Source organism: Dermacentor albipictus, chromosome 1 (assembly GCF_038994185.2).
Source record: "Dermacentor albipictus isolate Rhodes 1998 colony chromosome 1, USDA_Dalb.pri_finalv2, whole genome shotgun sequence".
NCBI lineage: Eukaryota > Metazoa > Arthropoda > Arachnida > Ixodida > Ixodidae > Dermacentor > Dermacentor albipictus.
This window is the reverse complement of record NC_091821.1, coordinates 475,534,975-475,656,953: the sequence shown is the minus strand read 5'-3', so window position 1 is coordinate 475,656,953 and position 121,979 is coordinate 475,534,975. Positions and strand designations below refer to the sequence as shown.

General features: G+C 44.4%; 1 protein-coding gene across 1 annotated transcript; it reads right to left on the bottom strand.

Moving 5' to 3' along the window:
• Window positions 1–43,225: 43,225 nt before the first annotated feature.
• On the bottom strand, window positions 43,226–120,546 carry LOC139054516 (male-specific histamine-binding salivary protein-like). The gene is made up of 6 exons (XM_070531596.1): window positions 120,515–120,546; window positions 49,096–49,252; window positions 46,510–46,673; window positions 45,017–45,099; window positions 43,465–43,548; window positions 43,226–43,353 (listed from the first exon to the last, which is right to left on the bottom strand). The coding sequence occupies exons 2-6, from the start codon at window positions 49,237–49,239 to the stop codon at window positions 43,226–43,228; spliced, it is 603 nt and encodes a 200-aa protein (XP_070387697.1). The 5' UTR covers window positions 49,240–49,252; window positions 120,515–120,546.
• Between the last annotated feature and the right edge of the window lie 1,433 nt (window positions 120,547–121,979).

Sequence of the window (121,979 nt, the reverse complement as noted above, 5' to 3'; positions counted from 1 at the left end):
TGCTGGCGTCTTTTACATTTAGTCGTTTAAACCCAATTGGCTAACAAGTGACGCGCGTAGGGAGGCCGTGTACCTGAATAGGTTAATAGCGATGGCCGTTTCGCCTATTTATGCCAGGGAACTACCTATTGGCGATTTCGCAGCGCTTACTTTGCCCTGTCGGCAGTGCCTCCCATTATCCCCAGCAATGATGAAGTGCTACGCTTCATAGAGGGCCCAGACCCAAGCACAGCGGCCTTTAGAATAGCCAGTCCTTGGAGCAAGATGTTCCTACGTTACAACACGGCCTTTTTCGCAAGCGCGCATATTGATCGAGTTTTCAGTGTCGCTGCAGATATGTTCGCAAGAAAACCAGAGAACCCTCACGAAGGAACTTTTCGAAAAGCATTTCATAGTGAAGATAAATAACATGTGAAGGGTTGCAGAAAGCGCAGGGGAGAGGCCAGGCCACCTCGTTCTATTTATCGTATTTGCGGAATAATAATAAAGGTAGGGAGGAAAGTAACGTTAAAGTAACCGATTACTTTTTAGTAATTGTGCAGTTAATTTCGTGGGGCAGTAATTTGTAATTGCAATCAGTTTGGTCCTTTAAAATAATTGTATACGGGTATTTGTTTTCTGTAACGTGTACGAGTCTGAAGATAATCGTAGCTGCTAAAGATTGTAATGCTGGCATGCACATCCTTAGAACTATTACAAATGTTATTATGAAGAACAGGAAAACAATCTTGTAACGACAGGAAACGCGCAATTTAATGCATCCGAAGAACATAGTTTAAATGGTTTCGCTTCGCGTGGAATATTATGTCAACGCACTCGTTAGTGCCATAGAACTAACTATGCGGACCTTGTGCTCAGCGGCTCGCGCCAACTCGTGACTCTAGGGGGCATGTGCAGAGCTTAGGGCGAGTGCCTTTGCACACCATTATGCCTCTTCTAGGGGTAGCAATGAGGAGAGTTAAAATGTAGCCGCTATAATGAAAGGAAATGCAGCATTTAAAAATGCCGGAATAAGCAAATTACTTTTCAGGCGCCAATGAGCGCCATTGCGTCATGGTTGATCCGCGCATAGAAATGTGCAACGAGCAACCCTAGTTTTCCGGTCACTAGCCGGTTTTGAGTTAAAATTGTCATATGTATGCATACAATAATAATTATTTCCTACTTGAAAACAACGCCTTAAATGTGTTTCGCCGCATTTTTCTTTTTTTAGCATGATGGAAACACATAAATGCAGCAAAAGCTTCTGTCCTATTCTTTAGTTGAAGTACGTGGGTTGCTCAATAGAGATCGAGACTGAGGCTCTGAAAGCTTTGTTTCTGAGAATTAATCACCGGAGGTTTTCTCCGTTTGTATATGCTCGACAGTAAGTGAAATCCGCGCGTCCCGCCGTTCCAGCTATCTTACAGAAAAGCGCCTGGAGGAGCATCCGCCTCCCCCCCTCTCCTCCCGCTTTAAGTGGGGCGAAATGATTGAACTGTATATTGAAATGATGGTTCATACGCGCTTCCTATAAGGAAGACCCTTCGCCTTCTTTAAGTTCCCTTTGACAGTGAGGTACGTTTGCTCCTAGCATCGAAGTCGTGCAGCATGTCTAAATGTATCAGGTCAGATAGAAATGTATATGCGTGCCGGATTTCTAATTGGTGGGAACACTGACTTGCAGGTTTATTGTGGTTTCGACAAAGCAGGCAAGACTCGTTTTCCGGGCGTATTCGAGTGACAGTAACTGAGCGTCCTTGTGGGCTCCTTTATCGTTTATTGCGTCTCTTTGTCTCTGCCTGCTGGAGCTCTTCGTATAGTTTGGCAAGATACGCGCACGGCTTGTGGCGCTAGTCCTGTTTTCCGGTCATCTGCCAGTAGATCTTTAGCTAGGCGATTTGTGTACGTAACCAGTAATCCGAGAAAAGCAAGCTACAGTTGTTCCCGAAGCATATATAAAGGCATTGCAAAGACGGTGTATATATGCGCTCTGCAAACTCTTCCGCTCCTTGCCAGACCATCGATCAGGACCACTAAGCCCCTGCTGCGATGTAGGCCGTCAGACGACCCGCTGGCTTCTCCGTACGGGCGCCTGCGATGTAAATGTCGGCCACTGGCGTTCCGTTATCGCAGGCCGTCGCCGGCGGCTGGGCTGAGAAGTGCGACCAAGTGGCCTAGTTGTGGCCGGATTTGCGTTTGATTCGATCTGTATAGCAAGAGCTGCTCCTTCCAAGTTTCCTGAGAATCATATAGTTTGCCCGCGGATATGCAATAAATTCACGTCTACTGTTTACGTGTCCTTCGCTGTGTGTTGCGGCATTGGCAAAGAAGCTGGCACGCTACAGTGAGAGCGATGAAGATGCGGGGTTTTGCGTAGACGAAAGCTACTGGTAATCTTAGTTGAGCTCTCACAGTGCCTTGTGTATGACGAAATCGCTTTTGTAACAGCACCATTTTACGAGCTATTGTGCCTGTTCGATAGCTAAAAGAATTAAGTGTACAAGGTCAGCCAGAATAAGCAAAAATTTTTTGCACTTCTTCAAGCGCGCCCTTGCAGCTCTATTTCTTTCATACAGTTGCCAAGTTTTCTTCATTATTTTTTTTCATTAACATAGAAGATGATTCCTCACAGGGTACTGGAAATAATAGCCGACGTGATTACTCAGCAGGCACTGTACTTCTACGTAATGAAACTAACCTTACCTAAAAATATACTTATTCTTTCTGGGACCTGGACTGTCTTAAATACTGTAAAGGTGGGGGGCAATTATTTTTCCCTCGTCATACGACGTAATCAAGAATCAGGAGGTGGCCTGACGATGGCACTTTAATGATGACGACTTCAGTTTCGTCGTGCATGGCTGCTGCAGGTGCACTTTCACGTACAAGTTCGTAGGTGAGGCTGATTGCTGTGCAGCGATAGTGAAGGCACGTTGACAAGTACACTCAGGTGTGAACTGTTTATTTATTTATTCATTTGCATGTCGTATGTACTCAATGAAAGCTTTCTTGTCAATGATTATACGTAATTTTGAATCTGAAATCTCAATTTTTCATAGCTCTTCTGGGCAGTTGTTTCTTGTTGAACTTTTGCGATGTCGCTTATATAGCCTCAATGATATGTGAGCGGGAAAATGTAAGGGGATTTCATACACTATATTTTCATCATTGTCACGGTTTTGCTTTTGTATTTATGGTTTGTCGTTCATTCTTTTCTACGTTCTTCATATTTAATTCCCATTGCAAATATATGGGCACCTCAGGCGAGTTTTCGTTCTTGCCGTGATGTTCCGTATAAAGGCCAAGTGCGAAAAAATTCCAACGCTCCCCGTGCGCCGTATGCTGTCGGTGTGAGCGAGGCCTGCGAGCGGGAGCCGAAAACGATTCCGGTTCGATGCATTCCATGTTCCCGCGCGCCCAGTTTCTGAGCTCGCGAGTTCTAAGGCGGGGTTCTAGGGGCAGGTGAGCATGGGTCTCCTCCTCCGTGCCATCGGCGGCTGCGCATGGCTGTCCGCGCTGCTCAGTCCATATGTTGGCGATAACCTGCGGCGACTGAAAGAAATTGGGAAGCCCGCAACATTTCCGAGGGCTACGGAGAAATACCTTAAGAGAACGCATTGGGAGACCATACTGGAAAGCAATCATGATTCACTTTTGCTTCCTATTGTAGTTTCCGATAGCTGTCCCCCAATGTGTTCACTTTAATGCTTTCGCCGTAGCCTTCGAAACTGCTGCAGGCTCCCCATTTTTTAACATGGAAACAAACACATTTAGAGCCATCACAATCGCTTCTTTACTTACACTATTCTGATACGAGGTGATCATGTACTTGCTGGAAGTGGAGGTTCAACACCAACGATCATTATCTTATGGCCCGTAAAGTACGTAGATGCATACTTTAGAAATATGATTGCATTACAATTGCGTTGTACGCCGAGCCCCTCGTTGCGCTGGTTACAGGTTTCTGCTTCCGACGCGCACGCCGAGATTGATGCTCCGGGAACCATTTTACAACACGCCATGGAGACGAGCCATAACCCTCTCCCGTGACGTCACGAACCATTAGGAGCGCCGCGCAAACTAGCGCTCATTTCAAGGCGACATTTACCAACTGGTCCCGCTGAATGCTTTATTGCACCGTTTTCGGGCATATTATTATCGGTGTGTTTTTCCTGACATGCAGCAATGTCATCGGGGTAGTAACTTGAATATTCGTGACAAGTCTTTTCAAGTCCGGCAGCCTCGCCAAGAGTACATGACAAAGTTCGCGTTTTCAGATCAGCTGCTAGCGGGAATGGTTCTTGTAACATTTCTACAACTGTATACTTATTCCTCTTTATCTTGAGCGATCTAATCAGAGAAGAACCGACGTCTTCATCATGGTACCCACACGTAAGTGCGTATTCGCAAGTTTTACGTCATTAGTTCATATACTACTGAGTTGTGATCTACCACGGTATCTCATTGCCTATGACGTATTCCTGCTGAACACCACCCTTCTGCTTGGTTACGGCTAAAAACTGTCTTGTGCCCACCACACGAGTGGGAAGAGAAACAGTTTCGCGATGAAATAGCGTCCCTGCGAACGCGTAATTCACGACGTCATTCACTGCTATTAGCTATGTCCATATTATCAAACTAAGTCAACAGACGATGAATGAAAAGGAAGCATGGATGAATTGACTGTTTACTTAAGCGCAGAAATAAAATTTCGGCAGCATGTTACAGCCCTGTAACACGTGAAGGCAAAAGCCTGCTGCGCACTTGGTGATGCATTAAGTTATACGATCGGAGGGGTCAGTCTTCTCGTCACCCATAACGAGCCCCAGTCTGATGTAAACGTCTGGCAAGCCGCGAGTTTCGGCCTCCTCTCTATACGTTGCCGTCTCGCATCGTCACGTTACTGCTGACTCAGTTCGGCTTCTCTGGCTCGTTTTGGAGGCTTAGCCGCGTCTTCGCGCTCTCGTATGGCGGGGTCTGACTGGCGCCAACAACGTTCCTCTTCGACTTTACGATGCATTCTCTCAGCAGGGGAAAGCAGCACTCAAGGTCGAACGCCTTGTTCCCGCCGCTTCGCACGTCGCACCTCTTTTCTCGCTTGGCGAGCATCCTCTTCCGTGGCGCACTTCCGAGGGGGTTATGCAATGCTTTATTCACGGTTCGGATGCTCGTTTTCACTTTCTTATTTATTGTAACGTATGCTTTCTGCGTGCTGCCTGCGTGATTCCAACGACTGTACTGTGTACTGTTCGCTTCACTTTGCTGAACGCTTGTAGCCTTTGCTTTAAGAGGGTATGAGCCATTGCACTTTTTCTTGCTTACGAGGGTATGAGCCATTGCATGCTTACAGAGGCATGTTATTGCTGATGAAGATATTTTTGTACCAATTTATGAGACGCCGCGTTTTTTTAGGTATGAGCCATTGCAACGTGCCACTTAAGGCTTTCGCCTTAATACAGGCAAGGCAAATGATAGTGGATGAAAAGACAATTTACCACCGGTGCGAGGCTAATGCACACGTTCGCAATACGCGTGCGATTCTCTACCATTGCGCTACAGCAATGGCCGTCCTAAAGTGAACTTCATTAAGTATCTGTGCATGTGCACTACATGTAGCATCGACAGCGCGTACAAGCGCCAATGGTGGTTAAGGTGGCGGACCTGGAACATATCTTCAACATCAGCCGTCATGTAGTGGGATAACAAAGGAGCAGGCAAAGCAAGAGATGTTAACATTTATCGCAAAGCAGCCACGAATTGAAGTGATGTTTTTAAACAAGCAGGTTCGAAAGCAGCGTAAAACATTGCATTATATGATTAGTTTCTTGCGCACATTAAGCATATTTGGAAAAATCTGTAAGTTCTGAGAGGCTATTTCAGATTTTATGGCGATTTCTTTAAAAATAATGAAAACAAACAAAGCATGGCTATCATATGCATGATCTCGCATTCCTGTGTGTGTACGTAAATGATAAGTACAAGGGTGCTGAATAATTATCGACCCACCTGTTGTGCATAAATATGTAATGTTTCAGTAATTTCATTTGACACAGCACACTTCCATGTGGCTGTGTGCAGCTTTCGCATGGCTAAATTATGAGCTAATATTTTTTTTAAAGACCAAGTTGTTGTGGCCACGTCGGAGGCGATCGCAGGGGAATTTGCGCCTTTTTACCTATGGCCGGTCACGAAGTTATTTTCCTTTAGAAGAACACTCGAGAGGAGGTTTACGAATACATAAGCGAACAACTGGGTCACAGGTGCTCGTCCTATTTCATCGTTAAGCGATGTGCGCAATTTGAAAGCACTGTATTTGGAAACGAAAATGCAGCAAGGTCCAGGAAGCTTTCGACAACTTTAGCTTCTGCATCTGCATTTTAGCCACAGCTTCTGCATTTGTGTATTGTGTACGTGACGTGGACACTCTGGTGCCCACGAATCTCAGCTAAATTTATTGCTGGGTTACCAAACATATCAAGGAAACGACTGGAATTAATAATCCATTAGCATTTGGCAGTCCGGAAGCTGTCGGTGCAATGAAGGTGGAAACGTTTGAATGCCGATGAAAAGCACGATTGGGTGGAAACATCGAGACTCATTTGGAGCATTTGAAGCGATCTGGCGTTTCGGTAAGCGTTCATGAAACTTTGCTGATCACTGTGATGCATTACAATGACGGAGCATCATCTGTTGTGTAGCAACAATAATTTATTTTCTTGTGCCTACGATGCGACTGTTACTGAGCTCTGCCATATTTTTGCTTTATTACGTACCACAGAATATAAATTTAGGAAATACGACCGTTTGGCAAGTTACAAATTTAATTGGAAGGAATTCTGAGAAACATGAGCAATTAAAATTTTGCAAAGTATTTAACAGTGACACTCACATTGAATGTGCGAACTTTAAACTTTTCAACGTGCTTGATATCTGAATGCAACACACATTGGAACAGCAATTACAAGGAGCCTTTATGACGGTGGATGAATAAAGATACACTTAGAGCGATAAAAATAAGCATTGATAGCAAAAATGTAACAAAGTGAAAAATAAGACTTACTATCTTCAGTATTTCCGAATTTCACACAACAATGTAGTTGCTCTAATACTGAAACCGAACACATAAATACATTTCTTTTACTCAACAACCACAAATCAAAACTAAAAAAAATGTTCCAGACTCAGCAGCAGTTGACGCTCACGTAATGAGAAGCATCCATGATTTGTATAGAACGGTTGTATGAATAATGTAACTGTGTGTAGGGAGTGGTTATGCAGATAATATGTGCTCACTGTTTATATTTAAAATAAGCACGACGCCATGCTTCTAATGGCATGCTATCAAGTTGAAATAAAACTAAAACGCCGTGGAATATAACGAGCGGCACGTACCCAGCGTTTGCGCATACACACTGCCCATACACCAGCCTTTGCACATATCCAATCTAAGTACCCTGCGAAAATATCCAGTGGCACATACACATTTAGATGGGTATGTGCAAAACATTCTAGATTGCAATATAAGCGGGTTAGGCGTCCCAAGAGAGAAATCCCCGCCAGCCACAATAAAGTGGCTGCATTCGAAGAAAGGCGCTTCGCGCAAAAAGTGTGGGAGTTTGTCAAAAGTGTTATACATAAAGCTGTAATAGGTGTAAACGCAGCTCACCCAAGAAGAGGGTGAGACTGAATGAGCCTGCATTTTTAATTCGTAATTTGCTGAGGTTGGTAAACAACTTGCTGACCACAATCCGGCTAGTTAATGTAATGTCTATTATTTAGTCATGCACAGTACATTTTGGTTCAAGCAGGTAGACGAGCGTACTGTAACAACAAATATATGAGGCATGCCTTGGAACGAGGCCGCTGGCCATGATAGCGTTACCATAAAGGCTTGAAAAAATACATTGACGTTCTTGCGCCATTACCTACAAAAGAACTTAATAAATACATCTAGGCACATACATTAGCATTTTAAAGATCGGTAGTGTTTCTTCTACATACTAAGGGGGGGGGGGACTTCAATAAAGCTGTCAGCTATCAGCCTATATCTGTGCTTAGTCTTACGAACACCGTATTCGGGAGAGTCCCTGCGGCTCAGATGAGACACTGCTTAAACGCAAACAAGCCATTAACCTATTATCAAGATTCCTTCCAAGCCAATCGATGAACATTACAAGCGATTTTGGAGCTATCTCAGAGTACATACGTATCCCTGCACAAAAATACCTTCCAGTAGCCTTATCAATAAATTTCAGAAAACCTTCAGTACAGTGATTCACTATAAAATATTAAAAATTACAAATGTATGATTCTGACGAAACTCCGCTGAACCTCGTTTCAAGCTATTTCCGCGGTCGGAAACAATATGTTTGTCTCGACTCATTCTCTTTTCCCTATACCATAATTGTTTCAAGTGTTCCGCGTGGATCGAATTTGACTTCATACCTTGTCAGTATCCTTTAATGACATCCCATCAACTTTAATTCCACCAAAAGCAGTGAGTAACATTGACGATACCGCCTTAATTTTTTCAAATATCGACTCAGTGAACATATCTACTTATTTTATTAGTAATAAATAAACATTAAACAGAGATATACGAATAAATACATAGTATTCGGCTCTCAATACAAAAAGCTTGACATAAAAAGCATGCGAATTCCTTCTGAGCAGCGTGGTAGTGTATTACAGTCAGGCAAGATAAAATCCTTAGCTATGTTATTAAATTGTAACTTGAAAATTCTAGACCACACTATTTCAGTGTCAGCGCTAAATTAATTTCCGCTAGCTATGTATTAACAAATGTAGAACATGTTTTATGTTAGCGTACTTAAAATTATTTACTTTTCAATCTGCCGTTGTAATATCAATTAGTCTTGTGAATCATGGACTTATGCATCTAAAAACTACTTACGTTCATTTATACGAAAACAAAACGAGTTTTGCGTATTATAACGTACGTAAGTCCACATGATTCAAGCACTGCGCTATTCAGAGGTCTCGGCAATTTTTTTCTTTGGATCCGGAATTAATGTTGTCACTTTGTTTAGCATTATTTTGAGCGGAAAAAACTCACTGCCGCCAAGCTTTTTCATCATATCAAATCCAAACAGCGCAATTCTTCAAATAAAATTTGAAGCTTACTTTTTCCGATCCCATAAATGGTCAACGGATCATCTGATTTAGTTTCAAGGAACTAGAATTTTGAATTCAATATCTCTTGAGACTAAAATGACAAAACTATTGTCGGTTTATTTTGTAGGTTGTTATGTAAAAGTGGTTTAGTTTGAACACTTGAATACATACTCGCATGCGAAAAATCCGGCAGAATCCTATCTCACAATGAATATCGACATAAATGCGATTACTATTGAAGCAAAGAAACGATACACCTATGTTCCTATTTCTATTTTATAGAAATTCCTATTTATCTATTCCTATTTGCTATTTCTATTTTGCCTACTTTAACGCGACAGCGTTAAGGGCGCCGCGCCGCAGAAAATTCGGCGTCAGTGCTGGCGTCGGCGCAGTTGTCCGTGCGCAAAAATTGCTGCATATCTTTATATATAAAGGCACATGTATATGCAACGCCTTGCGATAGGACATGGGGTATATGTGGGTTATATTGCTAACCATTCAACCGCTAAATTCGCTCGTACCTTGTCTTATATTCTCGGCAAAGTTATTCCTCGGAACTTTGAGAATGCAGTCCACAAACAAATGCCATGAAACAAAACACCGTCAGCGCAAGCCTTTCATGCTAAATCTTTTTAGGCCTAAATATTAAAACAAATTCCATGTAACTGCATAGAAACAAAGGAAATTCACGACAGTAAATATCACATAATAAAAATCAGAATTGATAGATAGAAAGATACAATGAAAATAAAACATGAGCCATGCAACTCTGTCAAGGTGGTTGACCAGCGAAGCTGTTTAGCACACGACATGGAGGTGACACATAATTTTGAGCAAATGTACGAACTCATTTATTGTCTTGATGAGTGGCCATCGTGACAAACGGTACGCTCACTCATTGTCTTGGTCGGTGGTCATTATTTCATTCGCAACGGCAATCAAATTATTTGACAATGTGAAATAGATGCACGTATGCCGCTTGGTGGTCGGTTGGGCCGGATCCGTGTGGCATCGCAAAGGATATGTGTGCAGCAGGGAACATGTGAAGCGCTACCTTTTCGGCATCCACACATCCACATGGAAATCACCGACAACGACAACGAGGGTAGTGTTATCGCAGCTAATTCACGCAAAGTGAGTAGCGGTGAACCTTACGGGACTGAGTCATTGCATTTTTTGCTTGCTTACGGGGTTATGAGCCGTTGCTCATGGGCGTATGAACCATTAATGATGACAGTTTTCGACATGCTCTTCTGTAAGTTGTATTCATGATTAGAAAGATATTAAGCACTGTTCGTTTGACTTTGCTGACTGCTTGTAGCTCTGCCTTACGTGGCAATGAGGTATTGCATATTTTGCTTGCTTACGGGAGCATGAATGCTTACGGGAGGCGAAAAACAGCGCTAATTGAATTAGACCGCAGACCTTTCAGTTTAAGGAAAATTTTGGGCCCTTGGCCAACGACGGCCTTGCAGAAGAGTGCTTTAAAAGCACTAAAGAGTTTTCTTGAAGACAGCGGCATTGCTGGAAGTTATTAGCGCTTTCATTGTTCTCTTCATTTCATTGTCACTGTGTATATCCATCTGTTTGTGAATTATGTTATGTTGACTGTTCTGTTGTGACTGTATGTGATAATGCATTTACGTGATGTATGTACCACCCGCTGACTAGACAATGTGTTATTAGGCGGAAATATCTTTTGTACTTTTGAGACTTTCATCTACATAAGTGTGGAGACATATACATTGTATTTTGTATGTACCATGTGTTCCGTACGTCATAGTGTTCCTGTGGAAACGCTGCGTGATAAGTCATGGTGCTTGTGTGAAAAGACTATTTGATATGTAACCTTGAACCTTGTACGATGTGTGACGGAACCACTCAAGAGATGAGGAGTAGCCGGCGCCTTAAACTGTGCGCCAACATCTCCTTATATCATATCAATAAAAAAAAAATGCTTACGGGGGTGTGAGTGACTGATGATGACAGTTTTTGTTCATGGAGAGCAAAAATGCATGGAACCTTAGCCATACACAGTTTGGCTGTAAGTATGCGAAACAATAAGAATCACAAAAACCCGAAAATGATGCAATATTTCTGGCGCGACTATGCACTACCTCCAGGATCGGTCCATGCAAGAGGCCGAAACCTCGTCTTCGGGCATATCGTTGGCCGCCAGCGTTTCTTGGTAAACATCACGGTTTAAGAAGCTACCTTTGCCGGGAAGCGTGAGAAGTAGTCAGGGATCTTTGAATGCTTTCGCGTTCCACTCTTAAAGGCGAAGCATAAGCTTCCTTCAACTTTTTTTTTATTGACGTCAGTATGCCCTACGGCATAAATTAAATATATGCAGGTCTGTTTCCCGGATGAAGTCCAGGCGCGGCCATTGCAAAGGCCCGTGCGTCCAGCGCGTTAGGTCAAGGGGTCGAGCTAGTTTGGCAGCCAAGGCTGCGCAGGTGGCTGGTGCGGGCCTCGTGTAGGCCCAGAAAGGACCACAGGGGGTGACGGAGCGTTGCCTCTGTGGCTGGGGCGATGCAGAAGGGGCAGACCAGTGGGGGGAGGCTGTACACCGGACATTCAAGTGGCTCGGATGGCAAGAGTCAAGGCGGCTCCCCCGCGGATCCTCCTGAGGGCAACCTCCTCTCGGCGAGTTAAGCCGGCGGAAAGGTCAGGTCCACGCGATACGCCATATTGCAACCGCCAAAACGAGTCGCGTGTGAGGTGCTAAGATGAAGCTTCAGCTCGGGTGCTCCTATCTAACTACATGTAAAAGGAGAATCCGTTTTTCCCGGCAACCACTGCAGCAAACTTGACCAGGTTTGTTGCATTTAAGAGAAAAAGCTTAAAATATAGTGAATGTTGGTTTCGAATTTTTTATTTACGTCGTAAATTTTTCATTAAAAATTGGCAAGAATCGAAATTTTCGAAAAACGAAACTATCAAGTTTACAACTCTGTACTTCAGCAATAAAAATTATATCACCATTATGTTAGTTGCATCTAATAGTACATCTAAAGTGAAGGAAATTGATTTGTTAGGAATGAATCTAAAAAACTTAGTAATATGGAAATACTGATTTTGCGAAACCCTTGTACACAACGTAAGAAATTCACGTAAAATATAAATTGACACATAGAATATGACTGCTTTGAATGATGTACCGGATGCCGTTTACGGAAGCGCAATACCTGTTTTTGATGCAAAGCTATCAATTTGTAAACTTATTGCTTCTCTTCCTTTTTTCGAACTGTCGAATTTTTGAAAATCGTTCTGACAAAATAGAGGCCCTACATTTAAATTCCGCTTCCAACAGTCACTATTATTTAACTTTCTCTTTTAAATGTAACAAATTTCATTACAATCGGTCCAGTGGTTATCTATGAAAAAGTTTTTGCATATTCCATGTATTTGAATAGGCCACGTCGGTGTTTGGCCCGAGCTAAAGCTTGCTCTTAATGCCGTCGGTCTCCTTTCTCGCGCTTCTACGTGAAAGTGCTACGCCGTCGAGCGTGGTGCCGAACGTCCCAGCGTGGCGCATGTGTGAATATAGATTGAGACAGCATTGTAGGAATATACATGACGTGGGCCCAACTCCGCGCTGCGACGAATAACTATTTTGTCATCGAAGATATGGTCACATACCCACTTACTCATAGCTGGTGACCAAAGTTGGCGTAAGCGACACTCGTTGAAGAGCGGCACCTACACTGTGTCACGTGCCCATGAGCTCGTATCCAGTGACCCAGACTGACATCAAAGAGGTGCACTGAAGTGCGGAACATATATAGTTTCTCATACCCAGTGATGTAAACTGGGTAGAAAGAGGTTCATTGAAGAGTGGTGCATCAGTAATGGCACATACGCAGTAACACAAGTGCAGGTGAAACAGGTGAACTCATAAGCGGCACACACCCAATGTCACATACCCCTGACCGAAGGGAGCCCAGCGACTGGTTTCGGATCCGGTTCCCTCAACACAGCCGCCAGATGCTCTGACCATTAGACCTTAGACCACCCAGTGGCCTAAGTTGGCGGGAAACGGTTACAGACACCGAAAGGTAGGCAGACAGGCAGACAGACAGCCCTGGGAAAGTGCGTAAAGAACTCTTTATTTATATTTGCACTAAAACTGACGTGAATCTATGTTAACATATATGTATAGGTAGTACATACTATACTGTTTATTTTGTGTAACTGCATGCTTTAAATTGGTTGTTTCGCTGAAAAGTAGGCTTGTAATTGATTCATGTAGCTGCTACAACATGAGTGTTGACTGTGGGCTTCCGTTAGCTGTTGGCTACTAGCCCGACAATGTTTGTACAAATTTAATGAATGCACAAAGAAATGAAATAAATGAATTCTGAAACTCCACTGTGGTCCCTGTAGTGGGTGCAATCTTGTTCTTCACGGCCAGTGAAAAAAAAGAGCCGATAAATCAGTCGGCAAGGCTATCGGCTCATTTTTTGGCGATAAAGAAGAGATATTAATGAATGACTATCTTCAGAATAGTCGTAAATTGACAGCCAAGGCCTACTGCAAGTTAATGCCTCAATTAAACGATGTTTTAAAGAATTTCGGCACATGCACTTAAGACTGCTTACCGGTAAGAATGCGAAAGCAACGTAGTCGCTTTAGTGAAATGTTTTCGCTTAGCTATTCATCCGCATGTTGTCGTGCACATTGTACACTTGCACAGCGTTCCATTTGAGACATCATGGGGGTGGTACACCTCATTTTGTACGCTTATGACTTGGCGTCGAGAGTGTTATGGTTGTTTCCTGTCACGTATGTGACTCCTACAAATCATGGCGGATCGGCCAAGAGATGGATACGCGGAGCGCAGTGGTGCCATTTGGTATTGGGCGATCGTTAGTGCGTGACAGACGACGATGATGACGCTGACCCGCATGCCATGCAAAATGTTGTGTGAGCTTTTGCATATAGGGAACACACGATGCCGAGTTGCCTAAAACACTGAGAAATTTGCGTCAATCCGAGCATTTATTGACGCATTTTTACTCTTTGCGCCGTCGGCCATTTTCGGTACCATGTTTCGGTCACGGCACCACCGTATTTTCGCAAAATGGTTCATATAATGCTTTCGCTTTAAAAGCAATTCGAGAGCGAAGATGCGTTGAAGGGCTGGCTTTTTTTCAAAACAATGTGCCGTCGCATAGAGGGGCACAGCATCTTTCTTTTGAGAAAAAACTGTTTGAATTCATTGTTCACCCACCTTGCTCTTGTGATCTTGCTGCAGGTGACCATTGTTTTGTTTCTAAACATGAAAATAAGGTTGAAAGAACAAAATTCGAATGAATATTGTTATCGACATACAGTCGGAATATAAGTATCTAGGAGTCTATTTTAACGAATCACTCACTTAGCATAAACAGAGTGACACTGTCATAGCAAAAGCTAGTAGGATGTTACATATTAGTTGCAGAAATTTTAAACAGGCAACACGCGAAGTTAAAGAAACGTTATACTTCTTACATGTTAGAACAGTACTTGATTATGCTTGTGTAATATGGGATCCCTATCAAGATTACCCCATTAATAGACTGAAAAAACTACAGAACTAAGCAGTAAGATTTGTTTGCAATAATTACAGCCCGTACTCTAGCGTTTCCGAAATGAAGGCCACTTTAGGATGGGATCTACTACATATGCGCAGGCAGAAGTTAAGGCTTAACCTATTGCACCGAATATATAATAATCAGACAGGTATCAATCGCTATAATTATCTTCTTGAACCAGATTATATATTAGCTCACTGTGATAACAACAAAAAGATCTCAGCCTATAACTGCAGAACAAACGCTGTTTACTACTCTTTTTTCCCCAAATCAATTAGACAATGGAACACTTTATCAAATTATATAGTAAATGTGTCAAATAACGAACTATTCTATTCAATGCTGTGACGGCACTCTTGTCAAACAAATGTATGTGTTATATATGTTGGAACCTGTTTGTTTCACATTACTTATATGCCTTTCTCTAACAGCTATTGTAGTGCTTCTGTTCGTGAGTATATATGTCCGAAAGCTTTTCTGTATTACTGGTTATATTTTGTTCCCCCCTACGTATAGCCTTTATGGCGATGTAGGTACTCTGTAAATAAATAAATAAATAAATAAATAGATAAATAAGTTAGGGGTTATAATTGCGGCGGAGCTGTAGCTTAAAGGGACACAAAAGTGAAAAATTATTTCTTCTGCATCAGTAAATTACAGTTCTACAACACCAAAAGCAACACTCTTACAACGAAAAGACGTTTGGTTCGCCAGAAAAAGCGCAAGAACGAAATACGGGTGGAGACGCCTATTTAAGTTCCCACACCTGGGGACTGTGACGTCTTGAATTTTGATAGCGTCTTCTAGGGCCTACTAATTATATATAGCGGTACAGATTGACTACATTGTGTTCTAAAGGAACCAAATATTAAACATGGCAAGTTTCGCGAACATTTATTCAGCCAACGCGGCCTAAATACGAAAACATACTTTGGAATCCCTGACGTCACGCTGGCGTACAGGCGCCGGGGTTTCGGCTCGAAATTCAAATACTGATACCTGTACCTTCATTTTCTCATCTAATAATCAAACTATTCTTTTGAAATGACTGCCTGCAGGGATCTCAAACAATACTTCATTAGTCTAAACTGATTTATTGTTTCGCTTTGGTGTTCCTTTAATCCCCATTTTCACCATTTTCGAGTGGTGCACAGGTCCAAGCGTATAGCTATGCGAATTGCGTCGAGCTTCATGGAGAATACGTGGAATAAGTTGAAACTTTCAAAATTTTGTCCCATTCCTCTTGGTGAGCCAGAGATCTTTTCTGCAGTCTGGTTATAATATCCAGTGCTCTGTTCTGCACGACTCTACTATGGTAACAAAAAGACGGAATTTGAACTGCACCGCCAATTTATTTTGCCGCAGTGCCGCAGCGTTGGGCAAAAGGAAAGATGGCCCAGGTCAGAGCCTAGAAATGAACAACTGGCTTCGTGGAAATCGATTGTCTTTATCCGGAGGCTCTTTGAAGATGGAATTTTCAGTGCCGCCATTTTCAATTGGTGGGAGCTAGAAACCTGCTGGCCAGTTGGTGGGCACCCGGCGTCCCTGTCGCGTAGAATGGAACTAAAATAAATATGGGAAGGACTCGTTGCCGTTTGTCCCTCTCGGGGTAGTGCGGGGATAAAAAGCCAACTCCCGCGATCGAAAGAGGAAAAGAAAAACACGCTGAGGGGAACACTGCCCATTTCCATCTATTCGCGGTCTCCAATCGTGATTCTGCTTCACGCAGACGTCGGTGCATTTATCTTGAAGTCAATGACCTCCACGCGACACGCGGTCTTTGTCTATGATCACAGGTTCAGAGAGAATCACTGCGCCTCCCTGCGCTTCTGGTGCGCTTGGAACTGAGTTAAACAAAGCAAAAGCTTAACAGATTTAGCGTTATATATCGTGACTGCACGACTACGTTTTTTTAGAGGCAAGGAGCACTTTCGTTGCAGAGAAAACGCTGCAGTGTGTACTGCCGATGCAGTTCGGTAATGGTGCATCCTGGATTTATGCGCTCGCCACGAGTTGTGGGATCTTAAGATTGCAGAGCATGCGGTATTCGGTAGGACGAGTGCGGCTCAAGAGTGGCAAGGGAAATGGCCTCTTGTGTGTTGCGCTTGTCCGAATGGAAGTTTCATAAAACGGTCATCGACTCCCATATTTCGCCGTTTCCCGAAATGGCCAACTAAAGTGGAGTTAGCAGGAAGCAGAAAAAAAAAAGCGAATTGTCTGGCCGCACAAAAATCTAAGAGAGGATGACATTGGGTCCTAGCTAAGCGCACTCTCTTTCTGAGGTACACCCGTGAGCAAAAGTATACGGACCAGGAATTGCACGATAAAACTCATTTTCTCTTCTGTCTGTGAACGCAAGTAGAAATCAAAGACTGCAGTCCAAACTTGTCATTACAAATTTTCTAGTGCACTCGTCAGTTTCCGCTTATGCGTGTTAATTACGAAGAAATTATATTTTTTCGGCAACCCTGTGGTTCGTATGCTTTTGTTCACGGGAGCACACGTAGCACGCCCTCCCACTGCTCTGCACTGTTTTTTTTTCTTTGTGAAAAGAGAAGTTATTTCTGCACTCCCATGTGATGTGATATAGTGTTGGGATGGCCCCACACCATCGGCATGTGTCCCTTTATTGACTGGGAAACATTTTATGTAGGATGTATAGATTTGAGAATGTTCCTGTCTGCAGCCTTCGCCAGCCGACTGCTTCGTGTTGTGTTAAAGATGGGTGGTGTGGTGCATATATTATCCTTTTGCCTCTGTGATTGTTTAGTATTTCCGCGTACATCGGTTCCACCGCCATAGTGGTGTCCGGGTCCATTGATTGTCCCACTCGGTATGTGAGCTCGCGAGCTAGACTGCCGGCCCTCTGGTTACCATCTATTCCGGTGTGACCCGGCACCCAGAAAATCGTATGCAGTATCTTTTCGTTCGGAAGCCCTGCCTGGAGGAGGATTCGTAGCGCCCCTTTGTTGATTCTACCTGCCGTGTAATTTCTGCATGCTTCTTTGGAGTCTGTGAGTATTATCAAGGATCTGTCTCTACGGTAACCCTCCGCCGGTGCTAGAGCCACAGCTGCTTCTTCCCCCTCGTTTACCGTGCAGCTCCTTAGGGTTGCGCTGCTTATCAGCTCTCCCATGTGATCCACGGTCACTGCCGCAACTTTATGTTCTTTGGTGTTGTGGTCCCACGGGTATAAGGCTGCATCCGTGTATACCACATTGTTTTTAGTGGCCAGGTGTTGTTTTACGTATTCTGCTCGCGCCTGTCTTCTGGTCGCATGCAGATTCGGGTCCAGATTCCTCGGTAGGGGGCTAGCTTTCAGTGTCTGGCGAAAATAGTCTGGTATGTGAGCCATCCTATCCTTCGTTGCTTCTATGTTTTTATAGCCTAATCTTTTAAGGAGCGCCCTGCCGGTGGTTGGCTGCTGGAGCCTGTACAGCTGCGCACCAAGTTGTGCCTCCTTGAGCTCTTCAAATGTGTTGTGGATACCTAGCTTGAGTAGCTTGTCGTTCGACGTGTTTCTGGGCAGATGCAACGCCGTTTTGTAGGCTTTCCTGATGAGAGTCTCGGCGTGTTCTATCTCTTGTTGCGTCACGTTGTGGTACAGGAGTGATTACGTGACCCTGCTGACCACCAGGCTCCTGACCAGCTTGATCGCGTCCCCCTCCTTCATGCCGCTCCCTCTTTGCGACGCTATAGTGGTCATCCTGCTGACTTGCTCCATCGATTACCAAATCTTTCGCATAGCACTGAGATCATCGGACATTGAGTACGAAGGGTCACTAGCTTTTCTAGTGTGAGAAGATGCTCCTCTTTCATGAGCTACACCATTATTCTATCAATACTGTTTCGTGGCTTAAGCCATGAATTCATGCTTTCCATGCTCTGGAGTGTACCGGTGCTCCTTCCCTGGGTATCGTTTGCGAACCTTTTCTAAGTGTTTCCTTCCTTAAAATAGCTGTGGAGAAGGTGCTTCTCCTGTTTCGCACAATTATCGGCTATGTTCGAAGAAAACAGAGGTGCGTGCCGAATGTCACTTTGTTTGGGAATGCTCAGCCAGTAATTTACAGCTTGAGTAATTACAGTAATTACAGTGAGTTACAGCTGCAGTAATTTACACCTACTGCCTGATCAGCGAACAAGCACAACATGTAGGCAGGTCAGAATTTTCGTATGTGTATGCCGTATTGACAAATAAAATTTGAAACTTTGAGGTTTGACAATCGACAACCTTTGGTTTTGTCAAAAGGTTTGACAACCTTTTGACATTCGCAACCACACCAAATTCCTTCAGGCTGGGTAACACTTTAGTGCATCGAAAAAATGTTGTATTTGCGCGATTCTAAGGCGCACCTGTTTGAATAAAAAGTGCGTTCAAATTTGCTTGCACATTACAATCGTAACCAATGCTCCGCTACTGTGCTTTGCACAAGGAGCTCTGCTAGCGTGCTTGGCACAAGGAGCTCCTGTTCAAAGAATTAATCACGAAACCTGAATATCACATTATGATGCCCAAAAACAAAGAAGCAGGCCGCTTTTATATTCCTCTTAAAATATATAAGGTTACCGTAAAAGAAATATTTACAGCAGAAATCCCAGGTCGGCCTATAGTGTCTAATAACAGCACACCTACTGCGTCACTATTTGAATTATTAAATCACCACCTGTCAAGCATCCCTAAAGCCTTCCCATTTTTGTTCAAGACACGCCGCACTTCCCTCGAAATACCTACGCCATCAACGCCAACCAACGCCTTTCCGACCGCGCTATTCTAGTCACTTTGGATGCTTCAGCCCTTTACACTAACATACCTCTGAGTGAAGGAATTGATGCCTTATCGAAGTCCCTCGCAGTCAACTCTCAAGCGTACGCCCCGGAAGTTTACCTGTCAGTCCTTAGTTCTCATGCTTAGCTATATTGAATTCGATTCTATTTACTGTCTACAAACTTTCGGCACTAGCATAGGAACACAATTCGCTCTCACGTGTGCCAAGATTTTCATGGGACAGCTTGAGGCATGCCTGAGAAAACCACGCACCTATTTGTGTTACATTGACGACATATTTATAATATGGGAACACGGAACCAGCGCGTTAACCTATATAACTGTCATTTCAAGCGCTTTCATTCGAGCATTAAATTCGCTGCTCACCCTACTCTCATAGTCAAATCAACTTCCTCGACACGACGGTCTACATAGAAAATAAAAAACTGAGAAGGACACTTTACCTGAAGCCTATGCATAGCCAGCAATATTTAGACTACAACAGACATAACTCAAGACACCGCAAGCGAGAAATTTTTATCGGTCGAGTGAAACAAATAAGAAGAATCTGCAGCTAAATCAGCGATTATATCCACCACCCAATGACCTTAAAGCAACGGTAGTAGATAAAAAAATAATAAAAAAATATCCACAAGTTCCTCTCGACGTCGCGTCAAGATTTGAGAGGCTGTCGGAATTAGGTAAGAAACAGCCCACCGCAGAATTTGAGAGACCACCAGCCTTTATAACAAATATTCTAATGCTCTCTGAAACATAAAGGACGTCTTTCGAAAATACAATCCAATATTATCAAGTAATGAGTCTTTGAAAAAAGTGCTCCTGGAGGTAACAACGGTGACCTACCACCGCATCAGGAACTTTGAAGACATGTTAATGCACGTAAAAGTCAGCCAACATCATTCCCCCGTAACAAAAGCATGTTGTCGCCCCAGGTGCGAAACCTGCAGGCGCCTTCAAAGTGACATTAATAATAATATCGCCGCGAATGGTTATATACACGAAGTTAAAACAAGATTTACTTGCACTACTCCCGATGTGATTTATTGCTTGAATGTTCGTTCTGTAAGAAATAATACATTGGTGAAACGAGACAATAAATGAACGCCAGGTTAAATGGAGATCCCGCGGCCACAGCTAAATAGCTTCCCATAGCCGTCGCCGAGCATTACAACCAACCAGGCCATAACTATTATTAACTTAAACTCTACATCCTGCAGTCAACTTTCCGTTCTGTGCGAGACAGAAAAAACACAGTCATACTTCATCCATAAGCTCAAGATATTGCAACCAATAGGCGTAACCATTTCAAATGGAGCTTCGATGGAGGCACGCAGAAACAACTATTCGTGTAAAAAGCGAAGGTAAATTAGGTAATCACTCGTCGTTTGTAATCTTTTCAAAGACAGGTCAGTAGTCTGAGCTACTACCGATTACCGAATACTGAGTCGAATAGAAACATGGGAGACGCTTAAGCTTCGCCTTTGAGAGTAATAGCCGATAGTATTAAAGGGTCCCTGAATGTTTCTCACATCTCCCGGTAACTGCAACTTATGCAACCGTAATCTTTAACCGGAAACGCTTGCTGGGAACGCCATGCACGAAGGCAAGCTTTCCGGTTCTTTCTTTTTTTTTTTGTGCGCCGCCGCTCTCGCGTATGATAATGCCCCGTGCCGCGCCACATTATGATTGGTGGAAAGCACGTAGTGCCCACCACTCGGAGATTGGGAGAAACATGGCGCTTGGCGTGCTGTGATTGGTAGAGAGGTTTCGCTCATGGTGAAATCACGCTCAGAACCGCTGACACCGAGCTCATTGTGCTACGGGGCCCTTAAAACTATCGCTGGTGTGAAGTGGGCAGCTGTCACCTGGCCAGGCCCTGTCATCTCTATCACACGCAGTACTTTCATTTTGCTCTACGAACTCGCGGTGTTTTCTAAAATAGCGCAGTCCCTTAGGAGGCACAGCTGACTTCACGTTGTTCGAGTGTGCAGCAGGTCGTCATTATTGTTTTACGTGGTATATCCTGGCACTCCCCCTAAAAATGAAATCTTTTTAGGAACCTTTGGAAAATTGAATCAAAGGTGGAATTTAGATGTGTAAAGATCATTTGGTTTATTCATGCAGCACTGAGATAATGACATATATTTTAGATCGCAGATTTCCGAGAAATGTCCCTTCGCCAGCTGCACCCTATGCATAGGTGTTCCGATGCGCCTTTGCTTTAGGGACACCCCAACTTGATTTTGGCCAGAGCGGCGTTTGTAGTGTTTTCCATGTAGCACTTAGGCGCCCGTTCCTGTAGCGAGCCTCTGCGTAACCGACCAAAACAGCACAACGAAAGATGAAAGCGAACGCGGAGCGGCAGCGGGGGATGAAAGACGCGAGGAGTAAGGCGGAGGAGGAGGGTGTAGCAGAAACATGAGGTGGAAAGCCGTGGAAGGTATGAAGAAAGTGTGAGCAGAAAAGCGTAGTGTGGCGCCGATATCTACTAGACGGCGCTGGAGTAGCGCCCGTTGTCTGGGCGGTCTGTGGGCGGCGGCTACTGCTGTGAATCGCGCCCACGATTCACCCACGTGCTGGCTCTCGCGATCCCCCGGTCAGCAATACAGTCTCCCTACACTTCGCTCCCTTTGCAGCGTGCCGCACGAGACAGGTTGGACACGAACCAGGTACGCATGGAGCAGCGCTCAAATTTCGCATTAAGGAGTGTCGTAATCGTCGGTCATTTTTGTTCTCACTATGATGCTACCGTATTATAAGGAATAACTTATTTCACTTACACCACACGACTCTTGGCTTACCTCCTCAGTCAATGTGCCTTTTATCGCATTTGAAGAGTACGTACCGGTTAATGGGTCCCCAATTCCTTTACGCGCAATGAAAACCTTCAAATGCAGTCCATTGCACTCGGGAATCGGGACATCAACACGGCTTGCGCGTGTGCGACTTAGCGCATAAATATGGTCTATTACTTTTTACCTTTCAAAGCAGGCGCATATAAACCATTGCAGAAGCATGTACGGTGCTGCATGTAATGAATTTTTGATCTGGCTATTCATTAAACAAATTAAAGAGTAATATTCCCGAATGAAAGACGCAGAAGGTTTAACTTAACAAGGACTAGGAAGAACCATGGCGCTTTACTTTTAGAAATACCTCTGGCCATATTAAAAAAAGAGAGATAAAGGAAATTCTTGAAGAAACACAGCATTGAAACTTTATATCAGAAACTTAATCCACTTTTCAGACGTGTGCGACAAATAATAGTTATATTAAGTGACTGCTTTTAGGAACAGCGAAAGAAACCTGACAGTGGCTAGAAAGAAACACTTTGATTAGGTCTAGTGTTCATAAACATTCATTGAAGCGAAGTTGTCTTGGTTATAAAAAAACCAAAAAAAGTGTTCCTAAAGCTTCATTCGCTCACAGGAAATGAAGGCAAGGCAACACCTCACTCTATATAGTATGGTAGCGAACACGGAAATACAGGCAAAACTTCCTCATATACTGCACCGAAATCAAATATGCAAACACAGAATATTCTGTATGTTGCTATGCAAAGAAGCTTACGCGATACACACCCGCAAATGCACGAAGGTTCGAATAAAACATCCAGCATGACGAACTGGTTACAAGAGTACCTGATCCAATTACTGTAATGTTCCGCGAAAAAATCAGCAGATTATATCACTGCGCAAGAAACACGTTTTTGCGATACACCAGTCAGCCACGTAGCAAAAACATTTCTCAGGGAATAACGGTTCTTCCGGTGTGTGTAGCTTTACCGAGTAGAAATATTAGCAATAAAGAGATAGACGGTGCCTGCGGGTACGGAAACAAAAATAAAGACGAAGTGCATCTCACTGGAGCGCGTGGTCTGTATTGCCTTTGTGTGCGTTGTAAATAAACTGGCAGATGAAGACGCACTTACCGGTGGTCTGTTCTTGCATATTGGCTTTCACCGATCCTGAATTCTGGCCACACCAGACAACGAGGCCTTTCGCCTTTAGAAAACTGACTGTGCCGTGAGCATATGAAAGCTAATGGCCTAAACGATTTCACATGCATTTAATAAAAAGCCTACACTTTATTCGTATTTTAGTTAATTGAACATCGGGAATGACTAATATACCGCGAGAAGCAATCACCGTACACAAAATCGATGCTAACCATCTGATTTGATCAAAAAACAAAAAAGAAAAGCAACACAGCACACGGAACTGCGCCTCATTCAGTTTGTATGACTGCGTTTTATGATAATATAATGGTCAAATACTTAAATGGTGTTTCTGTGCTGGTCATGTTGGTGCATCTACCTGTATATTGTCACAGGGCAGTGACAAAACTCAGGCAGAAATACAAGCAGGAGGACCTAAATAACTGAATCAAACTACAAACTAAAGCGATCTTTGAGGGACAGCTATAGACCTATTACAGTGAGCAGTTTGACCACCAGGGGCCGCCACAGGCGCACTGCCATTGAACGCCTTCTGACTCGAAAGCAAGCAGACATCAGCCGTCGGCAGCCGCTCCAGCAACTTTCTACCGGCAGGCCAGTAATGGCTTAGTACCATTTATTTAAAAAGTGGAACCGTAAAAGAAAGTTGTCCTCTGTTGTAAACTGCATGAACTGAGACCGAGACTCGAAGGTGGTGGTTCAGACTATGCGCGAGCTTTACCCGCCTCAGCGGCACAGTGCCCGTTTTCGCGAACGCTGGTCACGCACATCTTTTCATACTGCAAATGCAACAAGCTGAACCACCAGTCTAGGATGGCCAATGCCCAGGGAAAGAATTCTGAGCCTGTTAAGAGCCTGAAAAAATAGCAGCAGGTGATACATCCGTTTCTTTCAGCAAACTGCACATTCTTCTAGAGATGCACGCATGCTACTTCGACTTATGAGCCACAATGTGGGACTGGAGCACCATTTGATGCCGAAGGCTATAGAACGAAATTCCCCGCGAGCCCAGTACCAATAACTACGCTGTTGTGCGGAAAAGTAAAATAATTAGAATGATTGCGTTTCATTTACTCAGACATTGGAACAATCAACTTGACGCACTTGCACAATCTATTCCTGTTTGAAGAAATTACTTGTTATTTGTGCACTTCATAAACATGGTAAAGCTCAGAAAAGAGACAGTCAGTAGAAGTATGCAAATTCAAATAGGCACCACAAAGGTACATAGGTGGCAGCTAGTTGTGCACTTGAAAAAGCAGGTGTGCAAGATGTGCCACAAACATCATATTACACGGAAACAATTGTTACGCCCAATTGACGTCACAGAGGCAAGAGCTTCTTGAGCATTTCTTGACGCGACTGTGAACTGTTGCGCAACAAATAGATCGGTCTGTACTCTAGTCACCTGCGCGAAAGTGTACCGATTGCCAGGCAATAGCTTTCAGTCTAACACCGCTTGCAGCAGCAACGCAGCGCTAGCGCCACCGCTAGCACAAGATATAATTGAACTTCGGTAGTATATTTAGAGAATAGAATTTATTGATAGCAAAGACAGAGAGGTCGACCTGAGCTAGTGTGCTCTAGCCTGCTACTCTGCACTGGGGAAGAGGGAAGGGGAGTGAAAGTACTGGGATGGATGATGATGATAAGAGAAGTGGCGAGTGCTTATGTACATGAGACAGTTGTCTTGCTAGAGCTGCTCGTCGAGCTTGGTGTCCTGTAGAAACTTCAACAATACTTTTGTTGCACGCATTGAAATTGCAGTGTCAGGCCATGGGCCGAGGATAGCTTCCTCCGACAGTGGTTGCCTGCCAACGCTCGCTAGGAAACTTTCTGCGGTCGTTCGCTCCAGCATATATGCTGGGCATTCGCACAGTACGTGTTGCTGTGTTTCAGGCATCTGGCAGTATTCGCAATCAGGGCTGTGCGATTGGCCGATGAGGTGCGCGCAGCGACGGGTGAAAGCAACGCCGAGCTGCATCCTGTGTAGCAATGACGTTTTGCTCCGTGTAAGCTTCGGGGGCAAACAGAATTTGCCGTCTGGGTCAATCATATGTAGACGTCTGTGAGTGTTGTCATAGTGGGCTCTGTAAGCCTTTTTAAGGTCCTCTATGAGTGCCTTGATCATGGAGTTGGTGTCAGGTCGCGAGTAGGCAATCCGTATTTCATCAGAGGAAGAGGAGGCCGATCTTGCCTCAGTGTCAGCGAGTTCATTAGCAAAAACACCACAATGACTAGGCATCCATTGAAAGGTGATCACGTGACCACTTAACTCAGCACTGTGATGAAGTTCGACGGTTTCCAGCACGAGAAGGTGGTATGGTCCTTTCTTTAAAAAGAATTTTAGCGCCTGTAGCACTGATTTGGCATCGCACAATATCGTCAATTTATGAGGGGTTTGCGTTCTCATAAAACGGAGAGCCTCCCGTATTCCTGCAAGTTCAGAAGCCGAAGATGTCTATTTGTGGTTTAATCGAAGTCTTCGAGTAATTCCAAGTTGTGGGATGACAAATGCGGCCGTTGTGGTAGATGGCGTGAACGAACCATCGGTATATACTTGTAGAGTCCCAATATATAATGTAAATATATTGGACACGGTGAGCTGTTTCGAGCCACTGGAGGAAACGAGAGATTTCTTCGTAATTACGGTTATCTGAAGCCTCACTAGTGGTCTTGGTATTATCCATGGAGGTGTCGCGGGGATGTCGGTGGCCTGGAATCTTCCAGGTATAGTGCTTCCGTGACATGCAATAGCTTTAGAAAAACCACTGTCAAGGTTGGTGCTTGGAAGTGTTTACAGTGGATGGTGTGAGTGTCTGGTTAGCAGACGAAGATAGGTTCGCACAGGTTCACAAGACCTGTATATGTTGATTGGACAAGCCCGTGCTTCCGCTATTGTGCCCTTAGTTGACATGCAGCGTGGCAAGCAAAGACATATCCGTAGTGCTTGTGCCTGAAGGCTCTCCAGCGTGCGTATACAAGATGACCCCATGTTACATAACACAGGCATGCTGTAGCGTATGTAGCCCACAAATAGTGCCTGGTACACTTGGAGCAAACTTCGCTCATAGGGACCCCACATCAGTCCTGATATTACACGAAGAACGTGTATGAAGTTCGTTAGTTTAGCCCTAAGCGCAGTAACATGTTTGGTCCAAGAAAGACTACGGTCTATTACCGCGCCAAGAAATCTGTGGTGCGTGGTTAAAGGGAGCGCCGTTCCGTCGACAACGATTGGATAATATGACATTGATTCGCGCGTGAATTCCATGACTGCACACTTAGTTGCTGGGAGTTGCAGGCCTCTACGGCGCAAGTACTTCGCCGTTATGGTAGCCGCACGTTGAAGCCTTGCAGGCGCTTGTGGACGTGTGACCCCAGATGACCAGATGCAGATATCATCCGCGTACGTGCTGATACGCGCTGTTTCAGGTAGCTCGTCTGCAAGGTCGAATTTTGAACAATATTGGGCTAAGGACACCACCCTGCGGAACACCCCTGCGAACGTCATGTCTGTCAGTCTCGCCATCCGAAGTGCACATGAAAATGGTGCGGCCACTGAGGTAACTCTGCATGCTATTCAGCTCTACGTCCTCCCCACACAAAACTGACTGATGCACTCGATGAACTTCTGCTATTCTTAGCAGCGAAGTCAAACGTGGAGTATTAAGAAGCAATCGTGTTATAGCAGACGGGCACCACGAGTTTTCTTTCTTTGCCGTGAATCAAGTGGCAGGCGCGCAATCGCAGGGCCACTTGCAAGATCTTTATGTGCTCGCATTAGGGCGCTCATCAGAACGTCTCTGTATACACGTGTATGAGAAAAGAGGCGAGAGGAATGGAGAGGAGGCCTGCGCAGGTGGAAGGGGAAGAGGCACTTGACGTCACGAGAAAGGAAGCGCTTCGCGGGGAGGGGAGCACACGTGCAGCGCCGCTACAGCGGAGAGGAGTAAACACGTGTCATACGTCATCGGCTCCCGATGAGGACGATGTTGTTGTTTATTGGCATCCCCTTTTGACTTTGTCGCATCCCCCAATAGTTGACTAGCCTCCTTGATTTATTAAGGTATTATTGATATATCAGTGTCTACCCTTTTGTCCATATAATCTCGATCTTAACTTTCGTATTTAAAATCCCAATCGCCATTTTGTACCATTACTTACGCTTTCAACGACTCTAGTTCTATCAATATCTTCTATCCTTTCTTTTCAAGCAGTACTGTAATCGTCTCTTACCTAACTAGAACGCTGACGAGATAAGCCTGCCATCCTTGAATCCCAACGCTTCTGGAAGGTGGGATTCTAAAGGTCAACGTGGGTGAATATCTTGACATTTCATTATGATGTAGCGAGTCGTTTGCGGGCTCTTTTTGCAGCACAAACATGTCTCATGGTGTGGCGCATCTTTTTTACAGTATGTATTTGTCCTCGGGCAGCAAGGTCGGGCCTCAACTAGCAAGGCACTTCGCTTTGTTTTATCATACAGAATTTTCATCTTCATTTCTTTCTTGCCGTATTGGTAAATCTCCATGGTATCTTTTGTTTCCATCTTTTACATCCGATTTGTCGTTTCGCTTCATATCCCTTTCCTTTCTATAACTGTTGGCTGTCTATTTATGCTTCGAATTACCCTGTACTTGGTTGCCAACTTTCTGGACCTCTTTCTACGTTCCGTGTCCACGCTTTTGATGTACAAATATTTGTGCACTTTAGCCGGCATTGCTTTTCACCCATGTTCCTTATTCTTTCTACAAAACTAATCTTGCTCTGCGCTTCTCTGATTTCAAAAGAGGCCCAAACCATGTCACCCTGTACTGCCTCCATATGTGGTTTTACTGTAAACCTCTAAAGTAACACGTCCCACCACCCTGTGGTTAATCTGCTACCTCTACATGATTTCTGAGTTGCGCTGGTAACATAAACGCTGGTACTATTACACTTTTCGAAATTCATCGCACCACGTAGTATACATGGTAGGCCCAAAGTGTTCCACGTTTCATTATTGCGGCATTCTACTTATACTTCCCCTTTAGGTTATCTTTGTGGACGCTTCAGTAGGTGTTTACTTCGTTCATGTATACACCCAGACAAAAAAAAACTGCTACTGGTATTGAATAACTGCTGCTGCCAATAAAACCGGCTGCTGATGAAAAAAACCTCCCGCAGGAGCAATGCAGGAAATATAGCATTTACCTTTGTACCAACGTAAAATACTCCCGAGGGGAGGTAAATAGAATGGTAGATGAGATGTAGGGAGAGGAGGCGTACAATTCGTAGAACCAACGCAGTCAGAAAATGAGTGAATAACAGCCCTACCACACTTCGTTCGGAGCTCGCATACGTGAGGGGGAGAAGAGGGAGAGGGCAATGGCGATCTAAGAAGGCAAGGAAACGCTACGAAAGTTGTAGGTGCGGTATGGTACGTGCCTGCTACTTCTGAAAAATAAACACTAAGAACATTTGTGACGCGCACAAGTTACGCAGGTCATGCAGATGCCATGTAGCGTTAAGACGAACCAACGGAAGCCGACACACGCTAAATCAACATGTCTGTACCCGCCACGGTAGCTTTACGGCCATTAAATTGCTAAAGGTCGCGGGTTCGATGCAGACCGCAGTGGTGGCAGTTCAACTGGAGGGAAATACAAGAAAACTCGTGTACTTTGATTTAGGTGCATGTTAAAGACCCCCAGAGGGTCAACATTATTCCGAAGTCCGCCACCACTACGGTGTGTCTCATAATCTGATTGTGGTTTTGGCCGCGTCATCATCATCATCATCAGCCTATTTTATGTACACTGCAGGACAAAGGCATCTCCCTGCTATCTCCAATTACCCCTCTCCGGCGCCCACCGATTCCAGCTAGCGCCTGCGAATTCCTTAATTTCATCACACCAACTACTCTTCTACCATCCTATACTGCGCTTCCCTTCTGTTGGCACCCGTTCTCTAATCCTAATGGTCCACCGCTTATCTAACCTACGCATTACATGACCTGCTCGGTTCTATTTCTTTCTCTTAATGTCAATTAGAATATCGGCTATCCCTGTTTGCTCTCTGATCCACCACCGATCTCTTCCTCTCTCTTAACGTTATGCCTAACATTCTTCGCTCCATTGTTCTTTGCGCGGTCATTAACTTGTATTCGAGCTTCTTGGTCAGTCTCCAAGTTTCTGCCCCATATGTCAGCACCGGTAGAATGCATTGATTGTACTCCTTATTTTCAATGTTAGTGGTAAGCTTCCCGTCAGGAGCTGAGAATGTCTGCCATATACGATACGACGCATTTTTATTCTATGAATATTCTCTTCATGATCAGGGCTCCCTGTGATTAATTGACCTAGGTAAACGTACTCTTTCACAGATTATAGAGGCTGATTGGCGATCTTGAACTCTTGTTCCCTTGCCCGGCTATTCTTCATTATCTTTGTCTTCTGCGTAATAATCTTCAACCCCACCCTTATACTCTCTCTGTGAAAGTCCTCAATCATTTGTTGTGACTCGTCCCCAGTGGTGCTGAACAGGACAATCTCATCTGCAGATTGAAGGTTGTTGAGATATTTGCCGTTGATCCCTACTCCTAAGCCTTCACAATTTAATAGCTTCAATGCGTTTTGCAAGCACGCAGCGAAAAGCTTTAAAGAAATTCTGTCTCCTTGTCTGACTCCGTTCTTTATAGGTATCTTCCTACTTTTCTTGTGGAAAGTTGAGGTAGCTGTGGAATCTCTGCAGATACTTTCCAAGTTATTTACGTAAGCGTCCTGTACTTTTCGATTATGTAAGGCCTCTATGACTGCTGATATCTCTACTGAAGAAAATGCTTTTTCGTAATCTATGAAAGCCATATAGAATGGATGATTGTATTCTACGGATTTCTCGATTATCTGATTGATGTCATGGATGTGATCAATTGTACAGTACCCCTTCCTGAAGCCAGCCTGTTCCCTTGGTTGACTAAAGTTCAGTGTTGCCCTTATGCTGTTGGAGATTATTTTGGGGAATATTTTATATGATACTGGGAGCAAGCTAATGGGCCTATAATTTTCAATTCTTTACCCTCTCCCTTTTTGTGGATCAGTATAATGTTTGCATTCTTCCAGTTTTCTGGGACCCTTGCAGTCGATAGACACTTTGTACAAAAACTCGCCACTTTTTCAAGCATTATGTCTCCTCCATCTTTGATTAAATCGACTGTTACTACATCTTCTCCTGCCGCTCTTCCTCGTTTCATGTCTTGCAAGGCCCTTCTGAATAAATGAGTAGTGTTAATTGGCGCAAGGACCAAAGGCCCTTCTGACCTCATCGCTAGTTATAGGAGGTGTTTCTGCATCCTCTTGATTACTGTTTCTAATACAGGTATCCTGACTCATCTGGGTACTGTACTGGTCAGTACAGAATTCTTCTGCTGCTTTTACTATATCTTCGAGATTGCTGATGATATTACCGTGCCTATATTTCAGTGCATATATCTTGGTTTGTCCGACGCCCAGTTTCCTTCTCACTGTTTTCAGGCTGCGTCCATTTTTTTACTGCTTCCTCAGTCTTTCTCACGTTATGATTTCGAATATTTTTTATTTTCTGCTTATTGATTAGTTTTTAGAGTTCCGCCACTTCTATCTTTTGTGTTGATTTGGACACTTTCATTCTTTGTCGTTTCTTTATTAGGTCCTTTGTTACTTGGTATAGCTTACCTACTAGTTGGCTTGGTGCCTTACCTCCCACTTGAACTGCTGCATCTGGAGGCAGCCTAGTTACCGTTTCTGTCATTGCCTCTAAGTGATCTTAATGACTCCGTTTTAAGGCTGCATATTAGTTTGAATGTGCCAACCTGAATTGGTGTGCTTTTACTCTTACTACGTCTAAGTGGACCTATATCTTCTTGAGCAATTTTACGCTTTCTATCTCCAAATGGAGGGGAATCGTAGCCCTCACTAACCTATGATCACTGCACTTTCCTCTACCTAACAGTTCTACACCCTGCACTATGCTCGGATTGGCAGAAAGTATGGAATCAATTTCATTTCTTGTTTCACCATTAGGGGTTTTCAGGTCCGCTCTTTGTTTCATCGCTTCCTTAAGGTGTTTATTATTCGCAGGTTATTCCTTTCCCGGAATTCTACCAACATCTCTCCCAAAGTGTTGCCAGAAACCACACCCTAGTTGCCAATTGCTTGCTCACCAGACTGCTTTTTCCCAATTTTTGCATTGAAGTCGCCCATGACTACAGTATACAGAGTTTGCACTTTTCGCATCGCTAATTCAACGTGTTCCTAAAACTTTTGTATTTATTCATCAACGTGACTGGAGGTTGGAGCGTAGCCTTGTACTACCTGTATTCTATACCTCCTATTTAGCTTTATTACGACTACTGTTGTGCCCAATGTTGCCCGCTATGTCCCTATGGATTAAGAATCCTCCGAACAGCTTCTTACCTGGTAAAAAACGGGCAAGGCGGGAGATCAAGGTGAAGGTGAACGAGAACAAGGTGAATGCAGGAGCCAACGTTTCGACAAGTGGACTTGTCTTCAAAGCGACACGTGTTTTCCTTATCTGGTAGCCCTCTATAGCAGAGGAAGCGGCCATTTGTCAGCACTGTGTAAGCCTCACCAGTTCTTCTAACCTCACTAAGGCCAATGATATCTCGAACAATACCTGATAGTTCCTCAAATAGTCCTGCTAGGCTAGCTTTATTCGAGAGTGTTCGGGCGTTAAACGTTGCAAGCGTGAGTTTCCAGGCCTGTTCGGGTACAGAGATTCCTAGGACCCTCTGCTGCATTATAGGTCTGAGCGCCACCTTGGTCAGGTGCTCCGCAGCTGCTGGAGACGGAGGGCCATTGGGTAATTAAGTAAGTCATTTACAGCTTCGTAATTAAAATAATGTTTAACACGTCGGCAACGATACGATTTATGTCATGTCAGGCAATGACAATGCTAACCTCCTTAACGCTGGCGCGCAACTAAGCCTCAAACAAACACGTATCGCTGTGTGCTGTGTGTACTACGGAGACAAGCAACAATGTTGAACTTAAAGTAACGCTTATTCAAACGGAAAATCAGAGACAACTTCGATTACTTCGATTTCCTTAGTGTATGAGGATAAGTATGACATTTTACACTGCTTGACTAAGGTTATCATTTCCTGTTGAATTGATACCGCATTGCTACTGTTCTCGTCATTAAAGATAATTTCTAATTTCCGTGCGCTAAACTTCGTGCCTCGATTCGCCGCTACATCGCCACTTATACAGAGAAGTCTGTAAATCATTTGCATTGTGCGCTAGTAAGCACTATGCCGTCTGCATACTTCAAACCTGTGATCTTCTGTGTCACCTATTGTCCATTACGGTTTTAACATAGATCAAAACCTAATTCTCTGCTCCCCAGTTGTCTTTCCTGCCCGTAACGTAGCCCGCGAACAACAATGGAGACAGAGGACAACCTCGGTGAATTTGCACAACTTCAATGCGCTTCCCGCCTTGTCATACGATTTGTACTCGGTTGTTCCTATGTATCACCCTCAACAGCTCCACGAAAACGTCGTCTATTCATTGTGCTTTAGAATATCCCATAGCAATTCCCTGTCGGCGTTATCTTAAGGGCCCTTAGTATCAAGACATGCTATACATAAAGGTTTCTTTCGATCTATTGAAATCTCAATGCACTGCACTAATATAATGATATTCTCTAAGCATCTGATCTGATCCCATTCTGAAGTTACCTCATTTTCTACACACTTCTACACCTCTAATATTAAGGCTTGGATTGGTATTCTATAAATGAGCGATGTTACTCCAACTGGCCTGTGCGAGCTTCTCCCATCCTTGTCACCTTTGAGCTTATAGATAAGGATCAGCCTTCTTTCTTGCCAACCAAATGATTTTTCTCATTTTAGTAACTTGCTCAATGGCATTAGTGAGCTGTGCCTTGGTCTGTGGGCCCAGCAGCTTGATTAGCTGTATTGCTATTTCATGAGGTCCTGCTGCCGTGTCATTAGGGACATTTTCTTAGCATTTTTTTCCAGTAAAATGTTTCTACTCTAAATTTTGATCTCTCTGGCTTCCCTGCTGCTGGATTAGTTTGAGTCTAGACCACGCTCTCGTTCTTGCTGAAGTTATCCTTAAAACGTCTCTGATGTGCCGCTGCGCGTAGTCTCAATGGAAGATGTTACCGTCTTTGATTCTTTCTGGCCCTTTGTAAATTTTTTTAGTTGAAGTTCTGAGCGCTTTTACATGGTTCCAGAATTTTTTCAAGTGTTTTTGTTTCTTTGCGAGCCCTATTCACACCTGTATACTTATATTTATTGTGATAGCAACTATACGGACCCTTCAAGCGGATTTCCACCGTCGTCGTCACCATTATATTTTATGTAAGGTCTATCTACGATACCACCGTGGCCCCGCGGTATGCTGTAGGTGCGAACGAAACCGTGCGACCGTGAACCGAGGATGGTGGCTTGAACTCGCGTGCGCAAGGGGCGAAGGGGGGACGAAGCACGCCATCTTCGACCGCGCACAAGTAACTGGAAGAGGTGGGGGGGGAGCGTTGGACAATGGCAGCGGCTGCGTATGACGCAGCTGAGCGCTGCCGTGCAAGCACTATCTTGAAAGCGATTTGCGATGAGTGCACAGTCTAGGTGCACCGAGGGCTGATAGCTTCGTGTGCGCTGTCTTCTCCCCGCTCAGTTCGCGTTGAAGTGAGAGGCAGCACGAAGTTCAGTTCGCTCGCTGCTGCTGCCGCTCTCCCAGACGCCAGTGATTTGACAGTGAGTGTCCACGTTCATCGAGTGGGATGTGTTTCTTTTTGCCTGTGTTCGCATGACACCATTGTTGGTAGTTTAGTTAGTAAGCGAATGTTTAAGAGTTTATTAGGCCAATAAAACTTCTATCCTTGGGCGCTAAAACGTAAAACAATTCCAAACGTTTCTATTCCAATTTCGCAATCAGCCTTCCACGATTGGTCAAAAACTTTTTGGACCACCCCCCTTTCACCTGTCTGTCACGCGACGTCACGAAAACCGTGATAGCTCCCCATCTGATATAGCGTGTACGCAAGGATTATGCATGATTTGACCGAACAAAAGAAAAATAGTTATTTATGATTCGACGCCTCTTCACCATTGTCCCTCGGCCATTGTTCAAAAGTTTTCGGGCTGCGCCCACTTCACCTGCCTCCCACGCGACGTCACAAAACGGCAAGAACTCACCGCGTCAAAGTGACGTGTACACGTTAAAGATGCATTAATATGCCGAACGAGATTGAATTTTCTTCGGAATAGCCACAGGCTCACCCGTTCCGAAAGGAATAAAAGATAACTACCACCGATCGCTCAGGCACTGGCTACTCGCACCTGCCGGAGAGCATGGGTTTATTTGCGTATAATAAAGCTTTTGGTATTGCCGTGTAGCGTTTTCGAGCACTTTCGGCACGTTTACCATCTCGTTATGGTAACTATTCTTAGCTGAGGAACCATTTTAGCGTCATTCTTAAGCTTCCGTTGCATACCGCCGCGATTGTCGACGAGCCACCGCAATCTAAGTAAGGGAAAGCGGGCCAATCGCAGACACCGGCACCACCCTCTTCATCCACTTATCGATTTTCAGTGCAGTCGCTCGGCCCCATCGAATCCCTCTCCACTTGAGTTAAATAAGACAAGCCGCTCAGTGTAGGCAATGTTATTCGTTTTTAAAGCAAACAAAAGTAACCTCCTATGAACAAGGAGAGCGTTTGATTGGTCTGTTCAGAGAACCCAGCGGGTGACCACCCGATGCTTGCATCGGTGGTTACGGAAATTTGACGTCAGGAGATTGGAATAAAAAAATAGTTTTGCGTGATAGGGGCCCTTATTTTCTATAGATGTCTACTAATTTGCACTTGCAATTGATGCTTCGCCTTTGGGGCGAAATTGTGACTTCTTTTTTGCGCTAGTTCGATCGTCACCCTTTTTTGTCTCGGTATTCGCTCCATCTAAGGAGCAGCTCTTCGTGCAATGAGAACTTTCTGGTATCTCGATCGTCCCTAGACGCCTGTTTGCCCTGCTCCATAGCTTCACCTTTTTTCTTGTTTCACCAATTGCGTGATATTCCCGTTCCATTCCAACGATTATTTAGCCGCGCTTGTTTTATCTCCTCTAGCATAACGTCTATGAGTTCCTTGTAATCTTGGACTGCTATAGGGAAGGCTTCTGTTTTTTCTCTGCGCTTTTAAATATTTCTGCTAGAAGCTTTTCATTCAGTTCTAAGTTTCCTCCAGCTGTTGTTTCCTCTGTTGCCTTGTTGTCTTCCCGAAAATTCAGAGTTACATGCTCAGATCACTACTCAGGCTGTCTGTTCCTTCTTCATCTATCGTCACTTGGTCTAGTCGTTCGTAAACCGGTTCTAAGACTAAGGCTTAGTCGATACATGACTGCCTATTGCCGCATTGTTACGTTACTTGGGAGTGAGATTTATTCTCTGAGTTGAATACTACAAGGTTCTGTTCCTTGCGCAGATACAGCACTAAAGAGCCTCTGTAATCAGTATATCCGTCTATATCTCCAAAGTGCGCATTCATACCTGCTGCTAATGTCAATCATTTCTACTTTTCGACCTCTGGTATCACTACTTACCCATAGGTAAGCTACTGCCAGCCACGTCTTCTCTACTTCTCATGTGCAACTAATCTATGACAATTCCTTATATTGTGTCTTTCACCCTTTGCTATTTCATACCTTACCTAATTAGCATGCCTGCACCTCCGTATTTCCTTGACTCAGTCATTCTGTCGCACCCTTTCCATACAAAATCGTCAGTATCAGGCGGGTGCTCCAGATTTCGTATTTTCGTTTTGGTCAAGGCGTACACACTGAGTTTCGTTATTCAGCTGCGTTTCATTTGTCGACCATTTATCGTGCTTGCGGCCACCCAGCATATTTACGTAACAAACGTTGCGGTCTCTGCACTTATCCAGACCCAGGGAAGTGCCACGCCACCTGGTGCATCGCCAATGAAACAAAAGATTAGGCGGCGGCGCAGAGCTCTGGAATGCGGCCCGGACAGTTGGCGCTCGGCCGTCAAGAGATGCACCAAGGTATGTGTAAACTAATAGCGAAACTTCCATAGAGGGCCAGGTGTCTAGAAAGTGGTGGGCTGTGGCAACCGTCGCCATCTGTTTGTCGTGGAAAGAACTCCTATAAAGAAAGAAAGAAAGAAAGAAAGAAAGGAAGAAAGAAAGAAAGAAAGAAAGAAAGGAAGGAAGGAAGAAAGAAAGAAAGAAAGAAAGAAAGAAAGAAAGAAAGAAAGAAAGAAAGAAAGAAAGAAAGAAAGAAAGAAAGAAAGAAATATGACGTAACAACCGCAAGTGAAAGTGCCATCTGGGTCATATGCTGCTTGGTACCAATGTTTGAATTTTATTGTGGCCCGGCGTTTCGACCACTACGCCAGCAGCTATATTTTTGTCCGCCGAGCTTGGAACTCACCGCAGCTGAAACGCCACAGTGTGAGGCTTTAGGAATGACCTGTGTCTTAATGTGAACATAATTAAACTATTAAGGACGGCATTTGCTTCGGCACGTTTCTCAAGAACGTGATGGAATAGGATGGGATGAATGACATTTCTACAAAGGCGCTAGAATCCACATTTATTCGCCTAGAATTATGCTCCCCATATACATATGGCTAAACAAAAACTTGTTTTGATGGATGATTACTGTGGCGAACACACAGTCACAGTATAGCCATATATGCGAACTCCTTTAACAGGCTGCTTAAAGCACTTACAATTGTGTGCGACATCACGTATTCATAACCAACTGCTGTCACACAAGCCAGCGTTGTACCATGCCATTTAGAAAGCATTCGAACCTAGAAATTTTGCTGCCTGTAGTGCACTCAGAGCCTGTGTTACGGAGGGTGAACGAACATGCCGCCGACGTTTCTTCGCACAGTACCGCGCATTCACCGCCGCGGCGGGGCGCGGCACGCCGGACACAGCAGCACGAACGTGCACGATAACGAAGTCTGCACTCGCACCTTTTGCCAATAAATGCTGTGCGCTAGTTCAGGAGAAACTTGAAGTGACTCGCATGCCCCACTTCGAAGAAACTCGCAAAGAAATAAAAGAAAGAAATCTCAGGTGAAACTGCCGTGCTCAAATGAGCAATGTGATTCCGCACGACATAATAGCTGTACACACGCTTGAACAGGTCGGCTATCTCTTGTGCCACAAGCGCTAGACGGTACGGGTCTAATGCTGTGCACTAGACTCGCAACACACGCCGTGGTTGCTCAGTGGCTATGGTGTTGGGCTGCTGAGCACGAGGTCGCGGGATCGAATCCCGGCCACGGCGGCCGCATTTCGATGGGGGCGAAATGCGAAAACACCCGTGTGCTTAGATTTAGGTGCACGTTAAAGAACCCCAGGTGATCAAAATTTCCGGAGTCCTCCACTACGGCGTGCCTCATAATCAGAAAGTGGTTTTGGCACGTAAAACCCCAAATATTATTATTATTATTATTAGACTCGCAACTGTTCTACTGTAGCAGCTATTCTACTGTATATGGGGAAAAAATACGCATTTGCTGTATAGCACGACAAAGACATCTCGAACGAGATTGTTACATTATTTGGCACGGTGGAACATTCCTGGATTTTTTTTTTCACATGGGGTTTCTTGTTTTGGTGTGTGTAGCCTAGTCCCGCTTAAATCGTGCTGCACTACATGGCGTCTCTGGCAATAGGTATTGGCACGCTTCCGTCCGAAGTGTTGCTACCTATAGAGATCGACCTTGGATGCACTGTGATCCCGTGAGAGTCCGGGATGCGTTTTCATAATTGAGGCTGTTTGCAGGAAAAACCACCCTGCTGGATTCACACCCCGCAATAAAGAAAGTGACAGACACAAAAATGGCTGAAATTCATCAAGTTTTTGCTCACGCGCGTTCTGGAAGCGGTTAATTTTATCTCGCGGACTTTCCCAAGTACGAACTTTGTATGCGCGGACGGGGCTACAAAACAGCGCAAGAGCAACCTAGCGTGACAATGGAAGTACACACAACCGAGGCTGGAGCAAAGCTCATTGATAGTTTTATAAAGCACGAATAAGAGAAGCGCTCACGTCGCCAAATTGGTGGGAAACATTTCTTTCACGCAGGTGGGCAGATTTCAATCCGCTCGAAGGCAATGAAAGCGCATATCGTTCGGGGGTTTCGTCGACAGAGAAGGATACTGAGAGTAATAATGGGGCGGAACTTTACTGATCTACCACCATAGGGAAAATTAAACGTTGAATGAGATAGACAATACCTCACTATTAAAGGTAAGCTCAATAAATGGAAGCTTTGAGGCTGGTTTTTTTTTCATGAAGCAAGTATATTAAGTTGCCAGACAGCAGATTTTTGAGCAATGACTGACATATTTCCCTGTCAAAACGAGTATACCTTTTTTTGCATGCTAGTAGTCATTTACGTTCGTTTTCAGCCAGGAAAAAATTTGTATATACCTTTGTGGTGCTGCTAACACGGTCATTGGCAGCGGTACAATTGAGAGTCGTTTGGCTCCCATCCAACATTCTGAGCAGTTTTTGACCTTCAGAGGCAATACGACTGAAACGGTGCATGCTTCCCACCACCTCCGCTACGGAACTTCACGCTCGAAGCTTCAAACATGAGCCATACTCATCCCCTTCCTCCTACCCGCTTCACCAAATAGGCCTAGAGCCAGCATTTACATAAACTATTCTTTCTCTCTCTTCTCCGTCTAACAGCGGTAACTGCCAAGTTTCAACGCTTCCCGCCTCTGGTCGCACAGAGGCGACCCCTTAAAGGGAAGCTGAAAGGTGTTCCAGAAAAAATGAGTGAACATCTGTACAGAATGGTTTTCAACCCTCCGAATTCAAATATCGTATCGAAATTGAGCGAAAGAAAGCACAAATATATTTTATTTCGACGAAAAGTGCAGCAGCGAACACTCCCAGCTCGCGCGTCTCGTTTCCGCCTGTGATTGGTCGGTGCGCCTCGTGACGTCAACTCTGCCGCTGCCGACCACTGCCGCTACACATGAAGCGCGGTGCCAGGTAGTTTGGTGCTGTTTTTCCGAGACGGTAATGAAAAATTTAGAGAGACTGCGTTTTTCTGAGGAGTTCGGCGTTACTCCCTACATGTACGAGCCGATTGCGAAGAGCCGGCCTCTCGAAGAAGCAAACGATGCTGGTGCGAGCAGTGCTTTTGACGCGAACGAAAGCAAAGTCTTGGGATCTCCTCGTGTTGCAAATGCTCTTTGGTGAGTATGTTTTTTGCAAAGCGATCTAGTGATCTCGCCGATCTTTCGCCGATCTAGTGAGCTCGTTTCCGGTCAAACAACTGTAGTGTTGTGTTCCTGCATGCCTCCTCGTGGAACGTAAGCGGGGATGCGGTCGTCGGCATTTGTGCGCTATCCAAAGCTGTCGGCAAGCTACAAAGACGGTTTAAACGCGTGAAAAGCTTCCCGATTCATGCAGTACGTGTAGTGACCTTCATCTGTTGACTACCACTCACGTTGACTACCACTCACGTTGACTACCACGCACGTTGACTACCACTCTACTACACGCAGACGCACCAACAAAGGAATGCAGGGTCGATCGTAGCAGATTACGATGGCACGCACGCAGAAACAAGCGCGGTCAGGCACTGTCGCGGACGCTGCGAAGGAACGAAACAGAGTTGACGTCACAACACCGCGGTTTCCGGTCTCCGCGGGAAACCGGGAAAACGCCCCATTTGACATGATGTGTGCACAATGATTGTGCACAATTAGACCGAACGAAATCAAAATAATTATTTCTTATTCGACGCCTTCTTCGCCGTAATACTCTCCCATTGATGAAACGTTTTCAGGTTGCTCCCGCTTCGCCTGTCTGTCAGGCGACGTCACAAAACCACGAAAACTCACCGCGTCAAAGTGACGTGTACGCTTTAAAGACGCATTAATATGCCGAACAAAACAGATTTTGTTTTCTGAATAGCCGAAGGCTGCTCCGTTTGAGAAGGAATAGAAGTTGGCTGCGCGCCGATTGCTCTGGCACAATCTACTCGGAACGGCAGGGGAGCATGGGTTTATTCGCCTATAATAAACATTTTTCCCGTTGTAGTATCACGTTACCGGGCCCTTCCGGCACTATGCGACATCACCTTGCCGACTCTGCTGAGGATCCGTTCTGGCGGCATTTTTAGCCTTCCGTTGCATGCCGCCGTGATTTTCGACCAGCCACCGCAGATCAATCGCAGACGACGGCACCACACTCGCCATCCTGTTATCTACTTTTACTGTGCTAGCTGGCCCCGCCGAAACCATCTCCACTTGAGCAGGCTCCTCGCCCATGTCAGCCACTAAGATAGGGGAAGCTTGTCAAGCTAGATAATGCTATTAGCTTTGAAAGCAAGAAAAGTGAATTCCTACAAACGAGGAGCGCGTTTTGTTAGGCTTTTCAAACAACACTGCGGGTTAGCGCCCGATGCTCGCATCAGTGATTACATAAATTTGACGCCAGGTGATTGGAATAAAAACAGATTGGAATAGTTTAACGTTATAGGGCCCACATTGTTAAATAAAGAGAAGAAAATTTGAGAAGAAACTTTCTAGTAGTTGAGAGAGCAGAGTGATCTGCCTTATGTAATCTTCTGCACCAAGGAACTCCAAACAGCAATGTTGCTCAAAAAGTAATTATAAAGACTGAAATACACAATGATATTTAGGGCCCTATAACGTAAAACCATTCCCATATGTTTTGATTCCAATCTCCTGGCGTCAAATCTGCGTAACCGCCGATGCAATCATCGGGCGGTCACCCGCAGGGTTGTCTCAACAGACCAATCACACGCTCTGCTCGTTCATAGGAGGTCGCTTTTGCTTGCTTGAAAACTGAATAACATAGCCTACACTGAGTGGCTTGTCTTATCTTATTGGCTGACAAGAGTCGTGGAGCACGCTCAAGTGGAGAGGGATTCGATGGGGCCGAGCCACTGCACTGAAAATCGACAACCGGATGAAGAGGGTGGTGCCAGCGTCTTTGATTGGTCCGCTTTCCCTTACTCAGCTTGTGGTGGGTGGTGGAAAATCGCGGCGGCATGCAACTTACGCTTAAGAATGATGCTAAAACGGATCCTCAGCTAAGGATAGTTGCCATAAAGAGATTGTAAACGTGCCGAAAGTGCTCGAAAACGTTGCACGGCAAGACCAAAAGTTTTATTATACGCAAATAAACCCATGCTCTCCGGCAGGTGCGAGTAGCCAGTGCCTGAGCGATCGGCGGCAGTCATCTTTTATTCCTTTCGGAACGGCGCAGCCTGTGGCTATTCCGAAGAAAATTCAGTTTTGTTCGGCATATTAATGCATCTTTAACGCGTATACGTCACTTGACGCTGTGAGTTTTCGCGGTTTTGTGACGTCGCGTGACATGCAGGTGAAGTGGGTGCAGCCCAAAAGCCTTTGACAAATAGCCGAGGGGTAACGGTGAAAAGGCGTCGAATCAGAAGTACCTATTTTTCTTTTGTTCGGTAAAATCATGCATAATCAGTGTGTACCCGCCATACCAGATGGGGAGCTATCGCGGTTTTCGTGACGTCGCGTGACACACAGGTGAACTGGGGGTGGTCCAAAAAAGGTTTTGACCAATCGCGGAGGCCTGATTGCAGAATTGGAATAGAAACATTTGGAATAGTTTTATGTTATAGCGCCCTTACATATGGCCGATATTTTTAAAGCGTAATTTGGAAGCTTTTTTTTTTTAGCTGCACGTATGCCACCATTGGGCTGCTTTACGACAGTGTGACAGCTACGAACACTACTTTGCAGGGTGCAGTGCGCAGATCGCAGTGTGTATAACATAATTGTTTATTTGTATACGTCTGGTTTTGTGTGAGTCTCGTCTTCGCGCACAATGCGTTAGAATGGCACTGGGTTTGCAAGGAGGAGCTGTGGCATGCAGTTGTTTACAAGCGCTTGTCATGCTATGGGGTAAACCACAGGCATTTGAAAATATCAATAAATTTGGTACTTGCTGCTGCTGCTATTGCTGCTGATCTCACCACTGCGAATATTAGGCGTCACTTATTTTCTGTGCACACTTAACAAAATAAAAGCATTGTTTTTAAGCAGTGCGACACTAAATGTGAACGAGAATGGGCGCTGCATAACAGGCTGTACAATGCAGAGGGTGCTAACATATAGTCATTTGCTAGAGTTTTTGTTCAAGAACAACGAGAGGACCAGAATTGTCTTGCGCGAAAGGTCTGGTATGTTTAACCAAATAACCCACGGCTTAATTTTTTTTTACTCATGGAAACTGAGGAACTTGGTGGCCTTTTGAACGATTAGTTACATTTAAAAAGGATCTCTTCTTTGTTGATACGCTTCACATGGTAGCTAGTTCAGGAATATTAATCGACGCTGTTGCACTGGCTTGCCTCTCGCGGCGTTGTTGTGCCTGCATAAGAAGCGCCATTGGTTTTTTAACATAATGTTTTATTATCAAGCACCCTGTTTGTTTGTTATTATTAATAAGGGGGGTTGATATTTAGGTAAATTTTCTATTGAGGGTAGAATAGCTTCCCAGAGCATTGTTTGAGAAGCAAAAGCCTTAGAGATTCGTTCATGTAGCATTTCCGTTAATAACATCGGCTCGAATAATGGATATTCGGGACAAACGACGATTTTGTCACGTATGCATCTTTCGCGGGCGCATGAAAAGGGAAGCCGCTGTGCAGCTGCCTCTTCAAGTACACACACACACAAAAAAAAATTAGGCTGCGTCTTCTATCAAAAGGATATTTATTCTCCTCCACACAGATCTTCGTCGTAAACCATGTACTTCCCTGGTCCACAAAGTAAGTGGAATGCGAAGAAACAAAGTGACTCAATTTTGTGTACTTCTTCCGCTTTCGCCCATAGTTCGCAGCCTGGAATGAAAAAAAAAATGTGATCGGAGTTTAGCGTTACTCTCCTGGTGTCATCGTGTTAATGGAGTAGATGCACCACAAACTCGTTTTACTGGCACGGTCAGTGCTTACCGTTATCTCGGTGCGGAACCCTCAGGATTTCACAGTTCTTGTACTCCGTGAAGGCGACGGGATACTCCACAAGTTTATCTCGCGCTATCAAAGCGAGAAGAAATATGCATCTGTTATAGCATTGGTAATCGCTTTGCACGAAAAGCACTAATCATGTCGTAGGTGCACACGCGCTGTGTCTTGCGTTTTCAACTTGACAGTTCTCGCAAGCAATCGCTGAAATGGTTCGTTGGCTTTACCGATCCTTGAGCTTTACTAACAGTTACGAAGTGCACTTAAAACGAAATGCTAAAGAGAACATAAACCTAAACAAAATTGCTACAATAGGCAACTGACGTTGCCATACTTACCGAAATTTGTGGAATAACCGCTTTATTACACCCAACAATGTCACGAAAGACGAAAAAAAAAATTTGCGCGATGCCACTGCCTACACATCTTCATGGAGCTTGTATTGTGATTTAATGTAGCAGCTGCCAGCGAGACGAGAACGGTTATGAAAATGCCCTAAATGCTGGGCTCAAAAAGTAAACATTGCAGCATTTTAGACATACACACCCACACACACACGCACGCACGCAAGAGCCTGCTATTTTAGAACCTAACATATAAAACTGAAGAATTGAATGTACAGACGTCCCTTACGTGTTCACCGCTGTCAGTAACGATATTCCAAAGGCTTGAAAGAAGTAAGAAAAGGTGGCACAGAGGGACACTGGAAGAGCCCGTATTACCTCTGGGGGCTAACCATTATGGCAAAGGATGCAGGTGCTGTGAGACACTTCAAGATAAATAGTCGGCACTGGGACAGAAACGTGGGCTGATTTTGAAAGCCCTTTTGTAATCAATATGATCACTTTTGTTCATTGTTATCCTTTTGCGCATTTTGAAATGACCCGAAAAGATTGATTCTTCGATGACGGGTAGCCATGCTTAGCAGCATCGCCATAGCAGGGTTTTGTTCACTGTTTGCCAGCAGATGCATGTCAATCGAATGCTTTTTAATTAGCGTATATTCATTTGTGCGGTGAAATGCTACAAACGTAAGAAGTACTCAAATCATAATACTTTCTGAAGCTGCTTCGCAAGAACAAGAGAAAGTATAACAAAAGTTGCCAGCGCTACAACTCCGAACGCATCGCTTCCACTGGGACCGAATGGTTACTGCTTTAGCCTTAAGCCGGCTGTGATTTATGTTACACGCATTCGATACAACAATCTAGAATTGTTTCTTTAAAACAGACAGGCTGTGCACATGGACCTTCTATACTTCAACATGATCTGCACCTGTCATGTAGAATTGAAAGTCGCACTGATAAATTCAATATATATTTCGGCTAGAAAAGTCGTGACACCAAAGGGAACTCAAAGAGAATTCTCAAAATAAAGCTTAAACAAGCTGCTGGCAAGAGCATGGTCTATAAGTGATCTTCTATTACCATTATCTATACGAACGTTCAACACGTCATTGTCAGTCACATATCGTTCAAATTTATATTGTACGGGAATCGCCCCAATTATTCAAAGGAATATTGTAAGTCATATCGCTTACTGGGTGAAGTGGAGGTCTGGATGACGTCAGGAATGGGATATCCGTCAGTCGCTCGAACCCATGCGTATGCTGTTCGGTTGCTCCTGTTAAATCAGCGAATGGCGCATAGCATGAATGGATGCACATATAAATATTTATGCATGTATTCACAAAACGTTACGTCGCATCTGTGCGACAAAGATGCGACCGCCGTTGCTATAGGTAACCACGCGTCGCATCGTTGCCGCGCGGATAATAGCATGAATGGCGGATGCCTAAACACTCCTGAGCAAAGTGTTTTAGCGTGTGCAGTGTTCGCGGAAAGGCAAGAGGAACGGGTGTTTTACCGCGTGACGGGAGTCGAAAATGTCAACAGCATTGGAATTGGAATTCTATTTCGCTGCTGATGTGAAATTTCGGCAGTGGTGCAATCGTGTTGCTGCCGCAAATTTACACTAGCAGACAAGTAAAATACACTTGGTCACTGCAGTATTAGCTCTGTGCTTGTCAAATTGAGCGATGCACCCCCAGGCGGCTGCATCGTGCAGACCGTTGATGTTTGCGCCTCCGCTCATCCGGTAAAACGCCCAGTCCTCTTGCGTTTATCCAAATACTGGACACTCTCTCATAAAGAAGTGGTGTTGCGTAAGATATGTGTAGGTATACTGGTTCACTGCTCGCTGAACAGCGATGGGGAAACGCAGTACTGGCAGTGCGTGCTTCGATCAGCATTTATAATTAGAATTTAATTAAGTAATATTTTATCAAATTCGAATTTGTTGATCCAGCATTGTTCTGTGGACTGTTTTCGAAAGATATTTATGTAGGACAGTTCGCGTACGGTCGTGCCACTAAAGCAAGGGCTTTCGGGCCCTGTCTAAAGGAGAACACGCGCATGAGTGCTGTTGCATATTAGGTGCGATACGGCTCCTGCTTAATCTGATTGCCATTATTATTCTCACAGCGGAATGTATGCACTCGACACACTGAGTGCAGTGCAGCCATTCCTTGAGTAGAGGAAGGGTCCGCGCGTCACCATTTCGTGCACAGATGATCCAAAAGTGGCCTTGCCTGTTTTAATCCATGAAGACAGCGCGCCTCCTTGCGACATCTGCCTGTGTGATCGACTACACACGTGCTTTCCTCTTAGCCCATTTGTACTACTCACTCCGATCCCTCTCCTACCCCTTAAATACTCCCTTTTTACCCTTCGCCGCAGTAACAGGGTAGCAAACCGGACATTGAAATCTCGTTAAGCTCCGCACCCCTCCCTTTCATTCCCCACCTCCCTGTCTCTTACCCGTTTCGCATATGCGGGCGACACTGGATTGGAAGACTGATAAATAAGAGACAGGGTTAGGTAGAATGAGGTGGTAGAATTTCATTCGTGTACGAATATGAAGAATCTACTCATAAATGTGCATTGTGCAATATCCTGTGCCGAACAACCTTCGCATCCTGAAGGTGATGTGAAATTAGGAGCCCCGGAGGAAAAATCATATGGCAGTTCTTACTTTGCCCGAGTAATGGGATCGATATCTCCAACGTCGTTGACGGTGTACTGTTCTTCTTCGTTGACGGAAATGAGTTCGTTGTAAACGCACTTTTTTTCCTTGTAATAAGGCTCGTACTCGTATGACCTCATGTAGAGGTAGTACTTGCCCGGCACCTTCAGAGCCTGAGAAAAAAAAGAACGAGTTCCTTGCAGAAGAACGAGCACAGAAAAGAAAAGCGAGAGAACGGAAGTTACAGAATTCAAGACATCGGATGGAATTTACAACGCAGCGGTCATAAGGGCTGAAGTAATATAGGCTTCGGGCTACGTTTACACTAGCTGGCGTGCATTAACGTTCGGTAGAAGTTTGGCACCCGGCCGTTTTTCAATTTCGTCCTGCTCTCAATGCAATAATGTTGGCTGGAAATATAATCCATGCCGTCGTAATCAGCAGCAGAACGCCATAGGCATTTGGTGATTCAAATGTTTTTCGCTGTGCACAATAGGATAAAGCATTCGCCAAGCCAAGCTCCAGTTCAAGTTAAGTTATTTTGTTGTTTGTGAATAGATAGGCATAACAGCTGTGTAAAACGCTGTAACAACAGCCAGTCGAAGCTGCGCGGCCTGCCTTGAGAACCGGTCTGTGTAGAGAGCTCCAGCAGTCGCCTACGTTGCTGTTCGCCCTGAGAGGCACTGCTTGGCACGCCCTACTGTAACGTAAGTAGCGGGAAATATTGATGCAGTAGTGGATACTTCACGTCACGCAGCTGCTGTGGCTGTTACTCTTGTTTTACCGACCGACGCAGCGCTGGACACGTTAATGTAGATTGGAAGTACATCCACAATAAATATTCTTGCAATGATCCTTATAAGTTAAGGAATCAAAATGAAAGAAAATGTGAACATCTACATGCAAATTACTGACTGTCTGGCAAACGTAAAACTTATTTGTCAAACGAGTGAATGTCACATTAGCCCAAATTTATTTGTTGACATAAACAAGAATGAACGAATCCATTTTTACAATGCGATAACGATTATGGGCAGTTTGACCACGTTAAAAGGAAACAGTAGCTCGGGGCCTACTACGATTTCCCTAATAAAATACATGTAAACTTCAAAGACGATTTTGCGAAACAACCAACGGAGCGATATGAACGAACTTTGTCGGCGTTGAGAGAGAATGTTGCAATAAAGCAAATGTCGAAAACATAATTATGAATTAGGACCACGTACTTGTTTATGGAAATTTACCAAAATGAAAAAGTTAAAAAAGAAATAGAAACGTACAGTTTGCAAATTCTTCACTCCGCACCATAAACAGGTATCGCAGTATTGTAAATCGCATCCGTTGAAGAGTCTGAAGCGGACTGATGCTTTATATTAAGCCGCAACTCACGTGAAATTATTCGAATGTTCGCGCGAAGTTATTACAATTTAACAACGGTATTTCTAAAGTCATACTCAGACATTATTGTCATATCTCAGAGCGCTGTATAATACATCAATTTTGACTGCATTAGGCGTCCAAAAACAGAACTGTTCACAGGATTGTGATATCGCTATTAATTACTGGCTCACGAAGTTGGAGACACGGCACGTGACATTCTCTTTCACATGTTGCAAGTTTCAATTCAGTTAGAATAGGTGACAGCCTAAATGAAGTATTTGCTCTGTATATTTCGGAGCATAAATATTTTTTCTTGTAAATACAATAATCCACATCAAATTCTTTGGAGGGGATGCTGAGAAAAACAATTGAAAGCTTTTCGAAATGTTATTTATTTATTTTAAATTTATTTTAACTCCAATTTTCTGGTTTTACGCGCCAAACCGAAGAACAACTATAATTAGGGACACCGTGGTTGGGGGGGGGGGGGGGGGGCTCAGGGTTAATTTCGACCACTTCGATTTTCTTTTTAACAGGCACCCAATGCAGTGTGCACAGGTGTTCTGGCATTTCTTCTTCATCGAAATGCCGCAGCCGCAGTCGGCATTGGATTCCGCGACCTCGGGCTTAAGCACCAAAGCCAGTACGCCACCACGGCGTACGAAAAGGATTTGAACCTTTCCCATTCATTTAGATAGGAGCTTTCGCGATAAAGCTTTCCTTGTTCTCGGAACACCTATGCTTTTTCAAGTAATTATGTGAAAATAATAATAACAATAACGAAGCATTGCATATAAAATTGTCGATAAATTACGCTTGCTCACGGGCTTCCCGAAAGAACCAAACTCGTTGTTTGGGAAGTTGGTTAATCATATACTATTAGTGATCAAGAAACAGAGCAATAAGGTAAATACACATAAAAAATGTACAGGACAAGACGCTTTACGGGAATGATTTTCCTGATCAAGTGCCTCTTTGTTTGCTGTTTTGGATGATTCTTGCATAGTAATTTACTGCACCGGCCTCGCGTCAATGTACGAGAAAACCCCAACCAGTTATGTTTAAAGCCGTTATAACGTCTTACTAGTTTTCCAAATATTGGACCACTGCTTAAACGGGTAGTGAAATGCCTGCCCTATACTAGCTAAAGGTAAAACACTGCAAGGAAGCGGGCTCGAGCGCACACAAGAAATACAGCCGCCTTGATTCGCTTACCTTCCACGCGTCTTGATATTCCGCATACTCTGGCTTCCGCTCAATTTGTGACCGGCTGAAGGAAAAAGCCGCCGACAGCAGCAGAGCATGAAGCAAAACTTCCCCACTGCTTCCTGAGGTAGCCCTCATATTGTAAGTTATCATCAGATTACGTCCCCTAAAATAAAAAAAACAAAAAAACACGCGTTGATTTCCACCAGAATGACCACAGGATGTGACTTGGCAGGAATATTTCATCGCCGAGACGACAGAAACGAACAGCGCTGAAGCTGCACTGCCTTTGTGATGCCTCAAGGCATATTACTATGAAATAAAATATCAGCTACGTATAATACCAGTATGAGGAGCACATTTTTGTAAATATCGAAATGATGGATCGATGAGGTAGTTGCTATTGGATTCGCGGCAATGCAGTCGCTACTAGGAAAGTCAAGACGACATATACGCACGAAATATGCAAAATAAATGTGGCCCCTGTCTCCGTTTTCGCCGTATTTTTCCGTGTTCTGGTTGCGCAATACTGCTCAAAATTTACATTGTGATTTCATAATTTTGTTGATTCAACTCGTGCGCAGACACTCATGGCCAAATACGATTGCAATTGGTTTCGTTTCTATGCCTAGTAGTAAATTGCTGGCGGTAGAAGGCAAATTTGGAACATCCTATGCGTTACCAGAAATACTTCATTGCATATCTTTGAAATGGTATAAATATAAATAATGCTACTACTTGGTACAACTACTTTTGAACATTTAGGGTACAATTTAGTTAGCAAACATTATATTTGCTACCCTAAACTAAAGCGTATTCAGATGCGTTAATTACATTATTATGTGTACTATTTCAGGTTATGTATGTCACACTCACACTACTTATTAATAATGGATATTAGCCGCCAACACGTGTTTGTCACGTTTGGGCAACTGCAGAACGCAATGAAAAAATTGCCGTTGAATCGGGTCTTCTAAACAGATTGATACATAATCCACTTCAAGGATAGGTCATCACTCACAATAATAAAAAAATGCCAACTTTTGACTTCTGAACGTTCTCATTATTCTTATTGTGGGGAGTAAGTTTGATTTCAATGCAGTGGTCTCCTAAAGGCAGGCGTTATTTTAAGAGCCGATAAGCTTAAGAACCGCGCGTCCGAAACCAAAATCACACAATGCACAAGTGATGTGCTGCTACATTACATCGGCGTGAAAGTTTACAAGAGCGAGGGTGACATATCACTTGGCAATAATGATTTAACGTCGATATGTCAAAAACTTAATCCATTGATCAGTATTATGGTACGCAGCGCGTACTATCAGCAAAATTACATTAAAGCTGGGCTCACCAAAACCTGCAGATCCAAGCAACGAGCCTGCTGGCAAGACGTCTACAAACGATATGCAGGATCTCCTTACGGAGGAGCTACATGGTAAAAACCGTGAGCCGCAATAAGAAAGAAAAACGGGCGCCTGTTCCCGGAAATGATTAGAAGAGCCAGTTCCATGAGCCAGAAGAACCGGTAGCTGTGGCCGATGAAGCAACAGTCAGTCGATTGCCACGCCTGGTACAGAGCGAGATCATGGAGGTCGCTTCGCGCATTTGTAAGCGCGTCTTTGTTGGCACGTGGTCTGGAGTAGCAATCAAAAGGCGTGTATAGGCGGTATCATTTCAAGTAGGGCATTATGTAATAACTGATTTAACTGCTATCATTGTGGAGGCGGATCTGTTTTCTTGTGGTCAAACTAAGGGAACGTTTCAGTGACAGATATGGCGACAACTTATTCCTTTCGCTCGCGGTGTCTCCAGGTCTATATTTAATGTACTTTTCAATGTTCCGACTAAGAACACCAAAGAGAAATTAAAAGTAAAATAAAACCTCGAACATGGCTGGTGAACGCAAAGGTAACACTGATAACAAAAAACGATGTCATGTAACTTCATAAGGTTGAGTAGTTCAAAATAAAATAAAAATAAATATAACGGTGATTTAAACGGGTTTACTACAAGTCATCACGGGAAGGTTGACGACTTGCCACATACCACTACTGCTAAATCATGTTCTTCCTAGTATCAAAGGGCTCTCAACTCAATAAAAACCTGCGCTTCTACTTGTAGCCAATATTATCGTTCATTCGATGACATAGTGCACCACCTATGGGAGGTCAAGATCGCAAATCAAATTATTTCCTCAATAATGAAAACTGGTATTAAATGACTTGAATAATCACAGTGCAGGTGCAAAATATCTTTTCTCATTGTTGGCGCTGTATTTCCGAAAAACTATAGTGAGTTTGGAGGCCTTTCAGAAACTCAATCATTATTCATGTGTCAAAGGTCCAAAATATTGACAGAAAAAGAGCACGCATCGTAGTTTAGGCGATAACTCTGAGTATAGTAGTGTCTAACAAGGGAAAGCAGCGGGGTCGCTGGCAGACCTCCCATACCAATTCGTTGAGTGGTGTAGGGGGTCTGCCAGCTACTCAGATGACAACCTGGTGATGATGATGTCCCATGAAAACCTGATGCTTTCACGGAGAGCAGTTCGGGACTTCCTGCCACTGGCAAGACAATTGCGGATGCTTCCAAGCTTCTCCTTGGCGCCTGTGCTGCTCACACAGGGGAGGCCCACGCACCAGCTTCGTCTTAGCGCCTTCATCTGAAGACTCATTTGAACTAGTCACTACAGTCCTGACATGGAACCCGGAAGTGGCTTCGTGGATCATATTTATGAATGTTTATCATCAGAATGTCGAACTTGCTTGCACCGTTGTGCATACCTCTATCTAAGTCATCATCCCTCATTCCGCCTTTACGTCCCCGTGAGCCCTGCCCCTGTGCAGAGTAACAGGCTAGAGCGCGCTAGCTCACGCCGACCTCTCTGCCTTCTTTCAAATAAATTCTCTCTCTCTGGTTGCGCCATATTATCTAAAGCCGTCACACGAAAGTTGTAATTGAAACCTGCGGTTTGACGTGCGGAAACCAGGATTTGTATACGACGCACGGCATATTGGGGGACTCGCGTTTAAGGTTGACCACCAGCGTAATTTTAACGTGTCCCCAATGCACGGGACACGGACATTTTTTTTAAAAACTTCGCCCTCATCGAGTGGAACCGTGTAATCGATTGGCAGATAGAGAATGAAATTGGATGATGAAAGACAGAAATAATGCGAGACTCACTTCCAGCGCCACTTCCGCCATTACTGACGTTCACACAATAAATATGGATAGTCTGCTACGCTTCTTTCAGCAGCGTCATGGAAAGGCCTATTAAAAGGCAATTTGGGTTTTTTAATGTCTAATGCCTTAGGTTTAAAACAGGGTGAATAGGTTTTTCTCAGGCAAATAACTTTTACACTTTTTGCTTTGCGTTGAAATAGGCACGTGGCGCCAGTACCCTGCCTTCCACACAAAAAAATAATAATAAAGAGATAAAACACTTGGAAAGGGCGAATTTACTTGCCTGCAGCAGATATTGGCAACAATAATACTACGGTTCATTCGCGACTGGTTTCTACCGAGCTCATGCTATGTAGTGCCAGCCCATATTGAAGTCATGGGTTAGTTTCTCGAGGCGCACCTTCGGCCGCTCGCAACAGCAACCGGAGGCCGGAAGCGTAAACACGTCACTGCTGCTTCCATTGCAAACAAACGTGATTGACGCCCAAGGCGCGTTCCCGCAAAACTCCCTCCAAAAATGCGGCAGACTTCGCGCACAGAACGGAACCTTCAGCAGCCACGTTACCGAAACTCTATTCGATCGTGGTCGTGCTCGTAACACAAAGATGAGAATGCCTTTGGGCGCTGTGTGGTGAAGCTTGGCATTCTTAACATATGAGCTCAATGTTACGGGCGCCGTGAGAGCTCTTCCATAATGCTCGAAGGCGGCCACCCAGATCGACGACTACAAGATATGCCACAATGTTTCGTACAAAAACTACTAGAAAGGAGTCACGGGGGTGAAGCGGTTCAACACTAATCCTAAGCCTTTTTTTTTATTGATATGATATAAGGAGATGTTGGCGCGCAATTTAAGGCGCCGGCTACTCCTTATCTCTTGGGTGGTTCCGTCATACATCATTCAGGGTTCACGGTTACATATCAAATAATCATTTCACACAAGCACCAGGACTTATAACGCAACGTTTCCACAGGAAGACTATGGCAAATGTCTCCACACCTATGTAGTCGAAAGTCTCAAAAGTAGAAACGATACTGTCGCCTAATAACACATTTTCTAGTCAGCGGGTCAGCGGGTACATACAATATACATGGCAAATGTCTCCACACTTATGTAGTCGAAAGTCTCAAAAGTACAAACGATACTGTTGCCTAATAACACTTGCCTAATAATAAATATATTAGCACATACAGTCACAACAAAGTCGAAAGTCTCAAAAGTACAAACGATACTGTTGCCTAATAACACTTGCCTAATAATAAATATATTAGCACATACAGTCACAACAAAGCAGTCAACATAACATAATTCCCAAACAGATGGATATATAGAGTCACATTGAAATGAACAGAACAATGAAAGCACTAATAGCGTCCAGCGATGCCGCTGTCTTCAAAGAAAGTCTTTAGTGCTTTTAAAGCGCTCTTCTGCAAGGCCGTTGTTGGCCATGGGCCCAAAAGTTTCCTTAAACTGAAAGGTCTGCGGTCTAATTTACTTAGCGCTGATTTAAGTCGGCATCTTGGTGTATCGTGATGTGGGCAATCTAGAAGGAGGTGATATATATCTTCATCTACAAATCCGCAATCACATTCGGGGGATTCCGCTCGGCCAATTCTGTGTAAGAAATGCTTTGTGTAGGCAGTGCCTAGCCTTAATCGATGAATAAGCGTTTCCATAGTTCTATCTAATGACAATGAAAATTTGAATTCAATAAATGGATCAATATGATATAAGTCAGAGCTCTTAGAATTCTGGTCAAACCAAGTGTTCCTAGACATGTTGAAAGACGTTGTCCTTATAATGCAGCGTAATTCATTCTTTGATATTGGGAGTGGAGCCGTATCATCTTTCAGGTGCGCTTGTCGTGCTGCTTCATCGGCTGCTGTGTTGCCAGGAATGTTGCAATGCCCTGGTATCCACTGGAATGCTATTGCATGTTTTGCTTCGCTTGCCTTTGTGAGGTATTTAAGTGTTTCATATATTATACTGTCGCTGAATGTTTTCCCCTTTGTGCTGCAGAGTGATGTTAGAGCCGCCTGTGAATCGCTGAAAATTACCCATTTTTGCGCTTCTGTTGCTGACAATATAAATTTTAGCGCACATAGGATTGCGAACAGTTCAGCCGTTGAGGACGAAGTCGCACGAGATAACCTAAATGATTCTTGTTTGTTGAAGTGCGGTATAATGAATGATGAAGTTGAAGAGGTTGCTGTACTGGAGCCGTCTGTATAGACGTGTGTGTATCCTGAATACCGCATATATATCTGGTATAGTGCTAGTTGTTGAGCAGCTTGAATGAACATGTCTCTTTTGCTGAATATCCCTTCTACTGACAATTGAATTTTTGGAACTGTAAGCAGCCATGGAGGATATTCGATGTCTGAGTTCCAAAATTCATTTTCTGGCAATATGTGAAGATTTTTTTGAATTTCTATGTGAACATAACTTCTATCTCGTTTCATTATGTCTAGAGCCAATGGGTGGTTTTTATGCTGGGTTTGAAGGCGGAAATAATGCCGGCATGTTTCTGTAGTTCGCATAACTGGAAATGGTGATTGGCGAGCCTCAGCTATTACAAGAGAACTCGAAGTCGCTCGTGGAACTCCTAGACATAGGCGTAGTCCTCTAGCTAAAAGTCTTTGAAGTCTCTCTTCTGACGTGTGGGAAAGTCCGTGTAAGATGGGCGCGGAATATGCAATTTTTTGTCGTATTAATGCATTGTAAACAGTCAGCATGGACGATACTGATCCGCCCAATGATGTGCCTGCAAGTCTGCGAATTACAGTCACTATGGCATTGACCTCGTTTTCGAGTTTTTTTAAGTGGGGTGCCCAGGATAGCTGCCTATCAAGTATTATGCCAAGAAATCGATGCTGTGTGACAATCATTAGAGGGTGTCCTTCCAGATTAAGAGTGAAATTTTTTAACACCCTCCGAGTGAAGGGCAATACAGCAGTCTTTGCATGTGATAGTACCATTCCTCTTTCTCTCAAAAATTGGTTGATGATATTTATGCCGTCTTGCAGTGCCATCTGGAGTAGTTGAGCTTTAGACCCAGATGTCCAAATACACACATCATCTGCATACAGTGAAAACTTTAACTGTGATGGCAGTCTTCGCGTTAAATCAGCCATGACGCAGTTAAAAAGGAAGGGGCTGAGTATGCTTCCCTGTGGTACTCCCTGTTTGACAATGTGTTCAGCACTCTTTCCTTCACCCGTCTGAACAAATATTTTCCGACCTGATAAAAATTCAGAAATCCATCGCAAGGACCTGCCAGACAGACCAAGTTCCAACATGCTTAGCAGAACATGAACGTGACTGACGGTGTCAAATGCCCTCTTGATGTCTAGGAATACTGCTATCGTCATGTTTCCACGTGCACGCTCGTGCTCCAGACAGGTTACTATATCTAATATTGCATCCATTGTGCATCTATGTTTTCTAAAACCTACTAAGTAGTTGGTTTTAGAAAACAAAAACATCACCTTCGTTTCATTACACCACCATTGAAGTCGCGCGTCAATCATTTTCTCCATTACTTTGCATAAACAACTTGTCAAACTAACGGCGCGGAAGGATTCAAGGCACAAGGGCGTCTTACCAGGTTTTAAAATTGGTATGATTTGAGCGACTTTCCAAGAGTCAGGTACAGTTTCCTCTATCCATAAGTTATTATAGATGTCTAAGAGCGCATTTGTACCTGTCGGTCCGAGGTTTCTTAGCATATTGTACGTAATGCCGTCCGGCCCAGCAGCGGACTTTTGGCGACATGATGCAATTGCACATTGGAGCTCGTTAATGTGAAAGTGTGATCTAATTGAGGATGTTGGGCCCAGTAGCAAGCAGTAATTTTTCGCTTAGCCAACTCTACTGAAATATCAAATTCTGCACATTGTGATGAAAAGGCAGATCTGGAAATTAGCTCACAAAATTCATCTGCAACTATTATTTCACACGTGTCCCGGGCTACAGCGAGAGCACGAAATGGAAAGCTTTGTGTTACAGGTCCGCTTAAAGAACGAATTACTAGAAATATTCGTGGGACAGCTGTGTGAGGAGACAGCGTGCCGCAGAAATCGCGCCAGCGCCGTTTGCCTAAGCTTTCCATTCGTCTGCGCATTACATTGTGTATTTTCTGAGCGTTTCTGTATGCTTCTAAACTTCCGCTCCGTCGGTAAGCTCTTTCGGATCGGCGTCGGATGGCTCTTAGGTGTTCATATTCTCCGTCAACTGCAGCATAGTCTTTTGGTATTGGGACCTTCTTTGTGCATATGTTCATATTATCCTGCAAAAATTCTGTAAATTTTTCCACTGTTGCATGTTGGTTAATTTGATCCGTTAGGCGGTATCGAAAAGCTTGCCAGTTGGTTAGTCTGCTGTAACGCCTGATATCATAGTGCATGCTAGGGTGGTTAACAAGAATGGGAAAATGATCACTTCCGCGCGTTTCCATATCTGTTGTCCATCCCACACCATTCACTAGATCATGTGAACACAGGGTAACATCTATGCAGCTTGAGTAATTATATCCACGAAGGAATGTTGGCGACCCATCGTTTAAAACAGTCAAGTTGCATTTATCTATGGCGCATTCAATAACATTACCCCGTGCATCACAGTGATCACTGCCCCAGATGATGTGTGCGTTGAAGTCGCCACATATAAATACATTAGAATGAGCTATTTTAAATATATCCACTAGCGCTTCTACTGAAATCCGGTTTGAAGGTTGTAGATATAGATTAATCACTGTTATACAGATCTTGCCAAAGGATACTTTACATGCGATGAATTCCGGGAAGTCTGAATCACTGGACTGAATTTGATAAGATGGTAGGTCCTTTCTGACGCACAGGAGCACTCTGCTAACAGCACCTTGACGAGAAGTCTTATATATCACATAATTCGAGAGGCGAAAGTCGTCAGTGATTCCCGCCTCTTGAATGCAAAGTATTGGGAAGTTGTATTGCACAAGCAGTTTACGAAAGTCAGCGCACTTTCTTCGAAGACTGTTGGCATTCCACTGAAATATGGAGACATTTTTGTAGCGGTTATTCATGTAGTGCCTGCCGCAGTTTCGGCCTGGATTGTTGACACAATAGTGCTTCTAGAGGCAACAAGGCTTTTACTTCTGGTAGGTTGTTTGCTTCCGGCAAAGCAGATAGGATTGCCTTAAGAGCTGCGAAAAGCATTGGCAAAATCAATTGTGTCACCGATGCTGTAGTATGTTCGCTATTAGCTGGTGTTACTTCTGCAGTAGATGCGTGAGGTCGCTGAGAGAAATGTGTGGTAGTACAGGAGCTTTCTTGTATATTACTTTCTGCCTGTTGTCCTCTGGGTTTCCGTAGTACTGATGCATAGGACTGGGCGCTTGACTGTGATCCTCTTGATTGGTCTCTTGATTGCACTGTTGGTTGTTCTCTAGAGGAGGGATATCTTGTTGGTGCTCTTGGCTGTGGTGGTTCCGGTGCCCGCTGAGGTGGGTGATCTGGCACTGGATGAACAATCTCGAGGTTTGGCGTGGGTTCATTGCGTCGCGGTTGTCTTCCATGAATTAGTTCATGTCGACGCATTTGCGCCGCTGCTTTTTTCTGTGGGCAGCCTGAGAAGGAGGCGGCATGGTTCCCCGCACAGTTCGCACATTTAGGTTGGAGAAGTGACTTGCACTGCTTGTGGTCATGGTCTTCTGAGCAGATTTTGCATCTACGTGTGCTACGGCAGGTTTTCGCCATGTGCCCGAATCTCTGGCAATTATAGCAGCGAAGTGCGGGTCCTAGGTATTCCTCGACAGGGTGACTGGTGAAACCCAAGTAAATTCTTCCAGGAAGAGGCCGGTCGTCTCTGAAAGTCAGGATTACCGTGTGAAGTGGATATGACTTCACTGCTCCATCTTCTTGGCGGGAATACCTTATCTGTCTGCGTGCTGATATAACTCCTGCGTCTTTCAAGAAGTCTAGGAGTTGATCGTCTGTGTACTGCAGAGGCACATGTTTTATTTTCCCAACGTTTCGCGTGTACGACTCTGGGATGAATGGCTTGACTTCCAGGCCACCTACACTTGTGAGCCTTCCTAAGCCTTCCTTAACCTACGACCTCCCTTCGGGAAGTTAAACTCAGCAACTTGACTGAATTCCTAAATACGTTGTGTTGGCTTCAAGCGAAATTGATAATTTGCAAATTTACCATCACCAACCAAACAGCGCTCTAAGGATGCACCGATTTCCAAGGATTCTTCTCGTGTGCAGAAATTTGTGCGTCTTCGTGCGTTCAGATAAAATAAAAGAAATTTAGACGAAAATGATAAATAATGATTAACATGGTACCAACAGCTTGAGACACGATTGCGAAGATTAGACAAAGCCATTTACTACCCCAAATTCCCGCGGTAGCTATCTAAGCAGCTGGTTCCCTCTGGTAATTTTTGCAGGAAACCCCATGTCCGATGCAAGGTAATGCGCGTGCCGACTTGAAGGCCAGCTAGCATCAGAAGTACTCCTTGCTTAGCTGAAGTTTAAAGGAGGTTGTTCTTCTAACTTCACGAGCTGTTTTTCTAATTGCACCGAAAACGAAAATAATGGCGAATAAATAGATTGCGCAACACTGATGAATGAGCGTTTCGTAGTACGCTTCACTGCTTTCGTATCGAATGTTTGCTCCTAATTTTCAGACTTGCCACATTTCTTTAATCATCTTGACCAACTACAGAGAACGAAAAATAAGTGTGTGCTTTTACTCGAGTCCTTCTATATTTACAGTGCCCTAGGCACAGATGACATTTTCAGTAGATTCCAAAATACGAGACGAGAGTGTTAACGCAGTCAGCGTGACGATTTTTGCGATCTGTTCGTGGTGGTAACACTGGCGCTTCCCTGAAACCGTGTTCGTACCAGGAATAAAATTTATATAGGCTGTTCTGACCCCGCAAAACCGAACATCCAATCCTATCAATTAATTGCAAGTATCTTCTTTCGTGGATTTTACCGAAGGTCGTCCATATCCAAGAACCAAATTGCGCTCCCACGCACAACATCGTTCGTGTGTTTGGCGTAAAGGAATTGCTGACACACGTTGGAATGCGACACATTTTCGAATTCGCCATCTACGCTGCTGAAAATGTAATGAGACGGTTGGCACACAATAAAAGATGATAATGAAAGAGAAACTAGTCAACCAGGTGTTACTGGGTTCAATCACGGAACAAGGGCTCACATTTCAAGACCTTCGAAGGGCCATATGTTTGCTCTCTGGGATTGGTTATGGTTATCCGCGCAATAGGGCGATCAGATTCTTGATGCCTGCCTGCTAAAATTCTAAAGTAAGATGAGTCAGCTATTATTTTGGTTGCTGCGTATTCTGCGGTAACTCAATCGATGAAAGGGTGTGACGAAAATATTGCCCTTGAGATAACGCTCACTCGAGCAATCGCGATGTGCCGGCTTAGAGTATTTCTTCGAAACATTTGAGATTTTCCTGCCCAAAACACGGAAAAGTAGAATTGCAAGGTCTTGGTACCACCACCATCATCATCAGCGAATTTTTGTGTGCGTTGCAGCGAAGGACCCTCCTAGCGATCTCCAATCGTCCCGGCCTTGCGCAAGCTGATTCCGACTTCCCTCTGAAAATTTCCTAATTTTCTCGCGGCACCTAATTTTCTGCCATCCTCGAATACGCGTTTCCACCCTTGCCACCTATTCTGTAACTCTAATGATCCAACGGTTATCTGCCCCAAATCCATTCCTTTGCTCTTAGTGTCAACTAGAATATCGGCTATCCGCGTTTGTTCTCTGGTACACACCGCTCCCTCCCTGTCTCTTAACGTTACGCCTAACATTTTTCGTTCCATCCGTATGCAGTAGAATCCATTTTTATTCTTTTGTAAACTTCCTTCTCGTGATCAGGGTCCCCTGGGAGTGATTGACCTAGATAAACGCTCTCCTGCATGGTCTGTCTGATTGGCAATCAGGAATTATTGTTTCCTTGCCAAGCTTTTCCGATTACTTTTGTCTTCTCCAAGTTCATTTTCAACCATACTCATACTTTCTTGGTGCAGGCCCTTAATCATTTGCTGCAATTTATCCCCTGTGTTGCTGAACAGGAAAATGTCATATGGAGCGTGGATGTTGTTAGATATTCGTCGTTAACACTCCCTCGTAATTATTTTCTATTTAATAGCTTGAATACATCGAAGCATTGAATACTTATTATAAAATACTTCTTATAGCATTGGAGAAATTGTGCCTCCTTGCCTAACGCCTTTCTTGATATCTATTTTACCACGTTTCTTATGGAGAATTAAGGTAGCTGCGGAAAACTTGTAGATGTTTCACAATATATTCACGTATGCCTCCTGTATTCCTTCATTACGTAATGCCTCCGTGACTGCTGGTATTTCTGCTGAATCAAATGCTTTCAAATAATCTGTGAAAGCCATGCAGAGGGATTGAATGTGCTCCGCAGATTTCTCAATTACCTGATCGGTAACATGGACATGAGTCTCGATTTCAATGGAAACTTTATCTCAGGCGCACTTGTCTAAACGCGTGGGAACAGCAAGCCATTTGTAGCGGTAAACACTGCATCGAATTTTCTGAGGTATCTATCTATCTATCTATCTATCTATCTATCTATCTATCTATCTATCTATCTATCTATCTATCTATCTATCTATCTATCTATCTATCTATCTATCTATCTATCTATCTATCTATCTATCTATCTATCTATCTATCTATCTATCTATCTATCTATCTATCTATCTATCTATCTATCTATCTATCTATCTATCTATCTATCTATCTATCTATCTATCTATCTATCTATCTATCTATCTATCTATCTATCTATCTCTTCCGACGCAATGGCCTATGTTGCCTATCTGCTTACGCTACTGGGTATGTGCTCCTCTTGGTATATGGTATGGTATGATGAACTTTATTAATGTCCTGAAGATCAACCCTTAGGTTGACGCAGGCGGCTCCCACGTCGGGACAGTAAGGTTTAACCTTACCGCCGTATCATGGGCCTTCTGGACGGCCTGTACTTGATCGGAAAGAACTCCACTGTGTAGGACTCGCTGCCACCAGTCTCTCTCCTTGTCACAGTCTGTGAAAGTCACAGGACACTGCCAAAGCATGTGATCCAGAGTAATGATGCCATTACACTTCTCGCAATTGATTGGTATCTCTCTTTCAGGATATATCTTGTTAATAAAGTTTGCACTTGGATAAGTTCTTGTTTGCAGCAATCTCAGAGTCACCGCTTGAGCTCTATTGAGCTTAGCGTGTGGCACTGGGAATTCCCTTCTGTTCATGTAGTAATGCCTTGTGATTTCATTATATGTAAGTAATTGGTCCCTGTTCTCCACCTGTATATTATTAAGGTCCTGGTCGCGTAGTGCACGGATAGTAAGCCCTCGTGCAGCTGCGTTAGCCATCTCGTTTAAATTCTTCCGAGATGGATCGACAGACCCCATGTGCGCAGGAAACCAGCGGATTTCGATCTCTTGGCTGTCCAACTCACCGATCAGCTGGGCTCCTCTTGGTCGTAATTAAAATTAAATTAAATTATGGGGTTTCACGTGCCAAAACCACTTTCTGATTATGAGGCACGCCGTAGTGGAGGACTCCGGAAATTTTGACCCCCTGGGGTTCTTTAACGTGCACCTAAATCTAAGTACACGGGTGTTTTCGCATTTCGCCCGCATCGAAATGCGGCCGCCGTGGCCGGCATTCGATCCCGCGACTTCGTGCTCAGCAGCCCAACACCATAGCCACTGAGCAACCACGGCGGGTTGGTCGTAATGCAGTCGTGGTCATTCCATTGCGATCGTTTCATCTTTGTAATATCTTACCGTCATCGTGCCGTCGTCGTCACGCCTTCTACATGGACCCAGTGGCCCAAGTTGTTTAATAGCTTGGGCCACAAGGTATGCGCTCATTAAGACTCATTTGCACTAGGCCAACACCACACTGATTTCGGTCTCCCGACTGTCGGCGACAGCGTTTTTTCCTTCGTGTCGGCGCCTCTGTCACACTGTACCGACGCCGGCAATCGGTCGACGGTCGGCGGAGAGCTCGGAGTCGGTAGAATGTGACAGAGGTGTTGACACGGAAGAAAAAACGCTGTCGCCGTCAGTCAGCACACCGAAATAGGTGTCGTGTTGGCATAGTGTGAATGAGCCTTTATCGCAATGGTGTCGTGGTTGGGATATCGCCGTCGTTCAAGCTTTGTCATCCCACACTAGTCGTGTCGGTGACGGCATGCCATCATCGCCACACAGTCGTCATGCATTCGTTGTCACATCGCCATACTGATGCCGTCGTGGTCGTTCAATGGTCATCATTCAAGCTTCGTGTTCTGTCATCATGCTGTCGTAGTCGCGCCTCTTACTTCGACCCAGTGGTTATTAAAGTTGCCTGACAGCTGAGGTCACTAAGCATGTGTTCATGCTCTCACGAGGATGAACACACGCTCGTCGTTCCAGATGCTCGTCGTGAACACATGCTCGTCGTGAACAAGTCCACCTCGTTCCAGCTATCTCTGCCTACGCTCGTCATGCCATCGTCGTTTTATCACTGTCTTCAATTCAGTAATGTCATCATAATGCCTTCATCTTTCCATGAATGCCAGTCTTTCCTAGTCATTGAATTGCAATCGTGATGTTGTCATTCAATCGTTATTATGACAACCTTGTCATGTCGTCACTGTCGGACAGTCGCTATCATGCCTTCATTCTCAGACCGTCGTCGTAATGCGTCGTGGTCGTGCCATCACCCTCACTGCAGCTTCGTCATTCGACTTTTGCCATGCCATCGTCTTCACGCCATCGTCGTCATACAGGTTTCGGGATACAGTTCTCATGTTATTTGTATTATACACTCGCCATCCTTTTGTTCTCATGCCGTTGTTATGCCATGTTCATCATCGTCCTACAGTCGTCGTCATGTATTCGTAGTAATACACTGTTGTCAGGATCCAGTCGCCAGTCGTTCCAGCGTCATCTCTCTAACTTTGACATCCCACCCTCGTAATGTCGTCGTCATAACTTTGTCGTGATGCCACCGTCGACACATTGTCGTTTTAGCGCCGTCATCATTTCAGTATTGTCAACCCACTGTCGTCATACCTTCATTCTTTGTCATATCGTCCTAGGTATGCCTTCGCAGTTCTTCGTCATCACTGTAACTTCGTCATCCTGTTGTCCTCATGCCGTCGTCATTGAGCCATCTTCGTCGATCAACCGATCTCATTCTAATTCGTCATTCTCGCTTAGTCATGCTGTCTTTACTCAATCGTGATTTTGAGGCCATTGTATTGACACTGTCGTCATTGCGTCGTCGTCACACAGACGCTAGTATGTCATGGCGTCTAGGAAGGGCCATCGTGATCATTGTCGCTTTTTATTCGGCTGTCATGATCCAGTCGGGGTCATATTGTCATCATGTCGTCCTGGTTAAGTTCTCATCGTTACACTATTTCCATAATATAAATAAGGACATCTCATTGTAGTCATCCGTCATCGTTATACGTCGTTGCCGTTGGATCGATATCATCTTCGTCATTCCATCGCCAATGCGTCAGCGACATACAATCGTCGGCATGCCTCCATGTTTATAGGCGACCTTTGCGAGTGCCATAACAAAGTAGGACGATATTGTAGCATGTGGCGTATATCCGAAGCAACGAATCTCTAATAATTGCACCACACGCATTTATTAAGCGTCAATTCATGAATACGGTATCTCGCTACATTGCTTGATTGCTCTTCGCATTGCCCCCGACAGTCATCGTGAGACCAGTTCGGCCGTAAATTTTTAGGCGGTTATATTTAAAAAAAAATTTTCCAACATAGCACAATTGAAAAAAAAAGATCTCAATTACGAAGTTTTCAACTGTGTAACTCAATTTTAAATACGATATCACCATTTTGCAAACCGCACCCACTGAAGTATCTAAAATGTACAGAATATATCTTTGCACACCGTTGTAAGACATACCAGTATTTTGTTAACAGGACTATTGTGGGACCATTCTAAACAATGAAGAAGTCCACCCGTTGTTTCATAACAGTAGTTCTGCGTTTTACATGCAGTTGAATTTAGAAGTTTGAGTTGTCCCTGAATTAGAGCTTCCTCTTAAGAAGCATCCGATGCATGCGTCTACAGTTCTGGCGCGAAGATCAGAAACAAAAGAAAGGTGCGAAATCGTCGCACTTGTTACACGCAATATTAGTGAAAGAAATGAAACAAAGGAACTACCCGAGCCCAGAGATACACGTTCTTGGCGCTAGCCAAGGAGGTTATATTAAAATTGAGGTTATATAAAAACTTTAACCTCCTTGGCGCTAGCCCCCTTCAACGGTATCTCTTAGATGTCAATATGCATTCTGCAACCAGATAGTGGGACAAGAAAAAAAATATTTACGGAAAGGTAAAGAGATGCGCAACAATATTACTGAAAACAGTGATAGAGGAAACGACTTAACGGCCTTCGTACTCATGTGAAGCGATCTTTGCATTTCTGGCCGCTCCGTGGAATTAACTTAGTACTTTTCTTCAAGGAAATTAGGCTAAACAGCAGCCGTTTGAAGTGCTCAGTCAGTAATAACCCGTTTCACAGCTTTTACTCGCTGTATGCTACAATCGTCATACATTCTTTTCCGGGATAACACTCGCGGAGTTGAATTTATTAAACTGTCGATTCGAATAAGATCCAAACTACATAATTGAAGTGACTCAGATATATTGCATTTCAGTTTTCTGTCGTCGTGTCCATGCCAGTGTATCCGAGGCTGACAAAGTAAGCAACATCTTGAAAGACATTGTTGAGGATGTGTTCAACCGGCTCACTTCTAAGTGTTTCTTGACTGTCAGCGAAATTGTCAAGCTGCCGGTGACTCCAGGACTTGAGGAGCCGTCACATCGCCCAACAATTTATGCGTCTTTTTGGCACTGCCGCTAGTTTGTCATGCGAAGCCACTCATCCGCCGCTTCAGTCGTAGGGCAATAGAAGCTCTCCATCACTCTGTTTGGTACACTACTGCGAGGATTCCCGACTGACCATCTCTATCATTCAAGCTCTTCCGGAAGAATTGGCAGACAAAGAAAGTAAGCTTGTCTGGTCTCTCAGTTGCCCTTCCGTGAGCTCTACTCTTCCTTAAAGAAGATTACCGATAAAGAACAAGACAAAAGCTGCCACGACATCGTGAAGCTCAAATTATTCAATATATCTATAAAGCGGTATACAATGGAACAACCAGCAGAATATTAAAAAGTAATATGTTCTAAGAGGCCCTGCTTACCTGCAAGCTAGGTGGATCGGTACTTGCTGCGGTATAAAAGCGGGCAAATGTGTTCCTTTTTTATAACTGGTGTCATAGACGCCTATATATAGAATGCTCGTTTACCCTTTCGCCGGACCTAAATACCTGTAATGTCTCCATGCACCTTATCAGTGTACTTTGTATGTAGGGCACATTTGCGTACGGACGCCGTATAACATGGTAGTAGTTTTCAGTAAATTAGGACAATATTTGTCGCGCATCTGTAAAAATTGTGCCAGAGTGCATACCGTACATAACACTGATCACTAGCATTCATTGTAGTACTGCACCATCACCTCATCTTCTTGTTTGCCTTATGTATCTATAATACTTCCCCCAGTTGTGGAATAGCCGGTCAGCGACGAATTTCTCCGGACGACTTCTGCACTTTGCCTGTCATCAAAATTTTTCTTCTCTCTATCTCTGTACGTGGTACCTTAGACTTTCGCTTGTAGGCGCGCGCGCGCACGCGTGTGTGTGTGTTGTGTGTGTGTGTTGTGTGTGTGGTTGTGTGTGTGTGTGTGCGTGTGTGCGTGTGTGTGTGCGTGCGTGCGTGCGTGCGTGCGTGGCCATCCATTCTATTCTCGACGTTTATACACAAGTTCTCTCTTGCTCTATTCGTATTCCCAACCCTCCGTCGTAATTGCACACTGTAGTGTTTTCGCGTATGCAGATCGATTAGCTGACTCCTACGCTTCTCCATTATTTTCCAAGTTAAGCTCAGATCAGCTTAACAAGAACGCTGCATCGCAAACTGGACACCTTATGTTGCTCATTTTTCTTCTGAGGCATTCCATTATCGCTTTGAACACCATCCGCCAACGCACGCTTGCCTGAATAAACAGGGCGATATACCGCATCGCACACCCCAACGCTGCGGTGGAAAGTAGGGAACGAGAACTCTAGGGAACTCCATCTTATGTTTCAGTGAACAAAACAAGGTTTGCGGTAAAGCGATACTAGGGATGATGAATGGTTAGTAAAATGATTTAAACTCACCAAGTTTGAATCCTCCAACGTTCCTTCTCTTCTAACTTTATGTAGCCGCTGTTTTTCTCAGCTACTAATTCAAGAAAGGCCCCTTATGCTCTTCTATGGCCGTATATCTTGCTTCAAGTGCTGTAGATTCAACGCATATTGTGGGAATAGCGTTTAAAAACTGCTTGTTTTGACTTATGTTTTATCAGCTACGTGTTTTATTCATAATTGTTGCATTAAGATATGCAATACATTATCAGAAGCGCTGTGTATTGCTAATACAACAATGCACATGAACTGAGAGGCGGTGTATATATTCAATTAATTAAAATCATGCTTTAAAATGGTTCTGCGATGCCTGCAGTGGAAAATTTTTCCTAACACGGAATTTCTTCCAGCCGGTAGCCATAAAAAATTTGGCAGAGACACTTAAGACTGCTTACGTACGTGTGGGATTGCGAAAGCATTAGAGTCGTTTTGTTGAAGTGTTCTCGAATAATGTTTTCGACAGGCACTGAGGTTCTTTCTACTGATTCGGTGTGTGTGTTTGCATATCTATTGGCCACAGACCGGCTCATTTTATACAATCATAATGTTGCGTCGAGAGTCCATCGCAGTAGACCCAGCACCGATGAAATCCGAGGAGCAAGTGATGGCGTGGGAAGCAGCGTGCTCATTTTATATGCACATTCAAAACGTGGCGCCACCTCCTCCCGATTGGCTACGCGGTCACGTGCCCAATGACGCACGCATTAGGCCTCACCTTTAGTCATCCAGAACCGTGGAGCCGCCGTGGCGTCGGGAAGCGTGATCGTCTCACACCCCGACGGCCCGGGTTCGATTGTCACCCATAACGAAAGACAACTTTTTTTAAAAGCCATTAACTTCCTTTGTTTACAGGAATCTCCATGAGAAATCTGACTTCAAGCATTTTTGACGCGTTTTACCTTTTTGCGCTGTCGGTCATTTTTGGTACCACCGATAGGTCACGCCACCGACGCCGATGGATATTCGCGTAATGGGGTAAATAATACTTTCGCATTATTAAATACTTATATATTGTTCAGCTACCAGCCTAGAATTTATGACAGCAATGCATGAATGCTATATTTCGTAGTGAGGACTTCATCTAGACACTTCAGCTGTAGGAGGCTATTCGAGCATCAAGGAGGGCAGAAGGCAACCGTTCTTATTCACGGAAGAATTGCTCGCGTACGTCGACAGCATTGGAACATCGGTCTTAACTCGAAGGCTCTTGTCCACAATCGGCTCTGTTAAAAGCTCCATGATTTCTTGTGCGGCCTGCACTGCTCGAAGCCCGTGGTGCAAGACACATTTTGTCCATGTGATCGTCCTGACTCAGATGCCGTAGTAACCACACATCAATCCACCTGAGCGAATTCATGACTCCAGCAATTCTTTCGACTTTGACATTTTTTTTTACTGCGAAAGCGGCTGTCTGTCCCATTAAGTTTAGCATCATGTTAGCGCGTTTTTTTCTCGAATTGTTGCTGTCGCCGACCACGAACGAATGGTCACGAAACAAGCACGTATATCAAACGCTAAAAATCACATTAATGTTCAGGTTATAAACAGGGATAAGGTGCCTCAGACAGGCTGGCCAACGTTTCGATAGGTGAACCTTTCTTCGTCAAAGGCGGCCTCGTCATTCTCGGCATGTCAATTTTAAAGGGTTAGTAGAGAGATGTCATGTGCGAGACGTCTCGCAACATCACTGTAATAATTGACTCATCAAATAATAATGACATCATCAAATAATTGACACAGTGAATTTTGGTCGACGAGGCTAATTATTTTTCTTTTTCTTAAGTGTTTATTATTGATAGGCCGTGTATGGTTTCGGTGTTGCTTTCCGCCAATGAAATGCAAAAGGATAGACAGTTGGGCGAGTTGGTACGGTAACATGATTTTGGCTTCTAGCGCGAAGTGAAACACGGACACAGAAAGGAGCAGACAGGGCGAGCGTTAACTCTCAACTAAATTTTTATTGAAACGAAGAACATATATATAGGTGACTGCAAAAACCGTAGCATCAGAACATGACAATGTAAAGGCATCAGTTAAACATGTCAGTGGGTATGGAAGTCAAAGAACAAAAATTATTTCAGATTAGTACACGTATTGCGAAGGTACTGGAATTCGCAATCTAACAGAGACAACGAAGCATGACTGACGCAAATGTCTCCTAATCTTTTTATGTGGAAAGCCTCGATAATTTCCCTCGTGGTTTGGCATCTGTGTCTAGAAAGAATTTTTCTGTCTTCAAAGAAAGGTTTGCATCCACAATCGAAACAATGTGCAGCTAAATGTGATGCGTTAGGGTTGTGTAGTGAATGTTTGTGTTCTTTTAGTCTAATGTTAATGCATCTACCACTCTGTCCAATGTAAGCTTTCCCACTCTCGAGTGGAATCTGATAAACTACGCCCGTGTTGCAAGGCACTAAAGGGGACACATGTTTAACTCCGCAATCATCTTTTCTTTTTTTGCCTTCCTGTTCAAGTCTCCTATTTATCAAAGGACACATGTTAGCCAACTTTCGTGGGGCCGAGAAAACGGTACTGACGTCATACCTATTGGCCACATTCCTTCAACCATGGGATAATCTATGTACGTAGGGTACTACAGCAAATTTTGTTTCTTTTTTCTGTTTTTCTTGTTTCTTACCAGGGCTTTTAACCCATTTTACAAGTTTTTCGCAGGTTAGTGATAATAAATGCACGGGATAGCTAGCCTTTCCAAGCCTTTCTATCTGTTGTGAAAAACTTTGTTGCATATTGTTCGGACATGATTTAGTAATGGCAGACCTAAAAGTTGAATAAGCTATCCCCTGTTTAACAAGTTTAGAATGGCAAGAAGGAAATTCTAGCAGTGGATGTTGGCCCTAGGCGAATAATGCCAACAGACATGCTCATCCTGGAACGTTAGGCACAGATCTAGAAATTGTAATTTGTTGCCCTGGATAATTTCTAGCGTGAAACCTTTACATTGATGATTACACTGATGCATTTACATTGTCATGTTCTGATGCTACGGTTTTTGCAATCACCTATATATATGTTCTTCGTTTCAATAAAAATTTAGTTGAGAGTTAGCGCTCGTCCTGTCTGCTCCTTTCTGTGTCCGTGTTTCACTTCGCGCTAGAAGCCAAAATCATGTCGCCAATGAAAGAGTTTTGGCGCATCTTCCGTTCTGGTTATCTGCCATATTTAAGGCTTGTCATAATCATTGGCAAGTATGCCTTGTTTGTGCCATCAGCTCAGTTTTCACGAGCAGGACGATGTGTGCTTGATCACCAATACGCGGCTATCTTCTGAAGAAAAAGCCCTGTATGCGTAGCCCACAATATCCACTTCTACTAAGATGTTGCGTGTTGTGTGCTCACAGAGAGAGACAGAAAGGTAGAGACAGATTTTTTTGATTGAATTCTTATTGGTTACGGCGTCAACTCTTGGTGAATCATGCATGGACGGAGAGACGAATAATTTGGTTTATAGAGATAAGAAGGTACTCGTTGAGGTGACGTGTGGCAGTTTTGCCTGACCGATAAGGGCTGCGATGGAGTCCGAGACAGTCTGGGCGTCGTCCAGCGCTTGCTTGGGATGACACAAATGGTCGGGGATGCCAACGTGTCAGGTCTAAGTTGGAAGGGCATGGTCTCGAGGAGCTTGTGCTTTAGTTGAGTAGCGGCCGCACAGTTCCACATAATGTGACGTGGAGCTGCAGGTGCGTGGGTTTTGCACTTAGAGCAGTGACCTGTCGTTGCGATGTCGAGCACTTCAGCTGGAAACGTAGCTGCAGAGCCGATGTTTAGCCTGTTGCGGCCCTTAGACACCTGAAATGCCTGCTCGGATGCATTGGATGCACTAAATTGCAATTGGCACGTTAGAAAATGAAGCTGCTGGTCGCACGATGGTTGCTGATTGTTGTATTCGAAGAAGTTCGACACTTGAGTACCGCTGAGGACGAGCATACATCGTGACTATAGCTAAAATACGAGGTGTAAAAACATGTTCTCTGGCTATTTCACTGTTTTCTCGTCATTGAAAACAACCTGAAATGCTTTAGTACTAAACTTAGATTCCTAAACCAAAACAATTCTACTATATGCATCTACTGACGTAATAATATTTTGTTATATTGCTGTCATTGCCACTTGTGCACTTGTGTAATGAAATTTCAGTTTCTCATGTAGAACATTCTCAGTTGTCATGACATCCAGTTGCGGACAACGTCACGTCTCTGTATGAAATACAGCAAGCAGGGATTTAAAAAACAGATGTCTAAAAAACATTACGAAGCTTTATATTCAACATTGTTTTTAAATAAAAAATATTCGGCATTTGACTTATATTTAGGGCCACGTTTCTCGCACATTTAGGCTTATTTGGTTAAAATATTCCGCTGTTCAAATATCCTTACTTGCGGCTGATTTAGTTACCGCCTCTGGAGCCTGAAGGGAGCTATTTTCTTTATGGTACGCATTTTTTTGGGGAAATGTTTCTAGCCGATAGCGCAATTGTTTTGCAGCACCTGTTAGAGTAACAGAAAGAATTTGCATGACAAATTATTACAAGCTAACAAAATTCAAGTAAATAATGTTCGTGTATGACACACACACACACACACACACACACACATATATATATATATATATATATATATATATATATATATATATATATATATATATATATATATATATATATATATATATATATATACCTATTTAACCTATTTGGTGTTAGCCGTGTTGGGATAACACCAACACACTCTTTTCTTTAGAATCCTGTGGGGTCAACGGGCTCAGATTACAAACGCAATCTGCTAGCACCATTTCAGCCAAATTTAGGGCGGGTTAAGCTTGTTTATGTATTGAAAATTTCCCATAGATTGTTAGAAGATCAACGCACCGGTGGTGGTTATATGTTACTGCACATCGGATCACCACGCCTCTAGGTCCCCGTATGTGATTGTGCGGTATTGTGTAGATTTAGTTCGAACATTCACGTACATTAACAGCATTTAGAGGGAGGCAGCGTATTGTTGTACACCGCTCTCCAAAAATTTACACATGCGCAGATGTCACGGGTAAATGGTCTTCGCTGAGAATTTGTGCATGTGTCCTTCAATAATGGTAGACCACTCGTCACAATTTGGCATCGTGGCGACATTAAAACTTTTGACTGGGAAATTTGTGAACACCTTTTAAATAAATGGTTACTGACACTCTATGCAAAGGTTCATATCATGAAAAAGAAAGACTACAGGAATCAAGCCTAGGAGGCGAAGTATAATGGCGAGAACAGTAGGAGGTGACCCACGTGCACAACGAGAATGCAAAATGGGACTGCGTAACGAAGTTGGAGAATCTGATTGCACAAAGAGAGAATTTAATATGTGACTGCATTATGAGAACGTGAAATCGGACTGTATAATTGGATTGCAAAGCAGATTCCCAAGTGAAAATGCGCGAAATATGCTTTTCAGCTAAATAATGATGGTACCCAATCCGTCGTCTTGCCTCAGCGAGAAACATTGAGCTTAGGCAGCATGTTTCAACAAGCCAGACTATATATGTTCGGGGGCCTCCGACGGCCGACGTTATGCGCTGCATTCCAGCATTACGACGCCATCGTGCTCTAGAAACAGGTTCCAGTGACAGCGCAGCCAAGTATTTCATTTTACTATCCATAAAATAATGTTATGTATAATAAGGGTTGAGGATTAGGCGAGTTGGTATTGCATTCTAAAACTGGTACAGCGCAACATAGAAAGGAAGAAATCAGCCGAGCCCGCCAAATGAAGGAACAGAACACTGACTTCATTAGGACCATCGTGAACCCTACGTTCCTTCCTCGATAATACCTTCAGCTTGGCATATCCGTGGTTACCTCCTAAGCTGTAATATAATTGAATGTGGAAGTTAAAGTGGCACTGTGCACTATAGACACTGCTCATTGTATCTGCATAATGCCGCCGTCAGCCAAAGCTGGTATGTCGTGCATGCTTATTAGTCGTACCGCAGACCCATCTTGAAGGCTCAGCATAAAACTGAGCAGTGCTACCAGAGCCGGCTTGTTAAAGTGAAGTTTTCTTTCTCTCTTCTTTCGACTTCTACACTGCAGCTGTAGCTGCAGGGCGCTGACTCTGCCTTGTACAGCGCGTCGAGAGGTGTGAATATATGACGGGAGAGCTTTATAGAGCAAAGACGAAGGGACAACTTGTTTGGACCTTTTCATCACGTCGCCACAATGCCGTCTGGAGCTTCTTAGGCACAACCACGATATCCTTTCGTCTGCTGCAATTATCAGTGACCCCGCACAAAATCATCGCAGAACTACAGCTCGTACTTTGTACTAACATACAACAGTCACAAGGGGAGATAGATAGAATGCCAGCTAAAAGGCAGGGAGAGGAGGCAGCAAATGTGTAGAACGAACGCCACCACGAAACGAGCTATGATCATGAAAATCTTTATTGGTATATTTTCAAAAAAGGACGGTTGATGTTGTCGGCACTCCTAGTCCGGGACTCCGTTTGCGAAGGCTGCTACCCGTGCTCTCTGAATGAGCTCTTGTTGGCTCTTGACATCTGAGCTCGACAGAGCTACCTTCCACACGTCAGTTATTTGCTGATTTATTTTATCGAGGGCCCGATGCTTTTTCTAGGCCCATACCATGTGATAAAATTCTGCTTTCTCCCCACGAAACCTACATTTCTTGTTGAAAAATCCTGGATTTGTGGCATGTAATTTGTGCGGCTTGTTAGAAGACAACGTCTGTAACATTCTGAGTTATAGTTCTTGCGACTTGCTCAGCTCCTTTGCCACGGGAAGGGTTAGGCTGGAGGAGGTCCGCGTATGCTATTAGCACGTTCGTGTACACAGGAGTATCGGAGGGGGAGTGTACATCCTGGGGGAGAAAAACTTGGACAGCAGTGTGTGCACTCTCATTCCCCGCTATACCCTGATGCCGTAGTACCCAGACCAGATGCTTGACGTCAGCTGTGCCTTCTAGGTTTCGAGAATCTTAGCCGCTAATGGTGCGATTCTACCCTAAAGGTAACTCCTGAGCGCGGGTTTGCAGTCTGTTAGCATGAAATGTGAGATGGGATGGTTCACCGCTAGTGCGACAGCTACCTCCTTTGCTGTCGTCAGTTTATTGCGTTTGATAGTTGCCCCGTTGATTAACGTTATATCCTCGTCTGCGACCGTCCGTGGGGCAATACAATCGATTGCACTCTCTCGACTGATGTGTGCGCCCTCTCGACGAGTGTGCCCTCTCGACTGAAGAAGTCTCTTTGGATTGCTGTTGCTCAAGTTTTTCTTCTATTTTCATGGTAGCACGGGTGCATATCGATGGGCAGGGGATTGCATTGAATTGCCCCCGCCAGGCTTTTGGAAAATCGACACGTTGATCCATAAGGTATGGGATTTCGAATTTAGGTCGTGAAGGGCTTGTCATCTTGTTTCGGTTCTTCCTAGACGTATGGTTTTGGCTGAGAGGTGGCGTATGTTGAGATCCTGGGCTGTTTTATCATTGCCGAGCTGCAGTAGTCTCTCGGTAGAGCATTTCAGAGGCAGTGCTTGACAGTAGACTGCCCGGAGCATGGCGTCTAATCTCTTGACAACTGGCTTTTCCAGGTTGAATTATGGGACTGCGTAGACTATCCAGCTGACCACGAATATCTGGACAGGCGTAAGGTGTCCTTTTCGAGCATACCCCTTCCTTTGTACGTGACCTTAGCAATAATTCTACTGACTTGATCTGCGTCGTTCCGGGACTTAGCTGTATTGACTTCGTTGTTGCTTTTCTTGTTAATAGTCACGCCAAGAACCTTGAGATTTTCTACTTCTTGTATGCACTCTCCGTCTATGTTGATGTCCTGGTTTTCCTGATCTCCTTTTTTCCGGAAGATGAGGAGTTCCGATATTTCCAGGGAGCGTTGGAGGCCGCAATTGTTGACATAGCACTGCACGACCGTGGCTGCTGCTTGTATAGGTTGGCTTCAATGTGACCTAAATTGCCTTTGGTTTTCCAGATGGTGATCTCATCGGCATAGAGAATGTACGGAATGCCATCAATCTCGTTCAACAGAACGGAGAGGCGGCTCATGGCTAAGTTGAAGAGCAGAGGTGACAGAACTGTCCCTTGCGGGGTTCTTTTGTCTCCCATGCTGATGGAGCTGGATCGTGGATCTCCCAGGTTGATATGCAAAAATCTGTTCTTCGCGAAGCTTTGAACATATGGAAAGATTCTTCTGCCGCAGTCGGTGGCTTGTAGGTTTCCGAGTATCTTCGAGTGATTACATTGTCGAAGGCTCCTCTCAGATCCTGAGCGAGCATTGCCATGGACGGAGTCTTCCGTGGTCGGTCAATCACCTCAAGCCTTGCCCCTCTTCGCTCGCAGCTCGCATACATGGGAGGGTGGGAGAGAGAAAATGCAGACAAGAAGGCAAGCAAATGCTAGTACTAGACACGGCAGCAGTCGCGAACAAACTGGATAGATTTAAATTTATGCCACGCTGCGGTATGTTTATACTATTCCTGGAAACGTCAAGTGCACTTATGTATCTCTACGTGGATGAATGCGAAAGCATTGCGACGTCTTCTCGATGACGACTAATTTTACGAAACGTAATGGTATTGTGTTCCCGGTTGCCTTGTATCATTTCCCGCATCACGTGCATCGGCCTCTTTCGCGTGCTTGCGTGGAACTTCGTGGGAGCCGGGTGCAGCTACAAGCTGGAAAGTCGAAATCGAAGGTTCGTCCATCGTAGCCCACGACATAACTCACTGAACTAAGCGTACAGACTGGCAGCGTGGGGACGCGCGGGGCTCTATACAGACCGGCCACCGTAGCGGTCGGTCTTAATGACCACGTGATTTTTTTGTACCATCTCCTTCGAAGGTTCTTCCATTGGAGCGTCCGACTGAACTCAGCGAAATAAGCACGCCGACTGGCAGTGCGCCTTTGCAGAGGAAGGGGCAGTATGGGAACGCTGGCATCATGAGCGGCACCGGAGCCAGCTGTGGAAGAAGGCAACATGCGCACGAGCAGTGGCACATGCGCGTTTCTGGAGTTACGTGACCTATTGTACCGTATCCGACAATGCCGCCGGATTTACCGCTTTCATGAGCCATATAATGATTTTGCATTAAAATAAATACCTTGCACATGTACCAAGCGGACAGATTACGTACGGCTTGCGGACGCAAACCCGCTTAAAGCACCGCCGCATCTAGACCACTCTACGGAAGCGGCCACTCATCCAATCAACACTTCTGTACCCGCCACTCTAGTTTTGTGGCAATGGGGTTGCTCGAGGCTGTGGGTTTGATCCCGACCACGGCAGCCGCATATCGAAGGGGACGAAATCTAAGAGCGCTCATGTACTCATATGTATGTTCACGTTAAAGATACCCAGCTGACCATAATTAAACTAAGTCCCCCATTGTCGCGTGCCTCATAATCAGAGTGTGGGCTAAGCCCGTAAAGCCCTGCAGTTTAATTAGGGTGTAACGCTTCTGCCATGATGCGTTGCTCTCTCTGAGGTAATGAAAGTGCTCACCTTCTCGCTGTCTATGAATAATGGTGCACCACAACGCCTCGAACAAACATGCCCCGCTCTGTGTTCTGTGTACAACATAGGCAAACAGAAGTGAGCAGGCATGTAACGTTTAACGCCAACTCACCACTCTAGTAGTGCACTAAATGCCGATACACTTAAACAACCCACCGTAAACATCACCGCCCATTATTGTCAATCGAGGTAAACTGCACAGAAAGCCTCGCTTACGGCGATCCACACAGTGCATGAGATCCGCCTAGTTTTTTACTGCTTGTTCACATGACATTGAATATTCGTCGAAACTGCGCGTTAAGGATCGTGCTCCTAATACAATCACAGTAAAAAGACAAAACCATCTCAAAAGATCTGCACTATGAAAAAAAGTACGAGCAAAACAAAGAGAAAAATGTTAGCAGTATCATTGTGGAAAAATGCGTTGACGGGAAACTACAGATTTTTTTTATATTTAGAAAGCCTATTTTAAAGCTCAGCTGTCTATGGCAACCCCCAGGAAACATCATGGCGACGAACAGAAAAATGCCTTTCGACAAAGCCTACTTTCTCGCGACTGCTCTGAAACAAATCCTGAAAAAAAAATCCCAGCGAAATTGACCGCTAACACGACTCTATGAGTACGGCGAGTTTCATTTACTTGTTTTAATTAATGAAGTTGTGTTAACAGTGAAGTTGTAAACGTTACAGAATTCCCGTCTGCCGTCTATACGTGGGAGTATAGATACAGAAAACGGCTGTAACTATTGTTTTATCGAATCTGACCAGAAACAAATTATATGACAATTAGCCGGGCAACTCTGACATTACGCCGAATTTCAATTACATTTCGCAATTGCGCAGTTCACATTGAAGTTTTGAATATTGGGGAATTCCCGTCTACTGTGAATACATGGCCATCTACGGGAGGAAAACGGATGTTTTTCCGATAGCTGCAGGCTGCCCCGTTCCGAAAGGAATAAAAGATGGCTGTCGCCGATCGCTGAGACGCTGGCTACTCGCACCTGCCGGAGAGCATGTGTGTATTTGCGTATAATAAAACGTCTTGCGTGGCCGTGTAACGTTTCGAGACCTTTCATCACGTTTACCACCTCATTCTGCCAACTCTTCTTTGCTGAGGGTCAGCTTTAGCATCATTCTTAAGCTTCCGTTGCATGCCACCGTGGTTTTCGACCAGTCACCACAAGCTAAGTAAGGGAAAGCCGAGAAATCGCAGACGCCGGCACCACCCTCTTCATCCGGTTATCGATTTTCAGTGCACAGGCTCTGCCCCAGTGAATCCTTCTCCACTTCAGCGTTCTCCTAGCCTCTTGTCGGCCAACTAGATGCGACAAGCCGCTCAGCGTAGGCGGTGTTATTCGGTTTTCAAGCAAACAAACGTGACCTCCTATGAACGAGGAGAGCGTTTGATTGGTCTGTACAGACAACCCTGCGGGTGACCACGCGGTGCTTGCGTCGGTGGTTACGCAAATTTGACGTCAGGAGATTGGAATAGAAACATATTGTAATAGTTTTACGTTATAGGGCCCCTAGCTTGACTCAGGGGTCACCTTTTAAGGGACTGTGGAGGAAGCACAACAGAAACTGCTGTGGCTCAAGTAGAATGGAAGGTTGGAAGGTTGGTAACATCAAGAAAGACATAATAAGCAACAAATTGAACCTTCCACAGAGCAAAGTGAAGCTTATGCAGTAAAAAGATCGTTTGAAAATTTGAATACACCGGAGAAATTTCAAGAACGGGCTGAGTGGCGTGTGTCAGAGCAGCCTTGTTTCAAGAGATTGCTTGTATCACCATCCTTATCCTGATCATTGTTCTTGCGATTATCGCCGCCGTCGCCATCGTACTGAGTGATCATCATCGCCAGAGGGCAGCGATAGAACAACTGAAGCATTTGCAGCCGCATGCGGGAACGGAAGCGAAAGTCTTTGGACAAGTTTAACGCGTTCGAGTTGCAGCATACAATGACGGAACCTTTCTGGAAGGACGAGAGATAATTAACGACGCGAAGGGTTCTTAGAATGAGGGTTGATTAACAAAAAATGCTGGAGAAGGCAGGGCCATTTTTGCAATTTCTAAACTTCTTTTATTTAATTTGTAGGGTTTAATTGTACGGAATAAGTGTACCGATTAGAGAAAGTTGTTTCTCGGCGTGAATGCAGCACAACACACCGAAGTGCGGGAAGGTGGGTGCGCAGCGCTTTTGTTTGTAAATCCAATTTCCGCTAACCACACACATATCTTCCAGCACTTCGATGCTTTGCGATGCACTCACGACATTGATTTTACAGAATCTGCACTGTAAGTTATGAAGGAAAGCGCAGTGATGAACTCGGAAATTAATTTTGGCCACCTAGGTTCCCTTAACGCATTATCAGTGTATGCCACAGGAGTACTTTTTCATTCTGTGTGCATCAGAGTTAGGCGGCGCTGCGTCAGAGGATGCAACCCACAATAACGTCCTTAGAAGCTAAACGCCTTAGCGGTTAGTCACCGCAGTGGATCTTTAAAAGTTATTTAGTACTTACCCACGGAAACTCCCTTGTAATTAGCTGCGGAATAAAATCTTTATTGTGCGGGATTTGCAAAGATAATTGTTCTTTCTATGATTTATTATTTATTTATTCGCATCCTCTCAAGGCCGGAGGTAATTATAGGGAGGAGTGGGTCAACAAACAAAGAAAAGATATTAACAAAAGAAATCAGTGACAGCTTTCTCGATGGCAATGTTGTCATTGCTGGCAGCGACGAAAGCAAGAAGCTGGTTCCAGTCATTACTTCTGTGCGGAAAAAAATGAATTGGAGTGCATATGAGTACGACACGAGGGTACACCTACTTTAATAATATGATGCTTACGTGATGAACTGTATGACGGAGGAAGGAATAATTTTTTTTTATTGCTACAGCGTGCCTTCTGGCATAAAGAATTATTTGTACGTGTAGATACACGCCGGATTCCCGGAGGAAGTCCAGCAGTGTCTGGTGGTGGCGCCCCATGATCCAACTGTTTACATCTAGTGGCCGACCTGGGGGTGGTCTACATCGAAGCAGGTGTTTCTTGCGGAGGGCGTGTAGAGAGGGGCAAGTCCAGAGGAGGTGCCCAGTGTTCATCTCGCAGACAGGAGCGGGACAGGAGGGGCAGGAATCGCTCATGGAGGCACGGTACGGTGCCTATCGTGACCAGGTTACGGGAAGGAGTAATTGCTGTTATATACGGGAATTGTGGAAAGTTTTATGGAAAAACACAGTCTAAAGCACTTGCAGCGAGAAGTCAAGTCACGCTAGAGTAACGAGACTAATTACGTACGATAAAACAAGTCGCACGATTAGTTTCACGTTTCTGGAGCCTGTCTTAGTAACTCATTATGACAATCCCAGATGGCGCCTGCATGTTGAAGCTTAGGTCGAACTAGACATTTGTAAAGTGTAAATTTGACAGGAGTTGGAGCAGATGAAAAGTTGCGGCACGTATAGCCTAGTGTGCGGTTAGCATATTTTTACACGAAGTCAACCTGCTTGTTCCATGGGAGGTCGCGCGTTAAATACTATGGATTTAAAATACTTATAGAGATACTTATATGAATCGACTAATGTTAGATTCCTGTTATAAAGAGAATAAGTATAATTGCCGGAGTTAGCGTTAAGTTTCATTGACAATTTTGTCAAGATTGGATTGGATTGTAATGGCGCCATAATTGTTAGAAATTAGCCTATACAAAATGCTGTCATCGGCGAAAATCCGCATAGAAGGGTTAATCGAAGCAGGCAAATCGATAATATAAATAAGGAACAGCAGCGGACCCTGCGGCACACCAGAGGTTACTGAAATTGTTGGGGAATCAAAGGACTTAGCAGACACATATTGTCAGCGTGAGGCAAGAAGCACTCAATCCAGCCAATAACTTGAGGCTCAATATTAAGACTGCTTAATATAAGGAGGAGCAAATTATGTGAATCAGTGTGACAAGCCTTAGCAAAGTCAAGAAAAATGCAGTCAACAATTAGTTTCTTATGAATAGTTTCAACAACATCATTAGTTAGAATCAAGAGTTCAGGCGAGAATCCAGGCGAGAGAAACTTCTTAAAGCCGTGTTGGCAGCCAGTAAAGAAGACATCGTATTCCAGGAATGAGATAAGGTTTGAGTAGATGGCGTGCTCTAGAAGCTTACAAGGGCACTAAGTTAAAGATATGGGCCTGTGGTCAAGGGGTGAGTGACTGCTACCTCGTTTATGTAGTGAAACCACCCTCGCTACCTTCCAAAAAATTTAAATTATATTAGGGGGTTTTACGTGCCAAAAGAACTTTCTGATCATGAGGCATGCCGTGGAGGACTCCGGAAATTTTGACCACCTGGGGTTCTTTAACGTGGACCTAACTCTAAGTTCACGGGTGTTTGCGCATTTCGCCGCCATCGCAATGCGGCCGCCGTGGCCGGGATTCGATCCCGCGATCTCGTGCTCAGCAGCCCAAAGCCATAGCCACTGAGCAACCACGGTGGGTCTCGCTACCTTCCAGTCGTTCGGCAACGACGAACACTGCAAAGACTGCGAAGAGACTGCGGCAAGAATTATAGACGAGTGTTCAGCTGCGTTTTGTTAAAAAAAAAAACTTAGGATGAATGTTATCTATTTCTGCAGACGAGGACATTTTCAAGCTGTCTATTAAAATTTCAATACCCAACTGGTCGACCACAATAAAATCCATAGAGTGAAATCCAAGGGAAGGAATGACCAGACCTGTTGTGGTCGTAGCAGGTGAAAAGCACGAGGCGAAAACGTCGTTCAATAGCCCGCAGCAGTCTTTTGTGGGAACAGTATCACCAGTATCATCACACAACTGTACATTTTTTTCATGTGTTTCCAGGGACGAAATTCCAAAATTTTCGAGGGTTATCTTGTAATAGAACTGGTAGGGCACTGGAAAAAAGCGTCACCTTAGCCTCAGCAATTGCATTTTTTATATTCATTATCAGTGATGACTTAGGACGCCCAAAGTTCAGTGCTCTCAGCCATTTGACAGCAACGAAATATTAGTTTTTTCTTTCTGTTCAGGAAACGTCTAACATCTGAGGGGGAGGGGGAGGGGGAGGAGGCAGGAATAAACAAAAAAAACGGGAAGGTTAGCAATTTCTCAGACCCGCTGCCTACCCTGTGCTGGGGAAAGGGGATAAGGGAAAGGTTTGATTCTTGTGTTCAACCCTGGTGCCCAATAACAATGAGAAATTTCTCTTTTAGGAATACGTAAAACTGTCAGTGAACCAACTGTGTTTAAACAGGTCCCAATCTTCGTGCACTGTGCGTGTACGAAAATTAGGCATGTAGTCCGCGATAAGCAAAGTAAGATCTCTGTTAACAGCGACAAAATCGGTATTCTAAGTAATCTCTGATAACTTTTATGAACGTATTGGGATGAACAAAAGCGTTTAGATTAAACTGAAGAACACAATTACCCATGTTCTGCGCCAACCAATTCCAACTAGCGCCCACGAAGTTCCTGATTTCATCGCTCCAGCTTGTCTTCTGCCGTCCTCGACTGCGTTTGCCTTCTCTTGGTGCCCATTCTGTAACCCTAATGGTCTAACGGTTATCTAACCGGCGAATTACATGACCTGCCCAGCCCCTTTCTTTTAATGTAAATTAGAATATCAGCTATACGCGTTTGCTCTCTCATCCAAACCACTCTCTTTCTGTCTCTTAACGTAATGATTAGCAATCTTCGTTCCATCGCTCTTTGCGCGGTCCTTGTTCTCAAATGTCTTTGTCAGTCTCCAAGTCCCTGCCCCATATGTCAGCACTGGTGAAATGCACTGATTCTAAGCCTTCTTTTCAAATGATAGTGGTAAGCTTCGAGTCAGGAGAGGACAATGTCTGCCGTATGCGATCCAACCCATTTTTATTCTTCTGTGAATTTTCTTCTCATTATCAGGGTTCCCTGTGACTAATTGACCTAGTTAAACATACTCTTTCACAGATTCTAGAGGCTTACTGGCGATCTTGAACTCTTGTTCCCTTGCCCGGCTATTCATCATTATTTTATTCATCACCCCATTCTCACCTTCTCTCTGTTAAGGTCCTCAATCATTTGTTGCAATTCGTCAGAATCAGTTAGTAGCAGTCAGTATCCCAGCTAAAATAGTAGCGGTATTTCGTAAACATCGGATAGGCTGATGAACAAGCTGCACGAGATTAAAATCGAGACAACATTGAAGGAACAAAGCGCACTTAAATGAATTCCCCACTACTTTAGGGGGAGGGGAGGGGGTGGGGGGACTCCACACACCTGTAAAAATAAGAAAAATTTAGGTCACCTATGAAGAATAAGAGAGAACAAGGAAACCCCGTAATTACGAAATTCAAAGCATCATGAAGATCAAAACTAAAATTAGATGAAGACGGTGGTTTGTAACAGACACGCAAGAAACCGCTTTGATAAAGAATATTTACACGCGCGCAAAACAATGCCAGAGGAGACTGCAATATCAGTACATCAGATGCGAGGCTTTCACGTAGAGTAATAAAAACACTGCCACCTGCGGGCATGTCGCTCTCACATCGATAAAGAGTGAATTAATTTTCGCATTATAGACTTTCATGATCAGAAATCTTACCAGAGAGCCAGGTTTCGGTGAGGGTGGCTATATCGACGGAGCAATTATCAATAATAGAAAACAACGCGTCACGCTTGTTGAAGAAACTGCGCGCATTAATGTAAATGGCAGACAGCCTTTTACCTGATCGGTCATGTCATTGCGAAGAAGGAGACTGTATTGTATTGTATTGTATTGTATTGTATTGGGTTTTATGGCGCATAAGCAACTTAGGCTATCATGCGCCAAACACATGGTACAACTTATTTCAAAAATTGGGTATCCTCAGCGAGGTCCTTGTCCGGACAAGGCCTCTGAGGAGCCCAACAAACCAAATGAAGACCTCAGCCTTCTTCTCAGAACTGAGAAAATGGGTGAGGTGCATCATAAGATGCGTGAAAAAACAGGGTAATAATTTTCAGAATTAGTAGTTCTGTGATACATTATTTTTCGTTTAGTGTGGCGAGCCCTTACAGATGGAACGGTTAGCCGGCGCGGTAGCCTGCGTGGATTCGGCCTCGCACACGCGGTTGGTACCAGGACAAAATCGTAAAATTTTGTTTCATATATGTTCTATTAGAAGAAAGAGTGCATTGCTGGCCAGTACTTTTTTGCGTAATACACAGAATTTTTGCGGGAGTTACGTGCACATGTAACCGTCTGGACCGGATCAAGGGATTCAACTAGAGATTCAACCGCTGCCTCTTTTGAGCGCAAGAAGTTGTTGATTGCTTCGAACTTGATTAAGCATATCAACTAGCTCAGTATGTCGCGAGTCTGTCTTAGCCGACATTGCTGCAATTGTCGCAATTTTATCCTTTCCATGGCCGGGGTTATCCTCAAACACCACTGACAGAAATAATAATCTAATTACACGCACGGAGTCCCATGCAGTTTGAAAACATGTTTGCAGACAAGGGAAGAGCACAAAAAAGTGCATTACTAGTACACTTTGCATGCAGAGACTCCCGGTTACTAACCTCTACAAAAAAGCAGAAAGAATTATCCGGTAGCTGCGTTGATGCTGCTTACATTCCACTAAACAACGCCGGTGAAAAGCAGGCTTTTAAATCCAAGTTCTTCGTTGACATTGCTGACGATAAAACCAGCGCGCTGGCGCCGAGGCATGCGGAGGCATAGCAAATGGGGTCGAGGCTTTCAGCAGCAGAACAGGCGCCATTACGACGTCGGTGGTGTCGTGGCGCAGAACGAGTGTCCCTAGGTGCGCGGTAATGCGCATAAAACGGGGAATAGGTGAACAACTAATGCAGAACGACTTCTCGGGTGTCTGCATTGTTGCTGTTGTCTTTCGACTGTAATAATTGCAAGTGATAATTGCAAGCGCATGTGGTATCCTCGCGGATCGTCAAGTGTATAATAAATTGAGCCGTAATTGTTCGGCTCAGCGAGGACAGGAAGGAATGAGGCGGTCACCTGCGCTGCATTGAGGCAGGATTGTGGGAAGAGGAATTCACTTTTTTTCTGACTGCAACTAATATAACCTATGAGCTGACATCGAATACACGTACCTTGTGAATTGCATTAGTCAACGTGCTCCTCTTATCTGTCGTTTTAGTGAATTAAAACTTAGGCGACGCACCCCATATATTGCGTGAATTATGTTATTGTCGAAGTAAATTAATGAACAGAGTGTCGCGAGCGCATTACTTATCGAGACGCTTACGTGGTTCGTTAAAGGGGCTCGAAGTTCTTTGACTTGTCACTGATGTTCGCTGACCTTATGCTTACGAGATAGTGTGCAGATTATATGAAAGCGATCAGTTCTTACCTCTGGCTCAGCGTGAGTCGGTTCTTTTTATTGCGATAGCAATTATACGGACACACCAAGCGCATTTCAGCCACCGGCCTCACCGTCCGCGTCGCCATGACGTTCCCTATGAAGCCCAATAAAATTGTCGACGCGCGCGGTGCGCTGTATGTGCGACTAAAAGCCTGAGAGGATGAGTCGGCGATCGCGGCTCAGTCTCGCACACGAAAGGGAGGAAAGCGGGGACGAACACGGAAGATAGAAAATACTAGGAGGGAGCGTCACGTGATTCCACTAGCCTCGGCAAGCCCACCTCATCTGAGGCCGTCCGTGCCGCACTCTGCGGTCTTGTGCGCGGTGCCTTTTGGGTAGGAATAGGCCCACATGATTGTAGGACCATTCGAGATTGTTTGGTACATGGTAACATTTAGGGCCGCCTGTGGTCGCAGGCATGAAGGCACGAAGGAAATGGTCTGCTACCGCGCCCGTCGTTGTTTGCTTCAGACGTGTTGCTTTGAAACAGAGAAAAATGGGGTGCCTGACCCATGGCGGGAGAATTTTCAAAGCCTCACAATTGCGCTTATGAGCGGTTAGTGGAGTGGCCAGTGCTTTCGCCTCGTCGAAACCCGCTCAGAATGATCGAGCGCAATCTACTGTATCGTAAAATCAACTGTTGTGCACCTCAAAGTGCGGTGCGTATTTCCTTGATAATTTTTGTCCCGCTTCTTTGCACCTAGGAAGACAGTAGATGTATTTGCGGGATATTTTTGTCGCGTTTTCCCTTAGTAAAAGGTTCTGCTGTGCGTCTTTCGTTGTGACAGAAATAAATAGTATTAGCCTGCGCGCTGAACGCCGAAGTTGTGTCCTTTCCTTCTCATTTACGGGTACTATTTTGCAAGACTTTGTGGTACGGCGTTATTACAATGTTGACGCGCGCTTGCTGAGGTCTCACCGGTCTGCTGAGAGGCCGAATACTTTGAGCAGAACGAATGCGTCGATGGGACCATCTGCGTTAAATATGGGCCTGCACGACCTTAAATATATTTTGTGTCCCCGGGTCGCCAGTCCATCCTTGGGCACAAGAAAGCAAGGGAGAGCAGTCGCTGCGGATCTTGGGCGCTCGCGTGATCACCTGGACATGCTTGTGGGGGCGAAAGGTGTCACTGTGTCCCAGAAGACATCCCTGAATGCAACGAATCGCCGCCTCGAAGGGCGGCTTGGGTACCTTCGCCCGTTTACAGGGCGAAAGGTTTCCTGGTTTTCTTTAAACCGTCCTGAACAGCGCCCAATCGTCCTTGAGGTGGTTCTCGCGGGTTGTTGAGTACAATGCCGGATACCCGACGCCTTGGTTCGCTGCAGTCTTGGCACCTGCCTGCGGCGAACCGCGTAACCTAATGTGTGGTGGTTCGTCGCGTTACCTGACTGACTTAACACAGGCCGGACTGCCTTACACGCTGGTATTCCTCCACTAACCTCGGCGTGCGTTTGCTACGCCTACTACGTACGCATATTCCGAAACCCCCGCAGCAGACGCAACCAAAGCGAGCCAAATAAATATACCGCTTGCCTATCACGTGAGGGTCTATTTCCCATCATCACTCTATAAATTTGTATAACTAGGTATCAAGATTATCACGTGACGCTACTTCCTAGTTTTTATTTTTCTTCCTCCATGGGGAAGAAGCGCGCCATATTCCGGCGCGCGCAAGGCTCCAGGGGGAGTGTTGGGAGGGGGGCGCGTTCTGCTCTGTATCGACGGGAACAGGGGCTGCCGTGAGCTTTCTTTTTGCGGCATAGTTCGCGTTGATTGATGCGAGTGGCCGCACGAAAGTCAATTCGCTCGCTTCTGCTACCGCGCTTGCTTACTCCAGTGTTTTGACAGTGAGTTCGTGTGGTCATCTAGTGAGATGTGTGCATGTTTGCATGTGTGGGTGTCAATTTATTGAATATGCCTATGTTTACAAGTTTAGAAGGATGATAAAACTGCTATTCTTACGTGGTATAGCTGTCTACTAATTTAGCTGTCTACTGCGCCTCTTTCTGTTTACACAATGAATGAGCCATACGTAAAGTACAGTCGCCAGACAAAGCTTGAAGACCACAAGTGCCACTAAAACAATATATTTTTCGCAGCTCGAGGCATGTGGGGCCACCAAAATGAAATGGTTAAGCCCACGTGTGCGCGTTGATACTGGATGGTTTTGTTATAATAAATATGCATTTAATGTTGACGGCCGTGGGCTATAAACGATTGCTACCGAGGATGAATGCACTCACAACGTGCTGACAGCAAATCATCATAATCATTATCATCATCATCATCATCATCATCATCATTATCAAGCATACAGGAATGCTGCACTGTTTTTCTTCAGGTTGTAGCACTGTCCCCAATTCGGGAAGATTGTCTTTAGGGAGCTTGCCAAAAAGATACACATAGGTATTTGAAAACTCGTCCAGAGGCATGAAATGGGTGAACTACCTTAGATGTATGCTTACAGGTTTCTCACTGCAAATAAATCCAGCACGGTTTATGCTGCCTACCTTCAACCCACAGATAGTTACGTGGTGGAGGGATTGGCTGTAGCCTTTGCTTCGACAGCAAGGGGGCCCCATATATTCAGCGCAGTCGAAGACAACTCCATAAGAGGTGCAGTGGATTCGCGAGAGCAGGCGGGCGTTTTTGCTGGACGTCGATCATTATTTTCTATAGTGATATTACCTCTGTTCCATCTTCAATATTTAAGTATTTATGGCTATATGCTTCTACACTAATTTGATAGAGAAAGCTTTGCTGTTGTGAATGATCTTACGCATGGCATTTATTGCACTCCTGAAACGTTATATTTTAGTAAAGAGTAAGCGAAACAAAAATCGAGTTGAAATGATATAGAAATTCATTTGACTTGGAGATATAGGAAATCAAAACAGGAGGCATTGCGATTAAATTACAACAATGATTTAACAGCACAAGCTTCTTTGTAGCTTGTTAAAAGGGAAGCTAATTTGACCTACATAACTATGCGCTTCTAGCTTTTATAGGAATTGCTTTCGTATATGTAAAGTTCCTGGAACTAGGACTAATGTGTTAGTCGTCTGGACTTATCACCATTACTAGTATTGCTATTTAAGTAAACCTATTTTACGAACATAACTGATGCGTAATGTCATTTTAAAAAAAGACATCGTGTGACCCTCTTCTTGCCCTCACGCGAACAAGCTCTGGGTGCGAGAGGGAAACAACTTTATTTATCCCGTCTTAAAGAGGGAGGGGCTGCGAGAAGAAAGTGGGGAGGTTATCGTACTCGGGATAGGCCTCGTCTACCACGTCAACCCACCTCTGGATAGCTTCGTGAAGTTCGGTCTTGTAGCTGCGCATGACACCCTCCCACAGTACCCCACCACTTAGAACTAGACTTTGTGTTTCACCAGGAGTTGAAGTCCAGTTTAAATGAACATGAGATGAGTGCTTTACGTGCTACAGAATATTGATTACTACAGTATTATAATGTCGATTTCCGAACTAGGTAGAGGGCAATGAAGCTCAAGATTTCAAAGCACTGCCTATAGGAAAGGAAGAGGACGACGAAGACAGCTGTGTTATTATTATTATTTTCTTATACCCGGTTTTCATCTGATTATTTCTTTTTTTCTCCAAACACAAAACATTTACTTTTAAACTCATACGCCCAAATTGTTAACTCCCTTGTTATCATTATTATTTTAGGCACCTAATTAAACCGCCCGATTCTTGGCCAATCCCCCACTGTGGGTATGTGCCACGGCCACTCAGGACAACAACAACAACAACAACAACAACTGGAACACCAACCACCAAATCGATTGCTTTTGCTGCAGAACAGGTAGCCAGTTCAGTCCTAGCGCCGACTACCGCATCGGACCCAACGTTTGTAGCATCCGATCCTTGTTCTTCGCGTCAGTCAGACTCACAGGTCGACATGGAAACGGATCATGATACCAGGCCGCAAAAGAGGACTGGGTCTCCAGTAACTGCTTCTTGTCTATATACCAAAAACGAAAAGGGTAATCTTATTTCTCATTCTGGCATCCAAGGAAGTTCATTGCGACGGTAGTCGCTGAAGTAATTATATCAATTAGATCATCACCATAGCTTTTTTTAAAAGTGCTACAGTGGAACTGACATTCCGTGTTTTCTGCTTCAACAGACTTAAATTGCTTACCAACTCATCTTAATCCTGACGTCATTATCTTACGAAAAACCTGGCTTACTCCAGAGAAAAATTTTCATTTAAAAGATTTTCGATCTTTTCGCTTAGATCGCCTTTCGCTAGGAGGTGGTTTATTATTTTATTATCACCTAAATTTTGTCATAAGGCGAAAATGGCTTTCAAGTTAATGTTTCCAGAATGTAAAATTTTGGCAGTGCACCTTAGCATCCCAGGCTACCGTTCATTTTCGATTATAAAGGCTTATTGCCCTACGGGCGTACACAGTACATACCGATTGTATAGTGCGCTTGCTAGTTGCAAAATTGAAGTCGTCCTTTCCAGAAGAGAGTTGTAGCGCCGAAAAAGACAACACATAGCAAGCGAAACGGGACAAGTCGTTCTTACTGGTGACTTCAACTCGCATCACGTGTCATGGGGTTACAAAACAGATGCATGTGGGACACGTCCGTGGGACTGGACCATAGATAAAAATCTTGCATGCCTTAGTGTCAGATGACCTACATTTCTCCGTGGGCAATCTCGCTCAGTATTAGATTTGACGTTTTCTAGCACAAGTGTGGCCGTGACATCTTGGAGTACGATTGATTTCGGTACATACAGTGATCATTTCCCGGTATACTTTCAAATTGCATGCCCTTTAAGATCAGCTGAACGACAAGGCATAATATTTGTGAATTGCAAAAAAAAATTAAAGACTGCTTGCGCTCCACCATTGCATCATTAACTAATAGTAACGATGAAGAAATTGGCTTAAATATTTGTTAGGCGTTACAGATGTCCCGACAAAAGTCTGAATTTGTAATTCAGACAGCTAAGCGTTCCCCATCTAGTCCTTGGTGGAACAGTGAGTGCACATGAGTTCATCGAAGAAGGAAAGCTGCTTGCAAAAAACTTCTACATAACCAGAGCCCACAAAATTGGAAAGATTATTAATTTATTTCAGCAACCTTCAAACGTACTATTAAGCACGCAAAAGTTGAGTACGATAAAAACCATTTTGATTATCTATCTAAATCCAAAAACAAACGTGTTTTATTTAATTACCTTCGTTTTAGAAACAGACTGCCAATGAGCGTTATAGTAGACTCATTCGTCTATACCTGACATGAAATGCAGGAGTCCTTACAGCTGTTGGCTAAAGGATTGGAGAGCCGGTTCGCAACGTGCCTTCAAACTTCTGTTTTTACTCCTGCATTCTCGGACTACAAGGAGATATCCTATTCGGATGTAGCACAAGTTATATTATGGTTGCCAACTACAGCGCCTGGCCCGGACGGAATAACAAATGCAATGGTAAAGTTTTTCCTTCAAGAAGCTCCACGTGAGCTTCTGAAATTGGTAAACTACTCTGTTAGTAATGCATGGATTCCGCAAGAATGGAAGATCGCCAAAATTATTCCGTTACTTAAAAAGCAAGGGGCAGAGTACACTATCGACAACATCATACCAATTGCGTTGACATCAAACATAGTGACACTCATTGAAAGAGTGCTTCTAGGACATATAATAGAGTTTATTGACGAAAATAAATTGTTGAGTCCTTGTCAAATTGGCTTTCGATTTGGCCATTCAATACCGCACGCGAATGGCACACCTTGAAAGTCGCATTAACATCGCCAGATAGAAAAAAAACAATGCGCGGCTTTAGTTAGCTTAGATATATGTAAAGCCTATGACAGTATTGAACATACAATTTTAACAACTCGGTTACAGAGCCATTGTTTTCCAGGCTATATTGTAGCACGGGTGCATAAATGTTAAAAGATAGGGAATTCTATTGTTTTCGAAGCGGCTATTCTTCTAGTAAACAAACAAACAAGAGGTGCGCCTCAGGGATCTGTACTCTCACCACTATTATGTAATATTTTACTGAGCAGCATCCCCGTTCCCCCAGGTGTCAGTGCCTACGTTTATGCTGATGGCATTGCCTTTTTGGTATGGCTAGTGACATATACTCTCCTTACGAAATTTTGCAGTCGTATCTAAGGGAACTGGAACGCTGGCTGGATAGCTTACACTTAAACCTGAATGCTAATAAGTGTGCTATCCTTGTTTTTCCCGTTATACATATCATACATATACATATCGCTTATACATATACGTACATATACATACATGCATATACATACATACATATACATATCAAAATATACATATCGCTTAACTGTCATCTCGAAGATATCCCACAAGTAGAGTGACTAAAGTACCTTGCAGTTATTAACACCGAAAATGTTAACTGGCGGCCGCATATTGAATATATTGCGACAAAAGGAGCTCGTACAATGGGTATTTTGCGCAAGTTGAACAATCGAAGAACAGGTATGCGAAGAAAATCGCTCTTATGGCATATAAAATATACGTTCGTCCGGTGTTAGAATTTGGATGTGTTTTATTCTCAGGTGTTCCATCATACAAGCTTCGGCCGCTATTAGAACGATAGGCACTACGTCTGTGCATAGGCCTTTCAAAATATGTTGCAAATGCCGTATTGCACCTGGAAGCAAGAATCCCACCCATATTATGTCGATTTCACCTTCTGACCGTTCAGACCTTCTTAAGGCTATATGAATCGCCATTAAACCGTCCTCAAATTATTTTCATCTCCGACCCAGAATTATTTTTTCCTATTCATTGGGCCAGGTGTCATAGACCACAGATTATATTTTTGCAACCATTACTTGAACCACTAAATGTGGAAATTCGCGATGTGCTTCTTAATAGTACGCATTCAAATTACCCAGAGATCAGGTTCGATGACATTTTCTTCAAACCACGCGAAACTACTCACTTACGGCATCTTAAACGCCATGTTGCAAGACCACCTAAGCACCCTAGAAACAAACATTATCATTGCAACAGATGCCTCACAGTGCGAGGAAAAAGCTGGCATTGGAAGATTTTGTCCTGCACTCGACTGGTCTTTTTCTTTGAGATTGACTGATTTTGTGCCTATTTTTCTGGCTTAGTTGTTAGCAGTAATCCTAGCTTTACGTAAATTAGGCCAAAATGATTACAACGGCTGCTATTCTTACTGAATCCCTTTCTGTATGCTCTTGCCTTACCGCTACTAATGAGTCACCCATCCTAAAACTCTTCCACTTACTAGTTCCTGCCCATGTGCAATGTGTTCATTTGATTTGGGTGCCTGGTGATAAAGGTTTGTTTTTTTAATGAAACTGCCGGTTCACTGGCAAATGCATCACTATCCGGCCTTGTTCTTTCTATTCTACCAGTGATAGCACAGATCACGGCGGCAAGATTTTGGATGCGATCGATTAGATTAGCCTTATCAAACCCACATCGGACTGCTTCTCCAGAGTGTAAGCACCTGGCATAGTATTCCCTGGCATAGCCAATCTTGTTGCGCAAAGGTGCTTGAGGTCTGCGTCACCAAATTACGCTGCCGGATTTCCTCCCTAAATTTCTATTTACAGAGGTCGGGTTTGGTTCCCTCCCCCTCTGTTCTTTTTGTGATGAGGGGGAGACGATACAGCACTTTCTTCTACCTTGTCGCCGCTTTACTGCGTTAAGAAAAAAGATTGCTGGAGATACCTTTTCGAAGAATTGGCCAGGGCTTGTCAGAACCTGCAATTCTTTCATTCGGGGCGTCCACTTTGGTATTCAGCCACAGGGATGCATGCTTCACTGTCCAAACATTCCTTATACAATCTAAACAAATGCGCTGGTAAATTATTTTTTTGTTGTTTTTAATTTTAAATGATTTATTACTCATTCAATAGGACATTCCTGATTTTATTTTAACAGGTAATTCTGCACTATTCAATGCTATTCCCATAGATATTAGGAAATTTATGCTCCACATTAATTTGGAATAATCCACCCATTTTTTGACCAATCCCCCATCGTGGGTTGGGGCCACACGTGTCACAGGCTACAACAACAACGACAACAACGACCCAGTAGAAGGAAAAGTATTTAAAGGCGTGCCGATCGTTTGGGCCTTTCGTGCTCGTTTCTAGCTGGTTTTGTGTCAAATCCACACTTACGTTTAGCCGGGGCCTGATGCTGCGTGCATGGCGCACTTACGTCTAGCGGAGTTTCAGACGAATGGATACTTGCGTTTAGCCTAAACAAACGAGAGCAACGTAGATGTTTCCAGAACGCACCATATCGCAGAACGCGATACAACAACATAGTTCTTCTTGTTGAATTGAGTTCGTGAAAACGTTCAGGCTAATTGGAGCCACCAGTACTGCACTTTCCACACGAGCTATAGGTACAGCATTGAAAAACATCTCTATCAGTGCAGAAATTCTTAAGCAATCGTTACAGTATCCTTCTTCCTTTCTGTATCTTTTTCTTTCGGGGAAAACTCATTTGTCGCGCGCGCTATTGTGCACCGGAAATCCCATTAGGCACAAGAATCCTATTGTAGCGGTGCAAATTCGTTGGGACATTAGCGACAAAACCAATTTGCCCATTTCGCCGAGTTGGTGCTTTTCTTTAAATCTTTTTAAATTTTCTTCTGCTCGAATGATGGAAGGATGGCCAGAAGCCAGCGGTGACTCTATCTTTCGCAATACACCAGGAATTTCTGCAGGGGGCGCTCGGCCGCAATGTCGGCGCGGCTACGAGCTAATTTAGTACGACAACCGCTCAGCTAAAAGGAGGATACGCATTTTCAAGCTTCCGAGCGAAAATCAAATCCTCGTAATAATAAAAAAATATAACAAATAGGTAAGGCGCCCCTGGAGACAAAAACACGATGAGTCCATTAGCGACGAGGAATTCACAGCGCCTGGTTTTCGCGAAACACCGGTAGGCTGCTTTCGGAATCTGAAAGCGGGCCATGTATGCGCCGAAATGAAGAGCAGCGCCAAGTGCGCAAATAAATGATGGTGACTGGAAGCGGGCTTTATAGACCTGATGTATGTCGCAGACGGGGGACACTGTTGCCCCCCCCCCCTCCTTGCTAGGTATGCACTGCTTAGAGAAGCAGAAGAAAAAAAAACACCCTAGAAGAGCACCATACTGACTATATTTTGTTGAATATGTAATGCAGATGCTAGCACGGACACCCCCACCGCCCCTTGCCCCCCGATGAGCATGTCTCAGAGTAAAAAATTCACACTTTGACATTTTCATTCATTGTGAATCAAACATTTGTGCAACTGCCGCATCTGTGGTGTTTATAACTGAAACTGGTCCAAATGGGTAGAGCAACGTGGAACTATCTCCCTATTGCAAATGAGACCACATATTGAGCTGCTGAGCTTCTCTCCACTCAATGCGGAATTAAGTAACCTTAATGGTACTGCGCTGTCTGTAGCTGAAAAAAAGTGAGAAATGCTGAGTCATTGGAAACCAGGGGTTCAGGTTGACAATCTTTCCAATTGGAGATGTAAATTGCCACTGGTTCCTCCAGGTGTAGCTTATTTCGAAATGGCGCGTATTTGTCGAAGAAACGTAGCACTAAAATGTACCCCGCACAAACAAGACACAGAGGTACTATAGCTAATATCAACTGATTCTTTTTCATTTTCATTGTGCTTTAGCTTTGACCATATTTGTGAAGAGCTGCCTTGAATGTACGACGACAATCTTTTAGCCAATCGTTTCATTTACTCTACAAACGAGCTGAAGTTGTGTGCATTCACATAAATGTCCGTCGTGACCTCAGGACTTCACAAAGCGTAAATATATCGTAATGTTCTGCAGTTACTTTTTGGGAACTGCAACAGATATGAGTACACCATATAAATACCTAATTTTGTGAACTTCGTACAACGCTAATGTGATCAAAGCACGCAATAAACATATGACAAAACTTTTCAAGCAACGTTCCATGGGCGATTCCTGCCGCACTGTGCTGACAGAGGGCACTGGCTGCAGCTTTCTTTCCACATGACTGCCACATAAGCAACTCACGCACTAAAGCAACACATAGGTTTATACAGGGCGTTTTAATCAGTCTAAAATATTTTAACAAACCTGCTATGAGCGTAGTGAACACGTCGTTGTTGCAGAAAAGTAGCTAGGTGAGGAGGATATACTTTCAGTTTATAAGGTTACTTTTGGAAGACTGATGCCAAAAATTCCTTCATTAACTTCTTCATAAGAGCCTTAAGGGCGTTTATGACAAATTAGGAGGCAGTCAGATTTCAATGGATAGCGATTTCATGAAAATAAATGTCTCGCCTTATTTAGGCTATTCGTAATCAAATTTCAATGATTAGGCACTATAGTAACCGAGTGGGATAAGAGCGTAGAAATGCCCGCCCAGCTTTACCATCGAACGGAAATGACCTTCCACGAAATAAATACGCGACAAAGTTTGAAACTGTGAACGCCATGGCTAGCCACGCCAGATACTGACATGGCACCTTTAGCCTTGAAAGCATCTGCCGCGGTGCGCCAATCAGCATTTGCCGCGACGTGCCATCATTCAAATTTCGCCAACCACAATTCCTCACGGAGCATTTCCGTCTGACTTAACAGTGGCGCTCGCTCGGTTTCTAAATTACTTCAATTAAACGTTGAAATTCAATTATGAATTCGCGAACCAGGTCAGTTTCACTAGATTGTTTTATGAAAAGGGAGTGGGTTAAAATGTGAGTGCCACCACATTTTTTTATGTAAACAAACGGCCCGCAACGCTGTCATAAAAACGGATGTGAAAAAAGTGTTTTACTCGCCTTTTCAAACTCACGCTATCAGGCGCATTGTATAACCCCCTCGCAAAGAAACTCGTCTGCAAAAAGGCTATGTTGGCAGTGGTCATAGCCTTTCAATATAGAAACAAACTGCACTGTCTAAGAAAGAGCACCCTCTGCATGTATCCCCATCTACCCATGGTCGGTTCTGTCCTCTACGGAATTACGCAGTCAAACGACAAACTGTACGCAAATATTCTAAGAGCAACGAATATACTTCTCCAGGCATTTAAATTTTATTTCAAAGCAAAGCTTTCTATCGCCTTCTTTGCTGGGGTTTGGCGCGTCTTCTTGGTCGGCTTCTGGTCGGATAACACGGGCTGGCCCGCAGCGCCGACAGTCAACACGGCGGATCTCGGAGACGTGCGTAGTCCGTATACAGTCGCGTTGCCGGGGTTTCCGCGTCTAGCTCGTTAGCCGTGCAGGCATGCAGTCGATACGCTGCACGATCGATACGCTGCGGGAGATCAACAGGTGTGCAGCATTTCATTAACCGCTTCAGGAGCGATGCCCTTTACATATTTTCCAAAATATGCATTGGACGTGCATAACTGTTTCTACCGCTTTCAAAATACAAAGTGTTTAGTATGAGCGACACGAGAACAAGCTACAAGCGGGAGCCAACGTTTCGACAAGTGGACTTGTCTTTTTCCATCTCGAGCCTTGGCCGTGTTTTGCTCAAAGTGTGTAGTGGAAGCTTTACTTTACTATATCCGTACCGTCACTCAGCTATCAGCTGTTCTGCAAGAAAATAATCAATGTAAATGTTGTGAGTGCACCACATGCCTGACTTTCATCTTCATCATCTCTGCATATCATTATCCATCGTACATCTTTTTCATCTGTATTTATCACCACCAGCTGCTCAGCATAATCCTCGTGGTGGCATCACGAGCTTCGCTGTAATAAAGCGATTCATTATAAGGTGTGCGAGGCATCTGCACAATCCCAACCCAGGCCACATTGCCCGGTCCGTGTGATACCAGATACCCTTATTCGACTACTGTCCTATGTGCGTTACTGCAAATGTTCACGCGTAACGCAGCGGTTTAGAGAGAGGGCGAGCATTTGTTAGGAAAAAATTCGTTGCACACCACCTACTAATTTTTGACGAAAGTCGTACCCGACTCCGTTAAAGAAAATAGCCCGGAGACAAAGCTCTTGGATGCTAGCACACTCACATCATAAATGTTCCAGAGACAAAAAAGGGGTTTACCTTGAAAAAAAAAGAAGGAAATAACCATCCTTATTGAGTAATTTTTAGCACTTACGTCTTACGCGCAGCCAAGCGCTAGATGAAAAGCCAGAATAAAATGAGTTTACTGAAAGAACGATACCCCGTAAGCGCACCCTAAGTGTAAGGCACTTCGCATAAAGGCCCTTCGCATGCATTGTGATATCACTGGAACGAATGATTAGGTGGCGAACCGCAGGAATTTGCTTGAAAATAAACGAATCTGAATCTCAAACTGCACAGCGCGGACTTTCTGTAGAGCACTGCGCGCGTCCGTTTTTCTGGCGCGAACCCGGCCTCAGCCCGAAAACGGCATGCAATTGCCTGCCCGAGTCGAGCGCGGTCATTTAAAATCTGGGGTGCTATAACGTAAAGCTATTCCAAACTTTTCTATTCCAATTCTGCAATCAACCCTCCGCGATTGGTCAAGAACATTTTTTGGACCACCCTCACTTCGCCTGTCGGTCGCGCGACTTCAGGAAAACCGCGCTAGCTCGCCATTTGATACGACGTGTACACTCTCATTATTCATGACTGGACCAAAGAAAGGAAACATTATTTCTGATTCGACGTCTTTCCGCTGTTAGCCCTCGGTTACTGGTCAAAAGTTTTCGGGCTGCTACGCGACGTCACAAAACCGCTAAAACTCACCGCGTGAAAGTGACGTATACGCGTTAAAGATGCATTAATATGGCGAACAAAACGGAATTTTCTTATGAATAGCCGCAGGTTGCCCCGGTCCGAAAGGAATAAAAGATGGATGCGGCCGATCGCTCAGGCACTGGCTACTCGCACCTGCCGGAGAGATTGGATTTATTTGCGAACAATAAACCTTTTCCCGTGGCAGTGTAACGTTTTCGAGCACTTTCGGCATGTTTGCGACCTCGCTTTCCCAACTCTTCGTTGCTGAGTATCCGTTTTAGCGTCATTCTTAAGATTCCGTTGCATGCCGCCGCCATTTTTGACCAGCCACCGCAAGGTAAGTAAGGAAAAGCGGACCAATCGCAAACGCCGGCACCACCCTCTTCAGTCGATTATCGATTTTCAGTGCACTGGCTCGGCCCTATCGACTCCCTCTCCACTTGAGCGTGCTCCTCGCCTCTTACCAGCCAATTATATAAGACAAGCAGCTCAGTGTATGCAATGTTATTCGTTTTCAAAGCAAACAAAATTGACTTCCTATAAACGAGGACACCGTTTCATTGGTCTGTTCAGACAACCCTGTGGGTCACCGCCCGATGCTTGCGTCGGTGGTCACGCAAATTTTACGTCAGCACATTGCAATAAAAACACATTGGAATAGCTTTACGTTATAGGGCACCTGGCCCGTACCCCACTTGCAGCCGAAAGAATTAGACCAGTTCGGCCCGTTAGCCCCTGTGCCTACCTGAAGCTTAGTCTGGTTTTCGGTAATTGTGAACACACCAGGCCGCACAGACATGTTATTTTACGGGCGGATTTCACTATGCAAGTTTTTCACTTGATTTTTTTCTGACGAAAAAACAAGTAAAAGAAAAATACACTCTCTCTTTACTGCCATCGCTAATTGCAGCTTGGCTCGCATGAAGGTGCGTGCTGTCAAGTAGTTTTACGACGATATATAGGGAAGGCGGAGGTGACTATGCTTTTCTTCATAGCCTATAAGCATTTAGTATCCCTCTTAAATAATTAAGAGCCATTCCTACGTAAAATGCTAGAATTCTATCGTATAAAACTGGCGGGAATCTAAATTTAACGACGCTGGTCTATTATCTTTCAGAACTGCATAGCACACTGTTGCATTAAGATTTTGTAATTCCGTTATTTATAACCAGCTGACACGCAAGCCTAACGCTCACGCGCGACCAATCACCACAGATGAAGAATGTTCGTTGCTTTATCATCTTCATCTTATTGTCGCCAGTTTTTCGGTCAGCAATGCAAGTATCCGTGTTTCTTAATGTGGAAAAATTTCGGCTCTGTTTACTTTTTGTTTAGGACGCAGGTTGTACGAATATCGTCGACAATGCAGTTCTTTCTTATAGAAAATAGGACTTCGATCCTTACTGCCAATCCCCGACAAAACTACGAAGTGTCAGAACGAAGGAATACAAGGCGATATACATGAGAACCACATCCCCTTCTCTTCAACAGCGTTCAAGATTTTGCACATCTACATTTGATTCAAGTATTTTTCTAAGAAGAGTTGAAAGTTTGAAATGAACTATGTTTGAATAATTATTGAATGAAGTATGAAACAAATGCATTTCCTTGAAAAAAAGAAGGAAGAAGTGAACTAGAAAGCAGCAACGAGGCAGCCTATGACATTTTCAATCAACATTACTTGGCAATATATATATTCCAGAATTGGTGTACTCCTGGTACCAAACAATTCATTCCTCTCAAAAGAAAAAAAAGAACGTTAAGGGTGCTGACAACTGCCGAGAATGTGTAGTGGGGCGTTGATGGAAATGAAAGGACTACGATTTATAGTGATATAATCCAGCACGGTGTTCGGGAAATAAGTAGGAAATGTAATTTTGAAGTGGAAAACAAAGCAAAAAAAGCAGCAAGTGGCGAGGCTTGGCGGTGAAATATTGATACTTGGAAATGAAGTCAAGAGATTACTGTACGTAAGTCGATTGTCAATAAGTACCGTATATTAATAAACAGAAAATGAGACGCCCACGCAATCGTAGCAGATGTTACAAAGGAAACCCATAGGTGTTCCTCGAAAGAAAGGCTTCACAGTTAAAAAACATTCATCCTGGCCCGGGTGAATTTTTCTTCAACTGTGAGGGCTTTCATTCGAGGAACCCGCACTAGTTTTCTTTGCAGCAACTGCTACGAGTGTGCGGACGTCTCATTTTCTGTTTATTAATTACGTCTCCCCACTTTGCGGGTTTCCGCAAAACTATTACGTTAAGTACAGTATATATATTGCTTAAAATTACAGTTAGTCTATTATCACTAGGTTTGAGGCTTGGGCGAGTTGGTATTGCATTCTAAAACTAGTACAGCGCAACATAGAAAGGAAGAAACTGGCTCGGCTTGTTTCTTTCGTTCTATGTTACGCTGTACCAGTTTTAGCATACTATTAGGGACTGGGGCTTTGTTCTATGCTTATTACGAAGTAAAGAAAGCCGACGCTAAAGAGCGGCGCTCACGTCGTCCCACATCCATGGCGGCGCACATGCTGTTGTACGCGCTCGGGTACAGCACGAGTTTGCAAGCGCACGGAGTTTTACGACCTCCATGTGACTCGAAAGTGACATCGGCGAGTTGTGCCGTAAATGGGTGCGTTTTTGCCCTTCGTGTCGGCGCCTCTGTCACGCTGTACCGACGCCGAGCTCTCCGCCGACCGTCGGCAGATTATCGGCCTGGATACAGTTTGGCAGAAGCGCCGACACGAAGGAAAAAAACGCTGTCACCGACAGTCAGCAGCCCGAAATCGGTGTCGGGTCGGCCTAGTGTGAGTGAGCATTTACCACTCGGTATTCTCGAGGCGCGCTGCTTGAGGCGGGGACGGTGGTCTACCGTACAAGTCGGATTCATCACTTCCGCTGCCGCTTTCGTCCATCGAAGCATGACGTTCGGGTGCTACTTCGTAAGGACCCAAATTCTGGGCACACATGCGAACTAAAATCCTCCATTCCTGCTCGCTGAGGTCTTCGAGAGACGACATTGGAAATCAGAACCGCACGCTTGGTTACAGCAGCACGAACCGCATATCACGTGTAAAAGCGTCGTTTCGTTTTCGATTCACTTGATTTCGTTTTGATTAGTCAAATACCAACGCAGTTCGACAGAAAACCGCAAGAACATGTAGCTGTTGTCGCAGAAATATATACTTTAGCACTTTGGAAAACATGAATCGCAGGAACATCGACTTGATAAAGAAAATAATACTTTCTCACACCTACGGCCGCACTTGTCTGCCTCCCACTAGCGTCGACCTATAATCGCTATCATCTATCACAGCTTTCGGCATGGTTCCAGCGAACAACTTCGTCCTCACTGCAGATGGAAAAATTCTGAGAAAGAAAATGTTACTACTTCATGATTAGATACTCTGGCCGGTAGGCTTTCCATTGCACTAAAAAAAGTGGGTACCATGAAAATTGGTTTTCAGTCCCTTTAACAATTTATTTCATTTTTGTTTTCCCCAGTAAAACTATACAGGTAAGGAAACGTTGGCGTCAAATCATTCGCTGCTGCTAAATGTCTCAATAGTTTGCAGATAGAAGCGATTGTTCGACGGCCTTCCATTAAGGAGAGATTCTGTTATAGAAAAATATATCCAGCTATAACACTGAAATTTCTTTCACGGCTTGCGCTTGTGGCTGCTGCACGACGAATACGTTCGGCAATTGAAAATAAAGTAGAGAATTTTTATTCTGCGAGCTTTCTGCCATCTATACGGAAGTCTCATGTGCTCAGCGTCATTGAAGTGCAAATACCTAACCCATTCTTATTTTGTTCGGACTCTGTGACGTCCGCCCACTCTTGAAATTCGTCCCTCGCTGCCACTCCCCACCCGGCCAATGGGCTCCCTCTTGTTGAAAGGCGGAGCCGCTGTCACACTCGTCGCGCAACCTGCATTCCAACGTTAATGTCGTCGGTCGGTCGCCCGAGCGCGAAGTTGACGTCGAGGAATCCGAGGTGTTAACGAGGCAACAAGGCCGAGTAGAGTTTCCCATTGTCGCGAAGGCGAAAAAATATGCAGATCCCGCACACTGTGGGAATCGATGTCAGCGAAGCTTTGTCTGCTGTTTGCGTTCATTGACGCTATTTGGTGGTGATATATTGACGGCATACGACAGTCGTGCCGTGATAGGAAATGTTACCTTGCCTGCTCCCCTTGTGTTTGTCGCTCTTGCTCCGCTCGATGCTTTATGCGAGCCTTTGTCTCATCGGCACTAAGTTCACGCTTCGCCGCCATTCTGGGTTGTAGTGTTGTAGCTCAAGAAACTGCCTCCTTTCTCTCTATATTGCCTCGTTAGCATTCTCCCCATGTCCTGCCTCTGCTGTCGTTGCTGTTGTGGGTGAGCACGGAGACAGGCGCGGCAACTCCTGCACTGCATTTTGGGGAGGTCACGCATAGTTACGGCGTCGGGACAGCATTGTGCACATGCGACAAGGCGTAAATGTTGACACGAGCTTCTCGGGTCGTGTTTCCTTTGTGCCAGACCCCAGTCATGCCCTAACGCGATAACGTTAAGAGGAAGCTTTAGCTCGGGTGCTCCTGTCTAAATACATGTAAAAGGAGAATTCGCTTTTCTTGGCATCTACTGCACGAAATTTGACGAGGAGAGTTGTGTTTAAAAGAAAAGCTTAAGATCTAATGACTGTTTGTTTCGAATTGTCAATTTAGGTTCCCAATGTTTCCTTAAATATTGGCAAAAATCTAAAATTTTGAGAAAACTAAGCTAGCAAGTTTACAACTCTGTAACAGAACAAGTGAAAATCTTATCAAAATTCTGTGAATTGCACCTGATAGTACGTCTCAAGCAAACAAAATTCATATGTTACACATGAATCTAAAGAAATTCAGTAACAAGCAAATTAAGCTTTTGCAGAACCTTTGTACACAACGTAACAAATTCACGTAAAATAAAATTTGACATAACGCATTTGTCCGCTTTGAATGATCTAATGGATGCGTTTACAGAAGTGTGATAGCTGTTCTTGCTGCAGTTAGTAATTTGTGAACCTTGTGCGTTTATTTTTTCCGAACTGAGATACACAGATGCGCAAATATATATATAATATATTTCCGAACTGAGATATACAGATGCAAATACCCAGGTAAAAAAGCATACGCAATTACCCTTACCAACAACCAAGGAAATAAGCTAGTCGCTGCCACTATACGGGCCAGAAATCCAGAAACGACGGAGGGAGTGGCCATCGTCCTTGCCATCACCACATGCAAAGACACAGCAATCATCTTGAGCGACTCGCAAATGGCATATTGAAACCTATCAAAAGGCCAAATTTCTGCCGCAGCAGTGAAGATTCTAAAAGAAATAACAAGGTGCCAAGAACTACCCGAAAATACGTAAGTCCATGGAATTGTCACGCACCGGATGCACCCCACTAAATTCTCATACCTATGCCGATATTGTGATATACCAGACACCCTCCAACACATGATGTTGCTGTGCCCACACCGCGAGAAAAACAGTCAGGATGATGCCTCAGAATTGCTACAAGCGATCGAAGAAACGTGGGAGGCAATGTTAAAGGCACAGAGCCTGGAAGTTCAGCGAAGTCTGGTGGCTTTAGTCAATGGCTTTCTGGACTAAGAGAGCCGCCCACCTAGGGCGAAGAACACTTTCTCGCTGTTTCTCACAATAAACATTCATTCCTCCTCCTCCTTGCGAATTTTCGAAAATATTTTAGGAAAATTCAGGCCCTAAATCAAGATACCGCTTCTAAGAGTCACTGGAATTTACCTTCTCTCTGAAATGCAACAAATTTCATTATTATAGGTCCAGAGATTATTTAGGAAAAGCTTTCTTTGCGTTTTACATGCGTTTGAGTAGGCCGCGTCGGAGTTGGGCCCGGGTTCAAGCTTCCTCTTAAGCGCCCTGTGTCGCAGAAAATCTGGTGTCGAAGCCGCGGCCGTCGCTTGGCGACTAGTCATTCGGAACCAAAACCGCGCAGGCCCTCGACGTGGCGCATACCTTGTCCTAGATCCTTTACAAAGTTATCCCTCGGAATTTCGACAATGACAACTCATAAACAAATGCCATGGAACAAAACAGCCATAGTGCGCGCCTCTTATGCTTTTGTGACATGGCAACTTCTCAACGACGTCCTGACGCGACTGGCGTCAGCAGCGTGCAAGACCATAGCAACAGCAGCAGCACCAGCAGCAGCAGCGGAAAGTCGAAAAAAGAGGCAAATACAGCTTCGATCTAAAAAAGAGGGCACTGGTGGCTGATGGTAGCCGTTGGTAGCAATTTGCCGGTGATCGAGAGGTGACGCTAACGTACACTGTTCGCTGTAGTGTACCGCTGCTGTGCTGTGGCCTGCTTGCCCCTGCGTTTTCATAGGCCAACAGGCCAACTCTGCTATGTTGGAAATTTTTACAATCGATGGTTTTGCTCAGTTATATATACTGTTACAAAAAGCAAGCGTAAGGCCCAAGCGTATGTAGAACTATTTACATGTTAAGATTTAGTGATAGATGCGCGGGGTACCAGTAGATGGCCTAACATATATAGATAGCCTAACAACATAGATAGCCTAACTGGGCCTATTACAAGCCGGGCTGAAGCCCGGGCCTGATCTGGGCCCGAAGATTGTCCCTACATAGCACAAAAAAAAGACATGACGTCTTTGTAGCCTTTATCCAAGACGACAAAAACGATCTAAAGAAGATGCGAGTAAACTTCGTTGTTACAACGTCGTATATGTCTGCTAATGTCCGGCTTAATTATTTTTATGCGGCGATCTAGAACATGTCCTTGAAATTTATTCGAAAATCTGGTCTAGAAATAAGATTGCGAAAGACACAAAAAATTCCTTTGCAGGGATTGTTTCTAAACGTTTTTATGATGTCATCAAAAAGCTGGTCTATAAGTGATCCTGGAAGGTTTAAGATAATCTAAAGCTAATTTTCGTGGGTTCGAGAGACTCGAAGCAGTGTAACAGAGCGCCTGGCACAGTTCTACAGAGGCCGACGCATCCTTGACCAAGTCACATGAAAGTCAACATGTCCGCGAAAATGAATATAGAATACCGAATTTGGTATGCGGCATATGATGCTTAAAGCCAAGATGGGCATGGCATACCGCTAAGAAAAAAAAATGGATGCGTCTTGACAAGCGGCCATGCCAGGGCTCTAGTGCCAAGAGCGCAAGAAATGAGCACACTATGACAACGCAAAACTTTACTGAAAGAGCAATATTTATGCATGGTTTGAGCAGAATGTGTGCGAAATCCAAAGTAAATAGAATTAAAAGTACACCAGCAATGATAAAACTCGCAGAAACAATTCGTAATGAACTCGAAAGTGGTTCAACAATGACCATAACATACATAAACAAAATTCGTAAGTACACATGCAATAATTATGAACAGAAAAAAGCATGGAGTGTGTTAAAGTCTCATATTTAGCATAGTAGAGCAAGCACATATCATATGAAGCGACTGGAGTTATTTAGTAATTGATACCACAGCATCTGCAAGAAGTAGACTGAAAAATGCTAGAGCTAGATTTTCTGCCTGCGCTGCCTCCAATCAATGTTACAAATAATCTAGAAGCTTGAAAAGAGCACAAAAAGAAATAACGCCGCACACCATCATAAAAAACCCTGTGATAAAAACCAAACAATGGGAACATGGCAAAATTGAATACATTCGCTTGGGGATATGTCAAATGTAATGGTGTGAGAATTAAAAGAACCATAGAACTAAAAAGCAAACTTTAAGTAAATATAGTATAGAATAATCAAACGAGGAATCAGTGTAACCAGTGAGCACCACTGTAATACTGTGAACAACGAGACGGAGTAATGACGCATAAATAAAATAATTCTTAGTACTCGAGCACAAGAACAATGATTTTGTAAGCCTCATATTAGAATCTTATGTCAACCTGGAAATGAACTGGAATGCAGTGGAAGCTACATTTGAACAACCAAGGAGGCAATGTTCATAATACTAATTCGCTTGTCTACAAAAAAAAAAACTGTGAATTCGTTAGTACACAACCATGTTCGACTTTGCATACATATCCAGTCTCCTAATGTAAGAAAAGCACCCTGAATGACAAAACGGTTTCACACATGTAGCCTCCAGCAAATTCTTTACGAGTTAACCCCCACTTTCACACAAAAAATATTTGGCACTCAGTCCAGGCAGAGTTGCGTTGACGAACAGCTTGGGAGCACACAAATTAAGATTCTGCAGTCCCGCTGCAATGGAACTCTCGTAGATGCTGGTAGCTGAAATGGTTTTATTGTAGACACTTCCTGCCTGGTGTTCACACTGGTCCTCCATTTTGTTGAAGTGGACACGTGTGCAGCAGTACGCTGGTAGTTGAAATGTTTATAAAGCAGATGCAGAGGCATCACCAGAAAGACTTGCCCACATGCCACCGTTGGCATGAATGTGCTCTTTCTCTTCAGTAGGCAACAGTGAACTTGAAGTATTACCTCTAGGTGTGGTTGCTGGATAAGTGAGCAGGCCTACACATTCGTTCACATTTCTGCATCTTTGACTTGAAACGTATAACAGCACAATTGAGCTACAATGTGAAATACATGCTCAATTTGATTGTGACTTATGAAAGTTGTATTTACTCAAAACATGCAACTACTACACTGTATCCAGATCATAAAAAAACATAAGCGAGGCTAAATGTACAAAAAAATACCGGAGAAGTTTTGAACACGCTGTTCAATGAAATGGAGCACATAATATGCAGATTCTAAGTATACCAATATTTGAACTAAAAATAGCGACAGTTTATCAGCGACAATGTAAATTGCGTTCACTCGCCCTTGCTGTGCTAGCAATCCGATTGTTTTCATTTCTTGACGAGTTGCAGAGTGATTTGGAGTCACTCGGAGACAGGCGGGACGGTGCAATCAGGCGCTCGAAACTAAAGAGGAGGAGGAGGAAAAACCTAATTCAGGTCCTGTTCAAGGTGTTGCCACCTGCTTGACTAGTTGTGACCGGGAGGTCAAGCCTCCTAGCCCTATCACGGGCGTACTGGACAGCCTCTTTCTTGAGGGATGTGATCGTGGGATTTAATCAACAAAACGGGCTCCTCTGCCCCTTTTATCAATTTTTTGATTAACGCCCTGGATCCTGCAACTCTTCTGTTGATGTTATGTGTTGGGTGCATATCCCTGGGTAGCGGTGCGACAATTATGTGCTCTGGGAATCCTTGATGAACAATAGCGTACTGGGCTCGATCCGTAATGGGGTTCATCATGATCTCGTCTAGGATTGGCCTTCCGTGCTGGTTGCAGATGGTCTCGCTATTTGTGATATTTATTGAGCCTCCTCGATCTCCATGGTTGTGTTCTGTGTTCCTTACTTGAGCAGCTTTTCAATGCTGGTTCCAATTGGGAGTCTCAATGCGCTTTTAAGGTCCTTCTTGATCGCTGCGTCAAGCTTCCTAAGTTGAACATGCGTCCAGGTGTACATGGCAGTGGCGTATGAAATATGACACAGTACGAACGAGTTGATTAACCCGATAAGGTTATCTTCTTTCATGCCCCTGTATGTGTGTTAGGTGTTATGCAGCGCGGTGGTGGGAGGGCTTGATGCGCGGGCTGTGCGCGTTCCACTTTTCTATTATCGACTGTGAATCATGCCGCGCAGTGCCAGACGCCGCACACTCTTCCGTTGTTCTTTCGTGCGCTGGTTCGCTAGCTCGATGCCACTCCACCTACAGCAAGAGCGGTAACCTGGAAGTCGCCACTGCGCATTTCGCACGCCTTTCACTTTCATGACCATCGGAGTAATCTAACAGTCCCGCTATCCTCCTGATGTGTCCGTGAATACCAGCGCATCACTGAAGCGCAACAGATATACTAGCAAGGCTGCGAAGACTTCTGGCTTAAGGATTTAATTACGTTTTGATCACACTTACACGAATTTATCGTGCAATGGTTTTGGCAGAACAAAGGCGAAGGTACTGGTGGAAAAATGAATTATGTCCGTTTCATTCTGCTTGGTGTTAACTATACCGACTGCATGATTGGAATCACAGCCGATCCTGCACGTCACACCCTCGCACCTAAAGAGTCATTAACGAAGTGTTACTCTATACTCGCGGACAACTTTCTGTGGCAACGAAGGGAAAGCTACGAGCGCGTGCCTGCTGTACATGTGTTACCGCGCCAAGTACTTCAGTAGCGGTTGACAGTGCTTCTGGTTGCTCGAAACAGACGCTGTATCGACGAATCGTCCAAGTGCGACGGTTTCGCGTTTCCCGAGACGCGGACGGGAATATCCGTAGAATAAGTAAAGCTCTACACTGATTGGTGCGTTCTCTCTTATGTAGCTGTTGCTAGTAAGGTATTTATGTTTTGTCTTCCCCATCCTAAGCGAACACAGATTAAAACGCGGGACTCTTTTCAGAAACACTGTCACTTGTGCGCACTTTGCCTCCGAAGCTTTCCCTTCATTTCCATAGAACGTTGTCCGCAAGTGTAAGTACTACATAGCAGCAGCAATCAAAGATGACTTGTGACGTTCCGCTTCGCGTCACTGAGCGACGAGCTCTCTTAACTAGTGCACCTGTTGCCGTACCGCAGGCTTATTGGCAGCGCAAAGCTGTCTGGCATTTTCTGCACGTGGATGACGCCGCTTTACCATCTCTTCTTCTCTAAGATTCACTCTTGGTGGCAGTTTTAGTGCCATATATTGCACGCATTTGTAACAATTTCATGGTTTTTTTATTTATGCTGTGTAATACCATATAAAACTGGAATGGTCGTGGTACCCTCTACCTCAATCTGTACACAACAATCTGTGTATAACATCGCAAGCAGAACAGAAAGAACCAGTTGTTACTAGTTCCAAGGGAATTCTTAGAACGCTTTACTGAATTGTTGCACAACGCAAGGAAGATATGAAATGCAGATACGCGATATACAGTGAAGACCAAGCTTCACTGTTCGAAGTAATCATAATTTCAATCGCAACCGAAGTACTTTGAAGCATCCTAATTGTAACAGTGCAACTTTTCAGATAACAGTAACGAACGGTTCCTTGCGACTCAGTGCTTCCCACTGATAAAAAGTTTATGACCTTACGCGTGGTGTCCTCCTGCACGCATTACATTTACAATTATTAAACAGTGCGTTCTACCGACGTGCCCGCATGCTCAGAGTGGTATGACCAAATCTGGTGGTTTAGTAGGGAAGCGCGTAGCGGAATCACCGTATTGTCAAATAATCTGTCTGCTTCCACAAAGCAGCAGCCATGATCCTAGCTTGACCTTCAGACAGATTCTAGTAAACGGAACGCAAAGCCTCGCACACAGCATAAGCCATTATAACTACTAAGCTTACCGCGGCGTGCGGCTTATAATTTGTATTTTTTTTTCACAAGTTAAACCCGACATCAGAGCTGAGGGGACCTGTACATTATATAATGTGGTGCCTGCTGCACAGTGCGCGTTTCTTTGGCAGCGTTTGACAGGTTAAATCGCTGCACTAACGAGCCGAATGCGTTCCCGCGTTCGAAAGTGAGCGCAGTGAACCGATTTCTCGCGTTCGGCGTTTCAATGCATATCAAAGGTATTAGCGGCTGCGGTTGACGCCAAATCTCACGTATAGTAACGGTGGCTCGCCTCTCACATCACATTCACGGTTGGAAAGAACCCGCACGAGGTCAATCTGTAAGCACAAAACTGAAATGCTACCTCGCAGGCAACTATAGCTTGGACGCAGCGCCGGTACTGTTAGGATGCGCGTCTTGCTTGATTCATCATCCCCCGGGAAGGAATTAGGTAGGGTTCTTAAGCAACGGCTTATCGGGATGCCGCGTGCGAGCTTTCATTGCGTTCGCAATTACACGGACGGTTTACGCGAATTAGCGCCATCGTCGCCGTGAGCGTCGGCGCTGCTCAATATGCTAAGTAGATTCCATAATATAGAAATACCAAAGTTACTCTGACCGAGTTTTATGGCGATGACTGATTTATTCGTTCGCAATTGCAGAGCCCAAAACACGGACGTTGAACATTTCATTCACATTGTACCTCCTTCATCACAAACTAATAAAAGCCAATATTTGGGCTCGCAATCTCAAAGCGATCCAATCTCACTCGTGCCGATGCCAGCGCATTTTGCGGGCCTAACCTTTCACCAGGCGCTGACTAATGTCGATGGTTTGCCGTCGCTCATGAATAGTACCATCTCGTGCATCGTCGAGAAGCGACGCCTGCAATTCCACCGGCGGCGCCCCTGACGCTAGCATTCTGAGGTGCTTGGCACAGCTGGCAGGGCGCTGTTCCTTCTGCGCAGCAAAAGTTGCGGGCTGCATCGAGCCTTGGGGCATTCTTGTGCAGTTACAACACCATCCGAGCATTACAAACGCAGCTCTAAGCCTTGCTATCGCTGACAACGTCCACTGGCATCCAACTAAAGCAAAAGCGTATCATCGGGTATGCCCCAGCTGCGCATAATCGCGAAAAGTGTCAGAACGTATTGTGGTAAAAAATATCGTAATTAAAGAAGTAAAATAGCTGTGGCTTAGCTAAGGTTAAGCCCAGGATGCGAAGCATACTAGCCTTTATTTTAGTTGTTGAACCACTGTTTAGCCTGGTGAACTGCTGTTGCTTGGCTATATTTAGTTCGGCTAGTAGAAGAAACAACCAGTGGCGTAGCTACGTCGTCTGGCACCCGGGGCCCATAGGTCTTCTGTCACCCCCCCCCCCCCCCGGCTGGAGTCAAGGAAGGCGAGGATATCAACAAGATCCGGGTGTCTTCAGACGTATATGACACCCCCCCCCCCTCCCACTGGCCCCTTGCACCCGGGGCCCACGGCCCCCCGCCCCCCCCCACCCCCCCCCTGTTGCTACGCCACTGGAAACAACTCATGCGTTACTCTGCTTCGCCTTGAAGAGTGGAACGCGAGAGCGTTCCCGTCGACCCGCCAAGGGGCGTAAGACAATGGGCTACGGCGCAGCGACTACGCGCCCCGCATTGGATGCGGTGAGCGTCGAGCAACGCAGCGTTCGGCGCGGCAACGAAATGTGCGCCTGAGCAAGCGACGCACGCCTGAGCCTTAGAAACAGCTCGTTTCTAAGGCAACACCGCATTCACTAGAGGTGCTTTTGTACCGCTTTGAAGCAACCTTCTCGTGGCTCAGTGGTAACGTCTCCGTCTCACACTCCGGAGACCCTGGTTGGATTCCCACCCAGCCCATCTTGCAAGAGTTGAGCCAAAGCCACCTAGAAACAAGCGCAGCTGCTTATATACCACCGCGACGGCGCGAGTTGGAGCCCCGTTTCTGCTCTGTCGTGACGTCACGGTGTCAGCCTTGAAGGCGACGCCGCGAGCGACGGCGCGAGTTGGAGCCCCGTTTCTCCTCTGTCGTGGCGTCATGGTGTCACGTGGTATGGCATGGGGTCAAAGGTCATTGAAGGCGACACCGCCGCGCCTGAGGAGCTGGGTTGAGCTCTAGTAATATGCTTCGCATAAAAGCGGAATAGACACTGTTTAGTATGGATTGCGGTTTGACGTCACGTGCTCTATAGGCCAACCACGTTATCTTATCTCACTTCCCTTCCACCCCGACCGCGTGCGGTGAGGTCTGCGAAAGAACAGCGCGCCTACGAAGAACTCGATGGTGATTAGAAGCAGAAATGCGCGCCGCGACGGCGGGCAGCACGTTATACGGACGAAGATTGTGCCGCAAACGCCAAGCGTGTGCACCTGTGGTTCGATAATCCCTACCCACTCCATTCCCCTGGTGGGTGATTTCAACATTGACATGTTTCTGGCTGACGAAAGGTGGTTCGTGGCTTTGTCTTGGAAGGGTTCGTCATTCAGTCTTACACAAACATCAGTTGCCCACGAGGCTTCATCGGTTGTGTACAGAACTCACATTGCCCTATGCCCTTTCCAGTGTCGCCACAGGGCCACTGGCCGTATATCATTGCGATCATAAAGCGATATTCGCCTTGGCGACGAAATAATAAATCCAAAAATGCATACAAGAGATAGTTAAAAATAAAGGAAGCATTGAGTATGCAATTTAATAAAACATGAAAATCGTGAAAGAACCGAAATTCGTTGTGGTATTTCTTTTATTTTCAGTCAACAAGTTACCAACGCATTTACCCGCTGGTCATTCACCTTTACAGAGTCGAATGGCTCTGAAATTTATTTATTTATTTATTTATTTATTTATTTATTACAGCGAAGCCGTTAAGGGTCAGTTATCCTAGGATCGTGTGCGTGTGTCGACACAAAACTCTAGCCTTCTCCTCTGGCGTCCGCATGAGACGCCACCTGCGTTCATGCCGTCGAGTACGCGCCGTGATTGACGCGGCCCTACTAGAATAAATACTCTTTACGTGAGCTGATCCCGAAGATAGTGCAATGCCGGGCCGACCCGCGGCGGATCTGCAGTTTGCCCTTAAGAGGCCCACATACGCAGCTTCACTGGTCATCCTTCTTCACAGAGGGGAAGGGCAGTGAGCCCAGTTCTTTATTTATTCATATAATACATCATCGAATGAGGATGCTTCTCGCCCGACAACGCTGTCGTGCCATTCGTGATCCTAGCCTATCCTTCGCGTTGCATCTCTTTCGCGAGCCATGCACACTGAGCGGGCGAAACACGCAGTCGCTACGTGTAGTAGAAACCTGAAAGGAAAGACCCCAGCCTAAAAAAAGTGAAACATGCGAGCATCGTTTAAGTATGTCGAACGTTATCGTAGCTCTTGGTCACATAAGCAAAATATATATACTATTTGATAAGTAATTCTTTTTATTTCGACTTCAAAGTACGGTTGGCTTACGGACAACTGGCTTTCAATTGCTTCACAAGTCTCGCCAGCTAAATTAGTATCTATTAAACCATGGGTTGTGTGCTTTGTACAAAGACTGCACATTTATTTATTTGCCGAACTATTTAAATATTTACCTCCAGGCCAGTATATTCACAGAGAAGCATTGCGTATGCTGTGGGCCGCCTATATATACGCATCATACATAGTGATATGTGTGCCGTATTGTACATGGCGCTGGCCAAGTGAAATGTCTCTCTCTCGTGCACTTACGCGAAGCCGAGAAAAGGCATTCTGATCAAGAAAAAGCTTACCTGTACGAATTGTTTTTCTACTTTCCTGCCCTCATTTTCTGCCCCCTCGCCTTTTTTTTCGCCTCCTGGAAACCGTACAGTGATCCTTATGAGGATGTATTTGACCTAATTCAATAGATTTTTTATCATGTGTCGTGCCGACCGCTCAGTTCCGGTCGAAACTAACTCGCCGATTCATGGCAACACATAAAGAAGCACAAAAATGTTGAAAATGAAAAGAATCATTCCAAAATACTGTCCAATAGACCAGTGCAACGCTAGGTTCGTGATCTCCTTCTTTTATATTTTTTTGACCCGGTAACTTTCTAACCGTACCTGAATGGTTACTGGTAACGGGTCTGCACAAACCGCGCTTCCCGTACATAAACTAATGGCATGTACGCTGCAGCGAGGCAGGCACGAAAGATAGCTAGCTTTGTCCAGCTTAATTCGTTTAGCCGCCGGGCTCACAACCCTCGCTGCCATCGCCGCAAGAACATGGCGTATATAGCGGCGCCAGGTCGACGTGGAAGTAACCACAACAAAACCCAACACTTTATTGCGCACTGCAGCTCCGCGCTTGACAGGACTGAGCCCGGGCGACACTTGCCCGCTGACCCTGCGATGACCAGCCTGGATTGAGTCCCCACCAGCGGGCTCATTACGGACCTGGTAATCATTATTGATCGCTCGCTTGGCCTCCGCGAATGTTGCAGGAAGCAACAGCTTGCGCACGTGCCTGGCGGCCTTTCTCGGCTTTTTGCGGAGCTTTCGTAAGGTTAGCTCACAAATGATGCAAGACCACAGAAGCTCCTAACAGCGCTCATAAATGATTCAAATTGCGGCTCCCACATTGTGGCCATTTGCAGCTTTACTGAGACAGCACTTTCGCTTAGCTCATTCGTACGCCTTCCATATTGACAGGGTCCTCAATACTTTGAATACGGTGATAAAACTTCCCTCGAAAGTTTCATATTGAGGCAGAAGGTGGCACCAGAGCCGTGAACAATCTGGTGCGCTACATGGCCGAGCTGCGCAATCATACGAGGAAAGGCGCCTCTCCCATATGTATTTCAGCGTGTTTATACAGTGAACGTGCGACCGGAACTCATGGCAAAATATTTTAATGTGCGATTTGTTTCTGTGTCTAAATTATACAGGGCGCAGTTTTATGACTGACGTCGACCCCTCCCCCCTAGTAGCCTTGCTTGCACAAACTGTTTCTTTCAGCTGTCTCTGTTCGCACTTTGTTTAATTAGTTAGTCGGATAAGTAATTTATATTTAGTTAGCTAGTTCAGTGTGTTAGCTATTAGTTCGTTAGCTAGTAAGTTAATTGTACTAGTTTAGTTATAGTTAAGTTGGTTATTAGCAAATATTTTTGTTTCAGTTAAATAACTTATTTAATTAGCTTTGTCAGTTGGAATTGCTAATTCGTTTTGTTAGGTACATTATTTAGGTAGCTTAGTTGGTGTATTACTTAGTTAATATTATGTCATTAGTTTATTGGCTCAGTTTGGCCTCGGTACTGTAATTGATTAGGTTACTTATTAGGGTTTAGTTAGTTAATGTAGTTGTTAGGTTAGTAAGTTATTTATAAGGTTGATAAGTAGTTCAGTGATTTCAGTGATAAGGTTGATAATTAGTTCAGTGAGCATTCAAACTTCGCGTTTCAATGCTGTAAATAGCAGTGCACGCGCCGCAAGCACATCACAAGTTGCGTTAGCAGATTGCTTTTGTATTGAGCGATCGCGTCGTAAGTATTCCAAAACCAGCGGGAGGTCATCGAGCCGTATAGGAAGAGCTGCGTAAGGAAAACATAACTTTCGAGAAACGATTAGAACGTGGGCGAATTTTCGGATAGGAACCGCAGGAAGCGCAATATGCGAGCGCTTAAAAAATGAAGTAGCGGAAATGAATATTTCGAGTTAGATTGATAGATTACACTTCTGTAATCTCTACTTCATCATGCGTAACGATAACATTCTTTTCGCGCGAGCGATAAAATGACGAAAAATGGGAACAAGTGCGGCACCACGTGTTATGACTACCGCACCTGTGATACGTGACGTTCCACAAAGAGCGGTTGCTATGTACCGGCAATGCTAACTGCATGGCTTTCGCTGTTTACAACCACCAAGGCGGCACAAAGACCCTTACTCTCTTCCGGAAGCCGAGGCTAATGTGAGCGTATCCAGTGTCCAGAACAAACGCACAACCGCAGAACGACTTACGCAAACAGAACACTTGGAGCCGCCAAACAGTACGCTTCGTACACAGAGCACAATAAATGGTTTCTAAAAAGGCATAACAGTGACATAGCAGGAGATCACGTGGAAATTACGTCGACTACTTGGTTTGGGAGCGGGCAATTCAACTTTAGGAGCGGCAGCGGAACCTTCGCCCGCCACTTTTCTCTAGCGATAAAGTGATATATTCCAGACAGAAAACCATGAGAGACCTCTAGACGAACAGTCTGCCGATTTTGCTGAGCTTAGTATTTTTTTTTACATGCCCCTTTAAGAGGAAGCTGTCGCTCGGGGGTTGCTGCCTCAATACATGAAAAAGGGGAAATCATTTTTCTCGTCAACTGCTGCGCTAATTATTGCAGTAAATGACAAAAGGACAAAATGTAAGTGTACGTTGCCACCTCTTTATTTACGTCGTCAATTTTCGCAAAAGAATGTAGTGGAAATTTTGAACTTAGCGAAAACTCAAGTGTTAGGTTTACAGCTCTTTTGAAACAATAATGAAGACATCACAATTATGTGAACTGCACCTAATTATGCAAGTAAAGCTCGCAAAATTAATGTATTATGAATCCGTCTTAAGTAAGTCATGTATTTGTGAGTAGGACTTTTGCGAAAGCTTCGTAAAAATTGTAACAATTTCAGGTAAGCTGCATATTTAACAATACATTTGTCCGCGTGAGGCTCTAGTACAGTTGCAATTCTCAGAACTGCAATATTTGAATTTGGTGCAGAGTTACTGATGTGCTAACTTCGTGCTGCTTCTTTATTGAAAGTTGCTGGTTTCGGCAATATTGTGAAGTAATCTTTCATGGGCTCTTCCTTGCACTTGGCAGTTTATATATATATATATATATATATATATATATATATATATATATATATATATATATATATATATATATATATATATATATAATATATTGCTGTCTATCCTGGAGTGACCTTGCAGAATATACGCCTCTGGCCCTGCAACTGATACATCAGCAGTGGTAAGCAGCAATCTTTCTTCCCGCCTCAAAAAAAAAAAAAATTACTTGACTTAAAATTGCGCGATAACAAGCTCAAAGTTTAATGCGTATAATGAGTTATCTATCGTAATTTTATGGTGGGGCCTTAGTGCTTAATTTAGGTTTGAATGTCGTCAAAAAAGGACTTTTTGCCCAATTAGAAGGTAATTTTATTGAAAAGCACTTTATTTCGCAGCCAAATATTAATTTTTACAGGAAGCTAGAGCAATGGGAAAAATAGTAAACAAATATCTTGACTGTAATGTCAGTGACGTTTATACAATAAGAATTCTGATAACACACAATTTCTTGCTGTTGTACAGAGCCAGTTAAACGCGGAGAATTTATAAATGAGTTCACCTACGACGTCACATGAAAAAACCGCGAAAGTAGAATATTCTAAAATAAGATTTTGTCATTGCGATTAGGTTCGCACTTTATTAAAAAAAAGTTATCTCTTTCTATGTTTTGCTTCTTCAAGTAAACCTTAAAGAGCGCATACATAAAAAAAAGAAACATTTTATTTAGAGATAAATAATTCGGTTAAAACTTATGCACACAATTGTAGACTAATCAATAGCCTATGGTCTTTTTTGGGGTGTGGGATGTTTCGCGTAAACTATGAGATGGGGGACCCGAGGGGCCCGATTCTTTTGATCACAAAGCCTGAATTAAACTTTTCGGAATTTCCCACCTGCAAACCACCGGCTTGAGACGTTTGGTGCACTAAGCATGTCGCGCGGCATCAATTTTACTGCTTAATCGAGAGAGCACGCATGTTCCCGCTGACTGTAAAACAGACGTCATGGGACGCGTTCGTTGTCGAAATTCGCTGTTTGTCTCCCAACGTACTGTGGCGCTATCGCACGTTTCGCCAGGTCAAGCACATAGTGTCTTGTTTGTCGGCATGTTTTATTCTGAATAAAGGTTCAGCTTTTTCCGCGAGGCCCAGCATGGTGGCTGTGGTATGCGTTCGTCACCAACAGCTATATCTTCATATAGCTGTTGCATCCTATAGCTATCATTATCATCATCATCATCATCATCGCACCACCACCACCATCATCATCATCGTCGTCGTCATCATCATCATCATCATCGTCGTCGTCATCGTCATCGTCGTCGTCATCATCATCTTTTATGTTCACTGCAGGACGAAGGACTCTCGCTGCGATCTCCAATTACCCCTGTCCTGCGCCTACCGATTCCACCTAGCGGTTAGCAACAGTTATGTAATGGGAAGTGACAAAAAAGAGTGGATTTACAATGTCTTCCAAGGAAGCAAAATTAAAGCAATAGATAAGCATGAAGACTCGTTGCTATTGGTATTTGATGCAGGACTGAAATCAATAGTCAATGATACGCTGGTTAAAGCTTTCACAGTGCTATAATGGCCGAGAAATTAATTTCAAAGAAGTAGACTACTGCGTATGCAGACAAATGCGACGCGCAGCTAGTAGACGGTAAGGCGCTATTGCAAATTGTGCACAAAGTTGTCGACAGTATTATCGGGGTTCGTTCGAAGAAAGAAGACGTTGTGAGGCTTAAGAATACGTTTCAAGAGTCAATCAGCGGGACGCGGCCAACACACCACGAAGAAGGGTGACAGGAGGGGCCAGCGGGTTCGCAAAGACCGTTGTACATTTTGACAGGTTACAGAAAGAGCCGCAGTGCCTCCGAACATGGGAAGATGCGAGGCTGTGCTCAGCGGCCACTGCAGATAGTCGCTTTGTTTTCTTATTGAAGTCATCACTGCTGACAAATAAGGAATTTTGGTACTTATCAAGGCTGAATTTATAAGGAAGACACATTTTTGGAAAGCCCGCTAAAGCCTAATATATATATATATATATACAGAGAGAGAGAGAGAGAGAGAGAGATAGCGATAGCGAAATTGATTGTATAATTGGAGTCAGCTGTTCTCCGCCCGAGGTAGCCGGTGTCCCTAGTCAAGGAAGCCTTTGACTGGCGAAGCTACTTGGCCCTGCCTACCAGGGCTTGCCAGTTCTCAAGGTCCACGCACGTCAGCCAGTTTTCCCACTTTTCTCCGTGTGGGGCTGTAATGTTATTACGTGTTATTTCGGGCCCACACTTCCGTACACTAATGTATAGGGTATTGGACACTTTGCACAAAAAAATGCAGTTGCATGCGTTTATGCGATGTCGGGCACGCGGCGAAATTACAGAAAGGTTATCGCGTCAACTTTGCTCCCCGGTGGTTAGAAAATGGTGAGAATATATATTGCAAACGTATTTTTTTAGAGTACTAACAATTATTCCAACAATTTATTTGTGAAAGCATAGGTCACGCATAAAAGTGCATAGCATTCAGAGGTCAAAGTAATGTTGCAATGATTTCGACCCTTTACTATTCGTGCGATGGAAGCATCATATTAAAAATAAAAAGTGAAAAGGGCGCCACGTTATTACACAATGCACGTTCGGTCGGTATGGCTTGGTACTCGAAACTAAGGAATACAAACATTACCAGCGTGGCATCCAGAAATTAAATTGATGGCAGACCACACGAAAGCTGGCATTACCCTGTATGAAGACAATATATTCAGTCCACTTCCAAGCAGAAACTCCTCTCTGTGTTAGGTGACACAGGAATAAGCTAAGAATACGAATCAGCTACGATTTTGAAGCCCCATATCCTTACGGGGCGACGTCATTGTTGCAGCATGCAACGTGCAGTATTTGCAATTATGCATGCACAGCGCGTGAAGGCCGCTACAAACTGTCAAGAAAGCAAATGAAAAGCGACAGAATGTTAAAGAAACCCTAACCTTCATCAGCCTGAGACTACAGTACTTTCACACAAATGTCGCCCGGACGCATAGCAGAGGATTTTCTTCGTGCCTAGATCCAAAAAGCGCGAGTGGTATTCTGCATTGTGTTCAGAATCACAACGCAGCCGGAAGCGGGCTGCTTCGTGACATACCGCAAAGGGGGGCAAAAAAAGGAAGATAGAAAAATGAGAACACAACCACGTCGAGCAGCACACGCGTCGAGGCCTGGCGAAACTTGAAGCAGAACTTTTCTTGCTTACTTGACGCAAACCCAATTTCCGATGCAGCAGTCCTGCGAGAATCGGCATAGCGGAAAAAGAGCCGACTAGGAGGGAATCTTGAATTGGAGGAGACGGTGAAAGCCCGTACTCGCCGTGTCGAACAGAGTCGCACGTGCGGGCATGTCGTTCCTTTGCATTCTTGACTTTCCGCCGCCCAAGTGCAATTTACCAACTTTCCCCGTCCTTTCGGTTGGCCCTTTGATGTGTTCCCCTGGGCGTACTACCGCCTTTTCCCGAAGTTTATATCGAAGTGCGAGCAAGGTTCGCTGCTAAGGAAGGCATCATTGCAAGAGTGTAATCACGCATTCCATTTTTAAATGAAAAGTGTGAACCTTTAACATGCAAATATAGTCATTTCACCGCGCGCGAATGCGTCGACAAGAACGCACATATCATTTTGAAATTACATTGCAGCTTTAATTTCTCTTGCTACGTTCTTCAAGCTTTTCGTACTGACGTAGCTTCATACGCTTGGAATTGTTATGAAAGAGTCCACAAACGAAACTGAACCATCACTAAGATATATAGCGGAGCTGACCTTACAAAATAGATTCAGAGAGCATATACTGTTTAGAGACTTCTTGTAGACTACTGTGGATTTTATAGATATGTCCGTTAGTCTATTTAAAATATTCTGTGTAGAGATACGTTGATAAGGTGCATCTCTCCTTTTGTGTAGTCCGATATAGGCTATCCTGTAAAGAAAAGTCTACATGGAGTCCATTTCTCTCGATTCCCAGCCTACAGATTTTCTACAGACCGTATAAATGAAAACTTAGGAAGGGTCAAGAGAGATATTACGCTTGCCTTCAGTGATAAGGAAGGCTTCTTGGAATGAAAAATTTCGCTTTATTTTTTTCTAAGACCACCGCGCTACCTCAATGAGCACGGTGTTTCTGGTTCGAGCCCCGACTGTCCTAGAACAATCATATGGAGAGTTTTTGTGCGTCTAGAAAGCCTCATGGTGATAAAATGCTCCTAAGAACCGCACTATCATATCCAAATTGTACCTTGAGGAAGTAAAATTCAATAGCGCATTCGCTTTCTTCTGCGCGAAAAAAAAAAGAATGTGGGGCACAGGAAGCTAAAAGTTAATGCGGCGTGTATCTGCCACCACTGAAGAACCACGCAGATGCTAAGTACGAGTCGGAAACACTTTTCATGGTTGGCACTCAGCGCCAAAAAAGCCGAGCGACGAGCAGGGAGACATGAAGACAATCTCAAGACGCCTTATGATTGTCTTGATGTTTGCCGGCTCGTCCTTCGCGTTCGCTAGCGCTGTTTTGAAGCCACGACAAACTGACTAGGTCAGAAATACGATTTGAACGTTTTTCAGTTTTTTTTTTCATGCATCATCACAGGCCTCCGTGAGGAGCACGTGAAGTCGGCGAGCAGCAAACTGTAACTGATGATTTTGGAGCGCTTATCCTGAGCGGGCAGCGCGTGTGTTTAAAATAGCCGCTTCATTGATAAGAAATAGAGTCAGTGCTCATGCAGCCGTAAGGGTAATTTAGCAGTGGCTAGCAGACTGAACACTGGACTTCCTTGTACCGGCACTTGTTTAAAACAATGCCCTCCATGTCATGCAACCAGTATACAGGTATCCATTACCATATCATCTACGTCCGCTAATGTTGGACGCTGATGCACTTGTCGCAGTTCGAATGTTTATTATACAATGTTCTCCGCGGGTAAAACAGCGAACGCCTTACTCAGTCTGCTCATGAGAAATGATAACTTTCCGGGGTATTGAGGGCGGTTTCTACTTACCGCGAGAAGCAAAATCCCGTAAGTAGTTTTTCAATCCGCTAAGCGTTCCATTAGGGCGCTGGCTGCGCAAGAACAGTATCACGAAATGGTCAATCAGAGAACCTTGAGATTTTGCGTAATCTTCGCATAAGAAATACCGTTACCACCAAACAATACGCATACCCTCGCCCCCGTTATCGCAAACACAGAAAGGAGAAAATATACAGGGCATCGACATGAGAGGCTGTAAACGCGGACGTGAAATATGAACCGCAAGCAGCGTGCAGCTTAAAAACAAGCAGGAGCAATCTTCCTTCCGACCGCTCTCTTCCAGCGTTGATCCAAAATAACGAACGAACGCCTATGCTTTGAGCGAAAATAAATGTTAGGCACTTTCGAGAAGCTCCGGTTTCCGAAGCGGGCACCCTCAAAGTTTGTGGGGGAGCAGCCGGAACCGCCATGTGCAGTGCGGCCACGTGTTGAGGATCACACGGCGCTTCATATCTGCCAGCGCTTCTTTCCTTCGGGATCTGGCCAAAATGTAGAGCAGCCTGAGCACTAAACTCGCATGCATGAAACTAGCCGGTTTAGCGCCGGTCGATTGACCCAACCAACTTGAAGAGGTTTTGCGCGTTCACGTGGCCACTATTCTTGCAGCTGCACGTATCGAAGTCCAGTTCGTGCCTCTGGTGCACTGTTTCGCAATTTTCTCCGACTGCATTATCATGCCGGAAGTGGCCAATAATATCCGTGCGCGGGAACGCATCATAGCACAAATTTTGTTTTATGGGTATATTTTTCTTTGCGTATGCTGCTACAGCGCCTTCACTGTAATTATTGTTAGTGCATGACAGCTCCTTGTAGAGTGGAAAATTCTCTCCACATGAGCCTGTCTTTCCTTGACGCGTTTCTGCACTAAGGAAAAGCGAAGGCCATGGTTTCTAACAGCCAAGGACACTCATTGTTGTTGTTCTAGTTCCTTGCGGTGAATTCAGAGAATCGTGCGGTCGCAATGCGGCAGTGGAAGGCGAACATGCTTCTGAAGCCTACAAGCCAAACAATTCTTGCGAGGTTTACGTTAGAGAATGCCGCGCTGGGTCGCCTCAGTAGGGTGCATCTTCAGGCTCGGTGCTTGTGAGTTGTCCAATGCTCAGACTAATAAATTATGGAGCTTTACGTGCCGACACCACGGTTAGATTGTGCGGCACGTCGTAGGTACCACCTGGGGTTCTTTAACGCGCCCCATCCACATGGTACATGGGTGTTCTTGCATTTCACCCGTATTAAAATGCGGCCGCCGCTGCCGGGATTCGATCATGCGCCATTCAGCATAGCTGCGCAAACAAAGGCATGTTTTTGAATGGGTGGGTGTGTAGACTTTTGTTGCACGTATACACATAGAGTCAAGGCACGTTCGCGCTGTCGGTGCAGCTACAGTCTTGCTGTCACGGCAGCGAAAGCGCACGAGGGCCAATATGCCGATAAT

Excerpts from the sequence above, each read along its gene's own strand:
- LOC139054516 (XM_070531596.1), bottom strand. The coding sequence starts at position 49,239 with ATGATAACTTACAATATGAGGGCTACCTCAGGAAGCAGTGGGGAAGTT. Across the intron at positions 45,100-46,509 it reads GATCCCATTACTCGGGCAAA|GAGCAACCGAACAGCATACG; the intron begins GTAAGAACTGCC and ends CTGATTTAACAG. Across the intron at positions 43,549-45,016 it reads CCAGACCTCCACTTCACCCA|CGCGAGATAAACTTGTGGAG; the intron begins GTAAGCGATATG and ends TCGCTTTGATAG.